Below are 110691 nucleotides of genomic sequence, written 5' to 3'. Positions count from 1 at the left end.
TCAAGATGACGTCTTTAAACGTCTTGTTTTACCCACAACTCAAAAGATAACATGCAAAACATCATTCATCGTATTCCTACTTGCGAATATGAAAGAGAAACAAAGAGCGGTGAAAGTATAATGAGGCAAAGGTCACACTCACCGTGGACAGAGACATTGATGTTATGACTCACACTCTCTCCAGTTTTACAACAATACAAACCCGCGTCGGTCCTGAGGACGTTCTGAAAGACCAACATGGACCTCCCCTCTGAATGCTTTAAACGTTTCCACTCTATCTTAATGTGACTGCTGCTGTTGACGTTGACAGGGACGTCACCTCTGTAACGTTTGTACCAGGTGACTGTTGGTGGTGAACTGCTGCAGAAAGACACTGTGCAGTTGATCCTCAGGTCTTCTCCAAGGTCAGCTTCATAAACCGTGCCGCGACGTACTCTGAGTTCAACAATACAACCTGACTCTTCACCTGAAAAAGGAAAATAACAGCAAACACATACAGAATAGATCATTCATCCTTACTTTACACTTTATTAATCCTGTAATCCTGTAATCCTGTAATGTATAATTCAATCTGATAGCAGCGAACAATGAAAGGATATGAAAATAGATATTGAAAACAGTGAAAATAGTTCTCTTCAGGGGACCGATAAATTATATAGCACCTCAATCTGCTTTATGATATATGGTACGCAGCCTTATGTCTGTATATTTATCTACTTATGCGTATAGTGTCTATACCAGGGGTGGGCAATTCTGGTCGTGCAGAGCCACTGTCCTGCATGTTTTAGGTTTCTCCCTACCCTAACACACCTGAGACTAACAATAAATCAAACTGTGACGAGCTTCAGCTGCTTGATAACGAGCACATCATTAGAACCAGGTGTGTTGGAGCAGAGAGAAACCTAAAACATGCAGGACAGTGGCTTTCGAGGACAGGAATTGCCGACCCCTGGTATATACTTATAAGTCTACGTGTCTGAGAGAGTGAACACCTACCAAAGTCAAACTCCGTGTTTGTGTCATCGGCCATTAAAGCTGATTCTGAGAGGGAGCTGAGCATTAATCACTGAAATCTGCAAAGACTCTTCATGAATATTATGACCCTATAACAGCACTTGACGAAACAGTTCTTGAGCTTTTAGACAAGTACACAGCAAAAGAAATGTCAGTTTAAACGCATGTTAATGTTTTTTTTTTTTATGGGTTCATAGCTACAAAATGTCGCCTCTTCCTCTTCCCTCAGTTCATCTTTGCGGCTCTTGCCGTATAAGAAGTTTGGCTGATACCTTCCATCAACCATGTACACGTAAGTCTACTCGACTAAAAGCATCAAAGACCCAGTTTCTTCACATTTTGTCCGTTTAACAGTCATCCATTGGTTTTCTTTTGGGGTTTTTTTACAGAGTGTGTACATTTATGACCCCAAAGACCCTCATATTGAGATTGACCATGTCGATAGAACACAAACTTACCATCAGCATCCAAAGTGAGGAGCAGCGCCGCTAAGATGGACACGTGAAGGACGGTCAGGCAGTGTTTAGGTCCCATGGTCACACTTCGAAAAGTAGCTTTTCACTTCTGTCAAACAACTATCACTGCGGGTCTGCTCTAGATCTCACAGTAAATGACATGAGGCTCTCTTTACTTCCTGCTTTCACACCGCGGTCTTTACCAACTTAACACTCAACACACGAAAACACCAAAACAGGTCATTTTAGGCGCACACACACACACACACACACCTTTTTTTATCAACCTCAGTTCAGCTGAAACTTTGGGCATTTTCATGTAAACATTTTGGATCCATAGTATTCAGTCGTTTGGCAGGAAAACAGTACACAAGCGAGTGGCGTCATGTGATCTTCATTGAAATCAAACAGCTATGGACACACAATATTGTTTGGTTTGATTGTTTTGATTGCACAAAATGAGGTTACATTCTCTATTTCCCCAGGTACGGAAACAAAACACAAAATTACAGGAGCTCCTTAGTCATTCACAAAGTCAGAAGATGAGTCAGTAGTTGATAAGGAACGGTTTGTAAGCTCAAACTATTACTGTTATCAGGTGTGATGTGACTCAACAGAGTAAATTCAAGTCATGGATGTGCAGCCTCACAACAGCTCACAGCTTTAACCTGTGTACGGAGAGTGCGTGATGCAAAACATTCAAACCACGATCACAAACAGATCCGTGTTAGCCTCTCCTGTGCTGCAGATTTACAGGAGATTTCAGCCCCTTTTCCACTTCTATGTTAGAGGATGAAGCTGGTATTATTCTCTGTTCTTATTGTCAACAAATCCAATGAATAACCAACACATTCGTCCGTCTTGCAACACTCTTTGACATCCTAAATCAGCAGCAGGTTTAAGCAGACACGACTCAAACACAGTGATTTATGGGGACTATTTTCAGCTGTGGATTAATACATATTTTGCGCGCTGTTGGCTATTTACAGCTGCAGGACTGCCTATGTGGGAGTGACTCTAAATAAACGTCAGCGTGTGTTTATTGTAACGGAGGAACAGTGCAACAGTGAGGCTCAGTTATGTGTGCGGACAACAACGGTGCTCTATGGCACTGAGGATTAAACTATACCTGGCTTTGGATACACAGACAGGAAGTGTTAGTAGAATCAATTCAATGTTGTAGTTGAATTTTATGGCATTTGTTGACAATCCGGCCTTAAAGTCTGACGTTACGCGCTTTCAAAATACCATTTCCGGGTCCAAAGACGCCGCTGTGAACCTTTTACGATCTTTCTCCGATGAGACACCTTTTGGTCGACATGAAAGCGGTTAAATGACTTGTTTCTGCCGGACATTATCAAGGAAACATCGAACTATGGCCAAGATTTCTGCACTGACCCATGAAGAATGGCATGCCATGTTCCATTGATTTGAAGCTGCTGCGTTTCTGTTTGCTTTCAACGTGGATTGGTCTTCATGGGACTGGAAAGGAGGGCTTTTTAAAAAAAACGAAGACATTGAAAAAAGGTTTGTCATTTTTTTATGCAGCATTGTAGAAATGCGAGGCTTGGACCCAGAAAAAGTACTTTGAAAGGGCGTAACGTCACGACTTAAAGACCGGGTAGTAAAAACGCAGAATATCCCCAGCCTTATTCTTTGACTTATATGATGTAACACAACACAGGCAGGACTGCCAGTCACAGTTTTAGCCAAACAGTATAAATACCTAGTTGTGGTTGTCGACCGGCACTGCATTTCCCTTCGGAAAGTTTTGGAGGACAAACGTTTGTACATAATGACCTCACAAGTTTCTCATTTCTCACCAAACTTCCCCTTGAGCAGAGGCGTGAAAACACCTGTGCAGATGTGCAGGGCGTTAAAGGGCACCACAGGTGGTAGGGTAAAAAAAGCTAACTCATAGATATCACTATGAAACCTCCCCACAGGATTACTTACATTAAGACAACTATTCTTTTTCAGAAATGTCATGCTTGAGTATGCAAATGAGGCGATGAATTTAAGTCAAAAAGCAACTGGACTTGGTTATTTGTCTAGGACAGCGGTGTCAAACTCCAATTCACAGTAGGCCAAATTTAAAAACTGGGACAAAGTTGTGGGCCAAACTCAATATTTACTAAAAAATCTCCAGATGTGTAATGTTGAACCTTTTCAGTGCAGCTCCTTGTTCTTGTCGTGGTGTTTCTTCTGTTTGATTCTTTGGTTACAGCCACGGTGACAAACAGCTCTTTACCTTCACACACAGATCATCTGCCTCCCACCGCTGCTGAAAGCTCCTGTCCTCCATCTTTCTTTGGGTCGTTTTTGGGGAGGGGTGGATTAAGTGTGTCTGCAGAGACTGGTAGCATGGATGCTCATGTTTGTCAACAGAAAAGTAGACGTGTATGAGCTTTATACTCGCGGACCAGCTCTCAGAGAACCCTGATATGATCTTTGTGGGCCAAATATAATACCACCGCGGGCCAGATTTGACCCACAGGCCTGAGTTTGAACCCCCTTGTCTAGGAAGACGTTTCACCTTCATCCAAGAGGTTCATGTACGCATCTGAGCAGGCTGGGACTGGGACCTAAATATGTTGGTTGATTTATTTCCACTAGTCTGAAAGAAGACATGTTATGGAGGCAAATAGCCCAAAATGCATGAACAACCGATTACTTTGCCTGTAGTGTCTCACCTTAAAGGACTGACCGAATGGTTAAGATGCTAATTTTAGCTGGGGGCAAATCTTTAGAGTCTCAGGTAGATTGGGTGGGATGTCTGTGCTGCAGCATCCTCGTGTTGTGAAAAGAAAAGGTTATGGTTTTCCAAAGCGACTGTCCTCTATCCCTTTTGAATGCCCTCCCAGCTCCACTGGGATGTCTGAAATGTGGTCCTCCCCTCATTTACTCCAGCCGAAAAAGAGATGCACATCACTCCGCCTAATGCCAGCTGTCGTCTGCTTTGAAGTCATTGAGTCTAGTGGGTTATGGGTCTTTGACACGGATAGCTGCATACTCTGAAGTCTCCTCTTTTGGCCTCCGCGGCCGAGCAGCGGCCCTCGCTGGCAGCTGATGGTTGAGAGCAGCATACACGACAGAACCCCCCTCGTCCTCCCGAGTCCCCTGTCTCTCTCTGTCCTTTTTCACCTTGCCGTAAAGGTTCCCACTGTCTCTTGGTAACGCCAGCTCGATGGGTTGTGAGTGCGGCCTCACTCCTCGGCTGGACCTCCGAGATGGTGGCGCAGATGGGCTTCCTCTTGGTGAGGGCTGGCGGCCGGCGTGTGGAAAGGGTTGCTCCACTATGGGAATTACCACGTACTGCAAACATCCCCCCCGAAAAAAGCATTTTGCATTAAAATGCTTGAATAAATAAAAACGGGGGTTTGAATCAGGTCCTTGCCTTACCTGGTTTTCAGTTTGCGCCTCTCTCTTTGATTTCCCTGCGTGACGACATTTTGGTGAAATTAGTCAGAGTCACAATCACGTCCTTTATGGCATATTTACTCAACACCTCACCTTTACAGCCTCGCATTGAAAAGACGGATATAATGATCACTATGAGGACGAAAGCCAGCGTCCCTGCAGCAGAGTACAGGATGTACATCCACAGATCTGGTGAGGGTTCTGTATCAGACGTTGTGCCTCCTGCAAGAAAAAGAGGAAGTTTGACACAATGTGAGTGTGTGTTTACGTATTTAAACCTAGGTAATGTAGGTAATGGTGTTTGAGAGAACCGGATGCAGACTCAAATTCAAATTAAGACATGTAAAGCACGTGGAATAGCAGTGTGGCTGCACAACACTGTATCATCTTCTCTTACCTGTGCGATTCGTCTGTGTAACATTGGTACGCTCATCGTTACCTGAAAAACAACACAGAGCTGCTGTCTTAAAGGGGACATCATTTGCTCATTTTTAGGTTCACACGTATTTTGGGCTTCTACTAGAACATGTGTACATGCTTTAATGTTCCCTATCCGCGCTTTCTGCAGCGCTGTAGCGTCACTTTCTACCTGTATTATATTTGTGACATCACAACCGTATTTAAGTCCTGACGGCTCGTTTAAAAACACCGTGTTTGAATACAGACTGTGTGGATTGAGCGCTTTGATACTTTCACATTATTTATATAGCACCTTGACCTGCTTTATGATAAAAAACAACATGGAAATCTACCTTTTTACAACATGAGACCTTTAATAATATGAGGAGCTCTTTTCCAAAACGCTATAAATCCATTTTAACGGTTTTCAGGAAAATGACATTTTTTACCTACACCCACACATTTGGTTAATATTCAATGTATCTTGTCAAAATGGTTTTTATGGCTCAGTCTGAACGTGTTGAACGGACGGACGAAACAAAAAACTCTCCCGCTTCAGAGCGCCGCCATGTTGGATCGCATAGAACGCTCACTGGATTCTGATTGGTCGAGAGGACGTATGGCATTCAGGCTAAAAATAGGTTTGCCGCTGGTCGCGGTTTGGAAAGGAACTGCATCTTGAGACCATTTTAAACAGGGAAATAAAGCGATTTGGCAGAAACACTGATGAAGCAGTGAAAAGGTTCTGTTTACAGCAAAGTGGCTCAAACTCATTTTTTAAAATTTGGCTTTTATCTCGTTTTGGAAAAGAGCTCTTCATATGGAGATAGAATTGGTAGAAAGCATTTGTTAGTGTATTAAGCCGTAGCTATTTGAAATTTAATCACAATTGAGATTGAATTAGAAATTTGAGCTGGTCAATGTGAACACAGGTTCCTTGGGTCAGTTCAGTGCAGCATTTATGTATTAAATGACTGAAAAGGTCACACTCACCGCGGACAGAGACGTTGATGTTATGACTCACACTCTCTCCAGTTTTACAACAATACAAACCCGCGTCGGTGCTGAGGACGTTCTGAAAGACCAACATGGACCTCCCCTCTGAATGCTTTAAACGTTTCCACTCCATCTTAATGTGACTGCTGCTGCTGACGTTGACAGGGACGTCAGCTCCGTCACGCTTGTACCAGGTGACTGTTGGTGGTGAACTGTTGCAGAAAGACACTTTGCAGTTGATCCTCAGGTCTCCTCCAAGGTCAGCTTCATAAACTGTGCCGTGACGTACTCTGAGTTCAACAATACAACCTGACTCTTCACCTGAAAAAGGAAAATAACAACAAAGAAGAAGAAGAAGAATTATTACTTTATTAATCCCGCAACGGGGAAATTCTATTTTTTCACTCTGTTATTATTCATGTTACACACACACAGGCCGAGAGCGAGGGGGCTGCCAATGGATCGGCGCCCCGAACAGTTGGGGGTTCGGTGCCTTGCTCGACAGCACCTTGGCAGTGCCCAGCCGAGTCACCTATTGACTGAGCTACTGCGGCCCCAACACATAGATAAGATAATTAATCCTTACAGTTTACAGTTTATTAATCCTGTAATGTATCATTTAATCTGATAGCAGCTAAGGATCAACCGTACAGAAGCCCTGAAGACTCATTTAAAGGCAAACGGGCGTTTCTCTGTGATACTGATACTTTCACAGTATTTCTAAAGCACCTCAATCTGCTTTATGATCAGAAAAGACATGGAAATATTACTTTTATTACAATGCAGGATGTTTAGGGCGTTTTAATATGTTCCAAGTCTTTTTGAGGAATCTGAATTCAAGGTTTTTGAAGACTTTTAAAGACCTGAAGTGAGTGGTTTAGGGCTGTTACTTCACCTGTTTAAGGACAACCAAACACCGGCAGCCTTTCTTGGTGATATTGTGCGATAACACAAGTTCAAAAGACAAGTGATGCACGGCGGTTAATACGGTATAAAATAAAAAGATAATTAAACACTGAATCTGACATTTCATTTTGTGATGAGTGGAAACACACTTTGCATGAGAGAACTGAGAGTATCAGCGTCTCAAGGGGAACTTTAAACCCACGTTTGTCTCTCACCCTGATAACCCTCAATTTACATAAATGTGTGTGCATTTAACACAAGACTCTTCATGAATTTTAAGATAAAGTGCATATTAAAAAAATGAGTTCTCTGCTTTGAATTGAATTGAATTGAATTGAATTGAATTGAATTGTCTTTATTGCCATTGGACCAGTGCAATGAAATTTACAGTACAATCCCTTAAAGTGCAGAAAAAATGTAACATTAAAAGCATAAAATAGAAAAGACTAGACCTTTAAAAGACACATTTAAAACGACAAGCATACACACCAACACGCACACACACACACACACACACGCACACACACACACACACACACACACACACACACACACACACACACACACACACACACACACACACACACACACACACACACACACACACACACACAACCACAAACACACACTGTAGCAGCTTAAGGAGACAAAACAGAAAACAGTAGATTGCAGAGACCCTGAGCATCATGTACCATCATAGGTAAAGGTATTTGCGGTAAAGGTATTTGCGGTGTTAAGCTCTGTTCTAGCTTTTGGATAAAAACTCTTAAGTCTGTTAGTCCGAGCATTCAGAGACCTGAAAAGAGAAAATGAGAATATATCTTGAGCATGCCAAGAGCCAGGGGCGGGAATGAAATCTTCATTATGATCTGACACCACCACCACCACCACCTCTCTCCGTGTATGAGTGTGTTTGGCACTAATAATACAACTACACAGACAAATGTTTGAAGATCACAGACCCTGGTTATATAGCTATATATCATATTATATATATATATATATATATATATATATATATATATATATATATCACCTTATATCCATCATGGGGCAATAACTCAGAGTGTTGGTGGCCTGGTGGGACGAATCCCTGAATGTGCTCAGCTTTGTGATGATGGATCATGGTTTTTTAATGTTTTACTTTGGTATTTTGGTATTTGAAGTTAACTCTACTGCTGTGACACATTCATAGTGGTAATATTTAACATGCATAATTATGATTTTGCTTTTTTTATGTCCGTTGCTCACATGATACATCATTTAATAATACGTCCTCTGGCCTCAAACCACGAAGAATTATTTAAAGCACAAAGAAAACCACATCGCACACTAACATTTGAATAACACTGTGGTCACAGGCAGTACACCAGCATAGGCCATACTAGAACATGAAGTGGGTAGACGATTGAAAAAAGTCATGAGTAAGCTTGAGAAAAATAAGTTTAGTGGCATGTTTTTAATATTTCTGCCTTTTTCTGTTTGTGTGGAATCTGTAATTGTTTCCATGAAGCTCCCACGTGCATGAAAAACACTACTGATGTGGAAGAAAGTAACATTTTTAGCATCTGAAACTGACATTAACTTATTTTTACATGTCTGTTAGTATGTTGTTAGTATAATAAGATAATTAGGCGGTGTGTTCAAGGAAGAATGACATAACCCCAAGGTTCGTTCCGACTTCAACACCAAACTGAGGCACTTGTTGGGTTTTGGAGATGACTGTTCGATATTTTAAAAACTGTATTACCGTGTACTTAGCAGTTGTATTTGAAATCTAATCCCGTCCACCTTAAAGTTCATGACCTTTACAGAAACCAGGCGTCCAACATTTACCAGTGAATTTTGCATCAAAGGCCTGATTTGACACATTGCTGACCGACGGAGGAAGGAAAGGCAACGCCACACAAACACTGACATGGCACAATATACGAAAAATAATAACCTACTGTCAGCGTTTAAGGTGAGAAGCAGCCCTGCCAAGAAGGACACATGCAGGGCGGTCCAGCAGTGGTGTGGCCTCATGATGGGAGCCCTCAGAAAACCTCCTGTCATCTTCCAGACGCAGCCAAGCCAAGTGGGAAATGTTCCTCAGAGCACATCATTATTTGGTTAAAGAAAACAGAGAAGTGCTGAAGCTACATGCTGCTTCCTCTTTCTACTCTCTGCTTGCTCCTCAACCTCTGCCTCTTTCCCCTTTAGGGTGGGGAGTGCACAGGAGGGGAACAAGTGTCGATGGGTGGTCTTGCTTCTCTGAGTGTTGCAGGTTACAGCAAAACAGCCTCATATCAGGGGGTTCCCGCAGTGTCAGGTGCTGATCCGGCTACGATCCAGCTACAGCAAAGATCTGCACGACGACCTTCTCTTTTCATTTCAGAGTCTTGTTTCAGTCTGTGCACCTTCATCTCCTCTCGCAGCGTCTGTGGTTCACCATCTACAAGCTGACTTCCTCTCTCCTCTCCCTTCCTTTCATCTCCCCCATCTGCATCTCCTGCACACTTGTGCACAGCGGTGTGGTTTCAGAGGATACACAGTGCACTGCGGAGGCCTCTTTTAATGGCCACTCACTCTGTTGGTTTGATTTTGTGTGTGTGTGTGTGTGTGTGGTTGCTGTCAGGCAACATCTCCAGCCTGTGGACTGCTTATCTGTCAATGAGCCTGCCTTATTCAGGTTTTAAAGGTACGCCTGAATACATAAGGTTGAGTTGTGTTATAGGAAATGTCGGCTCCACTGTTTGGGGGTTAGTCTGGAACAATTTTTCAATCTATCTCTTGTAAATCACCCAACTTGTGCCCCTTAAATACTGGGAAAATATGAAGTGAAGGTAAAGAAATCTAATGTTCTGTTTTCCAAATGTTACCCAAGTAGAAGAACATAAGCAGTAGTCAAATTTAAGCCCACCTTTAATACGTTTTCCTGTTATAACAATGCATTATATGTGCTATTTGTTTTTCATGTATAGTGTTCTGTAGCTGTCTGATGATCAGAGTTGAATGAAAGTAAAAAAGTATTCGGATCATTTACGTAAATAAACAATAGCTCACTTTAAAATATTCAATCAGGTCTACTGCATTCAATTGTTTACTGAAATAAAAGTATAGAATTATTATCAGCAATATGTGTTCAGAGTATCAAAGGTACTCAGAATGGATTCTTTCAGGGTGCTGTCCTTTATATTTAACTTTGGGATTATTATTATTAGGCTACTGGTAGTTTATCTGCCTGCTATGTGCACTGCATCAGATTTGACATCTTCTTCTTCTTCTTCTTCTTCTTCTTCTTCTTCTTCTTCGTCTTCGTCTTCGTCTTCGTCTTCTTCTTATTATTATTATTCTAGGCTAGATATTGAGACTTGCTGTTGCTCCGGGAGGAATCACGAATACGTCAGTGTGGTCTACTTCATAGGTCTATGAAAAGTGTCTTGAGATAACTTTTGTTATGATTTAAGATAAGATAAGATATTCCTTTATAAGTCCCACACAGGTTTTTTTTTCCTATTAAAAGAGCAAAGTGGACAGCAAATATAAAAGAAGCATAAATAAGAAACAATAAATTCTCGATAAATATAAAAAAGTATGAACAATATAAACACAGGGAAGTATGAACTATAAGAATAACAGGAACAATATATACAATATTTTTAAATGTTTAAATTCACACTAAGGCACAGGACGAAATATTACTATTACTACTGCACACTGTGATTGAGTTATAAATAAAATTGAATTAAACTGTGGACACCTCAGGGAAGAAAATAATAAAATAATAATAATAATAAATAAAAAGCTTTAGCGATAATTTGAAAGGATCTGAGTAATGAGGGTTATTTGAGGTAAGAAGAAATACTTTTTTGTTGAGATTTATACATATATAATATATAAATATATACATGTTATATTATATAAAAAATATAAATATAATAGACGTAATAAATATATAATTAATTTAAAAATATTAAAAAAATAATACATTTTAAAATAATTTAATGTAATTTATAATAAATTTATATAAATACAATATATATATATTTACATAAATAAATGTATATAAATATAATATATATATTTATATAAATAAATGTATATTTTGTAGAACAACAGCGCGCGTGTGTGGCGTTCAGGGACAGCGCAGGTCGTCGGCGCGGTGGCAACTGCGCAATCGCCGTCCCTTTACGTAATGACGTCGGTCACGCCGTTTCCGACGAGCCGAAAATGGCGGAGTATCTGGCATCCATTTTCGGCACAGAGAAAGACAAGTAAGTTTAATGTCATATTCACTGTAATAGTCGCCCGGAAGATGAGCGTTGTACACTGTATTTTGTAAGCGGTTGTTCGTCGTCGTCAGCGGGGCTCCGTTTGTAGCTGCGGCGCTTCTGAACGTCCTGGAGAAGCTAACGTTAGCAACAGGAAGCTAACGAGCGGCTAACACATTGAATGAAATCTTAAGGGGGTGGTTAGCATGCTAGCTCCCTTTCTCAGGCGGGTTGTTTTGTTCCGTTTCACCGGTGGAGTGCAGCAAAATGCATCTTACACACGATAAACCGTTTTGCAGTTTACGAAAGTCAACATGGCGATGTGTTTATTGTGCATTTGCTGCGATAATGTGACGATTATTTTGGCGTGAGGCTGACATGCAAGGAGTGGTATGTGGATTTTCAAAATAAAACACTTATTCAAGTAACCGGAGGTACAAAAACACGAATTAAAACACGTATCTGGTCTTTAGGCAAGGCATCTTTATTTATATAGCGCATTTCATACCAAAATAACTCAAAGTGCTTTACATTTTTTTAAGACACAGTTAAAATTAGGAGCAAATAAGAATAAAAGTGAAATAAAAGAAAATAGATTACGTTTGAAATGATTAAAAATAGCCTTTTAACCTGGATTTCAAAGTGCTCACAGTTGGGGCTGATTTCACTAATCTTTAATAAGACACAATATTGTTGTAACTTAGCCCCCCACACAACATCTGATTGTCTAGTTCTAGTTTAATGCGGTTTTCAAGTATATGTTTGTGATAGTCTAGATTTTTCTATTGTAAACAAACACCGTGTAAATGACCTGAACCAACAGTGATCCAGTGTTGCCTGTGTATCTAAAGCCTGTCATAGTTTATTCCTGTGTGTAATAGATTTCCATCATTGTCGGAAAATATTAGAAATGCATCACATCATTGAGCCACGCACTTGTCCTGCACTCTTAAATGCACAAAATCTGAAAATAGTACCCAACAGATACACTCTACAACACTACAGTGCCGTCTTTTTATGGGGGGGGGGGGGGGGTTACTGAACCTTTATAAACCTAAATTACATGTTCTTGTCCTGATAAATAGCCACAGATGATTTGTTGATTGAAATGATTTGAAACAAAATGCATGATGACACTTTTCTATTCTCTTCCAGGGTCAATTGTTCTTTCTATTTCAAAATCGGCGCTTGCAGACATGGAGACCGCTGCTCGAGATTGCACAACAAACCGACCTTCAGCCAGGTGAGGATCGAACCAAAGTTTCCTCCTAAATATTATATTCATCTAATAGGTGAAAATGTGCACGGTACACTTTGTATTCAGTGTATCGGCCAAGCAGTCTCTAAGACATGGCCTGTGGGTTTATATGCACTGGGGACTGCTACTCTTTCAACCGTTTATTTTGTTTTAAAATGTTTAAAAGTAAGTGAACTGTTTATATTCTGCTCATATTATTCCAAACCCATGTGACTGTTTTGGTTAATGTGTTACTTTTGGGGGAAAAAAATGTTCTTTTGTGTCTAAATTATACATTTAAAGCAGTCAGTGTAGGTGGTTTACAGAAGTTATTTAGAAAAATAAGGATTTGTCTATAAGTGGAAAACGTGTGGCATAGAAATGCAGACTTTTAAACTTCATCAGAAGCAGCACAGAACTAGACATCAAACGTGTCTGACTTTCTTTCCCCTGCAGACCATCTTGATTCAGAACATCTACCGTAATCCCCAGAACAGCGCGCAGACGGCCGATGCTTCTCGCTGTAAGTAAAACATTTGTCAGCACCCTCCCGTCGTGTTTCCTTAAAGTGTTGCTCACATACAACAACAGATGCGAGGTACTGCTTCATCTCTGCTAACTGGAGACCCGGTTGTGACCCTATTATCTCCCAAGTATCCCAAACCAAATATGGAATCATTCATGGGTCATAACCTTAAACCAACAAACAGCACAAACACCTGCTTTCTATACTTCCACTATCAGTTTTTCAACCTTGCAGCCATCAGGCAGTACATGCAGACTGTGCTGATTATGCAGAATACTTAGAACTGGGAGTTGTTGGCATGTGCACTCAATACGTTGAGCCCAGTCTCGTAGAGCTGAAGCAGCACCTCTCATACAGGTAAGTGCGTAACGGGCCTGAGGGCCTTAGAACTGACTTGTGTGTTTTCCTTTGGGCCCCATATTTGAATTGTGCATCCATCAAATGTCATTTCGTCCACTCTGCCAGAGGGCACATTCTTAATTTAAACGTCACACATGACGCTTTGATCTGGGGAAATGTCCTTTACCAGCACCCTTACTCAGACTCGAGGCTTCATTTGAAAGGAGCGCTTTGTTAGATTTGATTATGAAAATATAACCGACACATGTGGACTATTTAAAAAGACAATTAGAGCTTTTTTCATACTTTGAATGTTGCAAATGTCCCATGTGTCACAGTTCAGGACAATTTGAAGTCTTCAAAGTTTTGCAAATACCACTTGAGGTCACTCACTTCCATTCAGCGTCTAATAACACAGACAAACAGCTTTACGAGACTCATTCACCAGCCAGTAAAGGTGATCCATTATCGTGAATGAGTAGCTTAAAGTTGTTTTTGCAGGGTTGCGTCAGTGCAGTAAAGTCTGGGCAACAAACTTTAATGAAGCTTGCTGTTTCATAAAATGCATTCATTCAAAAACACTATGATTTTTCTTGTTTGTGTTTTTTTTTTTTACCTCCCAAGTAAAACCATCAACCACCTTTTTACCTTCTTCTTTAAATCAGAGCCTGTTCACGCGTAAATAAATCAGTGCTTGTGCCGTATGGGATGTGATTAAAGTGTTCAATAAATAAATACATGAATAAATAAATAAATATGGCTATAACATACATCCTGAAATAAATAAATGAGGAAACATAGTTTAAATACATATATTTTTTTTATTTATTAACATATTTTTAATTGATTCTCTTAAATAAAACCGTATTTATTTATTTATTGAACTTGACTCTTTAATATATTTCTATTTACATATATACCTATATAACAATTGTTTATTGTAATTTAATATAGGCTTAAATGGCTCCAAAGTACCATTGTCTCTAAGATGACGTCAAAATTAAATCTAGTATTCACATCTAAAGCCTAAAGTTGTAGCCCATTTTCAGCACATTATCTGTAATATAAACAAAATTAAAACAAATCAAAGCGTAAAAGGTGGATATCTGAAAATCTAAAATAGCGAGGGGTTCAGGCTCCAATATAACCACAGCATTTGAACGCATCTTTATCCTCCACATAACTAATTAGCAGGAAATAACTACAGGCCGCAATTTACTGAGAGAAGCATTTCTAATCAAACCCTTTCCTTCCTCAGCTCTTTACTTTGGTTGATTTCTGTCACAGAAGTTTACGTTTTGTATTTCAGACCATTTCCCTCTTGAACATTTACCTTCATAACCTTCAAATCTCTGCCCAGTCTGCTGATGGTTTACACTGTAAGTTCTCCCTTCATCTGCAGGACCCTCCAGCACCGACTGCACTTAGTTTACTGTATCACATCTCCCCACATGAACGCGGATAAGTGTAGCAACATGTCCTCTTAAAGACGCCTGAACGCATCACATCATTTCCCGGAGGTAGACTAACAGGCCACATGCTGTTCTGCGTGTTTTCCTGGCCCCTCTCAAACAAACTGAGTACGCCGGGCAATAATGTACACAGCTCTGGTGTCACACTCTTCATATGCTGATGTGAAGCAGATGTGATAGACTTCAAATCTATAATTAACTTTCTGTGTTCTACTCTTTACACTTAACAGTCTCGCACTGCACACATTTCTGCTTCTGATTTATTTAAGCAGGTTTCCACTAGTGCTGCCCTCAACTAAGGATATTCCCTAATAGCCAGGGGTTGTCATGATAGTCAACCTTAAACTACATTGTGTGGTATCATGTCATGGCGCCTCTGCACGTGGTGTACATGTAGTGACACAAACAGTTTTGTAATAAAGGTTAAAACATTGGGATTTAAAGTAAACGCGGCTGACCAGGGTGACTAAGAGGGCTCAGCTCTAGTTTTTACCTTGCTTCTGTGAAACAAGTTGGGAGGAAAAACACAGACCCTTTACCTCGCTCATCTACGTTTACAGGGTGTAACTATCATAGAAAGACGCACCAGTTACATTTGTTTGCTAAAAGCCACACGGTCCATTTGAAGACTGTCTTTTACCACCGGTGTGTCCCTCGAGCGTTGCCTTGACCGTCTCCTGTTGACATTTTTCTAGGTGCCGTCAGCGATGTGGAAATGCAGGAGCACTACGACGAGTTCTTTGAGGTGAGTGACCTTTTGTGCGTCATCCGACCTTTTTTTGTAGCACGTCGCCAAAAGGAGCAACATGACATCGCTGAAATGTGCTCAGTTTGTGCTGAATCAGTGGCTCAATTAGGAGCTAATATTGACACAGCGGGGATGTGCAACAGTTGCTTTTACACATGAAAATGAGGCGTGTTATACATTTATTTCTTTTTATTTCCTCTTGACTTAACTGTGACCGTAGTTCACCTGTCCTATATGTGGGTAAGATCACTCTAAATCATCTGGATACAGATCGTGGACGCCAGAGGGTTGTTGAGGATTGTGATAAATAACCAGGCAGACTTTCAATACTCAACTCGTGACTTCACATAATCTCTGAGCCAGATTAGAACAAAACCCTCGCTTCAACAAACAGGGTTCATACAAAGTTTGCAAAATGCTTCATTTGAAGTGTTAGGGATAGGCTTGAAATCAAACATGCGCATGAACTCAGTTGCTACCCGATTGATATGAGAGTTAGGCACCAGTATGAAAAAGGGGCGTTTTCCGCTCAGTCATTGTGGCGTCCTCTAATCTTTGACAGTTGGATTTACAGTGACATTTTAGATTTGATGATAAAAGCTTTGAGAGTTAGAAAATGTTCCAATTGTGACCTTGAAATGTCTTCATAGTGCTTGAATTTAACTCTTAAAAAGTACGAGTCGTTTATAAAAGAGCGTTTTAATAAGAGGTTTTGGCTAAACTGTCCTCCATAGCCAACACATAAATATCCCCCCCACAGGGCCCCCCCCCCGTCCCATGGAAATTGTTAAACGGGGCTTTTAAATGTAAATTTCCTTGTTAACATGTGAATGATAACATCTCATAAAAGCTAAGAGATAAGAACCTGTTCCTCTCTCATTCCCCGGCGCAGGAGGTGTTCACAGAGATGGAGGAGAAGTACGGAGAGGTGGAGGAGATGAACGTGTGCGACAACCTTGGCGACCACCTTGTCGGCAATGTCTACGTTAAGGTCGGTGGTGGCTCTGAATATATTCACGAGAGAGGTGGAGCGAACGCAAACAAGATGCATATAAATTGTAATTCAATTATATTCTTGCCGCGTAAATTCACTCTCGTTGTCGTTGAATGCTCATTTTGTGCTTTTGTGTATCCTCCGTGTGTAGTTTCGTCGTGAGGAGGACGCAGAGAAAGCAGTCATGGACCTGAACAATCGGTGGTTCAACGCCCAGCCCATCCACGCAGAGCTTTCCCCCGTCACTGATTTCAGGGAAGCGTGCTGCCGCCAGTATGAAATGGGGTGAGCGATAAATCCTTTTAATACAATTCTTTCTTTTTAAAAAAAAATGTTTTGATGCAAATGGTTTGATGATAAGCGTAAACATTTACTTCACAACGCTTCAACACTTGCCAATGTTAACTGCAATTTCCAAAAGTGTTGAAATACATAAAAGTATATTTTTAAGTTGGTCCAGAGCTGAGGTATTTTGGTGAGGAGCATGTGATTTTCTTCAGTTTTGATGTTTTGCTGCCCTGCATTTTACAAGAAATCCACGCAGAGGACTTGTGTGTAAAAGGCATGTGGTGTTGGCAGCAGGTTGGTGAGGGGGGGAGAAAGTCCTGCAGTCCTGCAGCTAAACCACCTAAAATAAAGCTCCGATGTTCGCTCTGCAGCTAAGGCTGGAGTACCAACCAAGTTATGAGTGCAACTGCGCTGAGGCTCCAGCACTCGAGGGGTCTTCAACGCTCCAGGCTTACTTCCATTTTCCATGTTGGGAAGTTGTTCTTCTCACTTTGGTGCGTCCACGAGCTTTTAAGCCCAGTTCAGACCAAAGATTTGCAACAAGTCAAGTTGAAACGTATCATTTTCATAGCTGGATATAATTATAAAAATATAATAAACAGCTGCATTTCTAGTTGTGATAAAACGGTATTTCAACCGTTTTATTTCCCTGATTTACTGCTTTGTTCTGGATTACGGCCGGCGCTCCCTCTCCTTATTCATTGTATTGCTCGCTCGACCCTCTCTCTTTGCATCTCTCTCTCTCTGTCTCTTTTGCCTCTCTCTCTCTCTCACTCATACGCTCATTGAGCCTCTGATTGATTAATTGGCTGTTTAAACGGGCGACGTGTGTTTCAGCCGTCTGCGATTTGACAAGCTGAATCGCAACGAGACGGGTCAGTTCACACCGCAGCAACTTTCACCTACGACGTTCTACAACAGTTTTGTGGCAAATCTTTGGACTGAACCGGGCTTTAGTCATTGTGTGGAAACAGCACGAACGCTACACAGAAGACGTGTTGTATTTTATAGAATTTAAACAAACACATTAATAGATGTTTCCAGTGTTTATTTTCAGTTTGAAGCTTTATATTGGTTATTTCGTCCCAGTCTTGTTGCTCTTGCATTATATTCAGTCAAACCACTAAAATATTGCTTTACCTGACTTGTTGTAGGGTTACAGCCAAATCAACGTTTCTATCTACTCTCGGTCACTCTAAGTTGACAGCAACTATGAGTCAATACCCTTTTACAAATTATGATATTCATATTGATTAAAAAAAGTCTCTTAACGCTACAAGTCATGTACCAAAATGTTTGCAGACACTCAGGAATCACATGAATGCAGGCATCACTGCGTGTAAACTGCTTTGTGCTTGTTTAATATGTGCCATTGAATATCTACTGACACGAGAAGTGAGTTCAACTCATCAAACTTTGTGATTTTGTGTTGGATATTCCTAAATTACTGCCTTGAATCAAACTACCAGCATAGAAAAGCTACACATTGCACACATAGTTGGGTAAGTGCGAGAACCAGAAGGATATTTTTGCTTGAAGACCGCCAATTATGACGTGCCAACAGCCAGATAAAACTTTCACGTGTCCTTCAACGCAGCACTGAAAACAGAACAGGCTGCATGGGCACAGTGGGAATTATCACATTTTCATAAAAGCAAAGATAAACTTTGTCCTTGCACAGTGGGAGAAACATGTGCTCCTCTCCTTTATGAGTCCCTCAGTGTTTTTCCACTGGATCGGGAGTTGTTTGCTCTGCCAGCGATAGGACGAACTGAGTGTGGGGGGTGATAGAGATCAGATGTTCTACTTGCTGGGCTGGCATGCTCCTCAGCGTGTGTAACTGGAGCCAACTTTTCCTTGTGGCACCGCTCCACCAAATGCAAGCCAAACAAGTGTTAACCCTTCACGTGCTGTTCTCCTACAGAGAGTGCACCCGAGGGGGCTTCTGCAACTTCATGCACTTGAAACCCATATCGCGAGAACTTCGACGGGAGCTGTACGGCCGCCGCAGGAAAAGGTATAGGAATCTTGAAGGCGAAACGTTTATATTCGGGGATTCATTAGAATACGCAAATGATATCTCGTCTCCTCTCCCATCAGGCACCGCTCTCGCTCGCGCTCCCGCGAACAACGACGCTCCCGCTCCAGGGACAAACGGAGGGAGCGCGAGAGGCCGGAGAGGCCCGCGAGAAGGTCGAGGGACCGAGAGCGCTCCGGAAGATTCTGAAAGAAGCCAAGACTCGCCCAATGTCCTACCAAATCCCTCCCTCTTAAACCCAGCAGTGATGACAAAGTTCTTTCCTTTTTTTTGGTGAATTGTTGGAAGTGTTTTCTTTTATTCCCTTTTTTTAAGACAAGCTTGTGTCGCTTTCTCAATAAAACACATTTGTAATTCTGCACTGGCAACTCTTGCTTCTATGAACACCAGCTTATAGCTCCTGTAGGGACCTTTTTTATGGAGAAAGCGATGGTTATTGGTGAACTGCATGTGTGTAAGCAAAGTTAATTTGGTGAGGCATTATGGCAAAGATCTGCACAGAATTATTCCTACTTAAGCAAAGATGTGCGTCAAAACATTGAGGATTTAAAGGCATCTCATTCTTTGCTTTTGAGTGCTTTTTTTTTAAATTTGCAAAGTGAATCTTTCAGGATGAATATGTAAATGTCCTGTTCTCTAAAATACATCAAATATATCGTGCTTTCCTTACAATAATACATGGATGCATAACACTATTGCTGCACATATATCTTAACTCATGCGTGGCTCTGAAGGAAGAGTTTTTGTTAAATACATGGATGCTTATTGGCTGAAGTTAAAGGCTTGTAATTGCATTGAAAAGTTATGGAAACAAAAGTATATAATGTACCTGAAGAACAGAATTACATACTCTGTTAACTGATATATCTTATCAGATACACCTGTATTGATCTCCAGGGGGAAATCCCCTTGTTTCAGCAGAACAACAGAAATAAATACAGATATAAACAGAACTTATAATTGATGGATGGATGATTGATAGAACGAATAACAAAATAAGACTAATATATGATATCAGTAATGGGGCTGGTCTGTATTAATACAATCAATGTGCAAGAATCAACGTAACATTAACCTAATATATATGTATGGCATATGGGGCAGTGCAAGCTGTAGTAATAGGTAGTAAAACGGCTTAATAGCGAATATATTGTCTTGTAATTTATGCAACAAAAGCCATAAAAACATTCAATCGGGATAAGGCCATAATTTGAGTTGACCAAAACTCTGATACACACACACACACAGTGTAGTAATAAGTAAAGTGGTCCAACAATAAAGCATAGTAGTAAAACAGCATAATAGTGATCATAATGAAAAGAATATCTTAGAAAAAGATAATTTAGTCCACAAAATCCATAAAAACATTTAATCTGGATAAAACTTATAGTCTTATGTAGCAGTCGCCCCTTGTAGAGAGGCTGAAGGTCCTCCAGGCAGCGACCGCGGGTTCGACTCCGACCTGCCACCCTTTGCTGCATGTCTTCCCCCTCTCTCTCTCTCACCCCATTTCCTGTCAGTCCTATATAATTAAAAAGGCTTGAAAACTGCTAAAAAATAATCTTTAAAAAAGAAAAGATACTACTTTATCAATCCTACAGTGGGGACATTGATAGGGTTACATCTAGGTGAAGATGAAATGTTACAAAAAACAGTGTGTGTCCAGCACACACAAACATATAAACTCCCTGAAGAGGAATGAGGATGAAAGGAGTCTGGAGACCCTGGCTTGCTGAATTGTTTGTTAAAGTTGAACTAACTTGCTTACAGCAGCTAAAAGAGGATGGTGATTGAAGAACATTGATAAGAAATGCAAAAAAAACAACTAAAATACAATAATACACTATACTGCCCTGCAAAACTTAAAAAGAAAAAGTACGCAAAAAATGGCTTTAAAGTTTGTTTCCTATCCCAAAATATGATTATTTGGCAGATTGATGATGGGTTATTGTTTACTGGTCTGCCATTTAATACTCTTTAATCCAAATCAATCCTCACCTCCATTCTTTCAGGCCCAGAAGTGTGCAGAAACATGTTATTAGTGATTGTGTAGCTGCTGCAGCATTTACACAGTGTAAACAGACACACTAAATGGCTAAAAACATTTTTAAACACCATAGTATATAGTTTTACATTATGGTTTCTTATGTGAGCATGATTTAATGAATGTTTTGGCAGTAACAGACCACGCATGGGAAGGTCTCACGGTGTCACATGCGTCAAAGGTCCGTGCGGTGTGTGTCGGGTCAATAAAAGGTAAACAGATGGCGGAGGTAACTTTAAACGCAGCGTTCTCCCGAACCCTTATTGAGAAACCTCGGCTCTGATTGGCTGGAGCGGACCAAACAGACGCCCTCGCCGCAGCCAATCAGAGAGCGAGCCTAAACTTTGACCCCGCCCCTAACGTTCCGTCCACGTGCGTCGTCACGAAAACCGCTGTGTTCGGCGGAAGTGGCTCAGTACGCATTGTTGTCCTGGTTGCGCGTGTGCGACGGGGCTGCCTGTGATTTTTGGTCTTTTTCACGGACGCATTTACACCAGAAGGTGAGTTTGGAGGCAATAACACGATAAAATGTGTAAAGTTTACGTTAAAACACGCGCGTTTGACGTTTGAGGGTGTTCTGATGCAACGTCGTCACTGCGCAGTCGCCCTTTGTCAGCTAATTTCACGGTTCTACATTTGTCCTTTTAAACCATTCATTCAGTCAGTGCGGCGTCATTTTGGCTTCGTTTATTACCTCAGTTCATTTTTATGTTATATTTTTATACCGGGTGTTATTGCTGTTAAGGTTGCAACCATGTGAGACTGATTTATTTCTGCGTAAATGTCCTTTTTGGCATGTGGCACGTGTAAATGTGCCAAATTAAAACCCATTTTTTGTGTGTGCATGAAAGAACTGGAGGTGTACTTAAGGTTAATAACCTCTGCTAATAACAACAAAGCTTTACAACTTTAATATATTTAATTTTTATCTCATTTCCATTGCTCCTGTCCCCTTGTGTATCTTACTTTTCCCCCTTTTTATCTCTATTTATGTGTGTACTTATTTTGTTGTTACGTTTATGTGTTATTAACGTGATGCTCCGCATATGGGCTGATGCACTGTTAGTGTATTTTGTAAATCAATAAAAAAGGTGATAAAGATATATTTCTGCCATATCGGTTAAGTCATAACTAATTTGGTTTATAAATGCGACACTTTTAACCCAGTTTTATCTTTCAAAAAGTCCAAATGAATTGGATATATTTCATAAGATAAGATGTTTTATTGTAACCTGATTTGGCAGCAACCACCTCCACTTATAGCAGCATAAAACTGAGTACAAATGTAGCTTAAATATTGATATATATATATTAAAAGTCTTATAGGCTACCATACATGCATAGCAATGACACAAAGTCATTTGATGATGCAATATTTAATAGATGTTACCTAAGTGTCTACAGAGTCTTACATCAGCATAAAAATGTGTACAATATAGTCTTAAATAGTATATGTAACCTACATATGTATAGAGAGTCTTATATCTGCTGATGCAGAATTAACAGATGCATGATCACAGGGTCGACAGCCCATTTATACTAATGGGGTCAACTTAATATTCAAAACATCTCTCAGCATGATGAGCTCCACACCACAACCTTGAGCCTGCCAACAAGATGAGATTAGTGTTAACATCAAAGACAATCAGCAAATATTCACATCCGAGCAGCAGCAGCCAGTGGATTTATGGCATTTTGCCTTTAAAACCACATTTAAATTACAATTCAAGGGCTAACCTGCCAAGTATTTTCTTAAATTAATGATTTAATCTGTGAATTGACAGAATACCCGCACATTTACAATATTGTAAGACCAAGACAAACAGCTTTTGCTTGTGTGATATAAAAAATAGAGGTTTTCTTTTTATGTTGGATCATTAATCAATCTCCAGTATCTTCATCACATTCCCCGACAGCTCCACATTTAATCACAGTAACATCAAAGCTGCACGTTAGCTCCCGACCTCGCGGTGATGCGCTCCCAGGTGCCTGCTTTTTTATATTCTGTTTTCCCTGCCAGCATTCCTCCTGTTCACATTTGGCCCACCATTTGTTATGGCTGAACGAGTATCTATAGTCTGCTCGTCGTGTTGCTGTAAACCAGCTGATACTTTGTTGCTGGCAGTGCAGTTGTGTGACCAACACTTACTGCTGCTGCTGCTGCAAGGTAATCATTACGCTTTGAGAGCACAGAACATACCAAGGGAGATTAGAAAGGCTGCATCTTAAGCTGATAACCAAGTCTGATACGGTGAGAATATAGCAGGGATTTTGTATTGGATTGGGTTTGATGTTGCCAGATCAGGTGCACCATTTCTTCACAATGACAGGGATTTTTTTACAGGATTTTTTGGCTTAAATGTGACTTATTAAACCAAACTTTCTTCTACTTAAATCCTCTTACAAGTATTTCTCCCAGCCGGGTCTGGGCTCAGTGCAGCATGTGCTTTTAGGGAGGATCAAATTGCCCCCGTTGAACCCTGAAGGGCCACCACATACCACCTACTCTTTTCCCACATCCACCACCGCAGTTGTGCAACTTTAATTAGCAGTGTGACTTGTGGCTGCACGGATCGGATGTCAAGATATGGTTAACACCTAGGATCTGTATCTCTTTTTCATTGTGTGGATAGATAAGGATCGGGTAGAAACAACCCCCAGTCTGGTGAAGGTTAAAGCTTTCAGGGATTGCTATTTTTTTTAAAGTTTACATTGCGCTTAATACATTTTATTCACTGGTGCGTCACTAACTCTCACATGTTTGCGGTCAGTTTTCTCTCCCCCTGCAGAGCTGTTTGCTTAAGGTGATGTTGTCGTTTCAGTGTGCGAACAACGTTTTAACTCTTGGTGCGGTCAAAGAGGGGTTTTAACAGCTGCCTCTGTGTGTGCACAGTGTATTAGTGAAGGTTCGTCTGCTGCCGTTTGTGCCAGACTGTGGATAAAACCTAATGGATGCATTGAGAAGTTGAGAGAACATCTGCATCAAAATGAATCTGGACTCAGGGAATGGGAGGCATCTGATGTGTTTTTTTTTAAATCGATGGATCTGCAGATTATCTCGTCAATGATCGTTTGTTTATTAAACAGCCAAAAAAAAGCTGTTACAACCTGAAAATCTCCAGCAAATCCTCACATTTGAGAGACGGGAACTAGGAGTTTGATAAATGATTAAAACTATTCATCAGTTACCAGACTAGTTGCCAAATACGTATGTCAAATCCTTTTTTCAGCCCTCATCTACCAAACCCCAGACGTACCTGAAAGAAGAAACCATGACTCGTAATATTCATCCCCCTCTAGTACTGAACTCTTTAAGACAATGTTTAACATTTAGTTAGTTAGGCACGACTTTTATGGCATGTTATAACTGCTAACGACCGGCGGTGGAGTTGTTTTAGGTGTTCATTCACAAACAAAGAGAAGTATCCTAAGCAGGGATAAATGATTTAGCTCTTAATGAGTGTCACTGTTTTCTCTGCAGTGAGTTACTGATGCAATATAAGCAGAAGCTTGATCAGCCAGCTGCTCAGCTCTCAGTTCTGTTTTCTCACATAGCGCTGGTGAAAGCAGGCGTTTGTTTGCTCATCATGACTGTTAAAGTATGAAGTAACAAATGTGTCCGGAAGTGAAACCATAAAGGAGAGCAAAGGGTGAAGAGGAGGTTGCTCAAAGCTCCTGGTTAAGCGTGATGAAGCTTTGTTTGTCAATGACTCAGCTTTTTATCTGTTTTCCCGTGACGTGCTGCTGACGTGTGGTCACACATCAATGTCGTAGGAGGTACATTTAACGTGAGCTTTGACCATGAACCTCTTTGTTCTGTCCAGAGTGAGCCATGCCGTCAGTTCCCTCATCCAAGGAGTCCCCCGCCAAAGGCCCCGTGTGCCCTCACGCTGCCAAGCTGCTCAACCACACCAACGGGGAGGGCAAACTCCGGGAGGGTTCGTTCCCACTGAACGGGGTTGACAAGCTGCCGGCGGTGGACACAGACGAATCGAATAGAACCATTCAGATCAACACAAAGAACGCCGCCGTCGAGAGGAAATGGATCCGGCCCGACCTTCCCAGCCGCTGCACGTGGAGCCTGGAAGCCTCGAAAGCCGACAACCCTCACACACAAGTTCCCAGGTCAGTGTGACGGTTATATTTTCACCTCTCTTATGGGTGAAATAGGTGAACAAACGTGCAGGTAAAAAACAAAGAGCATATAAATGTGTTTGAGACAGCAGGGAAGACATGTCTGTTTGACCTTCAGCGGGGTTACGGAGAGACAACTGGTGCAGTTTTAATAAAACTTGGTGGAGGGTTCAAGCACGAGCCAGGGAAGAAGCCATCACATTTTGGCGTGGTATCAAATCACTGGCGGACACACATATTATTTTTAATTTCCGTTAGCATTCAAGCTGCATTCATGTGGTGTTATATGTGAAATATACGAAAAATGAGTTCCCTGCTGGTAAAATTCACTATGCATTAACATTGTGCAACAGGGCATGCCCCGGCAGTTCTTGCAGCTTTCTGGTTGTTGTTATGTTTGCTGAGTGTGGGGAAAACCAGTTTCACCTCATGCATGGGGAGTGACACTTGGCAAACAAACGCCTCAAACAATAAATAAATAAGTGTTACTATTTGACTACTATTTTACTACTATTCGGTGCCATAAGAATGAAATGTTCCCGTGATTATCTATCCTACGCAGACGCCGTGTCTCTGAATGTATTTTGTACTCTTCTGAAACATTGTTTTCTCCCACTTTCTTCCTCCCAGAGCCGTCGCTCCGACCATTCTTCCCAACATCCTGCACAGGATCGGCGACACTCCCTTGGTTCGCATCAACAAGATCCCCAAAGCGTTTGGACTCAAATGTGAATTATGTGAGTCACTCAAGCCCAGACACATTCTGCGTTCAGGCAGAAGGAGCAACCGATCACAACACCACGTAAACACACAAGGTTATAGATTTAACATGTGAGAGGCCGTTCTTGGCCTTTAATGTAACACGTCTTTCTGTCGTGTACTTGCAGTGGCCAAGTGCGAGTTCTTCAATGCCGGCGGGAGCGTCAAGGACAGGATCAGCCTGCGGATGGTGGAGGACGCGGAGAGAGCCGGGGTCCTCAAGCCTGGAGACACTATAATAGAGCCCACCTCTGGAAACACTGGTGATTAACTCCGTTGCTATGGGAGGGGGAGGCATTTAAAGGTATGAGCGGTATGTTGGTTAAAAGCAGCCATGTTATAAAACTTTGTGTATGTGTGTGTTTATAGGTATTGGCTTGGCCCTGGCTGCAGCTGTGAAAGGCTACCGCTGCATCATCGTCATGCCTGAGAAAATGAGCATGGAGAAGGTGAGTTGTGTCATAATGTCACTCTACCTCAGTGTTGCATCATGTCAGAGTAAACCGAGTCTCTACTACTTCTGCTAAATGCAGACTAGTGATTCCCTAGACCGCAATATCTACTGGCTATACCTAGGTGAATAATGGAACTAGAATAGGTCTTTTTAACCAAATCACATTTATTCTACTCTCTGATATCTTTTTTCTTTTATAAATAATGTGATATTTATACAATATATACTTTTTTTAATACTTCCATTCACTTATCTTCCCCTGAAGCTGATTTGGAAAACCCCTACTCTGTAGCAAACCATTAAAAAAACACATGCAGATGATATTTTCTTAATGCCTGAGCCTCCATGTTTTACAACTTTTCCTTTCTAAATTAAAAATTAGCTCCATTATAATATAAACCTCCTTTATGTCATCATCCTGCTACTGTGGTACTGATGACATGTAAATATTGGACGTTGTTCTGGCGAATAATTCTCACATTCACACCCAGTTATTATGTTTATATTATGTATATACTATTACATTTATTATTTAGTGTAACATGTGGCATTTGCTCAGGTAGTTCTGTGTTTCCTTACTTTTCAGGTGGACGTCTTGAGAGCTCTCGGAGCCGAGATCGTCCGCACACCCACCAGCGCCCGCTTCGATTCACCAGAGTCTCACGTGGGCGTAGCCTGGCGCCTTAAAAACGAGATCCCCAACTCTCACATCCTGGACCAGTACCGCAACCCGAGCAATCCTCTGGCTCACTACGACACCACGGCTGAGGAGATCCTGGAGCAGTGTGGCGGTACGGAGATCTTTGCCCCACCGCACCGTCACGATCGTCTCTGTCTTGAAGCCTGTTCATATCTTGTGTTTTCCTCAAGAATACTAATTTTCTCTTAACTCACCCCCTCCTCACAGGTAAAGTGGACATGCTGGTGGCAGGAGCGGGCACGGGGGGGACGATCACAGGCATCGCCCGCAAACTGAAAGAAAGATGCCCCAACATCAAAGTAAGTCGTCTCTAACAGTTACTGTTTAGATTTGTTTCTAGTGAAGCTGTGAAGCATGGCTGAAAGGAAGTGGCTAACTGTCCCCTGAGGTACTCATTGATTATGAATGGTGTGTTGTGTGCAGATTGTTGGTGTTGACCCAGAAGGCTCCATCCTGGCTGAGCCTGAGGAGCTTAACAAGACCGATAAGACCCAGTACGAGGTGGAGGGCATCGGGTACGACTTCATTCCCACCGTGCTGGACAGATCAGTGAGTTCCAGAGGCTTTGTTTTCTTAACTTTACTTTTCTATGGTTACCTGACTCACAAGCACTTAATATAACGTGTCTTTTTAGGTTATTGATACTTGGTACAAGTCAGACGATGAAGAGTCCTTCAACATGTCTCGCATGCTGATAAGAGAGGAGGGCCTGCTGTGTGGTAAGTGCTCAGTTTCCCCCTCATTGGCTGTTTTTAGTATACGGATATTGCTCTGAAGCACCACATAGCTAGTGTAAAGCTCTATATGACATCGAGACAGTGCCTGACTTTTGGCACGATTACGTTCATCTTCATTTCTCAGACCGAGAGGTCTGATCATGGTCGAGCTCATGAAGTCGGCTCACATTTTGGTTCTTTCTGTAACAGGAGGCAGCTCTGGGACGGCCATGGCAGCAGCAGTGCATGTCGCCAAAGAGCTGAAGGAGGGCCAGCGCTGTGTGGTCATCCTGCCAGACTCCATCCGCAACTACATGTGAGAATCCACGTCGGTTAACCAGACGGTCTATTTCTGAAACGTCAAACATTTTTTAGCAGCACCAACACATTTCTGCTTGGGAACGGAGAGAACTAAACAAACCAAACCAAAGTTTCGATGCACGATATGTGCTTATTTTTTTCAGAAAACAGATTTTAATCCACTTCTAGTTCCCCGTGTGTCCAATCAGGGTAATATGTCACGGTGAAAAGTTTGACGAATCAATCACAGAGCGTCTCAGAAAATAAATAAATGGTGTGGTTGTGTGCGCGTGTGTGTGTGTGTCATTGCTGACAAATGTCTCCATAATACAGACAGTAGTGTGTAGTAACTGCGGTGGTCACATTAGGTCAGCAGGGCAGATCTTTATTGTGTATCAAATGCATCTTGATTTTTATTTTATTTTTCCTTCAAGGTCCAAGTTCCTGAACGACAAGTGGATGGTCCAGAAGGGCTTCCTGAGTGAGGAGGACCTCATGGTGAAAAAACCATGGTATGTGTGATTTTAGTGTGCGTTCTCCTCCATCTGTGGTTGTGCGAGACCTTCTCATTCCTCTCTGTTCATCAGGTGGTGGAACCTGAAGCTGCAGGGTTTGAACCTGTCGGCCCCCCTCACCGTCCTGCCTACCGTCACTTGCCAGAGGACCATAAAAATCCTCAAGGAGAAGGGCTTCGACCAGGCGCCCGTGGTGGATGAGGCTGGGTGAGTGGACCGGAGGGGAAACTAGCTAAACGTCACGCTGAAGTACTGCACGTCTGGATCCTTTTTTATTGTGTTATTTGATTTATGTATCTGCAAAGGCTTTAACTTAAACCTCTGTGTGTCTGTATGTGTGCAGGTTAATCCTGGGCATGGTGACTTTAGGGAACATGCTGGCCTGTATCCTCGCAGGGAAGATCAAGCTGTCCGACCCGGTCAGCAAAGTGCTCTACAAGCAGTTCAAACAGGTCAGACACATTCTTGGCTCTTGTATTCAAGGAAAGGTGTAAACGTGAGGCCCTGGGGATGGATGCCCAATAAACTCTTATATAACAGGCTGAAATTGAAGACTAAATTCTTAATTGTGATTGGCTGATAGCAGCAGCCAATGGGACAACCCAGTCCAGGGGAGGGTTTCAAGGGGGAAAGGCTATAAATCGGACTGACTAAAGGGATTTAAGCAAGTCGGGGCGTGACACAAGACAAAGTCCAGTTGTGATGTTTTGACTGGAGTCGGTCCAGAACAGATTGTCAAAGCAGACGGTTGTAATTTCATTCAGCCAAACAACTGTAGGTAAAAACGAGTAGTGATACTGTTTTATTTAATATTTTTTCCATCAGTGAAAGGTCTAGAATTTCTTTGTGGTCTGATACATGCCACTTACAATTTTAATAATGATCGCTCTATTTATTGACCTTATGTCTGTGTCTTTTGTCGTTCTCAGATCCGTCTGATTGATAATTTAGGAAAGTTATCCCGCATTCTGGAGACTGACCACTTTGCCCTGGTGGTGCACGAACAGATCCAATGTAAGTACATTTTTACTCATTTACACGTATGAACCTAATTCATGTGCATTTCCAGTGCATTTTTGTTGAGACCATAAATCATAAACTAAATGTGCACAAAATATCTACCTTTAGCTCCCCCTGGTGGTGGTGGTGGTGGTATGGAAAAACGCAGTTGCAGACATCAACGCACAGTGCACAAAAAGAGCTGTTTATAGATAAAATCATTCTAAATGCTCAGATTTGTAGCGTTTGTTTTGTATTATTTGTGCCGTCAGTACATCCCAAGCAGGCTTGACTGAGTTTACACATGCAGGGTCAACGTCTTTCTCAAGGACGCACTATTGAAGCAGGCACAAAGGATTCGTCCACACCTACATTTTTATGACAACATGGGTCTCGTGTGAGTGTCAAAGTCCAGTTTCTCCCAAAGAGAACTGGGTTTTCGACATTCTGATAAAGTAGTCTGGCACAGATGAGTATTTGGCAAACACAAAGAAATTTGTTTTCACTTTTGTGAGTTTTGTCTGGTGTCGACGATGTTTCACACTGGAGAAAAAGAGAGGAAAATATCTCCAGATAATAATAATTACTTGATGCACAATAGATGAAATCTGATTGTTTACGCTGCGCAACAATTCTTCATCATAACTTTGAATGTTGAAGTTGTGGCTCCACGTTTTGGAAATGGACACATGTAGGAGGATGGCTGTCCTCTGTCCCTCTCATCGTCTTCACCCCTCTCTCTCCCCTCTGTTATTCACGCAGACTTGACGGACGGCTCTCCCAGCCTGAAGCAGATGGTTTTCGGGGTGGTGACGGCCGTCGACCTGCTCAACTTTGTCACGGGCCGGGAAAGGAGAGAGCGATCCATGTCAGAGTCCACCGACGAACTGAACTGAAACGCTTGTACATTTCATACACTGACATAATGACATGTTATACGGACGGGTCTTAAAGGTGGCAAAAAAAATGACACTGACATAATGACATGTTATACAGACGTGTCTTAAAGGTGGCAAAAAAAATGAACCTGTGAAATTTTTGATTGAGGTTAGCTTTTTATTCATTTTTGTATTTTCAAACCTGAGTCTTAAGATGTGGTAAGCAAAATATGTTGGGCCAGTATGCCACCGTGTGACGAGGTTACTTATTATTCGAAGCAGCTGATAATTGTTATCTTTGCTTGTAGTGCTCTCGGCAGATCTTTTGTAAGTTTGCTTTTTGTTTTGTATTAGAGCTTTAAAAAGAGGCCTCTGCGTTGCTGTTTTGTCTGAAAAGTACGAGATTGTTTCACTGTGGCCTTTTGTATTAAACGAACATCAGATATAATACATGAACAGTGATTCAGAAGAGTATATAACTGCTGTATATAAGCATATTATGTCCCAGTGCTGCTGAATGTGTATGTGCAAAAAATAAATACGTCAGAGTGTAATCAAATGAAAAAACAAATGTGATGTTCTTTGCTGTTCCTTTTAACCAACACAGTGTCTGTGATGTAGCTGTAATGTCATCGTGTCTGAGAGGAACGTGTTTTTTTGCATCATCTCACTTAATGAACGTGTATGATTCAATCAACTCTAAAGGAAGTATGGGACTGTTTGCTGACAGCCACTTAGACTTAGGTTGCATTTATTTTTGTCAGTTCTACTGAGATATATTTATATTCTGTCACTCAAATATAGGTTTTTACTGTACTACTAATTATCCTCGTTTAGATGATCACAAGCAAACATTTGCAGTTTAAGGGGTCACTGGATGACTTTACATGACTCATGTCTCAATAAATGAATGTATAAATAAAACAGTAATAAATATATAGATGCAGAAATGAATAAACAAATGCATGAATAAAGAAATAAATAAATATACATAGTGCCTTTAGAATATGGAGGGCTAAACTTGACTATAGTCTCGATAAATAGATAAATACAGGAATAAATAACTAAATGCTGAAATAAATATAGAAATAAATATATGTTTCACAACAAAGTTACTATTTGAAAAGGGTATAACTTTTAAGGTGAACAAAATGTTGAAATAAATGTAAACTATTTATTTTATTCTGTATTTATTTCAACATTTATTTATTTCAGCATTTAGTTACTTATTCCTGCATTTATTTATTCCTGTATTTATTAATTAATTTATTTCAGCATTTATTTATTTATTCCTGTATTTATTTATTCATCCATTTATTTCAGCATTTATTTATTTATTCCTGTATTTATTTATTCCTGTATTTATTTATTCATTTATTTCAGCATTTATTTATTTATTCCTGTATTTATTTATTCATCCATTTATTTCAGCATTTATTTATTTATTCCTGTATTTATTTATTCCTGTATTTATTTATTCATTTATTTCAGCATTTATTTATTTATTCCTGTATTTATTTATATATTCATTTATTTCAGCATTTATTTATTTATTCCTGTATTTATTTATTTATTTCAGCATTTGTTTATTTATTCCTGTATTTATTCATTTATTTATTTATTCATTCATTTATTTCAGCATTAATTAATTAATTTATTTATTCCTGTATTTATTTATTTATTTCAGCATGTATTTATTTATTTACTTGTCCCTGTATTTATTTATATATTCACGTATTGAGCTGGAAGTCATGTTTAGTCCTCCATAATTAATCCGCTGTTTGTGTCTGCCATGTGGTTCGTGGCGCATGTAATTGTTTTCCTCAGCCGCGCGTGTGCGGGGCTTAATTTGGAGTGGACTCCTGATTTAATTGCAGCGTTCTAACCCCGCCCCTCGACGAAGCTTGTCTCCGGTGCACGCTGGAGGATTAAAGACGCGCGCCCCTTCCCGTCGGCAGTAACCAATCAGCGCTGTCAAAAGCAGCCGTTGACCGTTGTGTTGTGTGTTCGCTGCTACGAGCGAGGCTAGACAGGCAGTATGGCGGAGGGCGAGTTAGAGGGGCTCGAGAAACAATTAGAGAGTTTATTGAGTCGATACTCAAGTGAGGACTTACGGGCCGATAGTAAACCATTCTGCTCCGTCTTTTACAAGGTAAGGAGCCGTGCGTGAAGTTAATGACAGACTCGTTGTCGAAGATAGGAGCATAAATATACATACACACATCTATGTTAGCCGACTCCCCTCCCCCAGAAACTGGCCTAGCATTAGCTCGTTAGCATCGAAGCTAACGACTCGCAGTGTCTTAAAAAAAAAGAATAAAATCGCCATAACGCCCTTTTAAACATCATATCTGATAACTGAGCCTCGGATTGAGGTGACATTATCGAAGTCAGTGAAAACAGTTTGACAGTGGTTGTTCAGCTAACAGCTAACAAGCAAGCTAACATGGCTAGGCGAAGTTAGCTTAGTTAGCACGCCGAATGTTTACCAAAACAACTTCTTGTCCCGTTTGCAACACGTTTGGTAATCAACTAGTAAGGGAATTAAGCAGACCTTTAATTTAAGGTTGTAATGCAATAAGTACCCCGCATTATGCAGCATTTTGTTATGAAGCTCAACTTCATAAATGGCTTTAAAGCTCTGTCTTATCCCTCCTGTCACTCATCCTGAAAATTATCATAATAGAAGTTGTTTTTAAGTTTTTAGGTTAGGGACTCTAAGTGTATTTGATCAGTACCTAAATAAACAGGCCCCAAACATCTTCTTATACATCCTAAATACCAAGTTGTATTCCTGTTGCAGTGAATGTGCATCAGCTGACAGGAAGTTAACAAGGACCAAGACTGTTGTCTAGCAATGTAATTATATTAATCTTTAACGTGACCTCGAAAATATCTGGAAAAAATAAAATATCTTTCCAAATGACCTAAAATTGGATCGAGGGCTATTTGTTTGTGTGTTTACTAAGTAAAGTCAGTATATTTGTAAATACTATCTTGTGTTATTTATCATATCCGTCCCCATAAAATTAGGAATGTCATTAAATATGAAGCAAAAAAATGATTTCAACCATGTTTTTAGAGATGTAAAACTTTGAATGGGGTCAAATTATCCTCAAGGATAACAGGAGGGTTAAACCGCAAAGAGATGTAACTGTAAATGCACCTTTGTACTAGTGCATAATTACATATATCACAAGATGTCCTCATATCCTGAAGTCTTCATGATGCTACAAGGGAATAAAATGCAACACATGTCATGGAAAAGTGCATTTAAATGTCAGTTGTGTGTAATTGTTGATGAATCATAAATGGCCCCTCGCCCAATTGTTTGTTTTGTTTAGAAATCCAATATGTTAGTTATTATATTTGCTATTGAGCTACTTTAATTAAATTGGGGGTTGTAAACACAGTTTGGACACTCATGCAGGTGAACTGTTAAAGTACACTGCGTGTTATCAGCGTTTCATATTAAGATAAACTTACAAACTGAAGTTATGATGCTTCACAACTTTCCACAGTTACATTTGTTAGACAAAAACCTGAGAACAACATTGTTGACGGATAACATTCAGTGGACTGATGTCTTGGACCTCCACCATTAGAGGGCAACATAAGCACAGAGTATTTTGGGGTTTGACAGTTCACTTGTTAAGAGTTCACACACCTTCCCATGTTGGTTAGTTAAAGGGAAAACTGCAGACATAACTATTCCAGTTGGAAGGTTTTGCTCCAGGTCTTCTCTCACTGTACAATGATTATTTTTATTTGAACACTATAATGAAAGATTTAGCCATCGGATTATTCCCATGTATTAGTTGCTGTTGGAGTAATCGTTGAGTTAGGTAGCACCTAGGTTTCATGTTTGTTAATGTTAACACAGGTATTGGTTTTAGCGCTCCAAGGTCTTTAAAATGTCTTAGAGTAGCAGGAAATATTAATATTCAAAAGGCTGAAAAACACCTTTTTTTTTGCCTTTTTGCGTGGAAAACGTAACCTTGTTCCTGCTGCATCACCACCACCCCTACAACTGCAGTTAAAATATCTTGTATAGCCGCAGACATAAACATGCTAAATGGTACAAATTGCCCTTGTAATCTTGTCTTTGTTTTGTCTTTCACCATGCAGCTGGTGGAGGAGTGTGCCTCTTGCTGGCAGGTGCCGCTGCCTCAGCTCAGGATCCTTAAGATAGCTCTCTGCTCCTTCTCTCGAGCCTCCACCTTCTTCACATCAAACTGTGAACATGTGCTGCACACACTCAGTAGTCTGGCTTTGTAAGTACACAAACTCCTCCTTAAAGACTTAAGTAATTAGCACAGATTTGACTTGCTGACAAATAGATTCAATTAAAACAATGACACTTCAGTGCTGTGATTTAGAAGAGATTATCTCTTTGACAGCATTTACATATATATATATATATATATATATAATACAATGTATAATTGGCATTGTAGTCCGGTGACAGAATGTGATTTTCAGTTATATATATTATTGTCACATAAACTTGCAGCACCAGTCCTGATCATTTAACGTGTGATGGGAATACACTTCTTGAGATAACTAGCTCAATATGAAGTTGCCATAGCAGCACAATGTGCTACCGACTTGAGAGCAAAGATGATTTTTTAAAGTCACATCTTCCGAACAACATCTCCTGTGAATGTCACTAAGCAAAAGTTTTAAATCAGTTTAATTGTGAATGAATGAAACCCTTTATTGCCCCTCTGGGAACTGGCTTCGCACAATATGCCCTTGGAAAAGCACACACATACAGCTGCCAGTCCAGAGATGTCATGAAAGAAAAGAAAGCACGTAATGTTTACTCCATAAATGTGATGCACATCTTAGTATTTTACTGGACTCTGTTTTTACGCTTCACTGGTGTGAGCTAAAGTTTCTTAACCAATAGTGGAGTTGGCAGCAGCAGCAAGACATCCCAATGTGGTGAAATCTATAAATGTACGCCAAAGCGTCTCACTTTGAGATTCCCTTTTAAGAAATCAGACTGAAAGTATTTTTTACTGTCGTGTTTGGTTCCTGCTTTGTTCAGTTTTGCTTCACTAAGCAAAAGTTTCAAATCAGTTTAATTGTGAATGAATGAAACCCTTTCTTGCCCCTCGGGGAACTGGCTTCGCACAATATGCCCTTGGAAAAGCACACACAAAACATCAGACATCACACTACTGCTGGGGGGGAAAAACACCAGACACTGATAAGACAGCGCATTAACTTTATACACTTGTTTTTCCTTAACACTCACAGGTGTTATGATATTATCAGGGAAAATCCCTTGCCAGTGTCATCATAAACAGAAAGAAAAGCCTTAAAAAGAATTGCGTACAGAAAACAATGAGAATATTCACATACGTAAAAAGTCAAACCTTTGTTTTTCTAAAGACAGCCACCTTTGTAGTCCTGTATATTTGGTGGCAGCGTTTATAGAATAGAAAGTTGATTGTGTTCCTTGGCTCAAGCGACAAAATTTGTGAACCAGGAAAAACCCCCGGCACGCTGCCAGCTGTTGACCCGGCTCCATCCATGAAGCCTCCGTCCGCCACCCCGTCTCCCTGAGAGTTTCCCTCAGCTTCTCAATTATGTGCATTCCTCTTCCCTCTTTAGCTGGTACCACAGACATAATTGACTCCTGTGCACACTGAGATTAAAGCTAAAACCTTTTTAAAATGTGTGTTTGTAGATAGAAGCCAAACTATTTTGGTCTCTTTCACAGGAGTGTTTTTGAGTTGCTGCTGTTCTTTGAGCAGAAGGACTTCCAGCAGGAGCCGCTGAAACACTTCACTGTCACATTCCAGGTGAGCATGCGGGGTAGCTCATCCACTCAGCACAACTATGTTTTTATAGTGTGCTCCACCTCTAAAACAGTTGGTTATTGTTCACGTCATTATTGTAACACCGCGTGATGGTGATTTAAATACTGTCACTAAGGAGTGCCCTTTGTTCTCATGCTTTTTTCAGGAATGTTACCACTCGGCCCTCGGGAGGCATCAGAATGTTCACTTACTTCAGGTGGAGCGTTCGCTCCAGGGCGGCGGGCCTTGGGCCGGCCCAGCTTTACAGGCGATCCTCAGCGAGTCCAGTTTACCTCAGAGTGAAGGTAGGTAGCATGGTTAACGTTTGTAGCATGCCCAACACTAATGTCATTACCTCTCCAACGACTGACTCCACTGAATTATTTGACACCATGTATTTTTATCTCATTCTGAGGCATAAACCAAAGGGTTTGACTCCAGTTTATAGCTGAGTGCCGTTTAAATACCTTCACTAGTTTCTTCTTAATGGCTGTTCCTAAAGCTGTCTCCATCTCCCATCTGGCTTCTTTACTCTTCCTCAGCGGATGGGTGCATCAACTCTGAGCTGCCGGTGTTCTTTGAGCTCCGTGTGCGCTACCTCTTATCCTGTGATCGGGTCAATGAGGCGATCACCCTGGCTAAGTGTTGCGCTCAGCATCCCACAGCAGGACAACACTTGTTCTTCCTCCAGGTCTACCTCACATGGCTTTTCAAAACATCGCAGCATGACCGCCTACATAAAGAGGTAGGTGGAGGGACTGTTGTATGCAGAAGCATTTTCACTTCTTCCTGTTGTAACTGTTTTTTTTTATACGTGCACTATTTTTGGCCTTAACGGACGCTTTCATTGTCCTTGGATTTTCAGGTGGCTGAATTTAATGGTAAAGATGCAGTACACATCATCTGTAGCTTGGAGTGTGAGGAAAAAGATGAGTTGCTACTAGCCCTCTGCAGAGCCTTCCTCTCCCAGCAGCTCCGCAGGGGAGACATGTACTATTTGTGGTAATTAAACGTATTATGTTAATGTAATGAGAAGTCAATTTATAACACCACTTGACGCCTCCCCGTTTAACTAAGCACTAAGACCAATTTCTGACTCTTCTTCGCAGTGATCTTGTCTTCGTATGGAGTAAACTTCATAATCGGTTGGATACATCCAAGCAAGCGCTACTTGAGGAGAGTCATCAGCTGATGCTGCTGGCCACCAACGTCAGCTCCATCTTCCCATTCATCAGAGCCATACTGAAGGAGGTGAGATAGGCATTTGAACTGCTGTGTATTTTTTAATATACTTTGTAAGATTTGAGCATATACGTTAAGTTGTTAGGATTTCTGTGTGTGCTGAATTTAAGCTTTTGTTTGGATCTCACTAGCTGGGTGATGGCGGTATCCAGTTCTGCGTGGAGCTTTGCGCTAATGCCCTGGGGTCTTGCCTTCCTTGCGACGTCACCACCAAGTCGTTAATCTACAAAACCATTGCCGGCCTGCTACCCAATGACCTGGAGGTTTCCCGGGCATGTGCTCTCCTCGTCTTTTTCCTCGAACGCACTGTTGAGACCTACAAGATGGTCTACCTTCTTTACATGCATCCTGATCAGGAGTACCAAGTGGAGTACAGCCCCATCAGAAATCACGTCCGCTTCGAAACCCTGCAGGTAGAGCACCTTTTTAAAAAATGAGAAGAGAGAAGGCATAATGTCAGTTCAGTCGAGCATTGTACTTGGACTAAAAAATGTTCTTTTCTACGTCTCCTCAGGTCTTAAAGAAGGACCTGTACTTTGACCCAGAGTTTTGGAACCTCATTGCTTTGCGGACCAACTGCTTGAAGCTGATGGGTGAGAAGGTGGTTAGTGCTGCCCTCGAAGAGATCATGGAGGACAAATGGATCCTGAGCTATAACACCAAAGAATCTACTTCCCGTCAGAAAGGAAGTAAGGGGTCGGCAGCTAAAAAGCGGCTCCTTAGAGAGGAAAGGCATCATAAAGATGACACTGACACTGCATCCAAGAGATTAAAGGTGGGCCCGGGCAAAACACGGCTTCATGTTGACCATGCTATGAAGAAAAAAGGCAACCAGGGGTCACCAACGTCTGAACCTTTGAGGCGTTCATTTTGGCAGCTTGACAAACTGCAGGAGAATGTAGCCCGTGAGTTTGGAGAACTTAGACGAACTACGCGACTCTCAGAGAAAAACCCGCCAAAACGGATGATCAGAAAACCCAAGTGGCTTGTGGAAGACACAGAAAGTCTTAAAGAGATGAATGTTCTTCCGAAGATCAAAAAGCATGTAATGAAACATCAACATCACCATGCGTCCTCCGTCGTAAGAAGGTCTGGAGCCGGTGAGCTCAAGAACAATGCAAAACACAAATCTTCCGTAAACTCTCATTTAATGTCGAGACGAAACAACAGCAAGCACCAGAGGAGATTTCTGTCGGACTCTGTTAAACCTGCCACCCCTCCAGAAGTAATTCTTGAGCTCTCCCTTCCAGACAATGAACTGTTGGGTACGTTTACCGAGGACTCTTGCAACAGACAGAGAGGTCTTCCTCAAGTGCTTCTTTACAGACCCACAGTGAAGGTTCCTGCCGCCTCGCAACCTGTGAAGACTGTACACCGCAAAGAGGTGATTCTCAGAGCGCGGGATGCAGCTATGTTTGCACAACAGTTGCACTGTTACGCTCGGCGGCAGAAAGGAAAAGGGAGTGGGCCCAATATTCAAGGCTCAGTATCAACAATCACACGCTCTTCTGTTCAAGGAAGTCCTCCGAAAGATCCACAGAGAGAGCTCTGTGAAAAGCCTTCAGCGGAGGGGAAAGTTGGAATTACAGCTCAGTCATCGGCACAGGCTGAAGTTACAGAATCCCTGGCCTTGAACAAGGTCCTTGAATCCCAAACGACGAAAGCAGTCCCACAAAAAACATTTTCAGCAAGAGAGCTCTCCAAAAAATTAGCTGCTGAGGTGAAAGTAACCGACTCGCCACAGACAATTAAAGTCACAGAAGCGCCAGTGTTGGATAAGGCCCTGCAAGATGAAGCTTCAGCAAAAGGGCTCTGTGAAGAACCTGCTGTTGAGATGAAAGTCACTATTGCCTCAACAGCAACAGCAGGCTTAGAAAAGTTCTCCAAAGCTCAAACCGTAAAAGCCGCTTCAAAACCCCCAACTTCAGCTGTGGAGTTGCAAACCCCGACTGCGGAGAACAATAAGATGGAAGTTACTGATAAAATCCCCCAAGTCTCAAATATTGCTGACATTTCAAACACTGGAGCTGCTGATCCCACGCCCTCTCAGTCTCAAGATGTTCACGGAGATGAGAAACACGCACTGAACTCACTCTTTTCTCAGGCTGACACAAGCAAAAATCTTGCTGTCCATGCTAAAGCAGCCACCCCCGAGGTGCCCACCACCGTCAACAACAGCATTTGTGAGGTGGATGTCCCAGATGTTTCACCTAAACCTTCAAAAGGACATGTGCCTTGTGATAATGAAACAAGCAGAGGAACAGTGCTCACTACTTATCCATCTGCAGGTCAGGACAGTTTAAATGACATATCTTCCCTGACATTAGTAACAGAAATGGTGACTGAACTTGCACCTGAGGACGGTACCTCCAAGGAGTCCACAGCTGGAAGTAAATCTAAAGCTCCTTGCAAATTACGCACTACCTCCAGTTGCTCTGACGTTGCTGATGTGCAAGGGGACGAAGAGGGAACTCAGGATATTGGTCCAGAAGCACCTGAGGACAGTAAACTACCAGAATCAGAGGAATCCAAGCTGGAGTACTGTTGTACCTTTTGCAACAAGGTATTTAAGGGAAGTCGCGTTGTAGCACATGCTATGTTCCATTATCGTAGAGATGAGTGCATGTTCTGTGGTACGATGTTCAGAGACGACCTCCTGGCCATGATGCACCTGTCCGACCACATCGAGACGCTAAAGCGGATCAAAGACTCGGGCGGTAACGATGCCCAAGACAACTGTGTCCCTGAGACCAAAGATATCTCCACACCTAAGACCGCGGCCAAAGCCAAGGCCGCAAACTTGTCTTCTGGCCGTCGTAGTAGTGGGAGAACGAGGACATCTACTGACTGTCTTCAATCAGGGAGCCTTCCGGATTCCACTCCATCTGGATCCAGAAAGTTAAGATCAGACGTCAAGCCAGTGAATAGTCAACCTTTACATAAAAATAAACAAAACACATCAAAGCACCTCAATAGGGAAACTTCTGGTCACAAGGTAAATGGGCATATTGGGAAAAAGGAGCTCAACAGACCGAAAAAGGACATCTTAAACTCAGAAGGTAAGCGGCCGCCCGCGCAGCAAGAGATCTTTAAAGAAAGAGCAAATGATGGAGCTGAGAATCCCAGGTTGCAAGCAAACCAAGATACGGTGATGGATTCCTCTGCTACATCAGTACAGGTAGACAAAGAGCCCCGCTGTTCCACTGAACACAAAAGGAAAGCGACAGAATCTCTGCAGGTCACGAAGAAGGGAAGGAAGGAAGTCGTTGAGGAAAAAAATGCGGAGCCACAAGAGAAAGTCTACTGTCCCGTGGAGGGTTGTGCTTGGCTTACAGACAAAAACCGCGTCACACTCCTTTACCACGCCCTGGAAGATCACTACGGCGAGGTCAAACCTTTAGAGCTCGCGTTCAGCGTCGGAAACGGCAAATGTAGTTGTTGCATGAGGGTCATGTGGAGCTTTGAACATTTTCAGCATCACGTCGAACGACACAGACTCGCTCCTCGGCATCCCTGCCCTCATCAGGGGTGTACTGCCAGGTTCAAGTCGGGAATGGAAATGAGGCGCCACGCCAGGAGGCACAGTCCGCTGCAGGCAGTGTGCTGCCTCCCCGGTTGTTCTCAACTATTTATTTGTCTCTGGGCACTGAATCTTCATGAAAGAGAGCACTATGGTTCCAGCCCCACTAAACCAGACCAGAACACAAATGAGCAAACGGGCGACAAACATAACACGCCCGATCATAAGGCGAAAGATGCAACGGCTAACTCTACTGTAAATAAGACTGTGAGTATAAAGGCTGCTCGGAAATTAGAAGTAGTAGATGCACATAGCTTGTCAGGAAAACATGTTCAGGCTCCTCCTCCCCCCACCACCGTCAGCACGTCTCAGGATTCACACGTTTTGAAGAACCTTTCTAACAAGGACACCTCCACACAATCCACAGGCCCGAGTCTGAGATTAAGGCAAACGTTAAGAAAAGATAAAGTCACAAATCCAACCGTGAGTCACAGAGTCATCTCATCGTCATTGTTAAGACACAGTATCAAAGTGAGGCATAAGTTCAAGAAAAAGCAGGTCAGAGTAAACATGAAAGGTCCTAAAAGGAGAGGTCGTCCCCCTAAGTCAAAGAAGCCTGTGCGTGATGAAAACGCCACTGACGCAAACAATCCAACTGCTCAGCTAACAGGCCCCCAAAAAGCAGCAGGGACCTCGAACGAGAGCAAACGCTCCAAAGAACCAGAGGAGAGTCAGCAGGTTCAAGATGTAGTCAAAGCTACAGAAACCTCCATCGATGAATCAAAGTCTAAGAAGTCGGCGAACAAGCAAATGAAGAAAAAGTACGTTAAACAAAAGGGGATTTCACGTAATAGCTCTAGCACTGTCGGAGCAGCTAACAGTTTAAATCGGTCGATCCGCTCCACATCAGCAGACAAAGCACAAAAGTTAACAGCTGACAAAAAGGTGCAAAGAGTTAAAAAAGGCTCCGCTCCTAAAGAACACGGTAGTCAAACTGCTCCTTCAGGCTCCAGCAAGCCAAAGAAGCACAGGGTTGCAAATAACAAAGCCGATGCAAAGATTGTTCAGAAAAAATACCCTCAGACCAAACCAGAGTCTGCCTCCAAAAAGCCTGTCAAATCAATATGTGATGGCCCGCCAGTTGAGGCAGGAGCGGCAGCCGGAGTCGAGAGTTCTGCTGACGAGGAAAGAGCGAAGGCAGAAAAAGCTGACTCGACACAAAGCGACTGTGCCCTCTCGCTGCCAGCCGTCCCAGCTGACGGTTTAAATGTGATAACTGCACCTCCCAGCGCCTCAGCGACAGGGAAAACGAAGAAATCACAAGTGAAAAAAGCAAAGAGTGCTGCTTCTTCAGACTCGGGCAAGACCATTAAGAAGCAGAAGAAAATTAATAAGATAGGGGACAAGAAAACGCAGAAGGGTGAACGGCCGTGCAAAGATGCAAGCAAAACAACCAAGGCGAAATCAGTAGAGCAGCAAGCGGGGGCTGGAGCAGCAGTACAGAGCTCTCCTGATGTGGAAGGAAAAGCAGAAGATGGAACAACGCTCGACTCTGGCTCTTCCATCCCTGCTGCCACACCTAGTGGCTTGGATGAAAGCACTCCTCCGCCCGCTGCCACTGAAGGGAACACGCAGGAGCTAGCGAAAGAGTCCGCAAACTCTCATGTCACGGAAACCCCCGATCCCAACAAAGCAAAAAAGCGCAAGAATGTTCACGAAGAAAGCGATGCGACGATTGTCAAGAAATGCAAAGAGCAGGGCGATCCGTCGGCGTCTAAGAAGTCCAAAACTGAAATCCAACCGTCGATGGAGATGAAAGCAGCAGAGGAGGCGGAGGAGGCAAAAACACCACCGACCACAATCAGCAGCCGCGGTTACTCTCTAATAACCAACGGACAAGCAGTGAGTGAAGACGCGAAACCCTCAAGTTTCCAGATGGCGCTCGCCGAGTACGGTAAGAAGCCGTTCCTGCGCCTGCCGCCCACAGCGTACTTGGATGAGAAGTACATCACCATGCCAAAGCGAAGGAAGGAGCTGTCCTTTCTCCCTTCGTATCAGAGATGCCCCCCTTCCCAGCAGGCCAGCGTCGCGACAACGTCGCAGAGACAACGGTGTGCAAACTGCTTTGCTACTTTCAACAGCGCCGAGGACCTGCAGAGTCACCTGCAGCTGCAGAAGTGTTCAAACCTCTTTGGATTTGACTCCGATGACGAGGGTGAGTCTGAAATACTGAAACCCTCGGCCAATAGAAAACTAAACTAAGGGCGCACTCACACTGTCCTTCCGCACCGCGCCCCGTGCTTTAGCGTACTTGTCTCCCCTCCCTCTCCCCCCGCGCCCCAGCCCCGTTTGTACTCACACTACCTGGGCCTCGCGCAAATGCTTCTTGCTGTCCATACGCCATCACGCCGTAACACGTTACACGCATTGATCTCGTGTGCGTGGCTTTGTTTACAAATCTTTCCGTAGACCTCGGAGTTTTTGTGCGTCTTGTCGACTGTTTTTGAATATTTTCATCGACCAAATCTGCAGTAAACACTCCACCTCCGCACCACACCAACGTGAACCTTTCACCGCCATTGTTGTTGTTGTTAAATGTCCGCGCATGGTCCATCCTTCTATTTACTATGTCCGAACAGGCGCACATACTGCTACAGCCGTAGGGCTCGTGCTCGTGCTCGTACACGTGTGCACGCTCGTGCTCGTACATGTGCAAACGGCTCTACAAAAGCCCACCTCTTTCAAGCGGGGCGTGGGCGGCCCGCTGTCCGCAGTCATGCGCGGAACGGGTGCACTCACACTGCTTAAACGTACTAGGCTTTAGCTGAAAAACCGGTTGTGGCCCAGTACAGAAGGACAGTGTGAGTGCGCCCTAAATCTCCATCTTGCTTCTGTCATGATTTCTTACAAAATGAGACCTTTTAATGCTGCAATCAACACGTAATGCGACACCGTAGAAGCTAGTGTTACCTTCAAAATACCCTCTGTATACGTAACTTGTGTCGACTTTTCAAATGTAATTCCTAGGGGGGGGGAAATATTGGGGTCATATGTTGATAAATAACGCGAGCACGGAAGCTACATTTATGGTGATTACTCTCTCTTTCCTGTTTCAGGCAACAGTTGAACACGACTTAAGTAAGTCAAAGCGGATTGACGTTTTTTTTGGATGAATTATAACCTGACCCGCACGGGTGGATCGTACCTCACCGGATCAACGCTCTCTGGATGACTCGGTGGTGCAACGACTCGTGCATCTGGAGGACGCAAACCTGGGTTTTACCGCAGCATGTGCCTGTAACACAAGGTCCCGGGAGCGGCCGGAACAACGTGAAGCAGCCTGTCAGTAAGAGAGCGCCGAAGCGGGTCTCGAGTCGGACCGTCGGCGGAACAGCAAGTATCGAAGTGCCTGCTCTGGAACCGCTGTGCTGTTTCCAGCTGCTTCACCTGGTATGGAGATTAAGAAACCGGACTACTGAAAGCTGTGAAAAGGAAAACAAAAAAACTCACGCGAGACGACAAGGCTGCTCCCGCTCTCACTAGGAAACACGTTTTTCACATCACTAAGCCATACAATGCTATCGTTTGCTTTTTGCACTCATAAGATTTCTTTCTGCTTAAACTCTCAAAGGGACGGGGATCGAACAATGAACATCTTAACGTCCTGGTATTTTAACACCCTAAGGTGACATAATGTTCTAAACTTTGACAAGTTGTGAGATTTCCGCACCGGTCTTCTTTGGGAAAGTGTTCGTCTAAGTCTTTAAAATGCTAATTGTATATCCCTATGGGGTTGATGAGGCCTGTGCTTGTCCTCACCATGAGTCACCAGTAGAGGGCGGTGTGCACCACTCTCTGTGTGTTAACGTTTCTTTATCCTCTTGCAGAACATAAGGTTTTATTTGCTGCGTTGTTGGTTTTTCTGCGACAGGAGCAGCTCTACGTTAAAAGCTGCTTCACTTTTGCTTTTTTTTTTTTTTAAATCACGGACTCGAAACGTTTTCACTTCCAGTCTCATCCATCACGCTGCGTTTCCTTTAGCAATAACGACAACATGTTCCTGTATCACTCTAATCTTCTGTCTGTCGTTTGCTCTCAGTGGAGCAGCCGACATTATGGCTTATATTACATGTTCTTACGTTAGAGATTTTATCACAACTGTCCGCTATCATAGAAACGTTTTGATTTGAATGTTCTCTTTCCTCCAAAGAGACAAATCATGAACGTACACAGTTTAAAAAGTGTTAAAAAGATGCCACATCAGTCTTTTATGAGCAGCAGCAGCAGCGGGTTCTATTTATTTATCTTTTATTTTCTATCTTTTGTAAATATTTGAAAGAGTATCAATGGCTTATTATATAAGGGGGTGTTGGAGCCGGGTTTATATTTTGTTCTTGAAGTAAAAATAAAACTTTCAAATGGCAAGTGTTTGCTTTCTTCAGAGCAATGAACGTTTTAATGACGTGTTCCTGGTTTCATGTATGTAATTCAATGCCATATGTTTGGTTTGCTTGTGTTCATGTTTATATTTATGTAGGCACCGTCAAATCAAGTCAAATTCCTTGCAATGAAAATTGCCTGGCAATAAACCTGATTCTGATTCTGATTATAAGGCCCCACAGCTGCACTGAGAGGACCTCCAGCAGCTGCAGCCTCTGCAGGGTCAGAGTCTGTCAACGTCACGGACCTTTCAGGGTAATATTCTAACACGGTCGAGCATCAATATGAATATGTTTCTGCCAGTAAAGACGCCAAAGTGGATATTAATCTGTGGATGAGTCTTGTCAGGTGTAACATTTCCTGATTGGGCACATTTCATGTCTGAGATGGCGGAGGCTCTCTGTGGTCGTTCATCACTAATGCACTGTAACGGGCCAATGAGGCAGATGCGTCACACAGACAGGTGATGCATCAGACAGACAGGTGATGCATCACACAGACAGGTGATGCATCAGACAGACAGGTGATGTATCAGACAGACAGGTGATGCATCAGACAGACAGGTGATGCATCACACAGACAGGCGATGCATCACACAGACAGGTGATGCATCAGACAGACAGGTGATGTATCAGACAGACAGGTGATGCATCAGACAGACAGGTGATGCATCAGACAGACAGGTGATGTATCAGACAGACAGGTGATGCATCAGACAGACAGGCGATGTATCAGACAGACAGGTGATGCATCAGACAGACAGGTGATGTATCAGACAGACAGGTGATGTATCAGACAGACAGGTGATGTATCAGGCAGACAGGTGATGTATCAGACAGACAGGTGATGCATCAGACAGACAGGTGATGCATCAGACAGACAGGTGATGTATCAGACAGACAGGTGATGCGTCAGACAGACAGGTGCTGCATCACACAGACAGGTGATGCGTCAGACAGACAGGTGCTGCATCACACAGACAGGTGCTGCATCACACAGACAGGTGATGCATCAGGCAGACAGGTGATGCATCACACAGACAGGTGATGCATCAGACAGACAGGTGATGTATCAGACAGACAGGTGATGCATCAGACAGACAGGTGATGTATCAGACAGACAGGTGATGCATCGGTTCAACAGGCAGATGGTCAGAAAGGCGATCTCTTTGTTTTCTCTCTGTCAATATTGTTTATGTGTTAGACGGCGACCCAGCCAAAGAATGAGGGAGAGACTGATGAAGAGGAGGGAGAGGAAGAAACAGGAGACTGCAGAAGTGTCAAGTTCCCAACCGCAGGTGGGTGTGTGTGTGTGTGTGTGTGTGTGTGTGTGTGTGTGTGTGTGTGTGTGTGTGTGTGTGTGTGTGTGTGTGTGTGTGTGTGTGTGTGTGTGTGTGTGTGTGTGTGTGTGTGTGTGTGTGTGTGTGTGTGTGTGTGTGTGTGTGTGTGTGTGTGTGTGTGTGTGTGTGTGTGTGTGTGTGTGTGTGTGTGTGCGCGCGCGCTGAGGGGTGGAGGTAATTTTCACCGGAAACATGAGCAACAGGTGCATTTTTGTATCCTCCATGTCCCAGAGAGATAAAGTGCAGTAGTTGTTTATTTTTAAAGGAGCAGTGATACATTTTAAACCTATTTATGTATTTATTTTATTTTACGACATGCAGAAGATTTACATTATAACAGATGTTATACAAATCTATTCAAATCTAACTATTTAAAATACGATTTCATATGTAATGTGTTTTCACATTCCTGCCCAAACACCAGTGCGATGACGTTTGTAGAAAATATGACTGAACATTTAAAGCCAGACTGTAACTTTTAGAGTCAAAATTATAATAATATTCACACAATTCATTACATTTAGTGGTTTAGCTGCCACGACCTAAGTTGATCTAGTACAGGGGTGTAAAAGTGATCCAGTAAAGAGTCGCTGTGGCTGCAGGTTTTCATTCCAACCAATCAAAAAACACACCTGGTCCAACAAATCAACTGTGTGAAGACAGTTCAGGTAATGGAGTAAGTCGAGTCAGGTGTGTTCTTGCTTGGTTGGGCTGAAAACCTGCAGCCACACGGCCCTTTACTGGATCAGTCTGACACATGTGATCTAGTATGACCATAGAGCATAGTGGCTAATTTAAGCATATGTCACAACATGCACTTAGTGCTGCTTTAAATGTGTGTAAAAAAAATTGTAATTTAGTTTTAAAAACTGTTTAAATGTCACAGAGTTAGTGGTTAAAAGTGTTTCCGCTATTATTTAACTTAAATTTCTTTATATTTTGGCTTTGTTGAACACACGTCAATTACAGCATTTGTCATTTCTGAGTAGCCAAAGATGATGATGATGAATGAATAACAAACATTTTTTATGGCTGCAGTTATGATCATGGACTTAGGAGGATCACTTTTAAACACTTTGTATCAAATATTGATGTCTTTAGTAAGTAGCCATGTAAAAAGTGTGATAATGTGGAGGGAATTGGTCATTATTGGATTATTATTGCATTATTTGCAATAATGACCGGCTCCCTCTACGTTATTTCTTCTATAACACTCAGTAGATGCTTTTCATATTTCTCAAAGGTTATCGCTGCAAGTGTATTCATTCATTCATTCATCTTCAACTGCTTGTCCCTGTCGGGGTCCCAGGGATCCCAGCTGACATTGGGCGTGAGGCGGGGTCCACCCTGGACAGGACGCCAGTCTATCACAGGACACATAGAGACGAACAGAGACAGACAACCATTCACACCTACGGGTGATTTAGAGTCATCAATGAACCGAACACCTGCTTCGGTTTCCTCCCACAGTCTTTGGACTGACATGCTGCAGGTGTACCTTTAAAAAGATATGAATAATATTCAGCATGAACAAAAATAATGACACAACATATCAGTCTGACAAGGCTTTTAATCAATACTTCAAAACTACTTTGGATATTTAAGAGTAGCATGATGAAAGAATTTCATTTTTTTCTCTACATCAATAATGCACAAACACTACAATCATCTTCATCCTAACATTAAGTGTGATTGAGCCCTCAAATATATTTATTTGTATATTTAAAGCCGAAATCAACTGTTCAAATGACTCTTGCAGTGTGGGCCCATTAAAACCGTAATTCTCCGTAATAACTCAAACTGCCAGAGCACAAACACATGTAAATAGTTTCCTTGCAAAACCACATTTCGTTATGATGGTGACTTAAATACAGTATTTTACAACTACACATGATTCCGTCTTTAAAATATCACTTTTAAATATGAAAAAAGAATTAAATATGTACAAATAATATTACTTAAGAGGGTGTAAAGTTAAATTACCAGGAGATCCAGAGCTATACCCAAGTGTTACCATCGATAGTGATCGCATTCATCCGCGCATGAGGGAAATCTTCAAAGAGCAGCGTTACAGGAGAGGCAAGGAGGATACAATAGCTGTGTTTAATGAAACAGTGCCTGGCATTAAACCTCTTCTCTCTCTCTCTTAGACTTTTTTTATCACCAGCCCGAAAATAAAACAAAAAACTAAGCTGCAACAGGAGCTTCAATCCGTCCTGTTTTACTCTAAAATGACATCTAGTGTTGGCAGCAGTCTCTAGTGCTCTGAAAGGACCGCCGCAACACACCGTCAGCGTTTCCACCTCCGCTCAAAGAGGGAGTATGAGGCCCCCGGCATCATCACATTACACGATCTCTGCTAAATAAATCCTTCAACCGCTCAAACATCTCACGACTCAAGACTGCGAAAGTGCCTACACCTTAAAAAAACAAAAGAAGAAGAAGAAGGAGAAGCATGAGAGAGTCTGGGCTGTTATGATATTATTGGACTTTCCATCTCACACAGCCCTGTCTCTGCAGCGGGTCGGTGGCTGGATATCTTGCTCGAACACGTCGCGGCGGTGATATATGTTGGCTCGGAGTCTAATTGGTCCATCCCGCCCTCGCTGTCATGCTTTTAGGCAGGTGTGATTGGTGTTATTAGAGTCTCAGAGAGTCACATATCTCTCCTCTCCTCTCATTTTCTCTTTGGCGGAGATTACTCCACTTTTAGGAGTTTTACTGGTGTCTCTTTTGGCCTTTAGGTTTCGCTGCAAAGCACTTCCATCCCTCCTTTTGTAGCATTTCTTTGGGGAGTGTCAGAGCACAGACGGCATTAATTAAACTCTTCCAAGTGCTGCTGTTGTAATCCAGTACATGCAAATGCGTAGTTCCGCCGTCCTGTCTTGTCAAGAGGCTCCGCGTTGCCCCTTTTGTGTTCAGGCCAAAAAAAAGTCTCCAGCCTCACTTTGAAGGGCAATGCACAGCTTCACCTGCAGTCTTGCTCCTCTGCCCTGTGATTGGTTAATTCCACTCAGGCCTCATGTAGTTGGGGATGCACTGGCAGACTTGGTGGCTGAAGTAAAAACCACCCTGGCACACGCGTCTGGGCTTTCTGCACGGCAACCTGTAACAACTGCACAGGGGGGAAGATGGGAGGGGAAAGCCAGAAAGAAAGGCGAGATCAAAGGGAGACGGGACGTAGAGGGAAAAGCAGTGAGAGGAGAAAGTGGAGAGGAGGGTGGAGGGAGGGAGAGAAAGGGTGAGGTTGAGAGGAACAGAGAAGAAATAAAAAGAGTACACAGGGGAGGTTATACACTCTTGGCATGAATCAATTATTCAGATCTTCACATCCCTTTTGGATAAACCCCTGATCCAAGTTTATTTTTTTGCACGCATCAAACGACTCCGTGCATGAGAAAAAGAGGGTGTATGTCTCCAGAGAGAGAGGAGGAATACAGCTCGATTCTGGGAACTCTCATCTTCAACATCACAGTAGGTGTGTTGTCTTCTGTGCACCACCTCCTGTGACCAGATGTTGAATTATTGCAGAAAAATAGACACGACAAATTAAACGAATGATGGGGAAAAGGAGAAGTACTGCACATATTTGAATACTAACGTCCTGTACTGAATTACAGAGCAGGACAGCTTATGAAATTTGTGCTCAGCGTGAGTCTTATCCATTTCAGCCCTCTGCAGCTGTAAGTTGAAGAAACTCTGCTCAGGTCACTTGCGTGTCAAAGCCGTGAACTTTCCCACGTGTACATGATTAGAAATCCCCCGTATCAAAGCCTCCTGTCTGCCCCTGTGTTTTTCCCTGTCACTCCATCTGTCTCTCGAGTCTGCCCGCCCGTCTGATTGCTGCTCTGCTCACTGTCATCAAGTTCACCCGCTCTGTCTCTCTGCAGGCCTCTCGGGTCAGAGGGAGGTTGATCTCTTTTGCATGCGAGCTGTGGGAACCGCGACACGCATGCAACGCACGCACACGCAGCTGAGGCCCGCAGTCGAATGTTTTGGACACCCTGTGTCCATAAAAGGTCATATGGAGACATGTGAGCGAAAGAAAATGGAGGAAGAAAGTTTTTCTTTTACGGGTTTGGAATGTGCGACATGTCCATTGAGAGTTTGCTCGCCCCCCCCCCCCCCCCTCCGCTCTGTCTGACTGTCTGTCTCTCAAAGCTCTGGTTCTCACTCTCTCCTCACCCATGTCTGCTGCAGGGACGGCTCCCCACGGGCGGACCGGGCCGAGCACAGCGCACAGGACCAGTTTACCCAGTGGTTCAGGTGACTTAGGATGAACTAACATGCTGAGATGCTGCATTTGGATATGGAAACAAATGTGAAATAGTTGTTTCCGGAACAAAGTTGTTGTAATTAAGCGATCTTGTCCTTAGCTACAGTTCCCAAACACTGAATTAGGACTTTAAAGAGTGAACAGCGAAAGCGAGACGGGGACCACACACTGTGGTTTACCAGGTAACAAGCAGGGATTATCAAAACATAACAAAAGCCAACTGATCATTGAAGAAAGTAAGCCGGTAAAAACCTGCTTTCAAATCAGTCGTGCCGATACATGTTTACAGACACGGCGCAGATCAAAGCCATCACTGTCCAAGACATCAGGACCTTCTTTGGCCCCGGAGCTCACCTTCTCCACCGCTTTCATGCTCCTTTAAAAACTCTTTATAAGGGGTTTCAGGGTGTTTTTGGCCACATATGGCAGTCAGTGCATTCATGCAGTATGAGAGTGTTCATGTGCAGTGCAGGAACTGTGGGTTTATATCAGGTCATGGATTTTTCTTTCATTTATTCAATTATGCAACTTTGGAAGTAGGCAAAGAGGAACCAATAACGTCTATGAGCTGTTTTTACGCAGGCTGGGAAAGTGTTTAAACCCACTGTTTTCCGTATCTATGAAGTCCTGTCTGACTTTTATTTAATAAGAGAGAGAGAGAGAGGGAGAGAGAGAGAGGGTGTGTGACAGCAACAGAGCAGAATGCTAAATATTTTGACTCTGAGAGAGGGGAAATAACATCTTTGACATCACTGATTGAATGTTTATTATTGCTTTTTTGCTTTTCTGGCTGAGGGGGTTCTTAGAGCTACAGGGCGAGTTGGCAGAGACCCAAAGTGTGGATGCTTGAGATAATTTCATCCCCCAAAGGAGTCATTCTCTGCCTCTTTCCACAGGGGAGAAAAAGGCCGCAGGGTGGACGCTTTGGCTTGAAACCAGTACGAGGAAAGACTCGTCTTGTACGCCTACCTGCAGGAGTTGGGGTTAAACCGCTTGCCCTGCCGCAGACACGACTGCGGACTCTCTCTGCACTGACACAGGCAGGTGTCGGGGTTCAGGGGCTGATTCCCGGGACACTCCGCGGCACACACGCAGCCACACAGCTCCTCATCCCAACGCTGTCCGGTGGGGCACCACTTCCCCTCCCCTTGACCTTCACACTGGCATTCACCTGCGAGGAGGAAGAGTTTAGAACTTAATCACATATTGGACTGAGCATCTCTGTAAGGGCTGAATATTTAGAGGTCAGGTTTTGACTTGTTAGACATTTGCATAAAGCCCTACTTCCCCAAAACTTCCCTCTTTCTCTGTTTATCCATTCTGGCTCGATCTTGCCTGCGTGGTTGCGTCATAATGACAGCCTCTATCTGAGCCATTTGGTGCTCAGTAATTTAATCCTCAGATTAATTTGTTCCTTATTTCCATCTTCTAAAAAACATCCTGACTTTCAGTTGTAATTCTCTCGCAAACAACAGTAAAGTGTGGAATATTTTCAGTAACTGGAGCCCTCCTTACAGATGTTGTGGTCCAGTTTCCAGCCTGGGTCGCAGCTGTCCTCGGTGAGTCCGTTTCGACACACACACTCGCAGGTGGACTCGTGCAGAACCCGGTTGGGTCCGCAGAGAGCCAGCAGACCTGAGTCCAGCTCTTCTGGAAGCCGCGTGGAAAGAAAGTGACAAAGGTATTTAGTGGTTATACCCCCCTGCAGGCACACCGATAGACTGTTTCCCATGTGTATCTATTTTTAGTCTGTTTAGTCCCTCCGTGTGATAAGAAAGGTTTACGAGTTCATTATTAGAAAAACAAAAAGTAGCTTAAGATGGGAGCCACTGTTAGTTCACTACATGATTGTACAAGTAAAATGCCACAAGGACACTTACGCTTCTCACGTTACTGAATAAACATTCCCTCGGGGGGAGTCTTTCCCATCATTTTCCTTTGCCCAGACATCATCATCAGTTCTTTTAAGACTCGTTTCTCCACCGAAATCTGGCTCGCGTTCTAAAACCTGCTCAGTTTTAAGGTGTAGCCACGTTTGGATGACTTTACATTCTTAGTCTGTAACAACTGCAACAATACATCCTTTTTAGAAGTAAAAGCACATTTCTTTCATAAAGTAACTCTGCAGCAGGTGCTTTCCACTTCCATCGGTGAAAGCTCCCGGTGTCGTTAAAGTATCAGATGTCCTGTCCTGAGCCTGACGCGATGTCATCACATTATTCAAACACTTTACGGCTGAGGTAAATCCTGTTTCTGTAATGTAAAATACTGCTGCATTTAGGTTGTGCATGTTACTTGCTCGACATCCTGGTCTCAACTCTTTAATGAGGATGTAACTTTACATTTGCTGTAAATTATGCTTATTTTGTTGCTTCATTTGCATTTGCCAGAACCCTCCCTGCTCGTTGTTTCTGAGCTTCTCGCTGCAAAGCTTGTTTTTTTATCTGTTGAAGTAACTGCTCTCTACACCACAACTTTTTTTGGCGTGTGGCCTCGTTAAAATGACCTGTTTTGATGCATTAGATGGATTTTAGAGCCTTAAAGAATCCAGATATTCACAGAAAACATGCAAAAGTTAGTGAAAAGTTTCTTAATTATCTCAAAAACTCCTTACGGGTCATTTTTACTGACCCACGTTACTCATGCACACTGACCTGTCTCTCTCTCAGAGTAGTTTATGTTGTCTGTGGAGACGCACACACAGTTCACTGGATCCCATAATGACCCGGAGGCACAGGGGACTTCGGGTGGGGAACACCTGCACAGACGCACATATTTATAAATGCATACCGGGACAGATGACTCAGGAATGTTTGTAAAAACACACGCGTCACGCCGCTCTCTCACTCACAGGTGATCTGTTGCGGCTCGTCTTATGATGGAGTGGAGCGGCCTCTTGGAGAGGCATTCGCACGAAGTGTGGTTGACGAAGGTCACCATGACGACGGAGCGATCCATCCTGGGCGGCGACAGCTCCATCAACTGGGTGGAGGAAACACGGAGGTCAGGGCAGTGTAATAAATTGTATTTTCCTTCTCTTTTCTTCCTCTTTTTCTTCTGCCATAACAATATCTCTGGTTATGACTAAGTGTTTCAGTTTATGGTTGATGTAATGATTGTGCAACTGTGCGTGACTGTGTATTATTTTATTGACTTGATGTCCAGTCGTAGCCAAAGTGTGTCCCACTGCAGTAGGGCGGGTTGTGAGTAGATTGCTTTCTGTGCCTTTTCCCGGTGTGAGAGCAGAAAATACCAACCCCATCGTGTAATGCGAGCGAGCGTTGAATAAGTCGGTGTCTGACATGAAAACAACCGGCGTAAAAGAATCCAGCTGCACCACTTACCGTCTTGTTGACGAGCGCGTGAGTCGTGTTTGTGCAGTAGAAGGCCTCGTTGGTGCAGCACCCGCCGCACCGATGCAGCGCCACACAGCGAGGGAGGTAGAATTGACTGGTGGATTCTGGGTATTCTTTGGCAACCTCGACGCACACCTCTCTGGGCTGGCATGAGGTCCGCTGGATCTCCTCTAAGATGACTGAAAACATGCAATTCAATTACCGAATAGGAACACAACAGAGCTTTTAGATCTGATTTGATTTGTTATTAGATGTTCGGGCAAGAAAGCAGGAAATTATCACCAAGTAATGCATCTAATTCTAATTTTCCAGTCCAACTGGGCGTCCTTTTATTGCGTTTACCACCTATTGTTGTCCGTCTTTAGTGCAAAGAAATCTGTCTGGCCTCCACTCGCAAGAGACTTATATTAAAACGTTTTACTTTTTTGATATTAAAGGTCCCGAAATGGCTTTTTCAGGAGGGGGTCTTAAAGAGACAGGCGCTAACACGGAGCGTTTCAGACAGAGGGTTAATACAGGGATATTCAGACAGACAGGATGAGAGAAATAATGTGTTTTTTGAACATTAAAGCATGGAAACATGTTCTATCTCATCTCATCTCATCTCATCTTCAGCCTCTTATCAGGGGTCAGGTCTCGGGGGCAGCAGCTCCAGCAGGGGACCCCAAACTTCCCTTTCCCGGGCCACATTAACCAGCTCTAACTGGGGGATCCCGAGGCGTTCCCAGGCCAGTGTGGAGATCTAATCTCTCCACCTGGTCCTGGGTCTTCCCCGAGGCCTCCTCCCAGCTGTACGGGCCTGGAACACCTCCTTAGGGAGGCGCCCAGGGGGCATCCTTACTAGATGATCCTGAACCACCTCAACTGGCTCCTTTCAATGCAAAGGAGCAGCGTAACATGTTCTAGTAGAAACCCAAAATACAAGTATGAACCTAGAAGTTAGCATTATATTGGACCTTTAACTTTAACAATCAGACGTTTACTTTTCATCTCAATTCAAGAAATGTTAACTCAATCTGTATTTTATGGGAAGTATTTTAGGACTTACCTCCCAAAGTCCCGTCCACTTTGAAAAGAGCCTCCTCCCTCGGTTGACCCCACAGATCGTCATCGTTAGAGTGGACTAAAGGGTTCGCCGAGGAGGTGGAGAACGAGGGGGAGGAGGAGGTGTGCCATGATTTCTTTCTCAGGCAGTGCTGAAGCAAGTTGTACTCGGGGTATAGAAGCTGTAATAGCTGATCCACGCTCGTCACTGACTCCAAACTGGGCTGGTCATCTGACAATACCGGAGCCTGGAAGACAGGAAGTAATCACACAGACAGATGTGACTTTCAGGAGTATAAAACACCTTTAGTCCGTAGGTAATCGCTAAGAGGGGAAAAACAGGAGTTAAGGGAAATAAAGTGAGGCTAAAAATGAGCATTTGGCTCATAGATAACACATTTTAAGCCCAACATTTTGTTTTATAATCGACATATTACACTTTTGAAATGTTAGAATCAGGTGATTTGTTCCGAGTCGTGTTTTCTGAAGAACAACAATTAGATACTGTAGAATTTACAGTGAAAGCTTCGCTGGTTTGAGCTGGATAAACAGTGAATACCTCAGCTACCAATGTGTTGTAACATGTTGCTGTTGGCTACTGTTAGTTATTATGGTTACGTGTGTCTTCCCCTCACACACACACACACTCACACACTCACACACACACACACACACACTGTTGCTTTCAAGTGCACAAGGAAGCTGCGAGGTCTGCGTTTTCTTTATTCTTTAGCATTGCTCTCTTTGTGGTTCCCCTTTATGGCGTTCAGGCCGCTGTAAACTTTAAACAACGTCACCTAAGGCAATGTGATAAAATTGGAAAATACCTGCCCTGCTGCTGCAGTGCCCTTGAGCAAGACACTGGCGTCTGACCCAGTTTACCAATGAGGTTCAGTTTTCCTTTTGGTTGCTAATGTTATTTAAAAAGGAAGATCTCCATCAGCTGTCAGGACTTCTTCTTTTTTTGTTAATATATGTATTTATTGAGTTTTGCAGTAACAACAGAACTTAACACACACAAATAAAATAAAAAAATAAAATTAACAATAACAGGTGACTGGGACTATTACAATAATCATATCGATATACAGTAGTTATCATCAGGTATTTATTGAGTTAGCCGTAAGGACTTCTGTACAGTGTGTACGATAACAACGGTACTATACTATATATATATATAAATATATATATTTATATGTAGATAGTGCCGCTATAGTCACTCCCGCACATGTGGAAGACCCAGAAACACTGACCAATCAGAGCAATTCTCCTTTTCCAGTCCAACTGTGCTTCCTTTTATTGCATTTACCACTTACTTTTGTTTGTCTTCAGTGCAATGAAATCCTTCTGGCCTCTACTCGCAAGAGACTTAAATGAAAACGTTTCATTTTTTTGATATTAAAGGTCCCAAAATGGCTTTTTCAGGATGGGGTCTTAAAGAGACAGGCTCTAAAAACGCGGCGTTTCAGACGTAGGACGAATTCAGGTGTATTCAGACAGACAGGATGAGGAAAATAATGTGTTTTTGAACGTTAAAGCATGTAAACATGTTCTCGTCGAAACCCAAAACACAAGTATGAACTTGAAAATTTGCATATTACGGGACTTTTAAACCAACGACTTTGAGTCCTCTACGTCAGAGCTTTTGAGGAGTCCTTAAACGCAGCATTTTGCCTGCTTGAACGGACCAAACAGGATGGAGATTGTCAGCTCAGCCAACACCCATATTATTATCATTATCATACAAAGAGGGCTTTATGTGGTGGACCAGGTCTATTCAGGAGATCTCAGTTTACTGTAGCTCTATAAACCAATCCTGCTGTGACTCAACCCCGTAATGATTATTCTAATAGATCACTGCTCCGCTCAGAGGAGATATAGCAGATGAAAGATAGTAGGTTAATTGTATTAGAGACTTGCTGCTGTATCCTCTCTGGGGGCTTAATGTCAGCTGTGAGTCAGCTGTGGGTGTCACATATTAATTCTTCCCTTTGGGGAGGGAGTGTGGTTGTTTAGTTTCCCAGGCTGACAAGGAGCAGACTGGTACAGCTGGCACTACCTAAACACAAACCAGATCTCTGGCATTATCCGTCTTTCCATTTATCTCCTTCTTTCTCGCTCTCTCCGTCCGCCTCCCACCTCACGTTCTGTTTTTTTTTTCTCCAGACATCTCATACGCCTCAACAAATGTGTAACCTGTGACATCAAGCTCAAAGTTAAAGGGATAGTTAGGCTTTAGTTTGTTTTTCCTGTCACAACTATTAACGGAGAAATCCAGGAGAGTCGCTAACAGCCGGATGCAGCTAACCCTGATTAGCTCGGGACAGCACGGTGAAGGCATTCAAACGTCTTTTTTAACCATTAATACTGTTTAAAATAAACTTCATGAGAAGAGTCCCTACACACAATACAAAGCACCAATGGTCTCCTTCCTTTGGGATTGAATTTGGTAATCCACTTGAATGGACTTTACTATGAGAGGAGCTGGTACAGGGGCCAGTAGGTAAGTATTTAAAACACTCTTTTAATAAACTCGGGGCTCTCTAACTACATTGTTGGTGCTTTGTTTTTTTTGTATGGACTCTTCTCATGCTACGGCAGAGGTTTGCTGTTATTTTCAGCAGCATTAGTGGTTAAAAAAGACGTTTGAATGCCTTCACCGTACCCCGAGCTAATCACTGTTAGCCACGTCCGGCTGTTAGCGACTCTACCGGATTAATAGTTGTTACTCTAATTTGTCTCGATGGATTATTTGATGTATGTAAGTGCCAAAAAAGACCATGGGAGGATTTTACGCTGAAATGTCACTTCAGACAGCCCTGTGGGGAACTGAAGCCGTCATATGTTCTGTGCTCTCGTCGAAGCCGCCAGACTCCATGGACAAAAACAGGAATTTTACCTCGCTGAACATGGGGAGTTGCTGATCTACCGGCGCCTTGATTGGTGAGTTTGCTCAGTTAGTTTTGTTATTTCCTGACCCTTTAAAACACCAACGTCACACAGTAACACAAACGCACTATCTGATCAAAGCGGTAGAGCAGCAGCCTCCCGTGCAGTGTGATGTAAAATTACGTCTTTTGTCAACTGAGTCTGGGGGCTTTGACAAGAGTATAGAACAACCTCAGTTTACCCTGTGTAACCTTTACGATTTACTTTTAGGTGTATAAACGGGTGTTCCCCGCCCCGCGTGTCCCGTACGCGTGCCGCCATCTGCTGTGGGAAAAATGTGAGCTATCCCTTTAAGAGACACAATAATAATATTGCTGGTCATTTAAAATCGATACACAGTCGTTTCTTCTCTCTTTCTTTCAAGGGCTTCCCAGATTTCCTCTTTTTCTTTTGGTCCCTCTCTCTCTCTCTCCCTCCTTTGGGTTTCTTAAGTGATCACATGACATAAGGTCATCGCTGTGGGACTGTGAGGTCATGACGGACCAATGACCAGTGCCCTGGGGTCCAGCATTAGATACTGTTGGCGTACCACAGACACACGCACACACCCATGCATTTGTCACTCCTTCTTTCTCCCAGTACAAACACGCTGCGTCTGAAGCTAATGTTACGTGCAAACACACAGTTTTGTGTTATTTTGTCTTCTTGATAACTGGCTCGTCTCGCCAAAATACGTGATTGCGGTTCATTCATTCAGTTCCAAGAGGATTGTGTTACTAAAGGCCTCTTACGGCGACTTTGGACACAATCCCCTCGTAGTAAAACGTTTCAACATCAGTACATGAGAAAGTGTCATGACTCACTGCTTTTTCGATCAGGAGTAAGATTTTATCTCAACCCCTGAGACACGAACTCTAAATAGTTGTGGTTGGCTCGTAACCAGCATTAACACTAAAGTAGACAGTTGAAACCAAAGGGGATGATGTGTGTTGCGCAGAATTGTGCTCGTATGACCTCACAGGAGCTGGCTGCGACTTTGCAAACAGGAAACATGTTTGGCCCTACGTCAAGAAATTGATTTTTCATGATTTCATGTCAGGGAAATGAAGTGATTTTTATGAGCTGGGGCGGAAATTAGACTCTCTTCGATTGCTTCTACAGAAATCAGATCGATTGCATCAATGATAATTCCCACTTCCTAGGAGTGGGTTTTTCCAGTTAAAGGTGGAGTCTGGGATTCTGGGGAAGGATTCATTCAATCAAATACGTCAGAAGAACCGTCCCTCCTTCTGTTCAGAAGATTTTTGCATCGCAAGTGAGAAGATAGTCGCTGAATTTGACTGAAAAAGTGTATTTAATTAGAACCACAGACACTTTTAATTGTACTTTTATTTAATATTCATGATTGAAACAAATATTTAAAGGTCCCACCTTGTAAAAAATGTGATTTCCATGTCTTTTTATATTTTAAAACAGGCTGAGGTGCTGTATAAATAATGTGAAAGTACCAAAACGTTCGATCCTCGGAGAAACACACACCCAGCCCGTATTCAGAAACTCTCTTTCAACGAGCCGTCGGGGCTTCTGTAGGGTTGTGATGTCACAAGGGGAGCTTAAAGAGACAGGCGCGTGTGTTTTTAATGTTCTGTTATGGACCTGAAAATTAGCATAACATGCAACCTTTAAATGAATGAACACACTTTACAATGGTGGCTACACTTGTGACGTAAAGAGTAATCAGAAGGACACGCACACCCCTCGTGCCCAATGGGACGGGTGCTGAATCAAAGAAATGACACGAATGAACAAACAGATCTGTTATGAGGAGTTTAACGCCGGGACGTTCCGCCACGGGCCCGACGTCACAACACTCAAATTCTTCTGAACGGATCTTTTGGGCGTGCGGATCTACTCGTTCTACTGCACTTGTGATCTCATCTGAGTTGTCCCGTCCGTCTGAACGTCTCAACTCACAACTATGTGCCTTTCTTGATGAAAATCACATCATTTTGCGTTGGCAGTCGGGCGTTTAACTTACTCACAGTACGATAACAGTGTGTGTGACATTGTTAACGCAGCATTGTGCCGTCTGAGGCTTTTCATGCTCTCGATTACCTGAACACTTTCCATCGGTTTTGACGAGTCTCACACCAGAATCACATCTTTACGGTTGATAAAGAAAGGATCAATAATGATTTTCAGCTGATTTTGCGATGCCCATTTGCGAGACTTTTCACACTTTAAAGCCTCTTTCTCTTCTGCTCTCATCACTCGAAGTCTCAGTGTAATCAACCTCGATCCGCGTCTCAAACTCTGCACCAGTGTCGACTCTCCTGTGTGCACAGGAGGGATGAGTGGTCTGCTTGTGGTCTTTTAAACTCTGTGTGCCAGGCCTCTCTTGTAAAATAATAGCTCTTGATTTCAACGAGGCGTCCTGAACAAACAAAGCTTCACTAACACCATTGATCCTTTAGATATCCTCTCATTCTGTGTTTGAATGACGGTGGAGAGCGCTGTTTAAAAGCTGTCTGTTTGTACCCATATATAATCAACACTAGACATTCATTTACAATGAGCTGTAGAAGTTTTTTAGGGGGAAATGAAAAGTCTCACCTCGGTGCCCATGTCTCCAGTTTGGTAATAGTCTGTGTAGTCTTGTCCTGAGCACAGATAGCTGATATTAAGAATCCATAGGAGCAAAGCTGGTATCCACATAGTGAGGAGATGGAGATGGAGAGGAGAGGTGAGGAGAGATCAGGGCAGAAGGAGGAGGATGTAGATTTAAAGCTGGGTGCAAAGTGAAAGAAAGGGAGGAGGAGAGGAGGAAAAAAGGAGGAGCAGGAGGGTATCACAGACTCGGCAGGTATCTCTGCGCTCCTCTCTTCATTCTATCCTGGGACAAAGTTGCTCTTCCGGCGCAGGTTGTTTGAATTGGGAAAACCAGCTGAATAAAACATGATGAGGAAATGTCTTCTCTTGTCCGTGTCTCCTTTGGCCTCAGAGGAAGTCTTTCCTCCCGTCCCGGTGCGTCTCCATTCTCACTGATCTGATGTCAGGTGTCTTTATCTCTCCGCGTCTCTCCTCGTTACGACCTTCAACTCGAATAATTCCTCAATATGAGTCTTTTTTTTCCTCCTCTCCAGCCTTGGTTTCGCCTCGTCAGTGTTCGCCCTTCACACTTGTGCACATCCTCGCTTTCTTTATCTATATTTTCTCTTTACACAACAGCTGTGCTCTTCCCTCCCTCCCTCAGATTATCCCAGCCTCTTTATCTGTCTCCTGTTTCTTCTTCGCGAACCTCCGGGGCACAGCTCTGTCTGTCGGCCTCTCTCTCTCTCGCTGGACTTTTTCTTTTTTTTCTCTTTGTGCCGCTTTCTAAATCTGTCACAACTTTTTCTGTCAGGCTGCCTGATCCTTGGGAAAGCATCAAAGAGAGAGAGAGAGAGAGAGAAAGAGGGAGCTTACTCCAAATCCTGTTTCAGAAAAAAAAGAAAGGAAAGTAGGAGGTTTTTAAAAAAAAGGGTCCAGCTCTTGGTATTAAGTTCTTGTCCAAACGGAGCGTGCGTCCTGCTCGTAGACGTCCTGGTGGAGTGACTGAGAAAAAATACAAGAATGGAGGGATTGTATCTTGTGGGCGGAGTGAAGGATGTGAGAGAGATGATTCGTGCGTTTATAGCTGATTATACTGGCACACTTGTGTTTTTTCCCCCCCAGGATTTGCAGGCTATGTACGTAGCATCTGGAGAAGCAGGCAGCGCCTTGGCACCGACCAACGCTTCCTCTTCACACATGTCATCACCCTCCTTTTATGTGATTTAAATGTGCCCGAGACGCTCCTCCTGCTCTCTGTAACTTTTCAAAAATACCCCATTTAGACAGAGTCGAGGTTATAATGAGATTCTCCTCGTGTGTTCCTTATCTCTCTTCTCCGTCCCGCAGATTTGGTTATCTTTGTCTTCCGTCTTTGTAATTCCTCATAATGGGAGCAGCTGCCACCGAGACTTTGAAAATGTGTGTGTTCAGTAGCAGCCAGCGGTGATGAATGTGCGAGTTGCTTAACTGCGGCTCTTAGTGCCTTTTTATGAGCTGCTAATACCTTTGCTGTCTCTCTCTCTCTCTCTGCTGTTTCTGCTTCATGTCAGCTGTCGCCAATCCCTGCTGCTTTCTCCCTTTACCTCAGTTATCTCAATGTCAAGACTGGTGTGTGTGTGTGAGACAGACGGAGATAAAAACCCACTAAATTGGTCTCACACCTGCAGCTCCAAACACCTTCCCTGCCTTTACTCCTTCGCACTTCATCAAGCTCCATCATTGTCTCTCTCCCTCCCCCCTCCGACATCTTTTCTTGTTCTTTCTCCCTCCGTCTCCCTTCAAGGTCCTAAGAATGGCAAACTTTACATACCTCCTTAACTACTACTCTGCCCCGAGGCTGTGGGCATGTGTGTCATGAAGGATGAGGAGGGGAAGGGGAGGGCAAGAAGAGGTGAGCAGCAGCAGGAGCTTTGTCTGAATTATCTCTTCTTTTCATCTCAGGGCAAGGCAGTAACCGACAACTGTAAAATAAATTATGGGGAACACAGACGGACAGACGCACGGACGGGGGGAAAAAAAGAAAAGAGAGGAGACAGGAGGCTGACGACGACGACGAGCAATGAGAAAGAGGTGTGTCTGGGAAACGCTCGAATGAGAAAACATCCGATTTTTGGGCCAGTCACTGCCAGCCTTTTCAAGGATTAATACGCACACCCTTGCACACACACATGCACACAAACGGTGGCAAGTGTCTGCTTGCTTTTATGTGTTGAAAGCCGCGCAACCAAATTCCACATTCCAGTCATTTCTTTCCCCATTTCATCATGTGAGCTCTGAGCATAGAATTAGAGATGATAGAGAGGGAAAGTTTATCCCGTGGCGTTCTGCGGAGGGTCCAATTTTCATGTTTTAAAAAAGAGAAACCAGATCACCTGCTGCTCTAAAATGAACTCTGAACATGTAGATGACGGCAGTAACTTTGTCTAAAAGGAAAGGATTAACTGTAAAGGGGGAAATTCAAACCTCTCTGATTAAATGTTTATCCTCAACAAAACAAAAACAACTAAAACCTGCACAAAAGTCGAGTCAGGAGTCTAGTCTGTTGCTAATCTTGCGTCCTCTTGGGTGGTCCTCGCTCTCAGACGTACAGAACGAGGTTATTCTGACTAATACACATGTAAAACTGCTTCTCATGCAGGTGCACATGCTAGAAAATGTGGGCCTTTATGTTTCCAAAAGAGTCTTATTGCAAAGCTTTTGTTTTAAAATAAAAATCATGTCGGATTTTAACCAGGATAACTGCTTTTTACGCCACAGGGAGGTCTTGTTTGCAAAAGAGCTGCCATGCTGTAATGAACGTTGTGAACCTCCTCTAAATCAAACTAATCTGAGACTCACAGTTGAAATATTTGAGGTAAATGAGTGAATCAAATTATTATGTTAAGTAACCACGTCTCATATAAGGGAAACTATACAGTTGTTCTAATCTTATCAAGGTTAGTAGTGAATTCACGACGACTGGTAACTCAGAAACCGTTTCTGAATAATAACAATGCATTTGCACGTCACAGCGACGCCCACACGTACCAGGAAACGGATAAAGAAGAATTATATACGTGTGAGAACTCCTCCCTGAGCTCCAGGAGCCATGTAAACCTACAAACAAACACTGGAGAAACCCTACTGTTGCAATATTAATAACACAATTAGTCATTGTGCTCTGAAACAGTAACTTTTATTGCGTGTTGTTTTTTTTAATGCCCACATTTCCCTTACCCAGCCATTAGCCCAACATCCAGATCAATTATTCATCATGGAGTATTTTATACTGGATCTCCCTGCTTAACCAAGTGCTCTTAGCTTTTGAACTAAACACCATTTCCTAAGGGTTGTATGCAATAAAAACAAACTTTAGAAAATATTTCAACTGTTAATCAACCCGACTTTGTGACAAATGGCCTGAACTGTGCCGTCCTGAGTCCATAATATCACGGTCCAGCAAATGTCTATTTAAAGGGGACGAAGCGAACACCAACACAATATAATTAGTGGCTCAGTTTCTCCTTTTCCCAGCCGTCCTTGGGGCTCGACGTCGTCTGTTTATCCAGTGTCATTCCTCTGTCACGACATCTTGTGCCCTGGAGGAGATAGAGTTCCCTTTGCACCAGACAGCAGTGCCATTGTCCTCCGTAACTGTGGAAAACCTGTGTCTCGGCTCCGGTTTAGAGCAGTTGTTACAGCTATTGAGCTGACTAGACTAGACTGGCTTCACTGGGTTCCTCTGGCTTTGTCTTCATGCTCTCAAATATTGGTCTCGGTTCGGCCAGCGTGCTGTAAACGGTCATGGAAAGTGTTACCAAGAATAGCAAAAGTTAAGTGTTTGGTGATGAACAATGAGCGCGTTTACATGGACACGACCGTTTCATGAGTCTTATCCCAGCTGTGAGCATATTCAGGAGGAGTTTACACGAACTCTATACCTGTGTGACCGTCTGAGGGCAGGAGCAGTGATGGACTCTTTGGCGAGGTCGGAGAAAGCGGAGACGTGCTGTTCGGCAGCCCAGGATCATTTCTAATCCTTTAATGATAAATAAAGTTATAACATCTACGTTATACCTGTTCAGCCAGAGCCTCTGACATCAGACGAACGGCCTTGGATTTGGCTTCTGCTTTGAATAACACAGCTTGGGCCTCACCTAGAGACAGCGCTGCATGTAAAAAGTGACACCTACAGCAGATTTGTTATGGATTTACAGGCTTTTAACCTCCTTTTTTCAACATTCCTCTCGCTCAAATGTGCTGGCGTCTCTGGTTTGTTCAGAGTGGGAGAGTCAGGAGATCCCTGTGTGGCGTTGTAACACAGTCTGCAGGCCCTTGATTAAATGCTTTGTGGATTTAGGGTAATGACTTCCTGCAAGACCTTCAATTACATGCCTGATCACATGTTTCATGAATGTCACCGAGTCAACGGAAAAACACAGTTAAGCAGTTGTTCTTTACGTCAAAAGTGCAAATGCACCAACCGACTGCTTGGTTCATCTGCCCAGCCTTTGGGTCTGCCTGCGACCCTCGGCTACGTCGATGCCCGTGTCCCCTCAGACTCCAGCACTGTGGCTCTCTTCCTGCGCTCAGCCTCCACCTAAACAGGAAACGATGAAGAAAGAGTGTGTGTAGCGTAGTAACAGACCCTCATTGTCTCACCCTATATATTAATACATACAAATGTATATACATACTGAAAACTGACTCTTTCCTGCATCTGCATTGACTCTTGGAACTTGTTCATCTTTGATTTTATGACGCAGGCGGCGTATTCCCCGCTCGTCTGGCGCCTGGTTGACGGAGTGGACCATGTTGGATTTAAGAGACTCCCTTTCCTTGAGAGAGGCCTCACGTTTAAGGTTTCATTATTGTATTGCAGTGGAATACACACCGAGCAGTGCAGACGTTTCATACCCTGAATATTTTAGGGTCCTGCGTGATGAGTGGTTTGGCACCAGGTTCTGATCCACTGTGGTTTGTGCAGAAGGTCTGAGTCACGCATACAGTCTGGCAACTGCAGGAACAAATCAGTGTTCTGATGTGGCTCAACTTCATGCTGCCTGGAAATAGCTGCTGCACCTGCTGGAGCAGAGCTCAAGATGCTACCTACCATGCAGTTCTACAGAGCTCATGAAAGTGTCTAGATGTCCATTAAAGGTAGATAAGATTCCTTCTTATAGCCAGCAAAGTGGAGATCCAACTTACAGCAGCAAAGTGGAGAGCAAACATAGAAGAAGTACCAAAGAAATACAAAATATAAGAATAACAGGAACAATATATACAATATTTTTTTAATATTTTAAATTTACACCAAGGCACAGAGGTAAATATTAGTATTTCACACTGAAGTGAACCCAGTCTGTGACCATTATAGCTCAGTTATTGTCATTATTTATTATTATTGTTTTGGTGTGTGTGGTCTTCTGGAAGCAGTGCTGATTGTACAGTTTGACAGCTGCCACCTTTTTAGTTCAGAATCCCTTTTATTTGCCAAATGCATCAATGGACACACAGGAATTGGACTTGGCATCGAGCGCTTAACACACAATTAGACAAATGAGTACATTAAAATGCACTTAGCACTAAAAGACATGATTCAAAACAAGACATGATGTTAAAAAGAAGTTGGTTAGTGTCTTGTGCACGTTTTATTTTGCCCATGAGGGTGCAGTACCTTTTTTATTATGTTTGTTTGACACTCAGCAGCGGCCCAGCTGCCTAAACTGAGAGGTGATGAGTTTGAGTTGGAGGTGGTGGGTTCACACAGTTCTCAGACATCACACAGACATCAACTACATGGTCATTTTTGTGTTTGTTTACATTTTCTGTGTATGCGTGGGTTTCGACCGAGTTCTCCAGTTTCCTCCCACAGTCCAAAGACGTGCAGGTGATGACTCTCTGTTCGTCTCTATGTGTCCTGTGATAGACTGGCGTCCTGTTCAGGGTGGACCCCGCCTCACGCCCGATGTCAGCTGGGATCGACTCCACCCCCCCCCCCACCCCCCCGACCCCGATAGGGACAAGCGGTTGAAGATGAATGAATGAATTAATAAATACACAAAGGTATCATGTTATTAAGTACGTTTAGTTCATGAGTTTTTTATTTGACTGTTTTTTGCATGGCAGTGATTTAAAGGTCAAACAAAATCGCAGCGTCGTAGGGAGTGAAAATTACAGGCTTTCATTTTTTTTTACCCCTGGCAGCATCATCTGTGCTACATTATCATTAGCTGCATTTCATACATTGAATTTTGCATCTGAATTTGGTATATTGCATTTTTTAACGTTCGTTTTTTTATTCTGAATTTGTGAACACTGAAAAAAAAAAGGTAAAAATGAGTTCAATCATCATTCATACGTCATTTCAATGCATAAATATTCAAAGTTAAAAGGCAATGGCTTTTTAATCTCAAACTCCAAAGACACAGATTTACTTCCATATGTCCAGGACATGCTATAAGATTGTTTTTTATTATTACACAGCCTTTAAACAACCATATATGCTGCATCAAATAACCCCGACACATTCATTTACTGCCAAAGCTCAGCTGTCTTAAAATACAGTTCTGTAGATCTAGTATATTTATATTTATATTTATATTTATATTATATATATATATCATATTTTATCATCTCAAATGCTGTTTAATAACCATTTTCTCATCTGTTATGATTCGCAGACTGGCTTCATGCACTGGGGACGCCCTACAGGTAAGTCTGTGGATGAATAGTGAGATAAGATAAATGAATTGTGCCGTGGTGTTAATAAGTACGTTGAGTTCTGAGGTTTCTTTTTTTGCATTGGCAGTGATTTAAGTGTCAGACAGAATTGCAGCATCACAGTGAAAACGTTCCTTTTCCCTTTGGCAGCATCATTAATGTTACATATAAGCAAACCCAGTTAAAAGCAACACACAGATCTTTTCTGCACAGTTTGAAAGAGAAACATGCAGTGAAACGTTTATTACATCATGATTATAGTGCGTTTTTTATCAATGCAATAACTCATACTGACTAAATCTTTAAATGGACATTAATATAAAACACAAGTTGGAATGAGTCGTGAGTCTACTTAGTTAACATTGAATACATTTATTCTTATTTGCAGTATTAACAAAGCATTGATACAGTATGAATATGATTTAATACATTAGCAAATCGTTCAGATGCGATGAACTTGAGATCTAACCGAAGCGTTTCAGTCCTAAATTATGAAAATATGCTTCAGTTCAGTTCAGTTCAGTTTGTTTTCAGACATTTCAGACAAAGACATTTCATGACAAACACAACAAATAAATGTATAAGGTCTGAAAGAAGGGAATAGGCACAAGCTAAAGCAGGGGTGTCAAAGTGATCCAGTAAAGAGCCGCTGTGGCTGCAGGTTTTCACTCCAACCAAGCAAAAACACACCTGACTCGACTCATTCAATCACCTGAACTGTCTTCACACAGTTGATTTGTTGGACCAGGTGTGTTCTTGATTGGTTGGAATCAAAACCTGCAGCCACAGCGGCTCTTTACTGGATCAGTTTGAAGCCCCTGAGCTAAAGCTTATAACGCCTACCCTTTAAAATACATAAACTTAGGCAGCAGCTACACACAGGTCAAAAGAAAATATGCTTCTTTAAATGAAGGAACTTCTTGTCACTTTAATATTTGTCATTCATCTTATATGTGTTTATGTTTACAGCAGCACGTGTGACCAATGAGAAAGTCTGCAGCTGAAGACTACTGATTACATGCTGATCATACAGTGAGTCTCACCACACACACGCACACACACACACACATACATGCACGGGTGATACACTCAGCATGTTCGGATAAAACCGAGACATGTCTGAGCACGGATCATTTAGCCTACAGGATCTTGTCCTCCTGCGAGTGAGGCTGCAGTATTCTGAGGGTGAAGATGAGTTTGACAGCTTTTCTAAACCACGGGTAGAACAGAGCATAAATCAGAGGGTTCACGCAGGAGTTAATCAGCATGATCCAGGACAACATGGAAAAGTATGTCAGGCTAGTGGAGGTGTCCACGCCTGTGAAAGCAGGATAGTAAAACGGGCAGAAGCACATTAGAAACACAGCTATCACGATGCCGAGAGTCCTGGCTGCCTTCCTCTCTGAGTTTCTCGCGGTTGGAGCTGCAGCCTGCAACCGGATGACACGCACCTGAGACATGGCAACCACAAACACCCTCATATAAAGAACAACCATGACAGTGCAGGGCCCGACAAAGGTGACGAAGAGGTCTAATGTGCCTGAGATGTGGCTGATGACCACCACACACTCGCCGTGGCAGGAGTTGAACCGGTCGGGCCGCCTCAAGTGTCCCATTAGAATGCAGCCGTTGTAGAGGAGAGAACAGGCCCAGCACAAACACACGGATATTTTCACTCTGCTCAGGGTGATCTTAGAGGCGTAGAGCAGTGGGTCACAGATGGCCAGATAACGGTCTATGCATATGAGCACCATGCTGCCCAAAGAGGCAGAGAGCAGACAGTAGGAAACATAAGGAGTCAGAGCACACATCAGCCCTCCCAGCAGCCAGCACGTCTCTATGTAACGCAGGCCTTCGATGGGCATCCCCAGCAGCCCCACCACCAGGTCGGACACAGCCAGAGACAGGAGCAGGGCGTTGGTGGGGGTGTGGAGCTGACGGAAATGCGAGATGGAGATGATGACGAGCAGGTTGAGAGCGACGGTGAGCAGAGAGACGAAGGCCAGCAGGGCGAAGAGCAGAGCGGTCTCAGGGCGGGGGCGAGGCAGACGCCTGCAGGAGGAGTTGAGGTTGGGGAAGCAGAGCGAGGGGCCCTCTGTGCCGTTCATCAGGGAGGAGGGGGAGAGACGCAGAGACACAGCTCCACATCAGACAGTTATTTTATCCTCCTCAAACCCTCCCTCACTGCTTTTACAAACACTTGACGGCTGATGCAATATCTCTCCTTCTTCATCACCTTCATCACTCCTCCCTGCACTCTGATCAGGATTCATCACTTAGTGTTATGCCTCCATTGAAGATGTGTGTGAAGCATTCACTTTTTGTCATAAAATACAATAAATACCACTTTCCACTTCAACATTATGTACGTTAGTCTGGCCAGTTTGGATGTTGACGCCATGTTGATTTGTGTTGAGCTGTAGGTGGATATTCAGTCTGGGTTTGTGTATAGATTTGAGTAAAGAGCCAGTTGAGGCGGTTCAGGATCATCTAGTAAGGATGAACCCTGGGCGCCTCCCTAGGGAGGTGTTCCAGGCACGTCCAGCTGGGAGGAGGCCTCGGGGAAGACCCAGGACCAGGTGGAGAGATTAGATCTCCACACTGGCCTGGGAACGCCTCGGGATCCCCCAGTTAGAGCTGATTAATGTGGCCCGGGAAAGGGAAGTTTGGGGTCCCCTGCTAAAGCTGCTGCCCCCGCGACCTGACCCCGGATAAGAGGCCGGAGATGAGATAAGACACAAAAAACTTTATTTTGTGAAACAAAGACAGTGAGAAAAATGAAAGAAAACAGTAACCATTGTGTCAGAAGAGAAGATTTGATGGTCTGTAGATGTCCACTGCCATCAGTGTAAATGTCTGTGTGAATGTGACAAACACTGTGAAAGTGCCTTGAGTAGTCAGAAGATCAGAAAGGCGCTTTATAAGTACAAGTCCATTTACTATTTTCCAGAAGGCTCAAAAGATCATTTAAAAGCAGCTCAAAGCATTATATTTATTTTAAATGGAAGTACGCCACACACATGAGGTCTTTAGTCAGTTAAAAATCTACCAAGCTGCTGTAGAGAAACAAATATTACTGATAAAAAACCTTTATTTATAACTCACCCTTCATGGTGTCCTTCTAGTTTCCTCATAATAAAAACAAGTTAATGATAGAAAGGTAATTTTAATATATAAAAATCGATGAAACATGTCTGAGAAATGTAAACAAAACAACAATAAAGTAACAATCATGATAAAAAGGGGAATTATTAAAAGCAAAATCCTAAAAATATGTTTTAGCTGTTTCTTAAAACAACTGACAGAAGTGTCCTGCCTTATTTGCAGATTTTCTCATCAGTCTGAGTTAAGAAAGGTGCGTTGTTTTTATCATTTTAAGCACAAGTTTGAGCTCAGTTTTCACGTTTGACCTCACAGATTACTTCAACTCATTCATTCATTCATTCATCTTCAGCCTCTTGTCCCTGTCGGGGTCGTGGCGGGGCTGGAGCCGATCCCTGCTGACATGGGGTGTGAGGCGGGGTCCACCCTGGACAGGATGCCACTCACAATCAAATATTGTTTATGTAGAAGACGAAGTTGAAGAATCCATCAATGCACAACAGAGAACTCTGGTCTCTCTCCTGTATTTATTCATTTACTCTCATCATTTATCTTCCAGTGAAATTAAATATTAATAATAGTATTGTTCAGATACAAACACATGTAAGTGCGACACGGTAACCTGACTTGGGTTTTGAGGAGTTGTGTAGATATTTGACACATTGCAAAGCAAAAACATCATCAATCCAGACACACACACACACACACACACACACACACACACACACACACACACACACACACACACACACACACACACACACACACACACACACACACACACACACACACACACACACACACACACACACACACTCTTCTCTTTCTTCCTCACTGTCTACACTGTCAGTGAACGCTCACACCATCAATCCATCAATGCACAACAGAGAACTCTGGTCTCTCTCTTGTTTTGTTGTATATATAATTATTGTTTATTGTTTATAGCACACTGTGCACTGTATATATACTCTATGTATATATTGGACTCTATGTATGTTACGTACAAAGTGCTTTATTTGCTGACCCACTACTGCTGTAACAAAGTAATTTCCCAGTCTGGGATCATTAAAGTAATTATATTCTATTCTATTGAGTGAGAATGTGAACATAATGAATTGGTATGGTTTGGTTATATGTTGTAGGTCTGCAGCTCTTTGTGCGGTGCAGAAGAAGCAAGCACCCCCCCCGGAGTACACTGTTGTTGAGTCCTTAAGCGCCCCTGTGTGGCTTCAGCCAGAACACGCACGCCGTGGGACAGAGTGTCCTCGTCCAGCAAATCTTCACAATATTAACTGTGAAGATTTGCTGGATGAGGACACTTTGGCATACGGCGTGCATGTTCTGCACACGGCTTTTTTTATTTACACATTCATATCTAAAGAAGTGCTCTGTAGAAACACATTAGCTGGGCCTGAGGGAGTGTTTGTGTGTGTGTGTGTTTCATTCTCTTCTTATTTTTACATTTCAAGATGCTGTTTTTTTTTTTTTCTGTGAACCTTCACGCTCAGATGTTTTCTAACCATTTTCTAATCATTCTGATTTACAGGCCAGACTCAGACAGGTGCCCGGGTGAAGCTGTCAGATTGGTAAGTCTTTGCACATTAAAGTACATTTGAATATTGTTTTTGTTTTTGGTGGGACAGAACTTGCAGTGCGTTACACGCTGGTTTTAGAGACAGCCAGTCATTTTCATGTAACGAAATGTGCATTTAACAGCAATTCAATGAAATACAGGAAGTGAGAAGTGCGTGAAAACTTTATTGCAGTGCAGGGGTAGTGATCAGAAGAGACTCAACTCCATAGTGAACCCTGTTATGGGCAATGCTCTCTCCTCAGTAATGAGGTGTGTTTAGTGTCACTTCAGAGGGTTTCTGTGGTTCTGCAGCAGAGGAGTCCGGTTTCCAACGTTTCTAAAGCCCTGAAAAATGACCATGAAGGATCGTCTCAGCCCTTTCTACAGCATGTTGTCCTCCTGCGAGTGAGGCTGCAGTATTCTGAGGGTGAAGATGAGTTTGACAGCTTTTCTAAACCACGGGTAGAACAGAGCATAAATCAGAGGGTTCACGCAGGAGTTCAGCAGCATGATCCAGGACAACATGGCGTAATATGACAAGCTAGTGGAGGTGTCCACACCTGTGAAAGCAGGATAGTAAAACGGGCAGAAGCACATTAGAAACACAGCTATCACGATGCCGAGAGTCCTGGCTGCCTTCCTCTCGGATTTTCTCGTGGAAGCAGAAGTCTGCAATTGAATGACACGCACCTGAGACATGGCAACCACAAACACCCTCATATAGAGAACAACTATGACAGTACAGGGCCCGACAAATGAGAAAAAGAGGTCTAATGTGCCTGAGATGTGGCTGATGACCACCACACACTCGCCGTGGCAGGAGTTGAACCGGTCGGGCCGCCTCAAGTGTCCCATTAGAATACAGCCGTTGTAGAGGAGAGAACAGGCCCAGCACAAACACACGGATATTTTCACTCTGCTCAGGGTGATCTTAGAGGCGTAGAGCAGTGGGTCACAGATGGCCAGATAACGGTCTATGCATATGAGCACCATGCTGCCCAAAGAGGCAGAGAGCAGACAGTAGGAAACATAAGGAGTCAGAGCACACATCAGCCCTCCCAGCAGCCAGCACGTCTCTATGTAACGCAGGCCTTCGATGGGCATCCCCAGCAGCCCCACCACCAGGTCGGACACAGCCAGAGACAGCAGCAGGGCGTTGGTGGGGGTGTGGAGCTGACGGAAATGCGAGATGGAGATGATGACGAGCAGGTTGAGAGTGACGGTGAGCAGAGAGACGAAGGCCAGCAGGGCGAAGAGCAGAGCGGTCTCAGGGCGGGGGCGAGGCAGACGCCTGCAGGAGGAGTTGAGGTTGGGGAAGCAGAGCGAGGGGCCCTCTGTGCCGTTCATCAGGGAGGAGGTGGGGGCAAGAGAAATGGTCAAACTCTCCAGCAGACAGTTCATTTATCCTCCTCGAACATCGCCCTCCCTTTTTCCCTTTAACCCCGAAGAGATGATGTAACTTCTCTTCCTCATCGTAATCTTCATCACCCCCTCCCTCCATTAGCTCTTCACATGTATCTTTAGTTTTTAATCATGCAGCACATTGGGTCCACCTACCATTTTCAAATAACACATACTAGGATTTAATATGCTTTAATCCTGTTTGACAAGGTGCATTTTGTGATAAAAGCATCAACTCATATCTGAATACATTTAATTAATCTGGATATTTACAGACCTACAGCTGCTGTTTCCTGTTTTCAGCACAAATATAATACAATTTAGAAACATGTTAAAGTGACAAAAGCTTTATTACAGTCTATAGAAAAGAACAATAACCTATTATGACGTTTTATTAGGTCTCCATAGTCCCATTCACAGGCTACAGCCTCCTCTTCGTGGGTATTCTTCTGTCATGCTTCTATCGCAAAATAAACAGTTGTTGTGATTTATTGAGCTAATCCGCCCCACAGGGGACGCACGTTTTTGGGGGGGCGCTACCCACACGTTTATCCCCATCGCTCATTCCATGAATGCACAGTCCTTACAAGCTGAACCTTGCTGTAAAGGTGACGAATCAGGCTTTCCAACGTTATACAATACATCTCATCTCATCTCATCTTCAGCCTCTTATCCGGGGTCGGGTCGCGGGGGCAGCAGCTTTAGCAGGGGACCCCAAACGTCCCTTTCCCGGGCCTCATTAACCAGCTCTAACTGGGGGATCCTGAGGCGTTCCCAGGCCAGTGTGGAGATCTAATCTCTCCACCTGGTCCTGGGTCTTCCCCGAGGCCTCCTCCCAGCTGGACGTGCCTGGAACACCTCCCTAGGGAGGCGCCCAGGGTTCATCCTTACCAGATGATCCTGAACCACCTCAACTGGCTCCTTTCAACGCAAAGGAGCAGCGGCTCTACTCCGAGTTCCTCACGGATGCTGAACTTCTCCCCCTAATACAATACATACAGTTGGTATTCTTAAAAAGGGCATAACATATATTTTGCATAACAAATAGCTGCCACAGCCACAAGGGGGCGCTTTTGAGGTGGCCCAATGTCCAGATTTGTTTGAAACACATTCACCAAATTTCACGCTTCTATCCCAAAGTGAATGATTGGTGTAAAATCTTAAAGAACTATAGTTTTAGTAACAATAGCAGCTGAAGTATGCACAAGTATTAAATAGTGGTGCCGTTTGATTCAAGATTCACATTATGTGTGTTAACCAGCAGTAAATATTTTGGTTTAACCCATAAACCCTTTGTAAAGTGTGCCTTGCATTATGTTTAGGAGGCGGCAGCGCTGACTGTGCCGGCCGTGTGGCGTCATCGTTCACCTGCAGCCCGAGCTCCGCCTCTCTTTGACCTTCAGACACCATCTATGATCACCACCACGGGATCAGAGGGTCAGGTCCATCATGTTTAATATCACATATCTACTCAGTGTAACAGTAGATTTTGATGGAATATAATGGGCTCTGTTAGGCAGTAGTACATTTCATACACTTAGTAGTTGTTTGTGCTTTGGTGCTCAGGTCTCTGCTGATCGTGGTGGTGCCTGCTGCCGTGGTCCTGCATGACGCTTCCTGCTACTATTATAACTATTAGTCATATATATTATCACCATCATTGGTGTGTCTCGCTGTGTCGTAGCTGCTATTGCCCCTACTCATCATTGATCGTGTTTGCCACCATAATTATTGTAATTTTCATATTCTATCACCTCAGCTGTGCTTGTTTCTACTGTTCTGCTGTATTAACTGCACATTACTATAGATATTGTTATAGTTACTGTTACTTTTGTGGTTGCGTGCATCTCTGGAAGTGTCTCTCTGTCTTTGTGTCTCTCTCTGTCCGTCTTTTCTCTCTCTCTCTCTCTCCTTCTCTTCCTCTCTCCGGTGCAGACAGATGTGCGTCCTCCACAGAGCTGGGTCTGTCTGACGTTCATGTCTGTTATAGTGAAGGTTTTCAACGCCACCGTACTCTACGGGGGAATTGTTGGGTCTCTGTAAATCATAAATAAGTCAAATAAGTCAGAGTGTGGTCTTTACCTTCTCTGTAAAGTGTCCTGAGATAACTTTTGTTATGGTTCGGCACTGGTGGAGCACTGTCGCCTCACAACAAGAGGATTTGAATCCCGGCTGGGGCCTTTCTGTGTGGAGTTTGCATGTTCTCCCCGTGTCTGCGTGGGTTTTCTCCGGGTTCTCCGGTTTCCTCCCACAGTCCAAAGACATGCTCGTGTTAGATTCATTGGTGACTCTTAATTGCCTGTAGGTGTGAATGGTTGTCTGTCTCTGTTTGTCTCTATGTGTCCTGTGATAGACTGGCGTCCTGTCCAGGGTGAACCCCTCCTCATGCCCGATGTCAGCTGGGATCGGCTCCAGCCCCCCGCGACCCCGACAGGGACAAGAGGCTGAAGATGAATGAATGAATGAAATCGAATTAAGTATACTAAATATTATAAACATTTAGTTTCATTCTTTAAGTGACACATCCCATGCTATCTAGCGTATGTAACAAAAAATGTATAAAACTGAATTTTACATCAGTTAGATTTGAGTGTAAAGCCAAGAGAAAGTCCATACAGTGAAATGTTCCCTGTAGCATGAACACACACTTCAAATGGCATCACTACCATAGATATGAGGCACCCCTAGTCCTCAGAATCAACATTATGTTACTGTAATAATGCTTATTTCTTGCCTCAAACGTGTTCAGAAACACATTTTACTCCGCTGTTACGCTGTCGCTTCAGAAGATTTGTGACCTAGCCGTCGTTTCTTTCCCGCTTCCAAACTTTTTTGAGACTTTAACTGAGCTTTACTGCACCAAGAGTTGCCGTTTGACTTGTTTACGTGTTTTCACCCTCACGGTTTATTGTTTTAACACCTCAGATTGGCTCGGTGCCTCAGTGGTTTGGAGGTGACACTTTATAGAGTCATCAGAGGTGAGCTCGCTCTGCTAATGAGGCTCGCTGTCTCTCGGACATTAATCAGCGCTTGTTTTGCTGTCGGGTGAGAAGAAATAATTTGATCTCGGAGGTATAACCTTGTGTCTTTGTGCGCGGTAGATGTTACATCATGTTCAGTAACTCACAATAGGGGTGACATATTACATCATGGAAATTAAAAGACATCTTGGCACACTTGATCTAAAATACTGTCACGTACAATTATGATTGTGGCCCCTGTATTTTTTAGATTAGACATCAATTTAAGTTACTTCAACTCGTTTTAATAAACAGACAAATACAAATCAGTACAGGCACCAAATCCACATGACAATGAGAATCTGGCGGGGTGAAAAAGACTTAGCTCGTTCTATCCGTGACCTTGTGACCCTGTCTGTCTGGATGGGGGGTCTCCTCCTCCAAAAGGCTGAGCACCGGTGGGCTCGGGGTCATTCCTGCTAGACTCTGACTTTGTGAGGAAGCAGGAGTGAACGTATTTTTGTCTGCAGAGGAAAATGCTTTGTCAAAATAAACCGTGGAGAAAAAGCTGATCCTGTTTGTTGATCTTTACTGAAGAAATCCATTTCCACAACAAGACCAAAGGTGTGGATGAGAAATTGACATAGAAATGAAACTGCTGAGTTCTGTGATATTCATGTTGCTAACATTACGGAAGGACATGATACGGCCTCGGCATTTGCAGGAAGGTTGACATCAAAAGTTATGAATTTGGTGATCTGATAGTGGAAGTTCTGTACCGGGAATATTACCACCAGAGCAGCAGGTCACGTCTAACATATGGACCTTGTTGGGTTGGTAATGTAATGTACTGAGTGAGGTGGAAACTGCCCAGGGTGGAAATAAAGTCCTCCCGGTGAATATTATAATCCCCCCTTAAATGTATAATTGGAGTGATGGCACAAAGATCTGCTACAATAGATGAGAGATCTGTTATGAAGGTGGTCGAGGCCTGAGGTGGACGATGGACAGACACAGTAATGTTTGGCTGCAACTGCAGAGCCTGTGCTTCAGATGGGGGTGAATCTTTCCAGCTGCAGCCCCGGAGCAGAAGACCCGGCGTGACGGAAAATATCAGAAATTACGTTTTTTCAAGGATGCGCTAGAATTCGAGGATACTCGCTGTCACACCGTGCCAAATAATGGAGGTTTTGTTGTGACCTGTGAGATGTGTTTTTTTTGTAAATCTTTATTGAATTATTTTGATACAAAACAATTACAACATACAAATAGAGTCATTCAATTCAATTAAATTTTATTTATAGTGCCAAACCATAACAGAAGTTATCTCAGGACACTACAGAGTAGGTAAAGACCACACTATGACTTATTTATGATTTACATAGACCCAACAATTCCCCAGTAGAGTACGGTGGCAACGAAAACCTTCCCTTTAACAGACAGGAACGTCAGACAGACCCAGCTCTGTGGAGGACGGACATCTGTCTGCACCGGAGAGAGGAAGAGAAGACAGACAGATGGACACAAAGACAGACAGACCCAGCTCTGTGGAGGACGGACATCTGTCTGCACCGGAGAGAGGAAGAGAAGACAGACAGATGGACACAAAGACAGACAGACCCAGCTCTGTGGAGGACGGACATCTGTCTGCACCGGAGAGAGGAAGAGAAGACAGACAGATGGACACAAAGACAGACAGACCCAGCTCTGTGGAGGACGGACATCTGTCTGCACCGGAGAGAGGAAGAGAAGGAGAGAGAGAGAGAAAAGACGGACAGATGGACAGAGAGAGACAAAGACAGACAGACTTCCAGAGATGCAAGCAACCACAAAGTAACAGTGACTACAGTGATAGCTAAAGCAATGTGAATAAGACTTACACGTTATGTCAGTTAATACAGCAGAACAGCAGGAAACAGGCACAGCTAAGGTGGAAGAACATGACAAAGATAATAATTATGGTGCAAACATGGAGTTGAATTAGTAACATGCACTGATGAGACATGAATGATACAGACAGAGAGGAGAGAAGCTCAGAGTATCAGCAGCAGGATTATCCCCCGGCAGACTCGGACAACAGCAGCATCATTAAACATGACAAAATCAGCTCATTAATACATATACATATAACATTCAGAGCCCTGACGTGAGACAAACCTCTGTCATGATGGAAGTGACGTAGCATTTATGCATTCTCCCTACCTATTCATTTCACTCATAAAATAGTGCTTTAAAAGGTTTAAAAGATTTGTTGAGATGTACAAACATCTCCAAACACGTGTGATGTTTTGAATATGCAGAAAGTTTTGAACAACACAGGGAAAATAATAAATAATAATAACAAATCATTAACATACACATTTGCACCATGAATGGATGCAGAGAAGGCACAAATTGCTGCATAGAAATTCACCAGAACGCAGGAAATGAAGTGTTTGATGCTCCGGATTTTCTCAGGGAAGCCCCCAGACCCCCGCTTAGAAATGGTTTGACCCAATGTTGGAACGAGACCTATGTGTCAGTGCAAAAGGGAAGAGAGAAGGATGGAGAAGGAGAGCGCAAGAGCAGGAGGAAAAGTGAGTATGATAGTCAGAAATTGCGTTAAAATACAGATTGGAGGGTTAAAAATAGGACTTTTTTTGGCGTGGGTGCTCAGAAACACATATTTATACGTAAATAGCCCTAAAAAAGTATGTTACATTACATAAAAATGCTCCTTTTTCACACATTTAGGACACCGCGGTATGAATCCATGAGTGAGTCTTTATTGAATCACAGTGAAATCACTCACACTTTTTTGTTCTGTCGTTTATTCTAATGTGCAAATGAAAATGTTTTTGATCAAATGTGCAAAGATTTCATAGAAAAGAGTTTTAAAAAAGAGAAAATAACGATCATAAGTTTAATTACAGGATGATTTCATACAGGATATTAACTCATATCCATCAGGTCGTGTTGAAGTCGACCGTAACGAGCAGCTTCACGTGTGCAGTTTATCGTCACACGCTGAAATAAAGAATATGATCACGACGGCGTTCTTTGTTCCATTAAAGGTAAACAACATGAATTAATACAGAGCCGTGGACGCAGTGATATTCAGAGGAAAAACACAAAAATGAGATTATAAAGTCATTTTAAATGAGATCCAGCCGTAAATGAAGCGACGGTTCCTTGAGGATTGAGAATACTTGAGGTTTAAGTGCTGATTTAGGATTAAAAACTCACAAATTTACAAGAATTTAAAAAGAAAACACGTTAATCTCACCTGTAAACTTTACCACTTTGATCTCAGAGAATATTTCAGGTGTTTGTTGCTTAAAGTAATTCATAAAATTATGAAATTATCATCATCATCTCAGAATATCCAAGTTTTTGATCGTAGATTTCCGATTTTAATCTCAAAGAATATCCAAGTTTTTTTGCTGTAAATGTAGTTTTAAAGCGTTTTGCTCCCTGAATACACCATCTTATATATATTACATACTATACATACATATATATTCTATATCCTCAGTCTGTATTCAAGGACCAGTGTTGTAAACGTTGGAAAGTTTAAACCTCGTGGTCACAGAAACAGAACCGGGAAACATAATAACAGACTTTAAATCATTCTCATTATTATAAAACTATAGTTTCAGTTTAATACACAGTTTTAAATCAGAGTAAGCTCAGCTGTGTATGGAGGACCAGAGCTGCCAACATCTGCATCAAATGAATGACTCTATGAATAAAATAATATTAAATGTCCTAAAAAATTCATTCATTCATTCATCTTCAGCCGCTTATCCCGGGGTTGGGGTCGCGGGGGTGATGGAGCCGATCCCAGCTGACATAAATGGGACATAAATTGATATTTTTTATATCTATGTAGGGTCCTGAGATAACTTTAATATTATAAAACAAATCATAAAATTAAATTTAGTTAATTTCCCCTTTTATTTATTTTTTATTGGTTTGTAAATGTATTGATTTCATTTGCATTTATTTTCTTATTTATTTTAAAATGTATTTATTCATGTCTGTATCTTCCCTACGTCATTTCACCTTATTTTTATGTTAAAAGAAATAAAGTAATAATGTATAAAGAAAATAATACATTAACACATAAATAAAGTATTGATTCATTAAATAAAAAGTAAATAAACGGGAAAATTAGAAAGTAAATAAATAGGGCAATTAATACAAAGGTAAATAAAGAAGCAAATAAGATACATTTACTATTTAACATTATGTAAATTAATTTACTGAGTCATTTACTAGTCTCAGTTAAGTTTAACACAGTTTAACCCTAACCCTTAAAACCTTTGTAATATATGTTTATAATATTAATTATAATGCCAACTTGACGGCCATACTGGCAAAAGTACAAATTCAAATTCAATTCAAATTCAAAAAACTTTATTTGTCCCCGGGGGGCAATTCAGGGAAATACGAAGTAGGAAGGATAAAGTGGTTTTCTACCTATTTATTTCCCCTAATTTTCTCATTTCTATTATTATTATTTTCTTTCAACAAGATAAAATAAATCATTTTAAAATCTATTTAGTTTAGCATTTATTTTTTTATTAATTCAAATGTATTCCATATTCATTTATGTATTTTCCCCATTTAGGGGGGATTTATAAACAAAATAATAAAGTAAACAAGTTGTGAAAAAAAATAGAGGTGGGAAATATAAATAATTAAATAAGGGAAAATAAAGTGGGAAAGTAATCTGATCAATTAATCAATGCCGACATTTATTTCTAATATTTTTGGCGCATTTAATGCCAATTTAATTTATTTATTTTTCTGATTTTGGCAGCTTCGGTCCTCCGTACACCTCCACCATACTGATTTCATGAGATGAATAGAAAAGTTTTACTAAAAATACTTAATTATCAAAGTTAATTTGTTTATTACACTAAATGTATTTGTTCGGCATAAAAACGCTGAAACTTTGGTGAAATCGACACAAAAGTATCAACTTTGACCGAAAGAACCAGAGAAACCATGTGTCTGTAAACATTCGGCGTATGTCTTCACCCAAAGAAGTGCGTCTTGGGTCTGGGCGAGGACGACGCCACGTCCAACTCGTCTGCGTCACGGAACGACGTGCTGTGGAGGATCTGCGACGTCCTCGCGCGCAGCCTCTGCAGTTTGGGCTTCATCCTGCTGAGCGAGGACTTCCTGCGGAGGGGTTTCTCTCTGGGCGGGGCCTCGCTGTCCACGCCGTCGCAGTCGTTGACACTGAGCAGTTTGAGGGGCTTCAAGTTCGTCTGGAGAACCTTGGAGAACCTCCAGCGGCCTCCATTGGTGGATGCCGCCGCATTGGTCGCGTCGGAGCGCTCGTACGCTCCGATGATGTCTTGTATATCCACACTCACGTTGTCGGTGAGGTACTGGCACGCCTTCCTGCCGCTGTAGTCCCGGACCTCCACGTCTGCGCCATATGCCCCCACCAGCAGCTTCACCACCTCCATGTGGTTCTGCATGGCAGCGACGTGCAGCGGCGTGTAGCCGGTGTTGGAGCGGACGTCGACGCTGACGGGAACGTTGTGCTGCTTGGCGAAGTTGATGATCAGAGCGATGAGCTCAGGTTTGCCCTGCTTGGCGGCCCAGTGCAGGCAGGTGAACCCTGTGACAAAGTCCTTCCTCAGGACAAGGCCGGGCTCTGTGGCGAGGAGCCCTGCCAAGCTGCTCCACTCGCCATCTGACGCGCACATCATCCACTCGTGTTCCAGCGGGTCCAGAGCGACCGAGGTCCTGTCGTCGTCTGGGTTGGAGGACGCCAGGGAGTCGGTGTCGCTCCTGGAGGGCAGGTACACGGAGCTGCGGAGCGCCACGCTGCGTCGCATCTGCGGGGAGCTGCTCATCATGACCTCGAGGAAGTGTTCGCGGCTGCCTCTGGGGCTGCTGGGTTCCTCGCTGCCCCACAAACTGTGTGCGTCCAGCTGGCCCTCGTCCTGTGTTGTAGTGTTAAGCTCTGCCTCCTTCAGACCTTCAACCAGTCTCTCTGTAGGACCAGGACCAGTCTGTAGACCAGGACCCGTTTCTAGACCAGGACCCGTCTGTAGAACAGGACCTGTCTGAACAGGCCTTGTCTGAACAGGCCTCGTCTGAACAGGCGCGGGCAGGTTGAACACAGATTCCTCTGCAGGGAGAGGCGATGCTTGAATCACTGTAATCTCTGGAATGTCTGGTACATTTCCGACCCTGGACCCCCTCTTGGACCCCCTGTTTGACCCCCAGCTGGACTCCCTCCTGGACCCCCTGGTGGACTCCCTCCGGACGCTTCCTCTGTTCCCCATCTCACCTGAGCGGCTCTCCTGTAAAATGGCAGCAGGAGAGCAAACATGCGGAACTTGGCTGTAACCTGATCCAGGTGTGTGTTGTCGGGCCGGCTCCTCCGCCGCGTCATCAGCGCGACACCCTGCGGCGGGAGAGTCTCCCCGGGGACCAACCGTCTCCTGTCCCGGTTCAGTGTCTTGTCCCGGTTCTGGACCGCGGAACTTCTTCTTCAGGTGGACATATTTAACTCCACTCTCGGTCTTCACGAAAGCAACGTTGTCCACGTGGTTCTTGAACGCCTTGCGGACCTCCGTCCTCTGCCCCGGGTCCTCCGGGAACACGAGCCTAAAGTGCTCCACTAAATCCGCGCTCCGCACTTTGCCCCCTCGGTCCTTGAGAAAGTCCAGAACCGCCTCCTGACTGCACTCGGCCGCCATTGTTTTTAACTATAAATGCAGTTTAATCCGCGGGGAAAGTGACCGTTAAAGAAGGTAAACAACACGGACCGACATTGTAAACTACTGTAAACAGTTCGAATCCGCGGTAAAACGGACCGTTAAAGAAGGTAAACAACACGGACCGACATTGTAAACTAAACTACCGTAAACAGTTTTTATCCGCGGGGAAACTGACCGTTAAAGACGGTAAACAACACCGTCACACACCGACATATCCACGACGAAAGTAGACCCGTTAAAGACCGTTAAAGTGACGCAGAGCGAGCTGTTCCCCTGCGGTGTGTTTCTAACCGACAGGCGTTCTCTGTCTCCTAGCAACGGACGGCCTGGCACGGACTTTGGACTGAACCATTTAATCCAAAGGGGCGGTCTGTGGTTAGAAATGTGGGGGACGGGAGCTACCAACATTAAAAAATAATACTTATTTTTTTAAAAACGGACCACTTCTGAAGGCACAGAACAAAAACAAACAAAGTTAGAATGTATTTTGTATTTTTTTTTAATAAAACACAAATTATATTTTTCAATATGGAGGATGGTAGCTGCCAAAATTAAAAATAATAACTGACTCCATAAATATTTTTTCCTTCTCCATAGTTAAAAAAAAAGCACAAAACAACCAAAAAAAAGTTGGTATGTACATAATACATTTTTTTTAAATCTTTACAAGTGAGCAGAAATTGCGTTTTTAAATATGGTAATTAATGTTTATTGTTACAAGAAATATAAATATCCCCATATTCAACATGGTACCACATATTTAACCTGCTCCCTACAGTTTGATCTTTTATTATCATCAAAACAAAGTGAGATTATAAATGTGAATATGTGAGAAAGGTGTAGGTGGTAGTGAGTCGTGTGTCGGGTGTGTTACGTTGTGAAAACAGGACTGAACAGGTCTCACATTAATGTCTCAGATGATGATGTGTCTCATCATGTCCGTCTGATGCTTTAACTCAACTCAATGTGAATAAATCACTGCACAACAATTACTCAACACATTTGTTTGGTGCATCTGCAACTTTATTGGATGTCTGAGACTCATGTTTAAGTTATACATTTGGCACAAATTGTAAATTTACATCAGAAAAAGTATATTCTCTGAGATTAAAGTCTTAAATTTGTGACAAAAAAGGATATTCTCTGAGATTAAAGTCTTAAAGTTGTGACAAAAAAGTATATTCTCTGAGATTAAAGTCTTAAATCTAGGACAAAAAAGTATATTCTCTGAGATTAAAGTCTTAAATTTGGGACAAAAAAGTATATTCTCTGAGATTAAAGTCTTAAATTTATGACAAAAAAGGATATTCTCTGGGTTAAAGTCTTAAATTTATGACAAAAAAGTATATTCTCTGAGATTAAAGTCTTAAATTTGTGACAAAAAAGGATATTCTCTGAGATTAAAGTCTTAAATTTAGGACAAAAAAGGATATTCTCTGAGATTAAAGTCTTAAATTTGTGACAAAAAAGTATATTCTCTGAGATTAAAGTCTTAAATTTGTTAGAAAAAAGTATATTCTCTGAGATTAAAGTCTTAAATTTAGGACAAAAAAGTATAATCTCTGAGATTAAAGTCTTAAATTTGTGACAAAAAAGTATATTCTCTGAGATTAAAGTCTTAAATTTGTTATAAAAAAGGATATTCTCTGAGATTAAAGTCTTAAATTTGTGACAAAAAAAGGATATTCCCTGAGATTAAAGTCTTAAATTTGTGACAAAAAAGGATATTCTCTGAGATTAAAGTCTTAAATTTAGGACAAAAAAGGATATTCTCTGAGATTAAAGTCTTAAATTTGTGACAAAAAAGTATATTCTCGGGGTTAAAGTCTTAAATTTGTGACAAAAAAGTATATTCTCGGGGTTAAAGTCTTAAATTTGTGACAAAAAAGTATATTCTCTGAGATTAAAGTCTTAAATTTGTGACAAAAAGGATATTCTCTGAGATTAAAGTCTTAAATTTAGGACAAAAAAGGATATTCTCTGAGATTAAAGTCTTAAATTTGGGACAAAAAAGTAAATTCTCTGAGATTAAAGTCTTAAATTTAGGACAAAAAAGTATATTCTCTGAGATTAAAGTCTTACATTTGTGACAAAAAAGGATATTCTCTGAGATTAAAGTCTTAAATTTGTGACAAAAAAGTATATTCTCGGGGTTAAAGTCTTAAATTTGTGACAAAAAAGTATATTCTCTGAGATTAAAGTCTTAAATTTAGGACAAAAAAGTATATTCTCTGGGTTAAAGTCTTAAATTTGTGACAAAAAAGGATATTCTCTGAGATTAAAGTCTTAAATTTGTGACAAAAAAGTATATTCTCTGAGATTAAAGTCTTAAATTTGGGACAAAAAAGTATATTCTCTGAGATTAAAGTCTTAAATTTGTGACAAAAAAGGATATTCTCTGAGATTAAAGTCTTAAATTTGTGACAAAAAAGGATATTCTCTGAGATTAAAGTCTTAAATTTAGGACAAAAAAGGATATTCTCTGAGATTAAAGTCTTAAATTTAGGACAAAAAAGGATATTCTCTGAGATTAAAGTCTTAAATTTGGGACAAAAAAGTATATTCTCTGAGATTAAAGTCTTAAATTTGTGACAAAAAAGTATATTCTCTGAGATTAAAGTCTTAAATTTGGGACAAAAAAGGATATTCTCTGAGATTAAAGTCTTAAATTTAGGACAAAAAAGGATATTCTCTGAGATTAAAGTCTTAAATTTGTGACAAAAAGGATATTCTCTGAGATTAAAGTCTTAAATTTATGACAAAAAAGTAAATTCTCTGAGATTAAAGTCTTAAATTTGGGACAAAAAAGTATATTCTCTGAGATTAAAGTCTTAAATTTGGGACAAAAAAGTATATTCTCTGAGATTAAAGTCTTAAATTTGGGACAAAAAAGTATATTCTCTGAGATTAAAGTCTTAAATTTAGGACAAAAAAGGATATTCTCTGAGATTAAAGTCTTAAATTTAGAACAAAAAAAGTATATTCTCTGAGATTAAAGTCTTAAATTTGTGATAAAAAAGGATATTCTCTGAGATTAAAGTCTTAAATTTGGGACAAAAAAGTATATTCTCTGAGATTAATAAATATCTGAAGTCTCAGTCCACAGTATGACGGTTTTGTCGACACTTTAGCAGTTGAACTATCTTTTCGTTGTTTGCTTTTGACCTTTTGATGTCATGATTTGTCTTTTGTTTTGTTTGTGATAGACGTGAATTCTTTAAAAGGTTTCTGTCAGCTTGTCAGCATTCTCTGTAATCTATTTGTTTGACTACTGATTATTTGAGATCGTGTTAATTCCTGTGTGTTGACAATAAATGACAGAATTCATTCCAAAGTGCAGAACATACGTACACGTTCTGTGGCAAAACACAACACAAATATTCAAAAATACGTTCATACCCTTACCTGTTCATACCACCACGTGTCAGTTTCTTTTTTTTTATGTTGAGCTTTATTTCTTCAAACTGTGGATTTGCTGTTTTGGAATTAATTTCTTCCCTTTTCCCTTGACTTTGGACAGTGCACAGCATTAAATGGGAAAATGTGCCTAAAGTATGTGAATTTTGTTGCTTTGATTGGTTGAATATTGGTTCAATAAAGAAATAAAAACATTTATCTTGACATAATCTGTTATTTCACTCGATAACATGCTGCATAAAAAGGAAATTGTGGCATAAAAAATGACTCAGTGCAATTTAGTGGTCATTGTGCTGAATGGCCCGTTACAAATATAATTATTTAAGCGTTTCTAAGTAGACATCACTTTAATGTTGCAGCTGGTAAAGGTGGTCTAGTTTAAGGTGACCAGATTTCTGAGACAAAATCCAGGGACACTTTTGGTTCAGAGGCTTAAAAACCTCCAAAAAACGACCAGTGGTGTATTAATAAGTTGAGTCTGTAAAGTAACTAGTCCCTACAGCCGTCAAATAATTTTAGTATAAAAAAATAAAATCGTCTCCGTCTAAAATGTAGTGTAATGGAAATAATCAAGTACCTGAAGATGGAGAATTATTCTTTTAGTAAACTCGCTCCAGTCTCAGCAGGGACGTTAAAGGAGCAGCCTGTTCAAAGAGGAGTTAGGGCGCCCTCCTGTGGCCGCGCTCACAAACTACAACTGCATCCAGCTCAAGTTAGCGGAAGGAGATATGAAGCACTTCCGCTTACACCCTTCACAATAACAGTGAGACTCCTGTGTGCGCGCGCTAATAATGATAGAAGTACACTACGCTTGTGTCTGGCGTCAGCTTGATGGTAACCATGGAAACGTGTTCAACCTTCTTCTTGTTCAGACCGAAGGTGCGAGAACATTCAGTTTGGAGAGAAGTAGATATGTGTCGGTGCTTCCGTTAGCTTCGGCTAATGCTGTAAGCTAACTACGGTGGCCCTATGGGCTCAACGCACTGGAAACACACGCGGCTAATGTGAGCTAACCGTGAGACTCGAGCCAGTGAGCTTCTAAAATGGCGTCTGGTTATTTTCCTGCCGCAGTTTAGTGACGTTTAAATGTGAAACAGTGTGTAAAGTAACGTTAGCTGCAGTCGGAGCAGAATATCTGAGTAACATCCTGTTCAGAAGGTGAGAAAGTGCGCCCTCCTGTGGCCGCAGGCACCATAGACATAAAGAGTAGACGCCTCATCGAACGTTGGGCCTATTGGCGCTGACGAGCGGTGGAGCCGCCATCTTGGCCCGGTCGCCCGCTCCACTCAGTGTAAGGACAGGACACGGTTCAGCGTATTTTAATATTCACAGTGGGATTAACAGTAATAGAATATTCTGATATATGATATATGTGATGTATGATAGGTGTTTTGCAAACACTATAAATATAAACACAACAAGAGAAATCATTTATAGAGTATTAATAGGCTGTATTTCATACATGAATACATAAATCTCTCTCTCACTCACTCTCTCTCTTTCTCTCTCTCTCTCACACACACACACACACACACAAACACACGCACGCACACACACACACACACACACACACTCAGAGAAAATTAAAATACATATAAATCAAGAGTATCAATACAATTAGGTCAGAGAGAGAGAGATGACATTTTGGACACATCTAAATACAAGTCAAACAGACACACTTCCATCTAAAGCACTAAAAAAACCAAGAGCCGAACCCTATATGTTAATAAATATTCAGAAATGATCCATGCTCTGCCAGTCGCATAGTCGTGGTAGTGGAGAGGAGAGGGAGCGAGTGTGTGTGGTATAAAAATATATATAACATTTTGTTAAATCGATCATTTTCACACTGTTTTGTTCTTGCACAGTTACCAAGTGTAGAGTGTAGCTCTCATTCTAAAAGACAGTGATGTTGGAGGAGTACTTTGTATAGTATCTAAAATGACTGTGTCCTTTGTTTTTAGGCAAGGTCTAATTATGTGAATGTCTTCTTTATTACATATTTTAATTATGTAGTAATTGTATTTAATGTGCAAACAAAAACACGGGGCATAGTTCAGTAATATCCATTTTAAATTATACAAACCATTTAAGATTTTTCCTTAGTTAAATAAATTTATGATTTTTTCTTTTCAGACTGTTTCAACTTCTGTGGTACAACTGAACTAAAAAAGCCTGGACTCATCAGCTCTGGTTTACAAACATGTGACGTTGGTCCTGCTTTAAGTGGAGATGTGGAGAACCAAGTAAAAATGTATGGAACATTTTGTTCAGCTGTGAGAATATCGGGCACAGAGTGGAAATACATGTTCACGCTTGCCTCGTAAATCTCTAATTCATTCTTTATAATAAAGCCCACATCATGTTGCTCCTGTTTGATGAAACAGTTTAACAGCAAAGGATATTGATCAGATTCTGTCACTTCTCCTTTGATAGTCTAAACTTAAAAAAAAAAGTGACATGACATGAAAAATGATCTCATAATTCATGTCAATGTCATGTTCAATATTTAAAAAAACAAAACTGAGAATATCTGAGGTGACCTGAGATGAACTGTCTCTGAAGTGTCTTCCTCTCATGAAACCACAGCACATCCTCCGCTGACCTACTGCTGGAAATGTGCAATCCATTTACACTAGACCACATGTACGACAACCCCTCTCCTCCCTGCTTCTCCTTTCATATCTACACAGGCTTGCACACACACATCTGGCCGGGGGTAAATTAACTAACATTCCCACAGAGGCAAATCTCCACGCCTCTACTGTGACAAGATAATAATAATAAAATAAGGGACAGCAGCTCCTCTGGCAGCTAAATATTTATCTACCTGCCACAGCCTGAGGGACTCACTATAACATTCAAAAATGCATGGATTTATGTATAATTGTTTAAAATTGTACTGTACCGTACTGATTATGAATTGTAATATTGTAATATTAGATTAGAGCAGGAATACGCTGCACAGTGCTCTGGCATCTTGTTCCTTCTGCTGCTCAACTCATAGGCTCAACGAGTCACTCATAGAATTTATCTGGGAGAAGGACCGGTCCAAGATGGCGGCCGCATTTCTCGCGGCCCAACGTTCGATGCGGCATCTACTCTTTATATGTCTATGGCAGGCACCAACTACAACTGCACTCACGGCAAGTTAGAGGAAGTACATCTAAGCAGCACTTCCGCTCTGATCCTTCAAAATAATATGTTTTAAATGGATTAGCGCGCCCTCCTGTGGCCACGGTGAGAAACTACAACTGAACATTGAGATCAAATTAGAGATTCTTAAAGTCTGTGCAGCTAAACACTACGTTAAAACACACTTTAGAGACATTTCTGTGAATTAAAGTGTATTTTTAATTAGTTAATTAATTAAACCTGTAAAGGAGAGTTAGGTGTATTTACATGGGTCTATTCATCTCAACTGTATCTAACATTTATTGTTTTGCAAAAGCCTTTTTTGAAGACTCAGCACGTGACCTTGGTGATGTTTGTTGTGTTTGAAGTGTGGAAGACGAACCTCTCTGTGCACGAAGACAAAACCAGAGTGCATCCACATGAGCTGTGATATTTCAACAACAACAACAGTCAAAGTGACATCTGTGATGTCTCTGATCTGTTTGTGCTCTTCATGCATCACAGACTGTGTTCAAACACCACCACAAGTGTGTGTTCACTTACAGCTGACGGGGGCTGCCCTGTGTTTGTGTGACTGTGACACTCATGTGCACTCTCTCTCCCCCCTCTCTCTCTGTCTCTCTGTCTCTCTCTCTCTCTCTCTCTCTCTGTCAGCGTTTTGTGTCCAGTCCAGAGGAGGTGATGACGTCATCGACGAGGGCAAAAACAGTCGGCACGTGGCAATGACTAGTATGTATCTTCATATGTGTGTTCTAGTGTCATTAAGTGACGTCTTTATCACAATTTTGTAAGAAGATATTTATATTTAATGTGTTTTTAAGTAAGGAAGTATAAAGATCCTTAACTTTAGTAAATGTAGCAACAAACAACAAATAGATTTGAAGGATCTGTAAAGTCAGAGGATGCGTGAACATGTGCTGCATGGATGTTGGTGTGTGTGTGTGTGTGTGTGTGTGTGTGTGTGTGTGTGTGTGTGTGTGTGTGTGTGTGTGTGTGTGTGTGTGTGTGTGTGTGTGTGTGTGTGTGTGTGTGTGTGTGTGTGTGTGTGTGTGTGTGTGTGTGTGTGTGTGTGTGTGTGTGTGTGTGTGTCCGTCCGTCCGTCCGTCCAAACACTGGCTGAGGCGCTGGCTCATGTGCATGGGCTCCAGGTGAGTCCCATGCAGCTGATTACGCTCCAACAGGTCTGCAGCCTTTAAGACAGGAAACAGCAACAGCAGAGGGAGGGGGGGTCCCAGAACTGTCACAGACGCCCTTTTAATCTCATTTTACACGTTTGGAAAAGAAACTGGTGACTTTAGCAGATCTCAGATCAGTGTAGTAGAGCAAAGTGTTCACTGTTCCCTCTGAAATGTAGCAGAGTAGAAGTATAAGTACAATACCTCCAACCCCTGAGCTTCATCCATGTGAACCACGTCTGTCGACCAACTGTAGTTATTTATCCTCCAGACATGAACGAGCACAGCTCTCGCAGCCACAGCATCTTCCGAGGCGAAGTCCCTCACAGTTACCTCTCATCTCCACGCACTGGAACAATGATTGTGTGACACGTCTGATGCATCTCTTTCTCAGAAGTCCCACGTGCCGTACAGAGACAGTAAGATGACTCGGATCCTGCAGGACTCTCTGGGGGGGGAACTGTCGCGCCACCATCATCATCTGCTGCTCGCCGTCCATCTACAACGAGACCGAGACCAAGTCCACGCTCATGTTTGGACAGAGGTAGAACTTCTTCTTGTTTGTTGGCATGTTTATTAAATGTGATGCAGGTCGTCTCCTCTCCTTTTGTCACTTTTTAAGCACATGTTGGTTCATCACTATTCTCTAAAGGTCCCTTTAATTCAAACGCACCTTATTTCTGTTTTGGATGACTTTGATGAACACTGAGAATGATGTGATGTGGCTGCTGAGGGATGAAGGTCCAGGCTGTCCAAAGATCAAGCACAGTGAAAGAAAGTGGGTGATCTGGGGCTCAAACATGTGTACTGTCTGTGTCAGAGCCAAGACCATTAAGAACACAGTGTGGGTGAACCTGGAGCTGACGGCCGAGGAGTGGAAGAAGAAATCTGAGAAGCAGAAGGAGAAGAACAAGAGCCTGAAAGCATCATCCAGAGGCTGGAGGCTGAACTCCAGCGCTGGAGCAACGGTGAGATAAGAAAACACACACAGATGAATTCTCATTTACTGTTGTTTCCTTTAGTTTGTCACTAATCTGTGCACGTTTCAGATGGAAGAAGAGTTTCAAATACAGGTTAAAGTAATGAGGCATAATTCTGCAGCTGACCACTTAGGGCGCCCTCACACTGTGCCTCCGTCCCGTGCCCCGTGCTTCAGGGTCCTTGTCCCCCCCTCCAGGCCCGTTTGTACTCACACTACCTGGGCCTCGGAGAATGCTTCTTGCTGCCTGTACGTGGTGTGACGGTGGAGTTTGGTGGAGTTTCTTCAGTTCACTTTAGATTGTTGTTGATTGGATCCCTGAACACAATGGTGCAGGTGTCGTCCTGAACACCTGTGTGCTCTGAAGAGCGTCTTCAACAGCGAGCCTCTCTATGCTGTGTTCACTTACGCCTCTTTAACTTTGCTCATGCACGTCGCTCTGACAGTGACACGCGTTTGTATCCTTCACACAGCAGCAGAACCACACCTCCTGAAACTGCACTATGAATAAAACTGAATGATGTGACTTATTGCCACTTGTCTTCCTCTCACAGTCTGAACCAGGGTCTGTTGTTGGAGCAGGAGCGGCTCCTGTTGGACTACGACAAACTGAAGGCTGAAGAGCAGGAGAAGGATGCAGAGCTCCAGAAACTCATGTAGGCATCGAACCGTACTCTTCATTTCTGAGTATCAGATCTAATGCACTTTGATTTGGACATGTTACTTTTCTGTGCAGACTTCTGAATGAAGAGAGGGAGCAGGCCACAGAGGACCTGAAGAGCCTGGAGGGCCAGAGAGGACCTGAAGGACCTGAAGAGCCTGGAGGGCCAGAGAGGACCTGAAGGACCTGGAGGGCCAGAGAGGGCCTGAAGGACCTGGAGGGCCAGAGAGGACCTGGAGGGCCACAGAGGACCTGAAGGGCCTGGAGGGCCAGAGAGGACCTGAAGAACCTGGAGGACCTGGAGGGCCAGAGAGGACCTGGAGGACCTGGAGGGCCAGAGAGGACCTGAAGGACCTGGAGGGCCAGAGAGGACCTGAAGGGCCTGGAGGGCCAGACAACCTCAACCTCCTGTCTTCAAAACCCAAAACTCTACACACTAAGCTAACTGATCTGAGATCCATCAGCTGTTTGGTAGAGATCACATCTGAGTCTTCTCTGGATACAACACTGACAGAAATGGATTTTTCTCAAACAAGCTTCTACCACAACCTGACAAATGTAGAGCCTGATGAAGCACTGGTCAGGTCATAGATGGCTAACATTGATGTTTCTAAATAAATAAATCTGCTGCTCAGCATAAGCATCAAACCAACAACCTCCTGTCTTTGAACCCAACACATAATAAGTTGAGCTAACTGAGCTGAGACTTTACATGCTGTTTGTTAGACATCACCACTCTCTGTGGACTGATGTCACTGCTGATATAGATTTGTCTTATATGACAAATGTAGAGCCCAATGATGCATTGGTGAGGCCACAGATGGCTGACATTTTGTTCTATCTAAAGAAATAAATCTGCTGCACAGCATCAAACCGACAACCTCCTGTCTTCTAACCCAACACTTTACCACCTTAAACTAACTGATCTGAGTAAAGCACTGACATAAATCACTGTGATAAAAGCTCAAATATCACCCTGATAAACTGATGCATCGGTCAGGTCAATAAGCATTTTATTGATAAATAACTTTAATGAACAGCTTAAGATTCAAACAGACGACCTCCTGTCTTCTAACCCAGCACCTTTCACACTGAGCCAACTGTTCAGAACCTGGACTCCTGTTTGGTATCAACACTGAGTCTTCTCTGTGTACAACACTGACAACAATCTATCATCCTCACTGATCTATCAGTCAAGAGCTTATTGACACACGTCACTGCTGATATTGATGTAAAAGCTTTAGTACCACATAAGAATCAAACCCACAACCTCCAGCCTTCTAGCCTGTCCTCTCTCTCCTTGTACTATCTGAAGCAGCTCTTCATCAATGTGACTTCTTCCATCTCGATGTTTGATCCTAAGGATTGAATCCACATCCTTTGGTCCTCTGGTCCTCTGGTCCTCTGGTCCTCTGGCCCCCTGGTCCTCTGGTCCTCTGACCCTCTGGTCCTCTGGTCCTCTGGTCCCCTGGTCCTCTGGCCAGAGAGAGAGAGAGAGAGAGAGAAAGAGAAAGAAAGAGAGAGAGAAAGAGAGAGAGAGAGAGAGAGAGAGAGAGAGAGAGAGAGAGAGAAAGCAAGACAAAGAAAGGAGCGAGAGAGAAAGAAAGAAAAGAGAGAGAGAGAGAAAAGAGAGAGAGAGAGAGAGAAAGAAAGAAAAAAGAGAGAGAGAAACAGAAAGAAAGAAAAAGAGAGAGAGAAACAGAAATAAAGAAAACGAGAGAGAGAGAGAGAGAAAGAAAGAAAAAGAGAGAGAGAGAGAAAGCAAGAGAGAGAGAGAGAAAGAAAGAAAAAGAGAGAGGGCTAGGACTAGGTTTGGGGTTAGGGTTGGGGTTAGGTTGGGATTGGGGTTAGGGTTGGGGTTAGGGTTAGGGTTGGGGTTAGGGTTGGGGCTGGGCTTAAAGTTAGGGTTGGGGATAGGGTTGGGGTTAGGTTGGGGTTGGGGTTGGGCTTAAGGTTAGGGTTGGGGTTAGGGTTGGGGTTAGGGTTGGGGTTGGGGTTAGGGTTGGGGTTAGGGTTGGGGTTAGGGTTAGGGTGGGGTTAGGGTTGGGGTTAGGGTTGGGGTTGGGGGTTAGGGTTGGGGTTGGGGGTTAGGGTTGGGGTTAGGGTTGGGGTTAGGGTTAGGGTTGGGGGTTAGGGTTATGGTTGGGGTTGGGGTTGGGGTTAGGGTTGGGGTTGGGGTTAAGGTTAGGGTTGGGTTAGGGGTTAGGGTTAGGGTTATGGTTAGGGTTGGGGTTAGGGTTGGGGTTGGGGTTGGGGTTAGGGTTGGGGTTGGGGTTAGGATTAGGGTTGGGGTTGGGGTTAGGGTTAGGGTTAAGGTTTGAGATTAGGGTTGGGGTTAGGGTTGTGGTTAGGGTTAGTGTTAAGGTTTGAGATTAGGGTTAGGGTTAGGGTTTAGGGGTTAGGGTTAGTTTAGAGACGTGAAGCTATGGCTACCCCCCCATATTACATGGGCGCTGAGTGCACTCGTGCTAGTTTCGTTGCGTTCGGACGCCAGGAACCCTTTGATCTTAAACAATTGTGTGCCTATTTTTTTTCCTTAGGTGCTCATTTGTTGAGACTTTGCCTACCCCCCTATTTATGGCCCTGCGCTTTCCATTGGTACCAAGACGGAGTCTCTACGACGTTCCTATCAAAAGTTATGGCCTATTCAAAATAGGGTTAAGGTTTGAGATTAGGGTTAGGGTTAGGGTTGGGGCTAGGGTAGGTTTAGGGTTGGGGTTAGGGTTAGGGTTGGGGTTAGGGTTAGGGTTGGGGTGTGGGTTGGGGTTAGGGTTGGGGTTAGGGTTAGGGTTGGGGTTAGGGTTAGAGTTGGGGTTGGGGTTGGGGTTAGGGTTAAGGTTTGAGATTAGGGTTAGGGTTAGGGTTGGGGTTAGTTTAGAGACTTGAAACTTTGGCTACCCCGCCCCCCCCCCTATTTCATAGGCCTGCGCTTTCCATTGGTACCAAGACGGAGTCTCTACGACGTTCCTATCAAAAGTTATGGCCTATTTAAAATAGGGTTAAGGTTTTAGATTAGGGTTAGGGTTAGGGTTGGGGCTAGGGAAGGTTTAGGGTTGGGGTTAGGGTTAGGGTTGGGGTTAGGGTTAGGGTTGGGGTGTGGGTTGGGGTTGGGGTTGAGGTTGGGGTTGGGGTTAGGGTTAGGGTTGGGGTTAGGGTTAAGGTTGGGGTTAGGGTTAGGGTTAGGGTTGGGGTTGGGGTTAGGATTAGGGTTAGGGTTGGGGTTGGGGTTAGGGTTAGGGTTAAAGTTTGAGATTAGGGTTAGGGTTAGGGTTGGGGTTGGGGATAGGGTTGGGGTTAGGGTTGGGGTTAGGGTTGGGGTTGGGGCTAAGGTTGAGGTTAGGGTTAGGGTTGGGGTTAGGGTTAGGGTTAGGGTTGTGGTTAGGATTAGGGTTAGGGTTAGGGTTGGGGTTAGGGTTAGGGTTAGCGTTGGGGTTGGGGTTAAGGTTAGGGTTAGGGTTAGGGTTGGAGTTGGGGTTAGGGTTAGGGTTAAGGTTTGAGATTAGGGTTAGGGTTAGGGTTTAAGGATTAGGGTTAGGGTTAGGGTTGGGGTTAGGGTTAGGGTTGGGGTTGGGGTTAGGATTAGGGTTAGGGTTGGGGTTGGGGTTAGGGTTAGGGTTAAAGTTTGAGATTAGGGTTAGGGTTAGGGTTGGGGTTGGGGTTGGGGTTAGTTTAGAGACTTGAAACTTTGGCTCCCCCCCCTATTTCATGGGCGCTGAGTGCACTCGTGCTAGTTTCGTTGCGTTCGGACGTCAGGGACCCTTTGATCTTAAGCAATTGTGTGCCTATTTTTTTTTCCTTAGGTGCTCATTTAGGGGTTAGGGTTAGGGTTAAAGTTTGAGATTAGGGTTAGGGTTAGGGTTGGGGTTAGGGTTAAGGTTAGGGTTAGGGTTAGGGTTGGGGTTTGGGTTAGGATTAGGGTTAGGGTTAGGGTTGGGGTTGGGGTTGCGGTTAGGATTAGGGTTAGGGTTAGGGTTGGGGTTGGGGTTAGGGTTAGGGTTAAAGTTTGAGATTAGGGTTAGGGTTGGGGTTAGGGTTAGGGTTGGGGTTAGGGTTAAGGTTAGGGTTAGGGTTAGGGTTGGGGTTAGGATTAGGGTTAGGGTTAGGGTTGGGGTTGCGGTTAGGGTTAGGGTTAAGGTTAGGGTTGGGGTTGGGGTTAGGGTTAAGGTTTGAGATTAGGGTTAGGGTTAGGGTTGGGGCTAGGGTTGGGGTTGGAGTTGCGGTTAGGGTTGGGGTTGGGGTTGGGGTTAGGGTTAGGGTTAGGGTTAGGATTAGGGTTAGGGTTGGGGTTGGGGTTGCGGTTAGGGTTAGGGTTAAGGTTAGGGTTGGGGTTGGGGTTGGGGTTGGGGTTAGTTTAGAGACTTGAAACTTTGGCTACCCCCCCTATTTCATGGGCGCTGAGTGCACTCGTGCTAGTTTCGTTGCGTTCGGACGTCAGGAACCCTTTGATCTTAAGCAATTGTGTGCCTATTCTTTTTTCCTTAGGTGCTCATTAGTTGAGTCTTCGCCTACCCCCCTATTTATGGCCCTGCACTTTCCATTGGTACCAAGACGGAGTCTCTACGACGTTCCTATCAAAAGTTATGGCCTATTTAAAATAGGGTTAAGGTTTGAGTTAGGGTTAGGGTTAGGGTTGGGGTTAGGGTTAGGGTTAGGGTTGGGGTTAGGGTTAGGGTTAGGGTTGGGGTTAGGGTTAGGGTTAGGGTTAGGGTTAGTGTTAGGGTTGGGGTTGGGGCTAGGGTTTGGGTTAAGGTTAGGGTTAGGGTTAAGGTTTGTGATTAGGGTTAGGGTTAGGGTTGGGGTTAGGGTTGGGGTTGGGGTTAGGGTAAGGGTTGGGGTTAGGGTTAGGGTTGGGGTTGGGGTTAGGGTTAGGGTTGGGGATGGGGTTGGGGTTGGGGTTAGGGTTAGGGTTAAAGTTTGAGATTAGGGTTAGGGTAAGGGTTGGGGTTTGGGTTAGGGTTAGGGTTGGGGTTAGGGTTAGGGTTGGGGTTGGGGTTGGGGATAGGGTTGGGGTTGGGGCTAGGGTTGAGGTTAGGGTTAGGGTTGGGGTTGGGGTTAGGGTTAGGGTTGGGGTTGGGGTTATGATTAGGGTTAGGGTTGGGGTTGGGGTTAGGGTTAGGGTTAGGGTTGGGGTTAGGGTTAGGGTTAGGGTTGGGGTTGGGGTTAGGGTTAGGGTTAGGGTTAGGGTTGGGGTTGGGGTTGGGGTTAGGGTTAAGGTTAGGGTTAGGGTTGGGGTTGGGGTTGGGGTTAGGGTTGGGGTTGTGGTTAGGGTTAGGGTTGGGGTTGGGGTTGGGGTTAGGGTTAGGGTTGGGGTTAGGGTTGGGGTTAGGGTTGGGGTTGGGGTTGGGGTTAGGGTTAGGGTTGGGGTTAGGGTTGGGGTTGGGGTTAAGGTTAGGGTTAGGGTTGGGGTTAGGGTTGGGGTTGGGGTTAGGGTTGGGGTTGGGGTTAGGGTTAGGGTTGGGGTTAGGGTTGGGGTTGGGGTTAAGGTTAGGGTTAGGGTTAGGGTTGGGGTTGGGGTTAGGGTTAGGGTTAAGGTTTGAGATTAGGGTTAGGGTTAGGGTTTAAGGATTAGGGTTAGGGTTAGGGTTGGGGTTAGGGTTAGGGTTGGGGTTGGGGTTGGGGTTAGGGTTAGGGTTGGGGTTGGGGTTAGGATTAGGGTTAGGGTTAAGGTTGGGGTCATGGTTAAGGTTAGGGTTAGGGTTAGGATTAGGGTTAGGGTTGGGGTTGGGGTTGCGGTTAGTGTTAGGGTTAAGGTTAGGGCTGGGGTTGGGGTTGGGGTTGGGGTTAAGGTTTGAGATTAGGGTTAGGGTTAGGGTTGGGGTTGGGGTTGGGGTTAGTTTAGAGACTTGAAACTTTGGCTACCCCCCCTATTTCATGGGCGCTGAGTGCACTCGTGCTAGTTTCGTTGCGTTCGGACGTCAGAAACCCTTTGATCTTAAGCAATTGTGTGCCTATTCTTTTTTCCTTAGGTGCTCATTAGTTGAGACTTCGCCTACCCCCCTATTTATGGCCCTGCACTTTCCATTGGTACCAAGACGGAGTCTCTACGACGTTCCTATCAAAAGTTATGGCCTATTTAAAATAGGGTTAAGGTTTGAGATTAGGGTTAGGGTTAGGGTTGGGGTTAGGGTTAGGGTTAGGGTTGGGGTTAGGGTTAGGGTTAGGGTTGGGGTTGGGGTTAGGGTTAGGGTTAGGGTTAGGGTTGGGGTTGGGGTTGGGGTTAGGGTTAAGGTTAGGGTTAGGGTTGGGGTTGGGGTTTGGGTTACTGTTAAGGTTTGAGATTAGGGTTAGGGTTAGGGTTGGGGTTGGGGTTGGGGTTAGTTTAGAGACTTGAAACTTTGGCTACCCCCCCTATTTCATGGGCGCTGAGTGCACTCGTGCTAGTTTCGTTGCGTTCGGACGTCAGGAACCCTTTGATCTTAAGCAATTGTGTGCCTATTCTTTTTTCCTTAGGTGCTCATTAGTTGAGATTTCGCCTACCCCCCTATTTATGGCCCTGCACTTTCCATTGGTACCAAGACGGAGTCTCTACGACGTTCCTATCAAAAGTTATGGCCTATTTAAAATAGGGTTAAGGTTTGAGATTAGGGTTAGGGTTAGGGTTGGGGTTAGGGTTAGGGTTAGGGTTGGGGTTAGGGTTAGGGTTAGGGTTGGGGTTGGGGTTAGGGTTAGGGTTAGGGTTAGGGTTGGGGTTGGGGTTGGGGTTAGGGTTAAGGTTAGGGTTAGGGTTGGGGTTGGGGTTGGGGTTAGGGTTGGGGTTGGGGTTAGGGTTAGGGTTGGGGTTGGGGTTGGGGTTAGGGTTAGGGTTGGGGTTAGGGTTGGGGTTAGGGTTGGGGTTGGGGTTAAGGTTAGGGTTAGGGTTGGGGTTGGGGTTAGGGTTAGGGTTGGGGTTGGGGTTGGGGATAGGGTTGGGGTTGGGGCTAGGGTTGAGGTTAGGGTTAGGGTTGGGGTTGGGGTTAGGGTTAGGGTTGGGGTTGGGGTTAGGATTAGGGTTAGGGTTGGGGTTGGGGTTAGGGTTAAGGTTAGGGTTAGGGTTGGGGTTGGGGTTTGGGTTACTGTTAAGGTTTGAGATTAGGGTTAGGGTTAGGGTTGGGGTTGGGGTTAAGGTTAGGGTTAGGGTTGGGGTTGGGGTTGGGGTTAGGGTTGGGGTTGGGGTTGGGGTTAGGGTTAGGGTTGGGGTTCGGGTTGGGGTTGGGGTTAAGGTTAGGGTTAGGGTTGGGGTTAGGGTTGGGGTTGGGGTTTAAGGATTAGGGTTAGGGTTAGGGTTGGGGTTAGGGTTAGGGTTGGGGTTGGGGTTGGGGTTGGGGTTAGGGTTAGGGTTGGGGTTGGGGTTAGGATTAGGGTTAGGGTTAAGGTTAGGGTTAGGGTTAAGGTTTGTGATTAGGGTTAGGGTTAGGGTTGGGGTTAGGGTTGGGGTTGGGGTTAGGGTAAGGGTTGGGGTTAGGGTTAGGGTTGGGGTTGGGGTTAGGGTTAGGGTTGGGGATGGGGTTGGGGTTGGGGTTAGGGTTAGGGTTAAAGTTTGAGATTAGGGTTAGGGTAAGGGTTGGGGTTTGGGTTAGGGTTAGGGTTGGGGTTAGGGTTAGGGTTGGGGTTGGGGTTGGGGATAGGGTTGGGGTTGGGGCTAGGGTTGAGGTTAGGGTTAGGGTTGGGGTTGGGGTTAGGGTTAGGGTTGGGGTTGGGGTTATGATTAGGGTTAGGGTTGGGGTTGGGGTTAGGGTTAGGGTTAGGGTTGGGGTTAGGGTTAGGGTTAGGGTTGGGGTTGGGGTTAGGGTTAGGGTTAGGGTTAGGGTTGGGGTTGGGGTTGGGGTTAGGGTTAAGGTTAGGGTTAGGGTTGGGGTTGGGGTTGGGGTTAGGGTTGGGGTTGTGGTTAGGGTTAGGGTTGGGGTTGGGGTTGGGGTTAGGGTTAGGGTTGGGGTTAGGGTTGGGGTTAGGGTTGGGGTTGGGGTTGGGGTTAGGGTTAGGGTTGGGGTTAGGGTTGGGGTTGGGGTTAAGGTTAGGGTTAGGGTTGGGGTTAGGGTTGGGGTTGGGGTTAGGGTTGGGGTTGGGGTTAGGGTTAGGGTTGGGGTTAGGGTTGGGGTTGGGGTTAAGGTTAGGGTTAGGGTTAGGGTTGGGGTTGGGGTTAGGGTTAGGGTTAAGGTTTGAGATTAGGGTTAGGGTTAGGGTTTAAGGATTAGGGTTAGGGTTAGGGTTGGGGTTAGGGTTAGGGTTGGGGTTGGGGTTGGGGTTAGGGTTAGGGTTGGGGTTGGGGTTAGGATTAGGGTTAGGGTTAAGGTTGGGGTCATGGTTAAGGTTAGGGTTAGGGTTAGGATTAGGGTTAGGGTTGGGGTTGGGGTTGCGGTTAGTGTTAGGGTTAAGGTTAGGGCTGGGGTTGGGGTTGGGGTTGGGGTTAAGGTTTGAGATTAGGGTTAGGGTTAGGGTTGGGGTTGGGGTTGGGGTTAGTTTAGAGACTTGAAACTTTGGCTACCCCCCCTATTTCATGGGCGCTGAGTGCACTCGTGCTAGTTTCGTTGCGTTCGGACGTCAGAAACCCTTTGATCTTAAGCAATTGTGTGCCTATTCTTTTTTCCTTAGGTGCTCATTAGTTGAGACTTCGCCTACCCCCCTATTTATGGCCCTGCACTTTCCATTGGTACCAAGACGGAGTCTCTACGACGTTCCTATCAAAAGTTATGGCCTATTTAAAATAGGGTTAAGGTTTGAGATTAGGGTTAGGGTTAGGGTTGGGGTTAGGGTTAGGGTTAGGGTTGGGGTTAGGGTTAGGGTTAGGGTTGGGGTTGGGGTTAGGGTTAGGGTTAGGGTTAGGGTTGGGGTTGGGGTTGGGGTTAGGGTTAAGGTTAGGGTTAGGGTTGGGGTTGGGGTTTGGGTTACTGTTAAGGTTTGAGATTAGGGTTAGGGTTAGGGTTGGGGTTGGGGTTGGGGTTAGTTTAGAGACTTGAAACTTTGGCTACCCCCCCTATTTCATGGGCGCTGAGTGCACTCGTGCTAGTTTCGTTGCGTTCGGACGTCAGGAACCCTTTGATCTTAAGCAATTGTGTGCCTATTCTTTTTTCCTTAGGTGCTCATTAGTTGAGATTTCGCCTACCCCCCTATTTATGGCCCTGCACTTTCCATTGGTACCAAGACGGAGTCTCTACGACGTTCCTATCAAAAGTTATGGCCTATTTAAAATAGGGTTAAGGTTTGAGATTAGGGTTAGGGTTAGGGTTGGGGTTAGGGTTAGGGTTAGGGTTGGGGTTAGGGTTAGGGTTAGGGTTGGGGTTGGGGTTAGGGTTAGGGTTAGGGTTAGGGTTGGGGTTGGGGTTGGGGTTAGGGTTAAGGTTAGGGTTAGGGTTGGGGTTGGGGTTGGGGTTAGGGTTGGGGTTGGGGTTAGGGTTAGGGTTGGGGTTGGGGTTGGGGTTAGGGTTAGGGTTGGGGTTAGGGTTGGGGTTAGGGTTGGGGTTGGGGTTAAGGTTAGGGTTAGGGTTGGGGTTGGGGTTAGGGTTAGGGTTGGGGTTGGGGTTGGGGATAGGGTTGGGGTTGGGGCTAGGGTTGAGGTTAGGGTTAGGGTTGGGGTTGGGGTTAGGGTTAGGGTTGGGGTTGGGGTTAGGATTAGGGTTAGGGTTGGGGTTGGGGTTAGGGTTAAGGTTAGGGTTAGGGTTGGGGTTGGGGTTTGGGTTACTGTTAAGGTTTGAGATTAGGGTTAGGGTTAGGGTTGGGGTTGGGGTTAAGGTTAGGGTTAGGGTTGGGGTTGGGGTTGGGGTTAGGGTTGGGGTTGGGGTTGGGGTTAGGGTTAGGGTTGGGGTTCGGGTTGGGGTTGGGGTTAAGGTTAGGGTTAGGGTTGGGGTTAGGGTTGGGGTTGGGGTTTAAGGATTAGGGTTAGGGTTAGGGTTGGGGTTAGGGTTAGGGTTGGGGTTGGGGTTGGGGTTGGGGTTAGGGTTAGGGTTGGGGTTGGGGTTAGGATTAGGGTTAGGGTTAGGATTAGGGTTAGGGTTGGGGTTGGGGTTGCGGTTAGTGTTAGGGTTAAGGTTAGGGTTGGGGTTGGGGTTGGGGTTAGGGTTAAGGTTTGAGATTAGGGTTAGGGTTAGGGTTGGGGTTGGGGTTGGGGTTAGTTTAGAGACTTGAAACTTTGGCTACCCCCCCTATTTCATGGGCGCTGAGTGCACTCGTGCTAGTTTCGTTGCGTTCGGACGTCAGGAACCCTTAGATCTTAAGCAATTGTGTGCCTATTCTTTTTTCCTTAGGTGCTCATTAGTTGAGACTTCGCCTACCCCCCTATTTATGGCCCTGCACTTTCCATTGGTACCAAGACGGAGTCTCTACGACGTTCCTATCAAAAGTTATGGCCTATTTAAAATAGGGTTAAGGTTTGAGATTAGGGTTAGGGTTAGGGTTGGGGTTCGGGTTAGGGTTAGGGTTGGGGTTAGGGTTAGGGTTAGGGTTGGGGTTGGGGTTAGGGTTAGGGTTAGGGTTAGGGTTGGGGTTGGGGTTGGGGTTAGGGTTAAGGTTAGGGTTAGGGTTGGGGTTGGGGTTTGGGTTACTGTTAAGGTTTGAGATTAGGGTTAGGGTTAGGGTTGGGGTTGGGGTTGGGGTTAGTTTAGAGACTTGAAACTTTGGCTACCCCCCCTATTTCATGGGCACTGAGTGCACTCGTGCTAGTTTCGTTGCGTTCGGACGTCAGGAACCCTTTGATCTTAAGCAATTGTGTGCCTATTCTTTTTTCCTTAGGTGCTCATTAGTTGAGATTTCGCCTACCCCCCTATTTATGGCCCTGCACTTTCCATTGGTACCAAGACGGAGTCTCTACGACGTTCCTATCAAAAGTTATGGCCTATTTAAAATAGGGTTAAGGTTTGAGATTAGGGTTAGGGTTAGGGTTGGGGTTAGGGTTAGGGTTAGGGTTGGGTTTTTGGGTTTGGGTTGGGGTTAGGGTTTTGGGTTAAACTTGGTTGTTGCACTGGCCTAGGGTATTGTATAGAAGAAAGAAAAGGGGAAAGGGTGGAGAGGGAGAAATATATAAGAAAACAAAAAGAATAAGAAGGTTGGGGTTAGGGTTAGGGTTAGGGTTGGGGTTGGGGTTAGGGTTAGGGTTGGGGTTAGGTTTGGGGTTTAGGTTGGGGTTAGGGTTTTGGGTTAAACTTGTTTTTTGCACTGGCCTAGAGTGTTGTATAGAAGAAAGAAAAGGGGAAAGGGTGGAGAGGGATAAAAATTTAAGAAAACAAAAAGAATAAGAAGAGTAAAGGTGGTGATTTTTTTATGGGGGGGGGGGGGGGTAACCTGAGTATAGGTAGGGTGGGGGTTGAACCTAGGGCTACCGGTTGGAAGCCTGCCAATAGCCTTCAGCCATTGTCCTCTAGAGTAAAGTTGTGATTGTTTTTTTTGGGGAGGGAGGGGAGGTAACCTGAGTAGGGGTAGGGTGGGGATTGAACCTAGGGCTACTGGTTGGCAGCCTGCCGACTTATGCCTTGAGCTATTGTGATGGTGGTGAAGAAAACATTCACCACCTTTACTCTTCTGGAAGAGTAAAGGTGGTGAAAGTTTTCTTTATGGGTGGGTGGGGAGAAAGGTGACCTGAGAATGGGTAGGGTTGGGATTGAACCTAGGGCTACTGGTTGACAGCCTGCCGACTTAAGCCTTGAGCCATTGTCCTCAAAGTTAGGGTTAGGGTTAGGGTTGGTGTTGGGGTTAGGGTTTAGGGCTTAGGGTTAGTTTAGAGACTTGAAACTTTGGCTACCCCCCCTATTTCATGGGCGCTGAGTGCACTCGTGCTAGTTTCGTTGCGTTCGGACGTCAGGAACCCTTTGATCTTAAGCAATTGTGTGCCTATTCTTTTTTCCTTAGGTGCTCATTTGTTGAGACTTCGACTACTCCCCTAAAAAACAAAAAGAAGAGTAAAGGTGTTGATTGTTTTTTTTGGGGGGGAGGTATGTAACCTGAGTATGGATAGGGTGGGGATTGAACCTAGGGCTACTGGTTGGCAGCCGACCGACTTAAGCCTTGAGCTATTGTCCTCAAGAATGGGGGTGGTGAATGTTTTATTTCTTGGTGGGGGGGGAGGAAGGTAACTTGAGTAGAAGTAGGGTTGGGATTGAACCTAGGGCTACTGGTTGAGAGCCTGCCGACTTAAGCCTTGAGCAACTGTCCTCAAGGGTGTTAGGGTTAGTTTAGAGACTTGAAACTTTGGCTATCCCCCCTATTTCATGGGCGCTGAGTGCACTCGTGCTAGTTTTGTTGCGTTCGGACGTCAGGAACCCTTTGATCTTAAGCAATTGTGTGCCTATTTTTTTTCCTTTAGGTGCTCATTTGTTGAGACTTCGCCTACCCCCCTATTTATGGCCCTGCGCTTTCCATTGGTACCAAGACGGAGTCTCTACGACGTTCCTATCATCTATCCCCTATCATAAATAGGGTTAAGGTTTGAGATTAGGGTTAGGGTTAGGGTTGGGGTTAGGGTTAGGGTTAGGGTTGGGTTTTTGGGTTTGGGTTGGGGTTAGGGTTTTGGGTTAAACTTGGTTGTTGCACTGGCCTAGGGTATTGTATAGAAGAAAGAAAAGGGGAAAGGGTGGAGAGGGAGAAATATATAAGAAAACAAAAAGAATAAGAAGGGGGAGGAGAGGGGAGGAGAGGGGAGGTAACCTGAGTAGGGGTAGGGTGGGGATTGAACCTAGGGCTACTGGTTGGCAGCCTGCCGACTTATGCCTTGAGCTATTGTGATGGTGGTGAAGAAAACATTCACCACCTTTACTCTTCTGGAAGAGTAAAGGTGGTGAAAGTTTTCTTTATGGGTGGGGGGGGAGAAAGGTGACCTGAGAATGGGTAGGGTTGGGATTGAACCTAGGGCTACTGGTTGACAGCCTGCCGACTTAAGCCTTGAGCCATTGTCCTCAAAGTTAGGGTTAGGGTTAGGGTTGGTGTTGGGGTTAGGGTTTAGGGCTTAGGGTTAGTTTAGAGACTTGAAACTTTGGCTATCCCCCCTATTTCATGGGCGCTGAGTGCACTCGTGCTAGTTTCGTTGCGTTCGGACGTCAGGAACCCTTAGATCTTAAGCAATTGTGTGCCTATTCTTTTTTCCTTAGGTGCTCATTAGTTGAGACTTCGCCTACCCCCCTATTTATGGCCCTGCACTTTCCATTGGTACCAAGACGGAGTCTCTACGACGTTCCTATCAAAAGTTATGGCCTATTTAAAATAGGGTTAAGGTTTGAGATTAGGGTTAGGGTTAGGGTTGGGGTTCGGGTTAGGGTTAGGGTTGGGGTTAGGGTTAGGGTTAGGGTTGGGGTTGGGGTTAGGGTTAGGGTTAGGGTTAGGGTTGGGGTTGGGGTTGGGGTTAGGGTTAAGGTTAGGGTTAGGGTTGGGGTTGGGGTTTGGGTTACTGTTAAGGTTTGAGATTAGGGTTAGGGTTAGGGTTGGGGTTGGGGTTGGGGTTAGTTTAGAGACTTGAAACTTTGGCTACCCCCCCTATTTCATGGGCACTGAGTGCACTCGTGCTAGTTTCGTTGCGTTCGGACGTCAGGAACCCTTTGATCTTAAGCAATTGTGTGCCTATTCTTTTTTCCTTAGGTGCTCATTAGTTGAGATTTCGCCTACCCCCCTATTTATGGCCCTGCACTTTCCATTGGTACCAAGACGGAGTCTCTACGACGTTCCTATCAAAAGTTATGGCCTATTTAAAATAGGGTTAAGGTTTGAGATTAGGGTTAGGGTTAGGGTTGGGGTTAGGGTTAGGGTTAGGGTTGGGTTTTTGGGTTTGGGTTGGGGTTAGGGTTTTGGGTTAAACTTGGTTGTTGCACTGGCCTAGGGTATTGTATAGAAGAAAGAAAAGGGGAAAGGGTGGAGAGGGAGAAATATATAAGAAAACAAAAAGAATAAGAAGGTTGGGGTTAGGGTTAGGGTTAGGGTTGGGGTTGGGGTTAGGGTTAGGGTTGGGGTTAGGTTTGGGGTTTAGGTTGGGGTTAGGGTTTTGGGTTAAACTTGTTTTTTGCACTGGCCTAGAGTGTTGTATAGAAGAAAGAAAAGGGGAAAGGGTGGAGAGGGATAAAAATTTAAGAAAACAAAAAGAATAAGAAGAGTAAAGGTGGTGATTTTTTTATGGGGGGGGGGGGGGTAACCTGAGTATAGGTAGGGTGGGGGTTGAACCTAGGGCTACCGGTTGGAAGCCTGCCAATAGCCTTCAGCCATTGTCCTCTAGAGTAAAGTTGTGATTGTTTTTTTTGGGGAGGGAGGGGAGGTAACCTGAGTAGGGGTAGGGTGGGGATTGAACCTAGGGCTACTGGTTGGCAGCCTGCCGACTTATGCCTTGAGCTATTGTGATGGTGGTGAAGAAAACATTCACCACCTTTACTCTTCTGGAAGAGTAAAGGTGGTGAAAGTTTTCTTTATGGGTGGGTGGGGAGAAAGGTGACCTGAGAATGGGTAGGGTTGGGATTGAACCTAGGGCTACTGGTTGACAGCCTGCCGACTTAAGCCTTGAGCCATTGTCCTCAAAGTTAGGGTTAGGGTTAGGGTTGGTGTTGGGGTTAGGGTTTAGGGCTTAGGGTTAGTTTAGAGACTTGAAACTTTGGCTACCCCCCCTATTTCATGGGCGCTGAGTGCACTCGTGCTAGTTTCGTTGCGTTCGGACGTCAGGAACCCTTTGATCTTAAGCAATTGTGTGCCTATTCTTTTTTCCTTAGGTGCTCATTTGTTGAGACTTCGACTACTCCCCTAAAAAACAAAAAGAAGAGTAAAGGTGTTGATTGTTTTTTTTGGGGGGGAGGTATGTAACCTGAGTATGGATAGGGTGGGGATTGAACCTAGGGCTACTGGTTGGCAGCCGACCGACTTAAGCCTTGAGCTATTGTCCTCAAGAATGGGGGTGGTGAATGTTTTATTTCTTGGTGGGGGGGGAGGAAGGTAACTTGAGTAGAAGTAGGGTTGGGATTGAACCTAGGGCTACTGGTTGAGAGCCTGCCGACTTAAGCCTTGAGCAACTGTCCTCAAGGGTGTTAGGGTTAGTTTAGAGACTTGAAACTTTGGCTATCCCCCCTATTTCATGGGCGCTGAGTGCACTCGTGCTAGTTTTGTTGCGTTCGGACGTCAGGAACCCTTTGATCTTAAGCAATTGTGTGCCTATTTTTTTTCCTTTAGGTGCTCATTTGTTGAGACTTCGCCTACCCCCCTATTTATGGCCCTGCGCTTTCCATTGGTACCAAGACGGAGTCTCTACGACGTTCCTATCAAAAGTTATGGCCTATTTAAAATAGGGTTAAGGTTTGAGATTAGGGTTAGGGTTAGGGTTGGGGCTAGGGTAGGTTTAGGGTTGGGGTTAGGGTTAGGGTTGGGGTTAGGGTTAGGGTTGGGGTTGGGGTTGGGGTTAGGGTTAGGGTTGGGGTTGGGGTTAGGGTTAGGGTTGGGGTTAGGGTTAGGGTTAGCGTTGGGGTTGGGGTTAAGGTTAGGGTTAGGGTTAGGGTTGGGGTTGGGGTTAGGGTTAGGGTTAAGGTTTGAGATTAGGGTTAGGGTTAGGGTTTAAGGATTAGGGTTAGGGTTAGGGTTGGGGTTAGGGTTAGGGTTGGGGTTGGGGTTAGGGTTGGGGTTAGGGTTAGGGTTGGGGTGGGGTTGGGGTTAGGGTTAGGGTTGGGGTTAGGGTTAGGGTTAGGGTGGGGTAAGGGTGGGGTTAGGGTTAGGGTTGGGGTTAGGGTTAGGGTTAGGGTTGGGGTTGGGATTAGGGTTAGGGTTGGGATTAGGGTTAGGGTTGGGGTTAGGGTTGGTGTAGGGGTTAGGGTTAGGGTGGGGTTAGGGTTAGGGTTGGGGTTAGGGTTAGGGTTGGGGTTAGGGTTAGGGTTAGGGTTGGGGTTAGGGTTAGGGTTGGGGTTAGGGTGAGGTTAGGGTTAGGGTTGGGGTTGGGGTTGGGGTTGGGGTTGGGGTTAGGGTTAGGGTTGGGGTTGGGGTTAGGGTTAGGGTTGGGGTTCGGGTTAGGGTTAGGGTTGGGGTTAGGGTTAGGGTTAGGGTTGGGGTTGGGGTTAGGGTTAGGGTTAGGGTTAGGGTTGGGGTTGGGGTTGGGGTTAGGGTTAAGGTTAGGGTTAGGGTTGGGGTTGGGGTTTGGGTTACTGTTAAGGTTTGAGATTAGGGTTAGGGTTAGGGTTGGGGTTGGGGTTGGGGTTAGTTTAGAGACTTGAAACTTTGGCTACCCCCCCTATTTCATGGGCACTGAGTGCACTCGTGCTAGTTTCGTTGCGTTCGGACGTCAGGAACCCTTTGATCTTAAGCAATTGTGTGCCTATTCTTTTTTCCTTAGGTGCTCATTAGTTGAGATTTCGCCTACCCCCCTATTTATGGCCCTGCACTTTCCATTGGTACCAAGACGGAGTCTCTACGACGTTCCTATCAAAAGTTATGGCCTATTTAAAATAGGGTTAAGGTTTGAGATTAGGGTTAGGGTTAGGGTTGGGGTTAGGGTTAGGGTTAGGGTTGGGTTTTTGGGTTTGGGTTGGGGTTAGGGTTTTGGGTTAAACTTGGTTGTTGCACTGGCCTAGGGTATTGTATAGAAGAAAGAAAAGGGGAAAGGGTGGAGAGGGAGAAATATATAAGAAAACAAAAAGAATAAGAAGGTTGGGGTTAGGGTTAGGGTTAGGGTTGGGGTTGGGGTTAGGGTTAGGGTTGGGGTTAGGTTTGGGGTTTAGGTTGGGGTTAGGGTTTTGGGTTAAACTTGTTTTTTGCACTGGCCTAGAGTGTTGTATAGAAGAAAGAAAAGGGGAAAGGGTGGAGAGGGATAAAAATATAAGAAAACAAAAAGAATAAGAAGAGTAAAGGTGGTGATTTTTTTATGGGGGGGGGGGTAACCTGAGTATAGGTAGGGTGGGGGTTGAACCTAGGGCTACCGGTTGGAAGCCTGCCAATAGCCTTCAGCCATTGTCCTCTAGAGTAAAGTTGTGATTGTTTTTTTTGGGGAGGGAGGGGAGGTAACCTGAGTAGGGGTAGGGTGGGGATTGAACCTAGGGCTACTGGTTGGCAGCCTGCCGACTTATGCCTTGAGCTATTGTGATGGTGGTGAAGAAAACATTCACCACCTTTACTCTTCTGGAAGAGTAAAGGTGGTGAAAGTTTTCTTTATGGGTGGGGGGGGAGAAAGGTGACCTGAGAATGGGTAGGGTTGGGATTGAACCTAGGGCTACTGGTTGACAGCCTGCCGACTTAAGCCTTGAGCCATTGTCCTCAAAGTTAGGGTTAGGGTTAGGGTTGGTGTTGGGGTTAGGGTTTAGGGCTTAGGGTTAGTTTAGAGACTTGAAACTTTGGCTACCCCCCCTATTTCATGGGCGCTGAGTGCACTCGTGCTAGTTTCGTTGCGTTCGGACGTCAGGAACCCTTTGATCTTAAGCAATTGTGTGCCTATTCTTTTTTCCTTAGGTGCTCATTTGTTGAGACTTCGACTACTCCCCTAAAAAACAAAAAGAAGAGTAAAGGTGTTGATTGTTTTTTTTGGGGGGGAGGTATGTAACCTGAGTATGGATAGGGTGGGGATTGAACCTAGGGCTACTGGTTGGCAGCCGACCGACTTAAGCCTTGAGCTATTGTCCTCAAGAAGAATGATGGTGGTGAATGTTTTATTTCTTGGTGGGGGGGGAGAAAGGTAACTTGAGTAGAAGTAGGGTTGGGATTGAACCTAGGGCTACTGGTTGAGAGCCTGCCGACTTAAGCCTTGAGCAACTGTCCTCAAGGGTGTTAGGGTTAGTTTAGAGACTTGAAACTTTGGCTATCCCCCCTATTTCATGGGCGCTGAGTGCACTCGTGCTAGTTTTGTTGCGTTCGGACGTCAGG

General features: G+C 43.7%; 9 protein-coding genes across 12 annotated transcripts; 4 read left to right on the top strand and 5 right to left on the bottom strand.

The window, feature by feature from the left end:
• Positions 1-3988: 3988 nt before the first annotated feature.
• Positions 3989-9441, bottom strand: btla (B and T lymphocyte associated). The gene is made up of 6 exons (XM_083937869.1): positions 9140-9441; positions 6282-6605; positions 5287-5328; positions 4983-5111; positions 4872-4906; positions 3989-4784 (listed from the first exon to the last, which is right to left on the bottom strand). Exons 1-6 carry the CDS (start codon positions 9243-9245, stop codon positions 4452-4454), a joined length of 969 nt encoding a protein of 322 aa, XP_083793995.1. The 5' UTR covers positions 9246-9441; the 3' UTR covers positions 3989-4451.
• Positions 9442-11378: 1937 nt separating this feature from the next.
• LOC310964811 (splicing factor U2AF 35 kDa subunit-like) lies at positions 11379-19437 on the top strand. Of its 2 annotated transcripts, none has more exons than XM_083938081.1 (8): positions 11379-11446; positions 12599-12686; positions 13137-13203; positions 15713-15762; positions 16658-16756; positions 16911-17044; positions 18972-19064; positions 19148-19437. In XM_083938081.1, exons 1-8 carry the CDS (start codon positions 11403-11405, stop codon positions 19272-19274), a joined length of 702 nt encoding a protein of 233 aa, XP_083794207.1. In that variant the 5' UTR covers positions 11379-11402; the 3' UTR covers positions 19275-19437. The 2 variants fall into 2 exon arrangements, with proteins under 2 accessions (XP_083794207.1, XP_083794206.1); XM_083938080.1 differs by lacking the exon at positions 11379-11446 and adding an exon at positions 14855-14924 and having other exon boundaries at positions 12604-12686.
• A 2062-nt stretch (positions 19438-21499) lies between these two features.
• On the top strand, positions 21500-31118 carry cbsa (cystathionine beta-synthase a). Of its 2 annotated transcripts, XR_014593762.1 has the most exons (16): positions 21500-21629; positions 24954-25254; positions 25894-26000; positions 26151-26285; positions 26392-26471; positions 27063-27267; positions 27384-27475; positions 27600-27725; positions 27811-27895; positions 28103-28208; positions 28627-28704; positions 28780-28914; positions 29051-29159; positions 29637-29721; positions 30469-30660; positions 30716-31118. XR_014593762.1 is itself a non-coding variant. In XM_083938074.1 (15 exons), the coding sequence occupies exons 2-15, from the start codon at positions 24962-24964 to the stop codon at positions 30600-30602; spliced, it is 1770 nt and encodes a 589-aa protein (XP_083794200.1). In that variant the 5' UTR covers positions 21500-21629; positions 24954-24961; the 3' UTR covers positions 30603-31118. The 2 variants fall into 2 exon arrangements, 1 of the variants encoding a protein (XP_083794200.1); XM_083938074.1 differs by having other exon boundaries at positions 30469-31118.
• A 1504-nt stretch (positions 31119-32622) lies between these two features.
• On the top strand, positions 32623-45529 carry LOC310964803 (uncharacterized protein; the record flags this gene model as incomplete). The annotated part of the gene is made up of 10 exons (XM_083938071.1): positions 32623-32736; positions 34713-34858; positions 36316-36397; positions 36561-36699; positions 36937-37139; positions 37260-37396; positions 37504-37645; positions 37768-38049; positions 38151-43371; positions 44273-45529. The coding sequence occupies 10 exons, from the start codon at positions 32623-32625 to the stop codon at positions 44281-44283; spliced, it is 6477 nt and encodes a 2158-aa protein (XP_083794197.1). The 3' UTR covers positions 44284-45529.
• Positions 45530-48487: 2958 nt separating this feature from the next.
• On the bottom strand, positions 48488-62076 carry LOC310964808 (vascular endothelial growth factor C-like). 2 transcript variants are annotated; one of them, XM_083938076.1, is made up of 8 exons: positions 61114-62076; positions 55616-55859; positions 54556-54746; positions 54063-54193; positions 53866-53969; positions 52727-52861; positions 52181-52382; positions 48488-50050 (listed from the first exon to the last, which is right to left on the bottom strand). In XM_083938076.1, exons 1-8 carry the CDS (start codon positions 61213-61215, stop codon positions 49939-49941), a joined length of 1221 nt encoding a protein of 406 aa, XP_083794202.1. In that variant the 5' UTR covers positions 61216-62076; the 3' UTR covers positions 48488-49938. The 2 variants fall into 2 exon arrangements, with proteins under 2 accessions (XP_083794202.1, XP_083794203.1); XM_083938077.1 differs by having other exon boundaries at positions 52727-52858.
• Positions 62077-68933: 6857 nt separating this feature from the next.
• LOC310964809 (trace amine-associated receptor 13c-like) lies at positions 68934-69902 on the bottom strand (the record flags this gene model as incomplete). Its single annotated transcript, XM_083938078.1, has 1 exon — positions 68934-69902. One exon carries the CDS (start codon positions 69900-69902, stop codon positions 68934-68936), a length of 969 nt encoding a protein of 322 aa, XP_083794204.1.
• A 2948-nt stretch (positions 69903-72850) lies between these two features.
• Positions 72851-73816, bottom strand: LOC310964810 (trace amine-associated receptor 13c-like; the record flags this gene model as incomplete). The annotated part of the gene is made up of 1 exon (XM_083938079.1): positions 72851-73816. The coding sequence occupies one exon, from the start codon at positions 73814-73816 to the stop codon at positions 72851-72853; it is 966 nt and encodes a 321-aa protein (XP_083794205.1).
• Positions 73817-78152: 4336 nt separating this feature from the next.
• On the bottom strand, positions 78153-83787 carry LOC310964807 (ankyrin repeat domain-containing protein SOWAHC-like). Its single transcript, XM_083938075.1, has one exon. It carries the CDS (start codon positions 83535-83537, stop codon positions 81852-81854), a length of 1686 nt encoding a protein of 561 aa, XP_083794201.1. The 5' UTR covers positions 83538-83787; the 3' UTR covers positions 78153-81851.
• Positions 83788-90818: 7031 nt separating this feature from the next.
• Positions 90819-93023, top strand: LOC310964814 (kinesin heavy chain-like). Its single transcript, XM_083938085.1, has 5 exons — positions 90819-90839; positions 91680-91829; positions 92106-92253; positions 92819-92920; positions 93001-93023. Exons 2-4 carry the CDS (start codon positions 91816-91818, stop codon positions 92882-92884), a joined length of 228 nt encoding a protein of 75 aa, XP_083794211.1. The 5' UTR covers positions 90819-90839; positions 91680-91815; the 3' UTR covers positions 92885-92920; positions 93001-93023.
• Positions 93024-110691: the final 17668 nt, after the last annotated feature.

The sequence above is a fragment of the Echiichthys vipera genome (genome assembly GCF_963691815.1).
Source record: "Echiichthys vipera genome assembly, chromosome: 23".
NCBI lineage: Eukaryota > Metazoa > Chordata > Actinopteri > Perciformes > Trachinidae > Echiichthys > Echiichthys vipera.
Note: the sequence above shows the minus strand (reverse complement) of the source record. Positions and strands in the feature narration are given on the sequence as shown.

What these genes read in the sequence shown, in the direction of transcription:
- btla (XM_083937869.1), bottom strand. Translation starts at nt 9,245, where the DNA reads ATGACAGGAGGTTTTCTGAGGGCTCCCATCATGAGGCCACACCACTGC. An exon ending in CATCAACGTCTCTGTCCGCG is followed by an intron (nt 5,329 to 6,281) that starts GTGAGTGTGACC and finishes GTTGTTTTTCAG; the next exon opens with GTAACGATGAGCGTACCAAT. An exon ending in TTCAATGCGAGGCTGTAAAG is followed by an intron (nt 4,907 to 4,982) that starts GTGAGGTGTTGA and finishes GTCGTCACGCAG; the next exon opens with GGAAATCAAAGAGAGAGGCG.
- LOC310964811 (XM_083938081.1), top strand. Translation starts at nt 11,403, where the DNA reads ATGGCGGAGTATCTGGCATCCATTTTCGGCACAGAGAAAGACAA. An exon ending in ACTACGACGAGTTCTTTGAG is followed by an intron (nt 15,763 to 16,657) that starts GTGAGTGACCTT and finishes TCCCCGGCGCAG; the next exon opens with GAGGTGTTCACAGAGATGGA. An exon ending in TGCCGCCAGTATGAAATGGG is followed by an intron (nt 17,045 to 18,971) that starts GTGAGCGATAAA and finishes GTTCTCCTACAG; the next exon opens with AGAGTGCACCCGAGGGGGCT.
- cbsa (XM_083938074.1), top strand. Translation starts at nt 24,962, where the DNA reads ATGCCGTCAGTTCCCTCATCCAAGGAGTCCCCCGCCAAAGGCCCCGTG. An exon ending in CCTCACACACAAGTTCCCAG is followed by an intron (nt 25,255 to 25,893) that starts GTCAGTGTGACG and finishes TCTTCCTCCCAG; the next exon opens with AGCCGTCGCTCCGACCATTC. An exon ending in AGAGGAGGGCCTGCTGTGTG is followed by an intron (nt 27,896 to 28,102) that starts GTAAGTGCTCAG and finishes TTTCTGTAACAG; the next exon opens with GAGGCAGCTCTGGGACGGCC.
- LOC310964808 (XM_083938076.1), bottom strand. Translation starts at nt 61,215, where the DNA reads ATGTGGATACCAGCTTTGCTCCTATGGATTCTTAATATCAGCTATCTG. An exon ending in AGTGGACGGGACTTTGGGAG is followed by an intron (nt 54,747 to 55,615) that starts GTAAGTCCTAAA and finishes GCATGTTTTCAG; the next exon opens with TCATCTTAGAGGAGATCCAG. An exon ending in GAAACTGGACCACAACATCT is followed by an intron (nt 52,383 to 52,726) that starts GTAAGGAGGGCT and finishes TCCTCCTCGCAG; the next exon opens with GTGAATGCCAGTGTGAAGGT.
- LOC310964807 (XM_083938075.1), bottom strand. Translation starts at nt 83,537, where the DNA reads ATGGCGGCCGAGTGCAGTCAGGAGGCGGTTCTGGACTTTCTCAAGGAC.
- LOC310964814 (XM_083938085.1), top strand. An exon ending in ACTCCAGCGCTGGAGCAACG is followed by an intron (nt 92,254 to 92,818) that starts GTGAGATAAGAA and finishes TTCCTCTCACAG; the next exon opens with TCTGAACCAGGGTCTGTTGT.